Source organism: Chanodichthys erythropterus, chromosome 3 (genome assembly GCF_024489055.1).
Source record: "Chanodichthys erythropterus isolate Z2021 chromosome 3, ASM2448905v1, whole genome shotgun sequence".
Classification (NCBI taxonomy): Eukaryota; Metazoa; Chordata; class Actinopteri; order Cypriniformes; family Xenocyprididae; genus Chanodichthys; species Chanodichthys erythropterus.
Window position 1 is genome coordinate 9,762,347 of NC_090223.1, and position 137,978 is coordinate 9,900,324.

The window sequence follows — 137,978 nt, forward strand, 5'->3', positions numbered from 1 at the left end:
ATGCTTTTGGGAAACGCTACCCAGAGTGATATCTGTTTCTATTACATTGGTTTGATTTCCACCATCTTCAAAGTTGAGCTTCAAACTAGGGATGCTAATGATTAATCACTGATTGATCTATTGATCATTAGTAATAAAACTTGTCAGTTATTGATTAAGCAATGTCATCATTAGGGTGTGTGGTTTCCAGGTTAACCATTAATTTATTATTAATTTAATTGACGGTGGATCATGGGAATTTGTGTAAATTAACATCCTTCAAACCTCAATAATCAACCTAATAATGGCAGTGAATTAAATTCACCCCAAATAAAACAGAAATAAAACAACATTTATTAAATATAAAGGTCTTTTCTTGTTATTTCAAATCACTGTAACTCATTTTGTGTTATATGTTAAATGTCTTACAGTGGGAAAAATATAATACAATCTGGAAAGTAATGTTGTAAGTAAATACACATTTGCTTTGCTTTTCTTTAGGATGGTCATGGTGACCTTGAGGAACTGGAACAGCACACACACTGATCATGAAGGTGCATTCATGGATGATGGGAATTTTCTTTTTGTCAAATTGTCACTTTTTTTACCACAGCAGTCTATTTTTGGTTTCAAACTAAGTTGTTGTTGCTTCCAGAGTAGCAATCTCTGTCAAAAAACCTAAATTGCTTTATTTCTGTACTAACTGTGTGGAAACCTTTTGTTGAAATGCTAATTGCTTATTGTATATTTTGTGTTTATTCTGAAGACATTTAATGTTCTGGAGCAGTATAGTTTCAAATTAAATTTTAAATTAAGTTTTAAATTAAATTTTTAAGTTTTTTTCAACACAACTTGCTATTACTTGGTAGTTTAAACTGGAGTTTTTAAGTATAAAATGTTGAGTAAACAAATATATTTAAGTACCTATAACAGGTTTTCTTGTTAGTTCTACATAACATTGCTTCAAGTTGGATTTACTTAAAAGGTGTGATGCAAAAATAGTGCATACATATTTTAAGTAAATCCAACACATACTTTTTTGCAGTAATGACACAATATTAATAACCACTTATATGTACATTTTTGAACAATGTCATTTAAAAAAAGTGCTATTATTATTTTCTCTTACAGATTATGTCAACCCATACCATAACACACTCTCTCTCTCTCTCTCTCTCTCTCTCTCTTTCTCTTTTTTTTAACTCCACCTCACTTCTCTTCATCAATACTTTTGAATTTCATTAGTCACTCAATAACATAGTCTCTAAACCTTTCAGGCAACTTGATTTGTCTCTGAGGCCTGCATAGTTTAGGAATCTGTTCCTCTCTCTGAATTGATTCACAGTTCATTTTGCATTCATCCGTGATTCCCTTTTGCTCCTTATCACACCTTGGCTCTTGAGCACATTTCATTTTACCACTCACTGTTGGTGTTTCCACAGAATGAAACTTCTTGACAAATGTTATGTTCCATGCATACTGTGCTCCAGTGGGTGACTGAATGACAACACTGTTACCTTCTCTGTGTATGACCTTGTGAGGTGTGCTGTGAAATGTTGTCGAGAACTTGTCTGTTTTATTCTGATCTCCAACCTCTATATTTGATGTCTTAGCGCCTTGTTTGTTGTCCATGTATGTCTTGGCTTTTCCTTTCTGCTCTGCATCTTTGTCTCGAGCTTCAAGATCACTGTGTGATGTTGTAATGTCTGGTAACTTTCCTCTTATCTTCTGCTGAAAAAGAAGTTCTGCTGGGCTTTTGCCCATTGTGGCATGTTGTATGGACCTGTAGACAGTCACATACTTGTGAAGCTCTCTTTTTCAATCCTGGCCCCCAACTTGGGAAATCCGTACATGTTTCATCAGTGACGCGTTTTGCCTTTCCACTTCTCCATTTGTTTGCACCCACTTGGTAGTCATTTTGATATGGTGGATACTGTTCTCCTGACAAAACGTCTGAAACTGACTGGACTTGGAACCACACATAATTCTTCTGCTTTATGTGTGTCTCTCACTTTTGGCTGATGGGCCCAACTGGCGTGACAGAGGATCTGCAATGTTGTATGTTCCCAGTATATGAATCACTCAGAAATCATAGGGCTGTAATCTCAAGACCAACCTTTCAATTCATGCGCATGGAACTGTTCCTCCTCATTGGCCCTAAACTAGTACTGCTCCAGTTCCCTTTGGTCCAGCATCGCAATGACTTTTGTTGGTGCGTCCTTGTCAAAATAAGCCAGTGTTGTGGCCTCTGCCAACTTATCTTTGAGAATTTTGAAAGCTTTCTTTTGTTCAGTTCCCAAATGAAATTTGGTATCTTTTTTTGTCAGTCTGTGCAGAGGTTCTGAGACACTTGCAAACTGAGGTATAAAATGGCAACTATAGCTGGCTAAACCGAGAAAACTTCTCGCCTCTGAAGCATTTTCAGGCTCTCTTGCCTCCACAACTGCTCTCACCCTTTCTGCCGTTGGGCCTATGCCTTTCTCTGACAACAGCATGCCCATAAACACCAATTTGTCCATGTTAAACTGACACTTCTCTACATTCAGAGTCAAGCTGCAGCTTTCCAGTCTCTTTAGTACTGCATGCATTCTTTTCTCATGAGTCTCTTTGTTAGGTGCATGGATGATGATGTCATCTGATATATTCTCTACTCCTTCGATGCCAGCTAGAACAGTGGCTATTTCATGCTGGTACTTCTCATTCGGTGACGAAACTCCAAACACCCATCTTTTGAACCTATATATGCCATTATGAACAGCAAAATGTGTGATGTCTCTTTATTCTGGGGTCAATTTCAGCTGATGATACCCCCATTTCAGGTCTAGTTTGCTGAAAACAACTTTGTAACGAAGGTTCTTTGTGTAATGGGAAGGAAGAGGACAGGAATCGGCTTTAGGGCTGCTGACAGTCTTTATTCTCACCAGAGAAAAAATATCCAACACATAAACAAAAAGACGGTGCAACGCACACTCAATAATTCCACATCCAAGGACGGGCTTCACTCCACGACACGAGCACAGCTCACTTAGTCCGACTGTCAGCAGTCCCTCTCTCTCTCACACGCTCCTGCTTCTCCTGGCGTTTTATCCTGTCTCCACGCCAGTTACTGGAACGAGAAACAGGTGTTCGTGATTTACATTCAACCCGTTCAATCACCGCACATCCCCAGACACTCCCTCCTGCCGCAGACCCCGCTAAACCACGCCCCCTCGCCACATACCCCCACCGCCCGACTCAGGCCGGGGAGCCGTCCGGCCTGGAGCCCCCCCCCATTTCTGGAGAGGAAGTCGGCCACAGCCATCTGAACACCCGGCCTGTGGATCACTTTGAATTTAAAAGGCTGTAAAGCAAGATACCAACGAGTGATCCGCGCGTTGGTGTCCTTCATGCGGTGGAGCCACTGCAGAGGGGCATGGTCCGAACAGAGGGTGAATTCCCGCCCCAGGAGATAATAGCGGAGGGTGAGGACGGCCCACCTGATGGCTAAACACTCTTTCTCCACGGTGCTGTACTTAGCCTCTCTCTTAGAGAGCTTGCGGCTAATGTACAGCACCGGCCGCTCCTCACCCTCTATCTCCTGGGACAGGACCGCACCCAGCCCTCTGTCCGACGCGTCTGTCTGCAACAAAAAGGGGAGAGAGAAATCAGGGGAATGAAGTAACGGCCCGCCACATAAAGCAGCCTTCACCTGGGTGAAGGCCTGCTGGCACAGCTCCGTCCACTGGACCGTATCTGGTGCATCCTTTTTAGTCAGATCAGTCAACGGGCTGGTGAGGTCCGAATAATTAGGAACAAACCTTCTGTAATATCCCGCCAGCCCGAGGAACTGTCTTACCTCCTTTTTGGTCTTGGGACGCGGACAGGTTGCAACCGCTGCTGTCTTATCAATTTGGGGACGCACCTGTCCATATCCCAAGTGGAAGCCCAGATACCTTACTTCCACGCGCCCAATTGCGCACTTCTTCGGGTTGGCCGTGAGCCCAGCCCCTCTCAGCGATCTCAGGACAGCCCTCAAATGCTGCATATGCCGCTGCCAATCATTACTAAAAATAATAATGTCATCCAGATAGGCAGCCGCATACGCAGCATGGGGCCGTAAGATCTTGTCCATGAGTCGCTGAAAGGTAGCCGGTGCCCCGAACAGCCCGAACGGAAGGGTCACGAATTGGTGTAATCCAAACGGCGTCGTGAAAGCGGTCTTTTCTTTGGATAATGGAGACAAGGGGATCTGCCAATACCCTTTTGTTAAGTCCAGTGTCGAATAAAAGCGAGCTGTACCGAGCCGGTCAAGCAATTCGTCCACACGCGGCATTGGATACGCGTCGAATTTCGACACTGCATTCACCTTGCGATAATCCACACAGAACCGTACTGAGCCGTCTGTTTTGGGGACCAAAACTATCGGGCTCGCCCAGTTACTGCTGGATTCCTCTATTACCCCCATTTCAAGCATTGCCTCTAATTCTGCCTGAACCACTTTTTTTTTGTGTTCAGGTAACCTATACGGCCGGCTGCGAATCACCACGCCCGGCTCTGTCTCGATGTGGTGCTGAATGAGGTCAGTACGGCCCGGTAGGGGAGAGAACACGTCGGCAAATTCAGCCTGTAATTTGGAAACATCAGTGAGCTGTGAGGGCGAAAGGTGATCTCCCCCGGGGCCAGAGCGAGGGATTGTTTTTTTACATTCGCCTCTGGCCCGAGATCATCCTCCCCGCTAATCACCGTCGCCAGCATCACTGATTCCGCCTCACTCCACTTTTTCAGGAGGTTGAGGTGATAAATTTGACGTGCCCCTCTCCTATCGGACCGTATTACTTCATAATCGAGATCACCAACTCGCCGTGTGACCTCAAATGGTCCTTGCCACTTCGCCAGTAATTTTGAGCTTGATGTGGGGAGTAATACGAGCACTTTCTCTCCCGGTGCAAATTTACGCAGATTAGTTCCCCTGTTATACAACCGGCACTGTCTGTCCTGGGCTTGTAACAAATTCTCCATAGATAGCCGCCCCAAAGTGTGGAGTTTTGTTCTCAAGTCCAGCACATACTGAATTTCATTTTTTGATTGAGACGGTCCGTCCTCCCAAGATTCTCTTAGGACATCCAACACCCCGCGGGGGTGGCGCCCAAAGAGAAGCTCGAAGGGGGAAAACCCCGTGGAGGCTTGCGGGACCTCTCGCACAGCGAACAACAGGGGTTCCAACCATTTATCCCAATTTTTGGCGTCTTCTTGAACGAACTTACGAATCATGGATTTAAGCGTGCGATTAAAACGTTCGACCAGCCCGTCCGTTTGTGGGTGAAAGACGCTGGTTCGAATCGAGTTAATGCCCAACAACTCGTACAGTTCGCGTAGCGTACGTGACATAAACGCCGTGCCTTGATCAGTGAGGATTTCTTTCGGAATCCCCACTCGGGAGATTAAACTGAAGAGGGCGTCCGCAACACTCTTAGCGGAAATGTTGCGGAGAGCCACTGCTTCTGGATATCGTGTTGCATAATCCACAATGACCAATGCAAAACGATGCCCTCTCGCTGATCGCTCTAATGGCCCGATGAGGTCCATGCCAATTCGTTCGAAGGGGACCTGCATTAATGGAAGGGGGCGCAAAGGCGCTTTTGGAGTGGCCGGAGGATTTACCAGCTGACATTCACGACAAGACGCGCACCACCTGCGCACGTTCTCGTGAATGCCCGGCCAAAAGAATCGGGTCATGAGGCGATTTAGTGTCGCTGTTTGTCCTAAGTGTCCAGCCATTGGGTTGGAGTGAGCCGCATGGAAAAGCATTTCCCTGCGGCTCTTTGGTACTAACAACTGGGTTGTATCTTCCTTTGATTGAGTGTCTTGGGTCACTCGATACAACCTATCTTTAATAATCGCAAAATAGGGATAAGTTAGTGGTCGTCCAGGCTGGAGAGGCTGACCGTCAATCGTACTGACCCTCTCAAACGCATTTTTCAGCGTCTCATCGTGAGACTGCTCCAGGGGAAAATCATCACGGTCCGAGAGAATCAGTCTCCCGATCCCGCTCGGTTCCCCTGAGGCAGTCACCACTGGTCCCCGGTCAGTCTCCCCCGCCTGCACTCGCACTTCCCTTCCCCGCGTACACTTACTCCAAGAGGCACCCGAGCATAAATGCCCCAATAATTTATTAAATGCGGGCCAATTCGTCCCCAAAATTAACGGGTGCCGGAGGTGCGGATTAACTGCCACCTCCACACTATGCTTTTGACCCCTAAATAGAATCCCGACTGACACCAACGGATAACTCGCGATATCCCCGTGCACACACCGTACCTTAACCACGCGGCCTGTATCCAATGCCCCGGATGAAATCAGGCTTTGATGCACGGAGGTTTGGTTACAACCCGAGTCCACCAAAGCCTGATATGTACCCCCCTTGATACTCACTGGTATCTGGTACTGACCAGCCTGACCGGGGGCGACCTGCAGGTCGTCCGGGACCCGGATCAATGTCCCCACCTCCATCACTGGACACCGGTCTATGAAGTGATCCGGGTCCCCGCAACGCCAACAGGCCGGCCCAGACCTGCCCGCCGCTCCAGTGGCGGAGAACGGGCCGAATGATTGGCGTGGAGAGAGGGGAGAAGCAGGCGCGGGGTCCAGCCCGGCGGTGGCCAGTCCCGCCCCCCTGGGCGGGGCTCTTGGCGCCACGAACTGCCGAGAATCCGTTCCACCCCGCCCTCGGGGCGGAACACGAGGCGGGCCGGGCGGACGGGACCTAGGTAGAGGGACAGGTTTAGAGAGAGAGAGGGGAAGAAGAGAGGGAGAGAGAGAGACAGATGGCAGGGATTCGCCGACCCCTGGGCACGCCACCAAGTGGTCCTCCGCCAATTGGATGGCCGAATCCAGCGACGTGGGCCGGTGGCACTGGACCCACTCGGCGGTCTTCTTTGGGAGCCGAGTGGTGAACTGTTCCAGCACCACGCGATCGATCATTTGCTCCGCGTCGCCTCCGTCGGCCATCAGCCATTTGCGGCACGAGTCCCGGAGCTGTTGGGCCAACACGAAGGGTCGGCCCGCCTCCCCCAGCTCCAGAGACCGGAAGCGCTGACGGTGCTGCTCGGGGAGCGGCCGACCCGCTGCAGGATGGCCCTCTTGAGGTCGTTGAAGACCAGGAGGTTCTGGACGGGCAGCTGCTGTGCTGCCACCTGCGACTCGCCCGAGAGCAGCGGGACGAGCCGCATGGGCCACTGGTCCCGGGGCCAACCTGAGACCTCAGCAGCCTTTTCGAACAGGTCCAGGAAGGCCTCCGGGTCATCTTGCGGGCCCATCTTCTGCAGTGGCAGCTGGAAGGGGCCAGCAGCTGCCGCGCTGGTCGCCGTGGGAACCTCCCGGTCTATCCAGCTCCGGAACCTCTCACGGTCCTCGTGCTGGCCCTGGATGATCGCCTCGAAGCGGCGTTCCTGGTCACTCCGAAGATCCATCAGGGCCCGATGTTGTTCTTGATGCAGGACCGCGAGGGATGCAATGATGTCCGCAAACGGCTTTCCAGCGGCGGGGGATGCCTGCATGGCGGCGGCTTCCGTCTTCCTTCCCGGGTTTCGGCACCAGTGTAACGAAGGTTCTTTGTGTAATGGGAAGGAAGAGGACAGGAATCGGCTTTAGGGCTGCTGACAGTCTTTATTCTCACCAGAGAAAAAATATCCAACACATAAACAAAAAGACGGTGCAACGCACACTCAATAATTCCACATCCAAGGACGGGCTTCACTCCACGACACGAGCACAGCTCACTTAGTCCGACTGTCAGCAGTCCCTCTCTCTCTCACACGCTCCTGCTTCTCCTGGCGTTTTATCCTGTCTCCACGCCAGTTACTGGAACGAGAAACAGGTGTTCGTGATTTACATTCAACCCGTTCAATCACCGCACATCCCCAGACACTCCCTCCTGCCGCAGACCCCGCTAAACCACGCCCCCCTCGCCACAAACTTATTCATTCATTCCTTGTAACAGTTTATCCACCGTGGGAATCGGAAACCTCCCATGAGTGATTGCAGTGTTCGCTTGTTTCATGTCCAAACACATCCTTATTTCCCCGTTTGCTTTGGGAACAATGACAACTTGGTTTACCCAAGGAGTTGCTCCATTGACTTTCTCAATAATGTCCATGTGGAGCAGCTCATTTATTTCTTTTTTAACAGCCTCTTTTAGGTGGAACAAAACACATAAGGGGCTGTGCAACTGGAGTCACTGTGCTGTCTATGTGTAGGCTAATTTGTGTTGTGTTTAGTTTACCTACTCCACAGAACATTTTGGGTTATTACCATCATATCATGGACATCACATCTCTCACCGCTGCGACATTAGCTCCAGTCCTAATTTAACTGCTGTAACTTTTCCAAGCAGTGGCTCCCCTCTCCCGCAAATAACGGTAAACCCAGCTTTTGTGCTGCGTTTTCCGATTCCGACCTCACACCAGAAAATTCCTTTCACTGGCAGGGGTTCACTTGACAAGTATGCATACAGTTTTTTGTCTGATTTAGCAGAACTGCACTTGATCTTTTTTCCTTTCAGCATTTCCCGCGTTCCTTCATCTACTATATTGCTTGTTGCTCCTGAGTCAACTAACATGGGTAGTCTGACAACTCCGACTGAGAATGTTAGTTTGTCCATTTTGCTCTGTTCTCTTACAACAAATGAAACTCTTGATTCTTCTCATCTGATTCAACTCTTTCTACTCTCTGTTCCAAGCTTTCCTTTGTTTTACACATTTTGATTGTTGACGATTTGGCATGATCTTGGATCGTTTGATTCTTCGAAGCTCATCCTAGACTTGCTGTCATAGCAACAGGTCCGTAAGCTCAAACCTGCTCGGGAGCAGGCTTATTTCATGTAAACAGGATTAGATTGCATCTTTTTAAGCGGAGGTGATGTTTAAAGTCTGTCCCAGCCTCTGCTACTTTCCCACAAGAGTACCCTAATGTAAACCAGGGACAATAATAATGATTTAAAAATAAATTTGCAAATAACACTATAATGCCGTGTAGTGTCATAATATAGACACCGACAGTTTTACTCTGTGAGAGATTCATTCATGAGGGAATAATTACGTAATATTTTTTATTGGAGTTTTACACACATGATGTACAAATGTCTATGCCATACATGCATTTGTCCATTTGAACCGCGACATATATTATGGGAGTGGCTTGATGAAGCGCAGGAGATGCAGATAACTTGATCTTGACCCTTAAGAAACTTTAATTAATGCTGTCAAATATGCTTCAAAGGTAAATTAGTTGCTAATTACAACATTGAAATAAAAAATTGAATGTACAAATAATAGAAATTGTGAATATAGCCTAAATAATTGGGTAATCATGTAAAAAAAAAAAAAATAGTGCACATTTCATTTATCTAACATTTATGTTGTTCTTCTGTCATTTATTCGCTTGGCTGTTTCCTTATAAATGTCTAGAAATTCGTCAAGTTTTTCGTCAGGTGTCTTCTCATTCTATGATGTCATTACGTTGCCGTCTTCACTCCAGCCAATCGCTGCATTGCTGATCAATGTTTCTACTATCGATACATATCCCCTTTTAAGCCAACACATGAACGCGCAATTATCTCAGATAACTCAATCCAGCGATACTAATCATACACAACAGGTGTGTTCGAAGAACCCAATTAGCCGGATCATGATTAGCACGATGATATCATCTTGGATGTGTCATTTGATCTGGATGTAATAAGCGACGTACGAAGAACGGGCCCCCTGGTCCTTGTTTCAACATCCTCGTCGCTAATGTTATAACCTTTGTAGTTATCTCAGATCAAACCACGCAGACACCAGACTGAACTTGCCACCCATCTTTACACCCATCTTTACTCCTCCATTGTTACGTGATGACGTTAATGATGTCATATCAATACACAACAATTAGAAAAAACATACCTGTGGGAACGTTTTTGCGAGTAGCAAAATACATACCAATACCACTGCAGTGGCGCTAAAAGAGTGTTTTGTTTTTTTTTGTTTTTTGCCGGAACGGATAAACGTGAATATGGTACGTTTTTATGACGTTGGTTTTAATATGAATCACAGCAGTTCTGATTTTAGATTTGCTCTCCATTGCGTTATAAAATAAAGTACCTGTCAGGGCTCAGGTTTGATCTGTCTCTTTCTCCTGGATGAGCCTTTGTTTTTGTTTCTGTTTGCACGTGCCAGCTGCGATCTGGGGTGTATTCCAGAAAGCAGGGTTAACTTACTGTCACATATACCCTGAACTCTCGGTTGATTAACCCAAACCTTGCTTACTCAAGGTATGCTGGTTCCAAAAATGCGTCCGGGAGTAAGTTCAGCCAAACCAGAGTATGTTCCCGGTTAACACACAAGACATTCTCAACAGAGCGACGAATCGATGATTCACCATGGAAACAGACGCTAAGAAAAAGCGCGCCATTCTACTTCATTCTTCTTCTTTTGTTTAATGGCGATTTACATAACCTACTTGGTGCACATCACCACCTATTGGGTGGTTATGCAATCATTTTTTATTCTTAATATTGTTTGATGCTAATTATTAAATAAGATATCACATATATGATATGTATTTTATTATAGAAATTATAGCATAGAAAATGTCCTGTTATAAAGGATAAAAAGCAGATCCATGTGTGAGATGACAATAAAATACATTCATATATTAGAATTGAATAAACAGTCATATATTGTATAATATAACATTGTGTATATAACTGTAACTATATAACAAATTTAGATACATTAATATAACCATATTGATAGTATAACATGCATCTGAATTCCTCTTAAACTAACTAACCCTTTAACATAACCTGCTCCGGAGCAGGTTATGTTCAGAGAGCAAGTTGCTATGGTTACTTACATACCCTAAAAGTTACCTCCATTTTTGGAACCGAGAGTTGAGGTTATCTGCTTAATTACTCTTAAACATACCCAGGTATGTCACATAACCTGCTTTCTGGAATACCCCCCAGCTGTTAGCGTTTCGCAATCGCCGTGGTTGTGCACGTGTTGATTGTTTTGTTTTTCACTTGCGCGTGCCAGCCGCACTCAGCTGATCGCGCTTTGCAATCAGTGCGGTTATGTACGTGTTCACAGCTGTTTGTTATTTCCTCATCTATTTTCTTCTTATTTAAATCTCATGTTTTCTCTTTGTCTTTGCTAGAGTGTTTTGTCGTTAACGCTTTTCACGCGTTTCTTGTTTTGGTTCATCAGTTATTGTTTTGTGTTTTTTTTTTCTTTTCAGTTTTTCTTTTTTCTGCCCAGTTATTCCAACTGCTGTCTCGACTGTCTATACTCCTTGGCCAGTGGTCTGTTCATCTGGACTTTTGGATTTTTGCTTTGGATTATTATCTAGATTTGTGGATCTTTTTGAATCTGCCTGGGCTATCATCTTTAATGACCATCACCTGTTTCTGACTACCGCTCGCCTGGAACGGATCTGTTTGGACTATGATCTCTTCTATTGAGTTCTTAGATTGTGGATCTGGAATTCAGCAGTTCGATATAGCATTATCATTGAATAAAACTCTTGTTGCATTTCCAACTGCATTTGGGTCCTTCATTTCAGCGAAACCTGACAGTACCACCAACACCTAAACCTACCTGATGGTGTTAACAAAAGCAAATGTGACATAAAAAGCATCCGTAATCATGCCGTTTTAGCTTGTTTAGATCTCTCTTTGAGCTCTTTTACTGCGACTCGCCTTTCACAGGATTCGTACCCAAGGCTTTCTCGTATCCATATAAGCTGAGCTACCGAGCAAGCTTGTTATGTTATGAAAGCGAAAAATATGGAGCTGGTAATGCGATGCAAAGTTCAAAATATATTTGTTTACAAATCGTACACTTTGGTAAAAAAGCGTTTTGAAGTCATTACATAATATTGAGCAAGGAGACGTGAAAACGAGTCTTTATTAATCCATAATCTGACCCCGTAATCATAACTGTGTATGAAAACGATTAAAAGCACTTGCCGTTTTACTGCCTCTAGTGTTAATTTCTGTTGGAAACTGCAGTGATATTTACGCAGTGGTAAGTATTTTGGCGACGCGAGAAAACGTTCCCACAGTAGGCCTACGTCTTTCCATGAGACCAGGTTGCAACATGTCTATGTAAACATTTATGTAAACTATCTTATTCAAGACAGTACTAAAAAAAAAAAAAATAGCATATCATTTCTATGATCCCTTTTATTTTGGTTATTAAAAAAAAAACATTATTCTGAGTATGATAATAAACAAAATTTGAAGACTTAAGATGCAAAAGCCTCTAAGTGCCATCTGAAATGTTCTCATAAAATGATAATTTTTAGGTTGTGTTTAGGTGTTTAGGTTCAGTTATTTCACTTTAAAAGCAATCGAAAGGATGGCACTTAGAACCTTTTTTATCTGAAGTCTTCATTTTATAAATATGGTCTCTTTAAATCAAGAAATATCAACAGATATCAATGCCCTGTCAAATATCACAGCTATTTTATATACTGAATTAAATTTATTCTCCAATATTTTCCAGCTCGTCTGCCTGTTCCTTTCATCAGCAGAGACTCTTCACAATGTTCTTCATCATCATCATCATCAAATTGTTCATTGTTGTGTTCAGCTGTGAATGTGAGTCATGTGACTCTCTCCTGGTTCAAAGGAAACAGTTCATTCTCCAGCATCAATGTGTCTGATCTCAGCATCAGTCTCTCTCTTCCTCTGGAGGTGGAATATCAGGATAAAAACACCTACAGCTGTGTGATCAACAATCCCATCAGCCACCAGACTCAACACCTGGACATCACTCAACTCTGTCACACATGTGCAGGTATGACAGCAGCACTAAATATTTTTTCACAAACGAAATGATATTTCTATTTTAACTTTGCTCATTTCTGTTCTCATTAGAAAGTATCCACTGTTGTGGTTTCACTGAAGCTGTGATCCGATTGGCTCTCTCTGCTCTGGTGGGCGTGGCTACTGTGGCTGTTCTGGTTTATGACATCAGATCCAGAAGTCTTCAACAGAAGAAGAGCGTCCAGAAATATCCATCAAACTCTGATTAATCTCTCAGGAAGATGGAGATGATTCTGAATGACTGGAGAGATTATAGTATATTACAAGAAATCTTTTGAGTAAATAGCATTCATAGATAGATAGACAGACAGACAGACAAACAGACAGACAGACAAACAGACAGACAGACAGACAGACAAACAGACAGACAAACAGACAGACAGACAGACAGACAGATAGATAGATAGATAGATAGACAGACAGACAGACAGACAGACAGACAGACAGATAGATAGATAGATAGATAGATAGATAGATAGATAGATAGATAGATAGATAGATAGATAGATAGATAGATAGATAGATAGATAGATATCACACCTGATTTAATTCATTAGTTTATTAGTAGAAACAGCAAGACCTGAAGTGTCAAATAAGGGAAACATTTAAAATGTGTAGGGCTGGTGCTAGATACTCCAGGACAAGTTTAAGAACCACTGATTTAAGTCATATGTCAATTCATTTTATCAAATTGTAACGCTCCTTTAAAAAAATTAAAAATACAGTATACATTTTAGAACAGAATAATGCACAACATCCAAAGAAGTATAGTAGCCACTGGTAATACATGTAATATAGATTAAAATATTTCATCTGAATACACAATTGTGTTTGAATGATCTTAAGAAAAGGAGGATGTCTTGTGTTTCCAGACCTGTAGTTACAACATATACCAGCAATAGGATCTACAGAAAATAAATATTAGCCTACTGTGAAAATTATCAAAATTTTCAAAGGTTCAGTCAGTGGTAGGCGCTACAGCATGGTCTGTATGAGAGACTCAGTGTCTGAGAGAGTCATTGTTTCATCAGAATTCAATCATCTCAGTCTTCCTAAATGTTTTGGCAGAACAACACAAGCATAGATGATGGTTTAGACCCTGTAGCACTCATTATATTTCATAGTTCTATAATCTTCATAAATGTATAAAAGAAGCAAATTTAAATGTAATTGTTCAGTATTAAAAACTATACTTTCCATGCAGTGGCCAGTTTCTGCTCTGGTGTTCACACTTCATCTCTCTTTCACACATTCACATGCATAAAAGCAGAAGTAACTGCAGCTTTTGACACGTTTAGCTCCTGAGAGTCTCAGTGTCATGAAAGAATGCTTATCAATGTTTATTTTATCAGAAGAGCAATAAACCATAGTGTGTTAATCATTAAAGTGTCTCTAAACAAGGGGTCTCCAAACTTGTTGCTGGAGGTCACTGCTCAAATCCAGTTCAAATTAAAACTGGACCAGCTAATCAAGTATTTCAGACACACTATAAACTTCTAGGCAAGTGTTTGAGTTTCATTGTTTGAGGGATTCAGAGTAACACTGACTGAACCAAACAATGATTTTAACATCTGAAGGATATTGAGTGAAAAATAAGTTAAAGAACATTGTTCCCGATTCTATGCAGACTAACAATTTACATATTTTGAATTATAGAAGTAGATAATGGTTTATGTATATGCAAGTTTAACAAGATGCGTTTTTAGTCTAGATTGAAACTGACAGAGTGTGCCTGCTTCCCGAACAATGCTAGGAAGATTGTTCCAGAGTTTAGGTACCAAATCTACCAGAAGGATCTACCACCTGCGGTTGATTTTGATATTCTAGGTATTATCAGCTGGCCTGAATTATGAGATCGCAATAAACGTGAAGGACTATAATGCTTTAAGAGCTCGCTCAGGTACTGGGGAGCTAAACCATTTAGTGCTTTGTAAGTAATTAACAAGATTTTAAAATCTATACGATGTTTAACAGGAAGCCAATGCAGTGACGACAGAACTGGGCTAATATGGTCGTACTTCCTAGTTCTAGTAAAAACTCTAGCTGCTGCATTTTGTACGAGCTGTAGTTTATTTATCAAGCGGGAGGAACAACCACCCAGTAGAGCGTTACAGTAATCTAACCTCGAGGTCATGAACGCATGAACTAACTGTTCTGCATTCTTCATTGAGAGCATATGTCATAGTTTAGATATATTTTTAAGATGGAAGAATGCGGTTTTACAGATGCTACTAACATGGCCTTCAAATGAAAGATTGGTATCAAAGAGCACACCCAGGTTCCTAACTGAGGACGAAGACTTAACAGAGCAGCCATCAAGTGTTAGACAGTATTCTAGGTTATTACGTGAAGAAGTTTTTGGTCCAAAAATTCTCTGTTTTTTCTGAATTTAGTAGTAGGAAATTACTGGTCATCCAGTTTTTTATATCAGCTATACATTCTGTTAATTTAGCAAATTTGTAGGTTTCGTCAGGGCGCGAAGAAATATAGAGCTGAGTATAATCAGCGTAACAGTGAAAACTAACGCCATGCTTCCTAATGATATCTCCCAACGGTAGCATGTACAGAGTGAAAAGCAACGGTCCTAGTACTGAGCCTTGCGGTACTCCATATTTAACTTCCCTTTTTTGAATCAGGGTGAGTTTTTCAGGTTAACTTCTGAATTCTGTAATCTAGATCACATAACTTGTGTGTGATTCCTTTTTTGATCCACTTCATATGCTGACTACTGTATATTAATGGGTTTTTAGTTAGTGTGAAATGAATGTAAGCCTATTTTAAATACATTTTGGTAGTTTTTTTTTTCACTAGAGCAGACTCTGCATCCATTGCCTCTGGCATGAATTCTCACCATCACGTACTTAACTCAGAAACTCTTAAGGAAATCCAGAGTTTCATAAACTCATAATTATAGTTGTGCTGATGTTCATGTACATTTTAAATACATTCTTTCTGATATGACTTGAAAACACTGTAAATGCTGAAGCCAAACCTTGACCCCCATTGGCCTGCCCCAACATCCTACTATTGGTTGAACCACAATGATTGATATGTTTTGAACACGTCATAAAGCCAATGCCATCACACTCACCAACAATCAGTTTTTCTGTACTTTTGCTGAACAACTGAACTCTCTGGAGTGCACACTATTGGGAATCTGTGTTGCAGATTTTGGCACATTTGTCAGAAGGAAACTTTAGAGTCTAGAAAGTCATTGTAGCTAAAGACACAAGTCTCACCATGTATTTCAATTCTGAGAATGATCAAATTATTTTTAGATGATGCTATTTAATTTTTTAGATGAGACTTTCTTTTTGTGCAAACCACAGAAAACATGAGGTATGAACTAAAACATCTAGTTTGTTTCTGATAATTGGCTGTAAGGGCAGAATTTTCAAACCCAACTTTTGCCTACAGCTCAGACGTAACATGAGAAATTTGCAAATAAAATAATTTCATTTGTTACATTTTTAATTCAGTCATTTATTTTTGTTGAATCCTATGTTGCCCTGTTATGATTAAATGTCCAATTCAATGAACAGTATTTGAGTTCTTCAGTATTGTTCTTGATAAAAGTTTACAGGAAATGTGTTTTGAGTTGCAAAAAATAATCACAAGTAAGTTTTATAATTATGACCTTTACCTTTTTCAATAATTAGCTCACACTTTGAATATCAGGCTATTGTTTAATTTAATTCAATAGCACTTTTCACAATTTTGAATGATTGCAAACAGATAAACATATATAGAAAGTAGTTATAAGTAAGTATTTGTAATTATGACAAATAAAGAAAATAACATATAGTCAGTTTGAAATGGTGAAATAAATTAATGTACCTGATCAGAAGTTTTATTACATTAGTGTATTCCTAATGCACTTCAGTGCACCTACTGTAATACACTTTTCCCATTAATGCTACTTTAATGGCCCTTATTATGGACTGCAGCCCTTTGTGCTGTCAAAATATTATGAATTATTAAATTAATTAATTAAACTGATCCTGAGCAAAAACAAACAAACATACAAAAAAAAAAAAAAAACGCATAAAGTTAAAATGTCAAATAAATTCAGAAGCCACATAATTTTTTGGTTCATTTGGGAACATTTTATTGATTAAAAAAAAAATGTTCCCCCCACCGTCCCCCAATCTCCAAATATTTTTTCGTTGCATGTGCGACAATGGTACAGAGTCATAGAGAAAATTATCATCAAAATCAATTTTTAAAAAAAAAATAATAATAATTCAAGAAATCATTAAGTAAAAAGGGAAAAACACTTGAAAGACATTGATATATTGAATTTGATGCATGCACATGTCTGTATCATGTAGTGTGCTATGCCATATAATGTAGTTCATGTGATAAGATTTCACTCCGTACGAAACTTCAAAAAGCACTTCTTCTCTGCTGTGAAATAGTGGTGTATGTTACAATTTTTGCACATCACTTTGGGTGTTCCTGCACACCCAGGAACCTTGCATCTTCCCTTCTTATAATACATTGTGGCCAATGAGAGGTACTGTCTAAAACCTCCTCGAAAAGCCCTTATCGCACAACGTTGCCCTGAGGCAACGAAAAGAAAAACTGAATTTCTGAACATGCAAAATAAAAGAAAATTCATAAAACCTGACAAAAGTCTTCTCTACACCTTCATACACACACACACACACACACACACACACACACACACACACACACACACACACACACACATATTTTTTATGTACAGTTCATATAATTTTAAATAAGATTACTAAAGAAAATAATCTTGCCTTCTTCTCACACCATGTGCTCCTGTGACCATGTGTCAGAACAGGACGTCCCACCTTTAAATGGTGCTTGATAGTGACTCCAACACCTTACTGGACTATTCTTTGGTACTTTCTCGACCTTTCTAATTGGTTGTTATCATTTAAAGAAAAATTTACTAAACATAGGGCTTAAGAAAACTTTCCGTTGCCTGAGGGCAACGCTGTGCTGGAGAGGGTTAATGCAAGACCGTCAGATCATTTAATTGTGTTTTTGTCAGGAGCAGTTGTGGTGTATTGAGAGTTGAAGCACACAGAGACAATCGGTAGAGGAATGTAACGGATGATTATATTTCATCCGCACACATGGAAACACAAGCAGTTCAGCACATTCACATTTTCAATCACCAATGAATGGAACTGTCGGTGTTTTAGTAGGTGCACCAGAATAAAACTAAAGTGCCAGATTATGCAATTGCTTCATGTTGCGTTAATGACAGATAATGTCAGGTAAAAGTAAAACATTCTTGATATTTAATGTTGCGTCTAATGGTTTTATTTCTTTCCATTTAACGTTTATTTTCATTATATTAATATATTAATAATTTTGTAGGCGATTCACAGTCTTTTAATCCATATCATTTGTGTTGTCATTAAAAATAACTCTAGTTTATATATGTGTGGTGGTGCATAAATCTGTTCCCGTTGTCTCACTGATGTTCATTGGATAAGTAAGTTACTGGTATACTGGGACAGTCTGTAAAAGGCATATTCTAAAGCTGTATCTCTATTTATAAAGATTACTTTATTGTAGCCTATTTGAAGCACACTATAATGATGCCATTAGCACACTACAAGTTAACTTGGAATGCCACTGCAATGTGTTTTAAAATCACCAAACGTTTGTGCTCAATTTAGCACAAACAAGTATATTTAATACAACTTTAGTTGAACTTCAGCACTGCTTTTGGACAACTAAAATGCATTTAGTACAAAATTAGTTATTCTAGCAGACTTCAAGTATACCAATTTATAATGTGCCACAAGCACATTTAGTTATACTAAAGTACATACAAATAAATTGTGATTAAGTATACTATTTTTCACTGAGGCAGTAATTCACCTCCTTTCCCGTTGGTTGGATCTTTGGGTTTTAGAAAGCTGGCGGCCCTTAAACAGAAGCACATTTTCTATCAGTGTCGCATGGCGACTCCTGCGTACACCACATCTTCCTCCTCTTGAGCTCTCTGTAAGAAAACACACCACAGATGTAGTCATCAAGAACATTACTGAACATTTATCATTATTTTAACTTATACACACAAATACACATCTAGGTCAGATCAGATGTTTTGCTCAAGTAATACACACACATACAGAAATAAAGTTCATACCGATTTCTGTGCTTTTCGTTTGTAGAAGGTTGGATCAGCGTATGTGATTTCTTCACCACTCTGAACTGCTTCAACAAAAATGACAATTTGAGAATTATTGCTGATTTTTCTGCAGCACTGATTTTCATTATTTTAATATTATAATACAGGGCTGTGGGATGCTTGATTCTGATTGGTTGAGGTGTAATGTATGAACCATGGTTTTACTAATTAATGAAACAAACAAACTAAAAAAAAAAAAAAACATGAATAATGCTTAAATGATGAATCATAGTTAAACGATGTTTGAATTAGTAATAGAGGCTTAGAATGAGATGCAGAAATTAGGTCTACACACAAGAGCGCATTGAAGGCATAGTTTAGCCAATAAATAAATAAATAAATTCTGTCATCATTTGAAGACTTCAGATGCAAAAGCCTCTAAGTGCCATCTGAAATTTTCTTCTAAAATGAGCATTTTTATCAAGCTTGTATGTTCAGTAATTCAGTAATTTCATTTTAATGGCAATTAATAGGTACTTTTCATTGCCATTAAAGTGAAATAACTGAACATAAACATACAAGGGGGTCCGTGTAACGCTTCACAATTCAATTTTCAGACCATGCAATGCAAATGCAAAAATGAAAAATTGAAACCAGACGTTCATTTTTCTTGTTTTTCGGATATGGATATTTGCACCCCCCCCCCCCCCTTTTTTTTTTTTCAATTTCACTTTTGCAAAATGATGACTTAAGAAACAATCATTTGAATAAATGAAATTTATCGATTTTCTATTTTTCCATTTTCTGTCTTGCAATTTGCGCCGTGGGCTGTACCATTAGCACGGGGGTGTGGCCGCGGACTGCTGTCATCTTATTGATGTAACTGCTTTATTTACACTGCATGCATGTTGAGGAGTAGTTTAAAAGAATGGAGAATGACCCTTTCACTTTATCCTTTTAATTATTAATATAGTAACTGTTCTAAGGCAGTCTCGGACTGGCCATCGCGAGTAGCTGGGAAAAGTGAAATCCCGGTGGCTTGGCTGGCACATATTATCTAGCTTGTTTGTAGCCTATTTACTTATTCGTTATTACTTTATTTTATTAATATATACATTATGCCCTTGGTAAGGGGGTGCATTTTACTTGGTAGGCTACCACTGTAAAAATAAAAGGTGCCTGGAGGAACCTTTTGGGGTTCTTCACTTTGCCACACCGGCGGAACCGTCTGTAGATCCTCTAGGCACCCTTTAAAAAGGGGCGGTTCTCTGAGGAACCACACAGGTTTCCTGAGGAACTCTTATATAAGGCACTGTGTGGAACCACTTTGGGTGCCTCCAGGAACCAAATTTCAATTTTATTTTATTTGTATTAAATTAATTTCATGTTGTTACTATGGTTATCCTTAACTTCTATTATAATAAATAAATTGAAAGACTGCAAATGCAAAATAAAAACTGTTTATTGCATATAGATGAATTTTATTACATACACTTTAAGGCACTTAAAAAAAGCAATAGGCTTAATATCAATACACATTTAAAAAATAGGGTAATACATAAGCAACATGAATAACCAACCATTTATAAACAATAGGCAATACAAGAATAGACATCTCAACAAAATGCATGGAAACACAAATGTCCCATGTAATAAATCAATGTTTAAAAAATGACATTAAAGTATTAGTTAGCCCAAAAATGAAAATTGTGTCATTAATTACTCACCCTTATGTCGTTCCACACCCGTAAGACCTTCGTTCATCTTCGGAACACAAATTAAGATATTTTTGATGAAATCTGAGTGATTTCTGTCCCTCCATAGACAGCTACGCAACAACCAATTTGACGTTTAAAAAAGTTCATAAAGAGATAGTAAAAATAATCCATATGAATTGAGTGGTTTTGTCCAATTTTTCTGAATAAACTCAATCACTTTAAAGCTGCGCACACACAACGATTGTAAGGCTGATTATGAATGTAAATTGATACTTTGACTGGACGCGTTTGAGCGCGATCAGTCATGAGCCAGTTGCGTTCAGTCTGCGATTACAGTTGGTGTTCAAATTCCATGTGTTAGTATTTAAATCAGCTTCAGTCGCAGGAAACAATCGCTGTATGCTGAGCACAGTCTTAGAATGTTTTAGCTAGTCATTAAATGTGTGCCCGGCTTAAATGGTGAACAGATTTATTTTAAGCTTTTATTCACATGTAAACATTGATCTGCGAAAAAAAACAGAAGCTCAACCGAACCACCTCATTGGTTCTTGCTAAAGCTCAAACGTGCTGTGTAACACAAGAATGAACCTCGTTGGTTCTTGCACGTTAAACAAACATGTTTAAGCTTCCATTTACCACATTTACACGCCAGTAAGACCTTCGTTCATCTTCGAAACTCAAATTAAGATATTTTTGATAAAATCCGATGGCTCAGTGAGGACTCCATTGACAGCAAGACATTTAGCACTTTCAATGCCCAGAAAGCTACTAAAGTCATATATAAAACAGTTCATGTGACTACAGTGGTTCAACCTTAATGTTATGAAGTGATGAAAATACTATTTTTGCGCCAAAAAAACTAAATAACGAATTTATTCAACAATTTCTAGTGATGGGCGATTTCAAAACACTGCTTCATGAAGCTTCGAAGCTTTACAAATCTTTTGTTTCAAATCAGTGGATTGTAGCGCATATAAAATTGCCAAAGTCATGTGATTTCAGTAAACGAGGCTTTATTACGTGATAAGTGTTTCGAAATTTCAATGGTTCACCACTGACTTTGGCAGTTTGATACACGCTCTGAACCACTGATTCAAAACAAAAGATTCATAAAGATTCAAAGCTTCATGAAGCAGTGTTATGAAAATGGCCATCACCAGATATTGTTGAATAAAGTTGTTATTTTGTTTTTTTTGGCACACAAAAAGTATTCTCGTCACTTCATAACATTAATGTTGAACCACTGTAGTCACATGAACTGTTTTAAATATGTCTTTAGTAGCTTTCTGGGCATTGAAAGTGTTAAATGTCTTGCTGTCAATAGAGCCCTCACTGAGCCACCGGATTTTATCAAAAATATCTTCATTTGTTTTCTGAAGATGAACGAAGGTCTTACGGGTGTGGAACAGCATGAGGGAGAGTAATTAATAACAGAAATTTCATTTTTGGGTGAACTAACCCTTTAAGGTGCAGTAAAATTTGCTGCTGTTTGGAGAATGAATTCCAGTAATTTCAATAAAAATCCACACAATCATTAATTTCATGTGTGGTAAAAAAAAATTTCACTATGAGTCCAAGTTGGTTACTCAAATTCGCCAGATTTGACCAACAGAAAGTTGACTGAAAGTGACTCCTATATGAGCTCCATCATATAATACATCACTATATTGCTGAAAATGATAAATGGACCTTTTTGCCTGCGTGATTTCACAGAAATGTCACAAATGTGACTGCACCTTTACTCGCGGCAACATAAAATCCAATCAATAATAAAATCTTCACAAGGTACATTTGAGGTAATTAATCAGAAAAGTAAAAAGGTACAGCAGCTTTGTTTTCTGCTGGGCTTCTTTTTCCTCTTTTTTGGTGGATGATCCAGGCACTTCAATGATTTCCAGGTCTACAGGAGGATTTTTGTTTAAGTATACTAGGCCAAGATCCCTGCAAAGTACAAAATTTACTGTTAGTAAGGTTATTAAAGTGATAGTTGTGAAATTTAAATAATTTCCTCAGCCTTGTGACGTTCCAAACCTGTTTGACTTTCTGTCTGTGGAACCCAAAAGCAGATCTCAGGCATAATGCAGTCACCGTTCAATTTCATTGCATGAAACACAAACAGAAAAAAAAATTGTGTAAATCATTCATTAATCAATTCAAGTCTCATTCAATTCAATGCATCAATCTATGTAAAATGGATAAATATTCTAAGCTCCAAAAATGTCCAAGAAAAGATCCTAAAAAGTATCATACGAGTGCACAAATCATGTGTTATGAGTTGTGTTGTAAGTCTTCTGAAGCCACACAATATCTTTCTTTTTTCTTTCTTTGTTTTTATAAAAAAGACTAAACTTGAAGATGTAATTTCAAGTTCAAATGTCTTAAATTCAAATGCAAATGATTAAGGCATAAGAAAAAAGGCATCTAGCATCATTGATGCCACACCTGTCATATTATTTATATGAGTAATGTGAATGAGATTTGAGAGCACGAGGGAAGATTTTCAGAGAATAATGGATTAAATTTGTGTCTGTTCATCACAAATAGCTATTGTATGGCTTCTAAAAACTAGGAATATAGTGTATGAATGGTTTTAAGTTAATTTTGAAGTTTCCTATACCCAATCACTTTTGATAAATGGAAAAGAGCAGCTTAAAATTAAATTAATATCCCTTAACCTTACTTCTAAAACTCACCACATTACAGCACCTTGTATATCTTGATCTGTGAATATCTCCCAAACTGTCATTGAAATTAGATTTACAGTAGGTAGGTAAAGTTAAAAAACACAAGTACGCAGTCAAACATAGGCTACAATTTCACACAGAAAATTGTAATTCAATACTTACATGGTTCAGGTACTCTAACATTTCAAGATTATTTCAGAAATGGTTGTTCTGGGAAAACAAAATAACAAAGCTGATTATATCCATGCACAACATTAAAAGATAAAAATGTACTGGCCAGTAAAGAACTTTAAAAGGGTACTATTAGAGAAAATCTGTAGTAAATAAACAAAAACTATATTAACCATTTGTGTTATTCTGTATGCCTAATAACAAAAGCCAATGACGACAGGTATCAGCAAACATAGTAATGTTGGCAATTTGAAAACACAATTACGTTGAATGACTAAAAAAAAAAAAAAATCTTAGACAATAAGTTAATGAACTCCGTTTGTAGCGTAAAGTTCATTAGATTCGTTAGCATGGCAGCTAAAACGGCTAAATCATTCTTAACGACATACTAAGGGGTAAACACTGTAAAAACATAGTATTGTATAATTAATTAAGATAATGTGTATGTGTTTGCACATATAGTGAGTAGACTGCGTGTTTATATTTCGAGTTTACAAACCTTATAACGGATAGCCGAGCAAACCGCGGATGCGGCGGCAGGCTTTGATGAGGGGAGCCGTTACTTTCAAATCCGATGATGATGATGATGATGACGAGGTGAGCTTTTGTGCGCGCGAGCAGCGCGAGGATCACTGAAGCGATGACAGCAGAGGAATAGCAGCAGTTCCGAGACAGCATAATCATTTTTATCCTCCTCTTGTTTCTTTTTCATATAATAATAATAATAATAATAATAATAATTATTATTATTATTATTATTATTATTATTTAAGCTTTAAATCAATCTATAAAATATACAGAATAAATGTATGCCTATGTAGGCTATAGGCTACTTAATCAAACTTAAGTATAAAAAAAAATAATAATAATAAATAAATAAATAAATAAATAATAATAATAATAATAATAATAGGCCTAATACATGTTCAAAGCTGTACATCTTATTGTGGCCTCACAGAACTTTTGGGTTACTCTAGATGCTGGCTTTTAAAAAAAGAGATCTTCCAGGAACCATGTAAATGTTTACAGATCTTACAAGAACCCTTTTATAGAATTTGAGTTCCTCGAACTTCCCCCAAAGCACTTTGAGGTCTCATAGTAATGAAAAGGTGACTCCAGAACCTCAGAACTGAATACAAAGTGCTTAAAGGATCCTATAAGTACCTGCAAGAACTGTATAGACTGTCAATGGTTCCACCAGTAACCCCACTATAGGAGAAAGAGCTTTGAGGCACTTAAAATACATTTTGAAGTTCCTTGAGTATCCAAAAGGATATTTGAGGCACCTTTAGTTTTTACAGTGATAATCACGAGATCCCAGTTCATTTTCAGTGGGATAGGGCAGGCTTGCCAAGATCCTTCACGTCAATATATGAAAGATAAAAATACTACCAAGCGAAAATATATAAAAAATTGAGCATCATTTAAAAATTGTTAGGTTTTAGCTCCAGTTTTTTAGCCTAGCCTAAAATGTTTTTAGCTATAGCGCTGTCAAGATAGGCTTACGATTTATTTCGGTTCATTATCAAATGCTGGATTCTCGCAGTAATCATTTGGGTACACCACAGACAAATAATGCAGAATAAGTCAATAAATTAACTACAAACAAGATGGGCAATGTGCCAAATCAAAGTATTTGTATTTATTTATTGAAATTAATAATTGAACATCATAGTGCTCTTGACTTGCGTCATATAGATCGCCTCATCTTCGACTAACCGCCTCTACTGTAATGAACAGAGATAATAACTGTGCTGGATTTAAGGTTATTTTAAGCGAATGAGAAGCGTGTGAAGTGTGGAAGCTCAAGCGGTTGCCGTGCGATCAATGCCCGCTAGGAAACATCTGCATTTTTACTGTACATATTGTATTACAAACAAGAGCTAAAAACTTAACATTTTTTTGTTTTTGTATAGTATTTTTATCTTTCATTGACGTGAAGGATCTTGGCAAGCGCTGCTGCTCGAGCTGTCCTCCGTCTGCTGCCCATCCCGCTGAAAATGAACTGGGATCTCGTGGTTGTACTGTAGCCTACCAAGTAAAATGCAACCCCTGACCAAGGGTATTGTATATTAATAAAATTAAGTAATAACGAATAAGTAATTGTAAATACAAACAAGCTGGAATGTGCCAAATCAGCCAAGCCACCGGGATTTTACTTTTCCCAGCTGCTCGCGATGGCCAGTCCGGACTGTCTATATTAAGCACAGTTATTATATTAATAATTAAAAATGATAGCACTTTGGGTGAAAAAGGTCATCCTCCATTCTTTTAAACTACTCCTCAACATGCATGCAGTGTAAATAAAGCAGTTACATCAATAAGATGACAGCAGTCCGCGGCCACACCGCCGTGCTAATGGTACAGCCCACGGCGCAAATTACAAGACAGAAAATGGAAAAATAGAAAATCGGTTAACTTCATTTATTCAAATGATTGTTTCTTAAGTCATCATTTTGCAAAAGTGAAATTAAAAAAAAGGGGGGGGGGGGGGGGTGGCAAATATCCATTGATGATGTAACCGAAAAGCAGGAAAAAGTAACGTCTGGTTTCAATTTTTCATTTTTGCATTTGCATTGTATGGTCTGAAAACTGAGCTTGATAAAAATGCTCATTTTAGAAGAAAATTTCAGATGGCACTTAGAGGCTTTTGCATCTGAAGTCTTCATTTGTTCACCCTCAAGTTGTTACAAGCTTGTATGAATTTTCTTCTTGTGATGAACACAGTATAAGATATTTTAAAGACTGTGGGAAACCAAACATTTGACTGTAGTCATTGATTTCTACAGTATTTTGAAAGTCAGAAGCTACCATCAACTGTTTTGTTTCTCACATTTTTCAAAATATGTTCTACTGTGTTCATCAGATAACAGAAATTAATATTGACTTCTAGCAGTGAAACTTACATACTGTGCCTTTAAACACTTGTATTTGTACAGATATCTCAGCAGTAGGGAATACTTGCCCTCTTGGTGTGTTTTCCTGCAGATCCGGAAGATCCCGACTACAGCTACAATCAACAGAGATCCAGCAGCAGCAGCAGAGATCAGTCCAATGATCAACGAGGTTACGCCTTTATACAGAGTAGACACAATGAAGGGTTAAAGAGAATGAATCTGTCAATCTAACCTTCAGCAAACACTATATCTGAACTATATAACTTCAGAGATCAGTTCAGCAGATGAACAAATATATCAGCGCTGTCGTACATGTGTGACAGAGTTGAGTGATGTTGAGATGTTTGGTCTGGTGGCTGATGGGATTGTTGATCACACAGCTGTAGGTGTTTTTATCCTGATATTCCACCTCCAGAGGAAGAGAGAGACTGATGCTGAGACCAGATGCACTGATGCTGGACAATGAACTGTTTCCTTTGAACCAGGAGAGAGTCACATGACTCACATTCACAGCTGAACACACCACTGAACATGATGAAGATGATGATGATGAAGAACAGTCTCTGCTGATGACAGGAACAGACAGACCAGCTGAAAAATGTGAGAGAATATGGATAAATGTGTATTAATGAAGTAGATGAGAAATCAAGAGTGAAAAGTAGAGCATTTAAAACAATCTGATATTGAAAGAACAGCGTACTGCTTGAGATGAATTAACAGATGTAATTTGTGAATAAAGCCTCCCAATTTTAAGTTTAATATTTGAGAATATGTTTTATTATGCCCCATTTACAATCAAGCTGTAATTAAATAATTTTCATTTAGAATTTAAAGTCTATAACGAAAGTCTGAAAATTGAACACTAAAGAAACCCAAATCATCAAACAGGATAGTAATTCTCTCCTCACCATAGACAGTGAGATTGATCGTGTTGATCGTGTCTCTGCTGGTGAAGACTGTATAAAGTCCAGAGTCTGTGGTTCTGCTGTTGATGATGGTCAGAGATCCAGTCTGATGATCCAGTTTCAGTCTCCCTTCACTTTCATCATAAAATACACTCTCTTTGTTGTTCTTTAATTTAGCTATGAGAATTTTCCCAAACTTCCACTGGATCTCTTCATGTGTCTGTATTTGAGTGAAACTAGAGTTCAGAGAGACTGATTCTCCCTCAGTCACTGACTCTGACTTCACTGCATCAGCAACAAACACACCTAAACACAAACACACATACTCTGAGAGTCACCGGATTGTGAGTTTTTCTCAATTCGAAACAATCATTGGATAAGAATAATAACATCATGAATAAATTAAATTATAATTTAAATTAAATTTAAATTAATAAATCACAAACAAATGTTTGTATTAGTCTAATAACACATGAAAACGAAAGATGGATAATAACAGAATGGTTTGTTTGTGGGCAAATAATAATAAGCCATAAAATACTCACCAGTCAGACTCCATGAGCACAAACAGATGAATATAAACATGTCAGATATGTTGTTGTGTCTTGATCAGAAAAGGAAATCCCAGCAGAAATGGTCTAATAAAGGTAGAAAGTGTGAGAAGATCAGGAGAGGACAGTGCTGTGGGTCTGTAGTGAAACTCAGAGTGAATAATAAGTTCCTCTAGAGCACTTCCCTTCAGAGCCTCTGTGGCTTCTCACTTATATGGGTTTCATCTAGGCTAACTACTTTTACAAAGTAACCCCGTGTCTACAGTGCTGCAACAGCCTGAGACTGTCTACGCTGGACATGACAAAGTGACTGACCATCGCAAATTAATTTGTCCTTCATGTCTGTTAGTAGGGCGAGTGTTTAGAGCACGCTGAAGAACAGTGTCCGGTGTGTTCAGTAACACGGGTTATAATGGCTTTTGAAGTCTTAAACGGTGAAGTTTAAGAAGAATTACTACTGACTGATGCTCCCATTCCTCCCAGTTCAGTGAGAAAGACTGCTTTCTCGCATTTTGTATGTAAAGATAGAAAATCCTTCATGTATCTGCAGTTGGTTCTGCAACTGATTCTTCATGAGCATCTAATGTTAGCCTATTTTATTTATTTAAAAATAAAATATTAAAAACTTGATTTAATAATAATAATAATAATAATAATAAATAAGAAAAATAAATAATTTATGCTTTAACCATGCCCCACTTTTCAAAGGCAAGTTTTAAGTTGGCCTTAGCTAGTATATTAATATATTAAAGAAAAGTGCAATAGTTTGAACTTGTTTGTGTTAATAATATATAGTTCAGATTTATACAGTTCTGCTCATCTCTGTCCTGGTGTTAAATCATCCATCATCCTTCTTCCTTCTTGTCAAGTTATTGCTACATTTAAGACACATGCAGATCCTGAAAAACTTTTAAATGATTTATTGTTTTATTTCACAAGAACAAATCTTTCAAATGTGCTCTTGACCCAAAATAACAATTAAAAAATCTCTCCTGACTAAAACCTAAATAATTTAACAAATATAATCACTTGTTTATTCAAAGGAAATTATTTCCACTTATTAAAGTCTGTCTGGTCACACTAAAAACATCATCATGAGAGATTAAAGAAACAAGTTATAAAAACAATAGAAGAAAAAACAGGAAAAACAACAACAACAACAACAAAAAACATTACATTTACCTAAATGAAAATACAAATGAAATGAAGTGAACTGACCATTAATCAAGGCTTACAACAAATGTTTGATCAATATCATGGTATTTTCTGTTGTCATAAATATAACAGTGAAATGGGGATAAACATATATCACTATATTCATTCATACTCCAATAAACTAATAAAACATCAAGGAAATTAAAAACATATCATAACCCCAACAATCTGTCAGCAAACACAAGTAATAATCTTATTAATGCTTTTATTTAGATTATTTAGATATTTTTTAAGATCATTATTTCATTGAGCGAGATTCTTTGAGCTTGCATTTTCAAATTTACTTAAATTTAATTTAAATCACTTTACTTTTTTAAAACTATTATTCAGACCTCCAGTTACAGTCACTAACAACAGAGACTGTGTAATAGCACATGAAAACAAGCAAATAATGCAAGCTGTTATCAAGGCCAGAGGAGGACATACAAAATATTACATTTTCAGGTTATTATGAAGACTATTTATTGCCTAATAAATGACTATAACATTTTTAGTTTTTGACAGATTCCTAAAATATTTGTGTTTTCTCTTTATTATGATAGGCATATAATATATAATCATAATAAAGAGAAATCCCAAATATTTTAGGAATCATTGATACAGTTTATTCAATATAGTTTAAAAAACGGTAATGAAATATGACAAGATCTCCGAGTTACACTGTGTCAGAAAAAAATGAATCTTAATTATGTCAGATAACACTTAAGCATTCTGAATAATTTTTGGTCCCAGATTTTTTATTAATTTCCACTGTATGAAGAATTTACTTTATTTTGCTATCCTCACTTACATAAATAAACTATAGTATCCTGCACACAGTATAAATACATCAAACATATTAAAAATGTCTGCATAATTTTGGTTTGATTGTGTGTATATATATTGATCACAGTGTATATTTAAGGACATTTTTTTGAAAATCTGCTTTAGAATGATTTATATTGTGAAAAGTGACAAGCAAACACAACTGATGAAAATTAGAAAAGGAGTAAACTAAAAATGAGAGTTTAGATGCTGAAAAAAATGATAATGATTTTTAAAATTATATTTCTTGTAATATCACATCTACAGTTGTTCAAGAACATCTCTACCTTCCTGAGTATCTGATTAATCAGAGTTTGATGGATATTTCTGGACGCTCTTCTTCTGTTGAAGACTTCTGGATCTGATGTCATAAACCAGAACAGCCACAGTAGCCACGCCCACCAGAGCAGAGAGAGCCAATCGGATCACAGCTTCAGTAAAGCCACAACAGTGGACTTGTGAGAGAAGAAATGAACAATGTTAAAATAGAAATATTTAGTTTGTGAAAATATACATATATACAGATATCATCAGTGAAGTACCTGCAGCACATGTGTGACAGAGCTGAGTGTTGTTGAGGTGTTGAGTCTGGTTTCTGATGGGATTGTTCAGCACACAGCTGTAGGAATCATCCACACACTCCAGATGGAGAAGAAGATCAGACCGGCTGCTGAGATCAGACACTCTGATGCTGGAGAATACACTGTTTCCTTTGAACCAGGAGAGAGTCACATGACTCACATTCACAGCTGAACACACCAATGAACATGATGATGATGATGAAGAGTTTAGTGAAGAGTTACTGCTGATGACAGGAACAGGCAGACGAGCTGAAAACATGACAGAATGAATCAGATTCAGTAGAAATTACTGTGATCTTCTGGATAAAATGATCAGCATCATCACAGAATTCTCCATCATTTTATCATATTCTCAGTAACATTATCTGGTGAATTTAGTCCACAGATGTAACAGGATAGTAATTCTCTCCTCACCATAGACAGTGAGATTGATCGAGTTGATCGTGTCTCTGCTGGTGAAGACTGTATAAAGTCCAGAGTCTGTGGTTCTGCTGTTGATGATGGTCAGAGATCCAGTCTGATGATCCAGTTTCAATCTCCCTTCAGCACTTTCATCATAAAACTTGCTCTCTTTGTTGTTCTTTAATTTAGCTATGAGAATTTTCCCAAACTTCCACTGGATCTCTTCATCTCTGTGTATTTGAGTGAAACTAGAGTTCAGAGAGACTGATTCTCCCTCAGTCACTGACTCTGACTTCACTGCATCAGCAACAAACACACCTGAACACAAACACACACACCACATTTGAAGTTCTTTTTAATTTTGAATGAATGAATGAATGAATCTGCAGAACTGCTCTTCACTAATTTCAATGTATAATTCAATAATGTGTAACAGTTTAAACCTTTGATTTCAATGGATGAGAAAAATGACTAAATAACATCATGAACAAAGATAATTGAGTTCAATGACAAAACGTGAAAATTACTGAATTATAACATGATGGATTGTATGTGGACAAATGATAATAGCCTTTATACAGAAATTAAGCCATAAAATACTTACCATTCAGACTCCATAAGCACAAACAGATGAATACAAACATGTCCATGTCATTTATATGTTTTGGCATTTCGGTGAACAGTTTCAAATTACAACAGATCCTAATTTCCCAAGTTCATAAAAGCTACATTTAAACACAACAAAAAAACATAAATGTAATAATAAATTTGAATGTTTGGTAAACAGCGACAGAAGAGCTGAAGGATCAGCCAGTGCTGCAGGTCTGTTGTGAAGTAGAGGAGTGATTCATCTGCTACTTTGAGAAACCACTTGATGACGTCACAGCTTAATCCTCATTGGTCTAAACAGTTCGAATCTGTTCTCTTCTAAAACATCAGAATAAGCTGTGATATCATGTTTTTTGTTTATATGTGAATTTCCAAACAGTCTGACTGCAGGATCTTTCAAAATTATTATATACGTGTGTTCACTTTGATTTCATCGTAACCTGCTTTATATATATATATATATATATAAGATGACTCTTCTCTGATTATTAATACTTAAGGTTGTTGCATCAAGTTGGTAGAGTACTGTGATTGAAGCTGTTTGCATTTTTTATTTTATACGTATTATCTTTTTATTCTTTTAATTCCTTTACTGTTTTTATTTCATTTTTAATGTACTTTATATAGTTTAAGTATCATCTTGTTATTTCTGACTTTTAATGCATCTTAAATATTGCTGTCTGGTTGAAAGAGCTGGGAAAATTAGGAAGAAAGCATTTGTGATTAGGATAAAATTTGGACAAACCTTGGGGAAATTTGAGCTGTGGTGCATGGTTAAGATATCTCTGTCAGGACACTTTCCAAAGGGGGAAATTTGAACTGCGTTGCATAGATAAGATACTGTATCTCCGGAAGGGGGATTAGGGCTGTGTGGCGCAGTTTAAGGTGTCTTGGCAAAAGGGGAGATTGAAACTGTGTTTATCAGTTCAAAGTGCCTTAACAGGTCGCTAGAGAGCGGTCCTGTCGTATGAGGAAGATCCAGTTAGTTCCGCTCTGAGGGACAACAACAACAAAAAACTCCTTAAGACTTCCTAGCTCTTTCATCCAGATAACAAAATTCTCTGTTTTTACTGTTATTTCTTTTTGTTATGTTCTATTTTTCTTCTTCTTTTTTATGTAAAGCACTTTTAATTACCATTGTGTATGAAATGTGCTATACAAATAAAATTGCCTTGCCTTGCCTTTATTTTTTTACCATGTGTTTCTCATTTTCATTTTATTTATTTCTGTAAACTAGTCTACACCTTCCTATTGCATATTTTGTATTGTAGGCTGTTGTCCAAGAGCTCAAAACAGAGTTTGAGCAAGAGAAAAAAAGAGAATTGTCTGGTCCATTCAAACAGCAGATGGCAGTAATGCTCAATTTTAGCTTGCGATCCGCTGCACAGAAGGAGAACCGTTATAGTCTCCGCCATTACAGGTTTCTGAGCTTCTCTGCAGTCTTTCAGATCTGGAAACCTTAAAGTAATTCTTTAGTAGCATATAAACTATAATGAAAATGTATTAATCATCTCCAGTCGGTATTACGATCTCTCTGTAGGTGTTTATCAGGTTTTGTTCACACTCATCGCTGTCGGTCGGGAGGGTGTGGTTCAGAAACAACATCGAGCATTAATAATATTCATCGAAATCAGATTTTGCTGGAATCTTCGACAGAATGAAGAACAATTTCAAATTCTTTCAGATTGTTCTACTAATGTGCGGTAAGTTCATGATTTCTGTTTATTTTGAACACTTTCGGTTTCACTCTGACACCGGAAACAGTAGAGGGCGGGGTGGACAACATGATCCTGGAAAACCAGTCATGAAGAGTTTTGCTTCAAATTAAACTTTGAACTAGCTAATCTATGTTTTAATGGTTAGGGGAGATGACTTCGGTAAAGTTGGTTTTATATTCGCACATTCGGACTTCTGATAAATTCAGACTTTCCAATAAATGTGCAATAAATTAATGTTTGCGAATTTTAAGCAGAAACATGATATTGACAACCAACGATTGTCAACTTACAACATTTTTCACAGTCGATCAAAATAGGCAAGTATTGTTTTAATGGCATATTTACTTGTGAATGTCCTCTGAATGTCCAATGTAGTGTGATTAACAAGGCTATTGAATACGAATGTGCGAATATAAAACAAACTTTACCCAAGTGGGGAGCTGTACGGGGCAGGGGAGTTTTGTATATCATGGTTGGTGGTGATAGGCTCTGCACAACTTCGGCTCTCCAGGACCGACATTCGCCACCCCTTTTTAAACTTGTCTTTCACTTTTTGTAGTGTCTCCTGCACTTTTATACACGTTGTTCTATTGTTGAATGGAAGCTGTGTACAAATAAATTAAAGGTCCCGTTCCCAGCAAACGTGCTTCTTTGGGGCCCGTGTGGGGCCATTGCGGGCAGCCCACTGTGGGCCCAGATACCGGCGTGAAATGCGGGGCACATGTGGGCCCCACACTATGGGGCCAGTGTGGGGACCCAGTGGGACAGTCCAAAGTGTGGGCTGACTATGGGCTGGCCCACACTAAGCAGAGTGGGCCCCTGTTGAGGCCATTTGTGGGCCCACAGCAAGCCCATACTGTGGGCAAAGTGTGGGTATACTGTGGGTACACTGGGAAAAGAGTGGGCATACTGTGAACAATGCACAGATGTGTAAGAACATACCTTTGGCTTTAACAAACAACAAGATTAGTTTGGTTCTACTTTGCATTTGCCACAACACACACAAAACAAGTTCACTTGTTAAAAGAATAAATTAGAAGTCATATGTTTCAAATAATTTCATTTATTCACATTCATGTAAAAAAAAATAAAAATAAATTATATATATATATATATATATATATATATATATATATATATATATATATATATATATATTTATATATATTTATATATATATATACATACACACACAATACATTACCATTCAAAAGTTCAGTAATATTTTTAAAATGCTTTTGAAAGAAGTTCTTTCTGCTCATCAAGGTTGCATTTATTTGATAAAAAAAACCAAAAACATTAAAAAGAGTAATATTCTGAAATAATATTAACTTAAAATAACTGCGGGGCTCGACATTAATGCTTGTCCAGGACAAGTGGATTTTTTGAAGGGGCAAGTGAAAGAGAATTGTACTTGCCCGACTGGACAAGCAGCCTGATAAAAACGCCAATAACAAAAAATAACTAGGGAATCACCAAAAACATGAGAATTGTTCTGGATTCGTTTAGTGTAAATGGTGACCGATAGTAAAAAATAATATAATATAAAATGTACTGACGGTAACAAGGTTGCGCTGTTGAGACTCGCACAGCCTCTCGAGGAAAAATCGCAACAAATGTGCCCAGCTCACTCAAAGAAACTCAGTTTAAGGGTTAGTTCACCCCAAAATGAAAATTCTGTCATTAATTACTCACCCTCATGTCGTTCCACACCCGTAAGACCTTTGTTTATCTTCGGAACACAAGTTAAGATATTTTTGATAAAATCCACTGGCTTGTGAGGCCTGCACTGAGAGCAAGTTAACTTAGACTTTCAAATGCCCAGAAAGGTAACTGTTACTAAAAACATATTTAAAACAGTTCATGTGACTACAATTGTTCAACCTTAATGTTATGAAGTGACAAGAATACTTTTTGTGCACCAAAAAGAAACAAGCATGTATCATACAATCTCAAACTGCCATAGTCATGTGATTTCAGTAAACAAGGCTTCATTGCATCATAAGTGTTTCAAGATTTCAATGGTACAAGTGACTTTGGCAGTTTGACACACGCTCTGTCTGAAAGACTGATTTGAAACAAAAGATGCATAAAGCTTCGAAGCTTCATGAAGCAGTGTTTAGTTCAGTGACGAGTGCTAGATATTGTTGTATAAAGTTGTTATATTGTTTATTTGGCGCACAAGTATTCTCTTCGCTTCATAACATTAAGATTGAACCATTGTAATCACATGAACTGTTTTAAACATGTTTTTAGTAACAGTTACCTTTCTGGGCATTTGAAGGTCTAAATTAACTTGCTCTCAATGCAGGCCTCACGGGTCATTGGATTTTATCAAAAATATCTTAATTTGTGTTCTGAAGATGAACGAAGGTCTTACGTCTGTGGAACGACATGAGGGTGAGTAATAAATGACATTATTTTCATTTTTGGGTGGACCAAGAGTGCTGAATTACCATCACAATTGAAAATGTGACACTGATTTCATGTCATTGTTTGAATTAATGACTCAATGACTCACTCATTAAGAGTTACCTGCCGCCACCTACTGGCAGTTTAGTTTCATGTTTAAAAGTATCATTTTTTCCGACATTTGTTTATTATCTAATCTCACAACATTTTTAAATGCAGTTGTAATTTTTCAGTGTAAATTATTTAATTTGACTGGTAACAGTGTCTTATTACACTAATTTAATTTATTGATCAAATTTAAGAATTTAAAATGAAAGATGAAGCATTTATTTAATAATGGGGAAAATGCCCTTTATAAAGGTAAAAATATCACTGATATTAACACTGATGCTGCAGAATAAATTGTATTTACAACATTAAAGTTTGTGAATGACCGATTTACTCGTCACAGGAAAAGGCTTAATGTCGAGCCCTGAACTGTTTTAATATATTTTACAAAGTAAAATTTTCCTGTGACGTTAAAACTTAATATTCAGCAGCCTGCATCTAGTTGTCAGTGTCACATGATCATTCAGAAATCATTCATTTGTGGATGGAGATGAGTGATCAATCCCCTCGGGTACCAGTAGATCTTTGCCTGATCTCCAGTCTTCTGGTTCTTCTGCTCCTTCCACCATCCCAGTCTCTTGCATTATGGAGCCATGATTTGACAGGAGTTTCCACTTCGGAAGCTGTGGCCTGGCCGCTTTTTGTGCGCTTTTTTATCTAAAGTGAGAAAAAAATAACAATTGAAACATTAATTTAAAAAACAAAAAACAAAACACGAGTTTTGTAAACATTACATTTGTGTTTTCCCAAGGGTTAGGACATTTCCAACCCAGGGAACAATCTTTTGAGAACATCTAAATGAACTTTGACTGGAGAAACCTGAGAATAATTTGAGTTCCTGAAAAATAGTTCCAGGTGTTGTTTATTAATATTAAAAACAATTTTAGACTGTTGTTGAGAGAGAAAGATACAGAGAGTGAATAAATTGAGGGCATGATGAACTGAGAGCATGAGAACAATTTACTAAAATTGTCAACACGATGTAAAGAAAAAAAATTGTTTGCTACTCACCCTCGTGTCATTCCAAACCTGCATGATTTCTTCTGTGGAAGATGATATTTTGAAAACTGACCATGTTTTTGTCAATACAATAAAAAGTCAATGGGATCCAATGCAGTTTACATTGTATGGACAAAACAGATGAAACATTCTTCAAAATATCCTCTTTTGCATTCCACAGAAAAAAGTAAGTAATACAAGTTTGGAACAACATGAAGAACTATACCTTTTAATGTAAGAAATCATTGATGAATTTAACTTTCAGCATGAATATGTAATTTTTATTAAAATAAATGCAAATACTGAGAATGTGTCTGACAGTCAAAAATGTACTTACACAGCAAAAGATGCAATGACCTGTGCCTGAGCGGCTCTCCTTAGGTTTATTTAGCTGTGGTTAACAAAATCACGGAGAAAAAGGAGAAAAAGAGAGAAAGAAATATTGAATAAATCTATACAAATTAAAAAAAAATCATTTTTCATCAGTGATTATTGACTAATCAGCATGTCAGGAGTTCTCAGCTCTGGTCCTCGAAGTGCACTGTCTTGCACAGTTTATGTCCACACTAGAGCTGGACGATTAATCGAAAAGTAATCGAAACCGAAATTCAGAACCTCTAACCGACGTAATTTTCCCATGTCGGTTATTTCGTTTTTTTAATCCTGTTGATACTTCCCCCTTAAAAACTACTGCGTGACTCTGCCCCATCCAGTCAGTGGCATAAAAGCACGGAGCCTCCGTGACGGAGGTGAACGCCGGTTCAACACATGGTGATGGCGCGCGAGTGGTGAGCCTTGCGTCTTCACTAAACTTTGTCAGTTGTATTTGTTTTATGGTTTGGACATTAAAGCAATTAGACGATCGGAAGTGTATTATTATATCGAACTACCGCGCTCGCGCAGCTGTGGCACGAACACTCATACAAGCTCATACAAACGTGAAGATCGCGCGCACAGAGAGGAACACAGAAACTAGTTGTCAGTGCTGTCCTGTGATTTATCACTAAAGTAGCTTAGAAACTCAAAACTTATAGCATATATTTTTCTACATTTGAAGGAACTATTTACAACCCACAGCTTCACAATTAATAGAGAGACGGTATGACTAATTCACACACGCAATCACTCGTACTGGTACTGTACTAATTTATCTTTATCTGATTTACAACGAGCAGAAATATGTAAGAAATGTTACGAACCATAGATAAAATAACTGCTGATAGTGAGTTATGATGTCAGATCACTCTTTCAATAGGAAAAAATATCCCACCTTTAATAGTCAATCATATTTACAGTACAAACATTGTCAGTGAGCTATGAGGGCAAAAAAAGAAAAAGAAAAAGAAAAAGAAAGAAACAAACAAACAAAATAATCGTTCATTAATCGTAATCGAGGTAAAATGTTCAATTAATCGAGGTTTTGATTTTAGGCCATAATCTTCCAGCCCTAGTCCACACCTGATCAATCTCACCACATGTGACTTTCTAGTCAGTAAACCAAAAGAGCTCGATTGGCTTGTTCAGGTGTGTTGGACCAGGGTTGGTGCTAAAGTCAGTAGGACAGTGGTCCTCGAGGGCCAGAGCTGAGATCACCTGTGATATGTTCTGAACATGACAATTCAGAGATCCAGAATGACTGCTAGATAGATCACTTACGACAGTGGTGTCCAGTCCTGGTCATGGAGGACCAACGTCCTGCAGAGTGTAGCTCAAACCGTCCTGTAGTTCCTGGTCATCCTGAAGACCTGTAGTCAGGAATCAGGACTAGATGGCAAAGAATACTGAAAAGAGAGAGGACAAACAACATTTCAATGTACATATTCATGAATAAAAGATTTAAACTGGCTTCATACCAATGACATCTGAGAATGTGACACATGGCACCAATGTACTGTCAGATACAGTGATACCCAAAAGATTAACAGATAACAAGCAAAATGTTTATGAAAGTACAGTTATATGGTGCAATCAACAATACAAGAACTGAGAATGTATCAGACAGTGAGTCGAATACTTACAGAGCAGAACCAATGATCTCTTTACACACAATGAAAAGGAGAAAAAGAAACAAGAATTAATATCTCAGTTAAATATTGCTCTGTATGGATGAACGTGCTGATGAAATGTAGCCTATACATTCAAGAGAAATTATACATCAATATTTAATGTGAATATAACTAAAACATTTAGGCCATGAAATTATATCTTTTCATAATTCATTAATTACAGATGGTTGTTTTCATGTGAAATACAATGACTTCTCTCTCTCTCTCTCTCTCTCTCCCCGTGCACGCGCCAGCTTGCGCATTAGACAAAGCGTTCAATTTGATATTTTTAGGTCACGTTAATATGATAGCAATATAAAAATACAAAGCACATCTATATAAATAAATATGGTTTGCTGTCTGAACTGTCAGCGCACAGTGTTTATCGATGTATGAACGGTTATAAAATCACATGTAACGAGATTTAATGTAGGCCTCGTTTACGTCGCTATTTTAACTATAAAACGGACATGACTGACTCATTATAGCTCGGTCGTAGTTCGCTACAATAGCAACAGGAGAACAATAATAAATCAAATTAACACCAAAATGGATGTAAAACAATTCAAGGCATTGAATTTATGCAGTTTTAAAGTACATATATAAAGTATAGATTACCAGAAAATGGGCTAGTCGACCGTTATAGACCATTTCAACTGCTATTCGTCGAAGTAAGGAAGTGACGTCTTTGGTCCTCGGAAGTTTCCGGTTAGTTAGCGCGCACATTCTAAACATTGGCGGGAGGCGCTTCAGTTCGGTGATACTGCGACAATTTACAGATAATAAAATGTCAAAATTAAAATTAGGACCGTGTTGTTCGGTGGTTGAATGCTCTCTCAGGCCGGGAACTAACTTGCTTTCTGAAATTAAAGCGTTTAGACTTCCGAAAAACTATATTGAATATTGGGGTGCATTATAAATGTTTAAATGGACTATATCACACAGTGAACGCGTGCACTCTATAAAGACAATTTTCAATAAAGATATATACAACAATATACAATAAAAGCGCACTAGTCTAACCTACTAGACTAACGTTACATCACGTAGTGTGTGTGTGTGTTTTTTGTTTAATACTCGATAATTTCAGATCGCATATGATAAACAACAATTAACGCAGATGGTACTAGTGTCGTGTGTTTTGCGCATATTGTAATTTGTCGGGTTTCTGCAAATGTTTCCTTACCTTCAAGGACCTAAAAAGCATGCTTGGTGAGACTGGTGTGACTACGGTAGATGTGACGGGCTCCCTACTCTGAACTGGCCTTTACTTCGGTAAAGTTGGTTTTATATTCGCACATTCGGACATCCGTATTCAATAGCCTTGTTAATCACACTACATTGGACATTCAGTGGACATTCACAAGTAAATATGCCATTAAAACAATACTTGCCTATTTTGATCGACTGTGAAAAATGTTATAAGTTGACAATCGTTGGTTGTCAATATCATGTCGCTGCTTAAAATTCACAAACATTAATTTATTGCACATTTATTGGAAAGTCTGAATTTATCAGAAGTCCGAATGTGCGAATATAAAACCAACTTTACCGAAGTCTGGCCTTTGTCTGACAGGCTTGGAAAAGTCAATGTCTGCCACTGGTTTTGGATCAATCTAAAACAAAGTGGGATTATACTTTTTTTGCTGTTGTAGTAAAACCATGGTTAATTTTCGCAAAGGATGTGATGAATTAGAATTTAATAAAAATTAGAATAAAAACACGTTAGCCAGCATTGAATTGCATGCATCTTCTTGTTTATTCGTGACCACATGCAGGGCTCAGATGGAGCATTAAAACCCTCTCTCACACACTGTTCCACAGCAACGAGAATCGCAGCAACATAGCTACACACTTCACCTAACCTAACCACAAACATTTCGAAACGTATGAAATAATTACGTATGTAATAGGTAATAATGGAACACAACAATTAGTTTACTACTAGAATTCAGTACGTCTTGTTTGCATAGACGTACAAACTTACCCGGCCATGCAAGTGCAATGCCCACAAATAACCTCCCCGGTCACCTTAGCAACGAACCACGCAGAGTATGTTTTCGACAACGTTTGACTTGCCCCGACTTCACCAAACACAAGACAAAAATCGTCCACATTGTAGGAACAAATGTTTCCAACTTTTCCGCTAAGGAAGTAATTGTAAGCATCCAGACTACGATATGCCTTTACTGCTTCTTTCGTGTAGACGCACTCTGTCTCAACTAGATAATGATACACGTCTGGATAAGTTACTTCAGGTAAACGTTTAACGTTCTGAGTGAAAAGTTGTCGCCTCAGTGTTTGATTTAAAGGGTCCGGTAATTCCACGTTATCATCTATTTTTAGTTTTTGTAAATATCTTAACTGTTCTGTTTTAGCTAGACTTAAAAAATATGCGCTAGTCATTTTGTTTTGACAGCTTTGTGATTTAAAAATGGCGCCACCGGAAATGCTTAAGGACCAGACATGCGCAGTAGCATTGCAGCGCGTTTGTTTTTATTTACTTCCTTGAAATGGTCTATAACCGTTAGTCATTTAAACGGCAGCAATACGTTACAATCAGATTAAAACACTAAAAATTGGTGTAATTTAATTTTAGTCAATAAATTCATTAGCATTTTCATCTGTTACACTAATTGTAACAGAAAACTCAGAAATTACCATTTAAAAAAGCTTATAATTTAAAAAGCTTACCTGTTTGAAGCAGAACTGGGCAGTGCAGTCGAATCCGGAATGACAGCTCATTAGCGATGCAGCTCCAGCAGTCTCATTGGTTAGAATTAATCACGTGATGACGCCATCTTCCGTATTACTAATAAGGCTCTGCTAATAATATTTTTTTTTTTTTTCTTTTTTGCCATTTCAGAAATATATAATATCAAATTCATCAGTGATGTATTTATTATGTGTGTGTACTTTCTATGAAGTCTATGCTTATAATGAATTTTAGCTCTATTTATACTTATTTATGTTAAGTATTCTATAAATATATTTTAAAAACTCATTAAGACATATACTGCATTCAAAGAACAGTTATAGTTACATTTATATTATTTTTATCATTACTTATAAGTCATGCATTTGCTTTTTCAGTGCGCATGCTCATAATCCATTACACTGATTTATAAGTATTAATTAATCAGTTGATTCCATGAATTTATAAAGATGCAACCTGCATCGCTATAATGTTATTATATAACAATGACATTTTAGTAATTCAGATTTATTTCTGTCAAATAAGTGAATATATTGTTATTAATACCTGTGTTGTGTTTTTATAAATACTTATTGTGAATGATAATAGTTACTAACCTCTATAAATGCATTGTTGATGGCTTTAAGTAAAGTCAAAACATAGGATGCAATTTTCCTAAAGAAAATGTTAAGTAATTATGAGGATGAGCACATTATACATTTTAAGTTGTTTTGCAAATGTACTTAATGAACAATAAATCCAATATAAAAAATAAATAAATAAATAAAAAGAAAGAAAGAAATCATTACAAACAGTTCTTTTTAATATTACATACTAGCAGAACACTGCAATGAGATTTTTAAAGGAACATGGGAACAGCTGCTAAGCAAACAGGCAAAGACATCTTGACTGTGTGCAGTTTTAGTTAAGTATGGTGTGGGCTGTTGAATGTAATGACATATATGACATTTTACTGAATCGTTAAAAAATAGTTTGATTAACCCTGATTTTAACAATGATTTAACTGTGCTGTTAACATGGTGGGCTGCCCACAGTAAACTCTCATGTTGGCCCTACAGTGAAAAACTTCTGTGGGCCCTGCATGAGTTAACCCAACGGGGGGCCCTGTGGGTTTTCTGTGGGCAAACCCACAGTGGGTTGCTCAGAGTAAACCCTAATGGGGGCCCAAATGGGCAAAACTGCTATGGGCCCTGCATGGGCTAACCCACATGGGGCCCCAAAGGGTTTGCCCTTGCCCACACTGTCCCACAGAAAACCCACACTTACCCACAGTGGGCCCACACTGGCATGTTTGCTGGGTTGTTCGTGATCCCATGTTTCAAACTTTAGTTAGTGTGTAATGTTGTTGTTAGAGTATAAATAAAATCTGTAAAATTTTAAAGCTCAAAGTTCAATGCCAAGCGAGATATTTTATTTAACAGAAGTCGCCTACATCGAACGGCCAGTTTGGACTACATCCCTCTACTTCCTTCTTTAATGACGTCACTAAAACAGTTTTTTGACTAACCTCCGCCCACAGGAATACACAAGAGTTGTGTTTGTAGAGTGTGTTTGTCGCCATGTCGTCGAAACGCTGTTATTTTCATCCCGCAGTCCAATCACCGGGTCTGATTCCGGCTCAAATTGATAGGGTAAAATTAAAGACATGTTTACAATAACACTGAGCGCGTGCATCTCCACGTTATGGTAAGAGGCGTGACCTTTCCGGGCAAGATGCTGTCGAATCACAACACAGGAACCGCTGGCACAATCAAAACTCGTTACGTATTTCTGAAGGAGGGACTTCATAGAACAAGGAAGTCATCAGCCCGTTTTTATGACAGTGGAAACAGCGGTATACAGATAAGTAAATTATGTGAAAAATACTGTGTTTTTTTACACGCAAAACATGAACACATGTTATATTGCACACTATAAACACAATCAAAGCTTCAAAAAAAACACGAAAAACGGGACCTTTAAATAAACAAACCGCGACACGACCAAAATGGGCACATCTACGATTAAAGGGACAGGGGCACGAGTTTGATACTCGCCAAAGAGCTTAGAACCCAAGAGGCGTCACTTTTTACACCTATGGATCGCTTGCTTTGTTCTGAAAAAGGGACTAAATTTGTTACAGTGTTGCATTTTCTTCTTGGTTCGGTTCGCTAAGTAAAACTGTCCTCTTATTGGTCAGTTTTCAAAATAATGATTGACAAGTTAGCTCCATGAGCTTATTGTGGCTTTATTTGTAACTGTCGAGACACACGCAAAACGGGTCATTCTACAGAAACGTCCACTTTTCTGTCCCTAGACTTTACAGACATATTACACTTGAAAAACAGGATTGCAATTTTTTTTTTTAATATTTTAATATTAAACAATATGTTATTTGAACAATTAATCCTTCTTGAGCCATCAATGTGGCAATATTTGTTTTTAAATTAATTATAAAAATCCTGTTCGTCCAACAAAGATGTTTACTGTTAGCTGCTCTCACTGCAGCAAAAAAGTTGCTAGTCAACCGTTGGAATCCTCCTCACACAATGGACAGACGAACCTGGGCGGTATATTTGTTGGACATTATCTCGATGGAACTCTCAGCTTCTCGCATACATGGATCTAATGTGAAAACTGTCAATTTACAGCATTCATCTTTTAATATTGTGTCATCTTTTCTAAAATCTTTGTAAATATTATTTTATTGTATTTTATGTATTAATATTACTTAATTTATTTTTATTATTATTATTATGGATTTTACTTTATGTATTTTTTTTATTTTTATTTTCTACCCTTAAGTCTACCAGGGGGTGGGATGGGTTGGGATGGGTTTTAAATTTGCACAGTTGCTTTTTGTTTTATACTACTGTTCACAAAAGAAAATAAAAAAAAAAATAATAAAAATTCCAACCACCACAGAAGAGCTCGTCCCCACAGTCATGTACAGAGGTTTGAACTCAGAAACAGGGTTTTCTACCATTTCAGATACAATAATGTATCAAATATATAATGTAATAAAAAAACAAATGCCGAATAAATATTATAAAATATATAATGAATGTAGTGGTCCTCTGGTGTTGTCACTGGTGTTACCTTTAACAAAAATCTCTTATTTTGAAATAAACAATCACACTGATGACATCACTTGACTTCCTTCTTCCTATTTCCTGAAGATCAATGAAGAAAGGCCAATGGAAAGTCCACTATCTCTTTTCAGTTATCAGAAATTTTAATATGAAAATCATAATTTCATATGAAGCTTTTAGTTGAAGCCACTGGTGTGACCTACTTTATTGTTAGGGAATTAAAAAAAAAAAAAACTAGAATACAAATGGATTAAAATACTTGATTTAGTGAATATACCATGATTGACAACATTTGGATTGATACCTTTCAGCAGCCATTTTGTAAAATGCTTTTTTCATGAAAATTGTCACTGGTGTGACCCGTTTATAGATAAACTTTATTCAGAGCTATTCTTTAAGTTCTTTTGCATAAAATAGCACTTGATTACATGATTCTAAGTTTTCATTCTCATTGTTAATCCTCCTTTGGGCAGAAATGGCTAAATTGTCAATTATAAGTGTCAATGATAGTCTTTGATTGTATACCAAATGTACAAATTTAGTCCAATCTACTTAATTATAGTTGAAAAAATAAGGATATTTGGTCCTATGTATACGTCACTGGAGATTCATTGTGTCACTGGTGTTACTGTTTTTTGTCTGTCACATTAAATAAAATGTGTCTGACATGATAATAATTTTACATCCATTGAATTCTGCTACACTCAAGAATTAAGATGTAAAGGATTGCATCATTACTTGTTTATAACTGTTTTTCAAATATTTTCATTGTTATAGCAAATACATGGTTGCACATTTGAATTAACACCATTCAATCACACTTTTAACTAACTTGATTAAAAAAAACAAAACAAAAAAAAAAATCTCCTTATTTTTTGCATTATCATTATTATTCTGTAACTCTGACTGCATGTGCTGGAAAAAATGGAGAAATAATATTTCATAAACAAGTTTAAAAATGCCAGAGAAGCAAGGCTTTAAATAAATGCACACAAAGAAAAAAAAAAATCATTAAGCTGTCATTTGTGTATTCATAAAGTCAAAGTGTAATATAATAATGTGGTCTAAGTTTAAATGTTAAAAAAATAAATTTTAAGACATTTTGTCATACCAAAAGTGGACGTTTCTGCAGAATAACCCAAATACTTTATAAATGTAGCCATCTTTCCCACTGTTAAATTATACTACATTCATATTAATGGTGCGGCAAATTCAAACGTGCGCTCTTTCTCTCTCTCTCTGTCTCTGGTTTCCCAGCGCTGTCTAGTAGACGAACTTAGTGCTAGGTGGTATGACCAAAAATTTATATCACAGTATTTTTCAAAATTATATCGGTTTCACGGTATATGACAGTATTTTTTTATTCCCCTATGCATGCCTGGGCGTTAACCACATTTTCTACTGATTGAGAGAGGAAATACTGCAGTAGATTGACTAGAATGCTCTGTTTTACTGTCATGATGAGTGAATATTGCAGAAAAATTCCACACTAGAGTTAGGGTGCTTTCACACCTGCCTCATTTAGTTCGGTTGAATCATACCAGAGTTTGTTTCCCCCTTTAGTGTGGTTCATTTGGATGTGAAAGCAGCAATCACACTCGGGTGTGCACCAAAAGCGGACCAAACAAGCGTACCGAGACCTGCTTGAAGAGGTGGTGCACTTTCAAATGAACTCTGGAGCGGTTCGCTTGAGATGTGAAAGCAATCCGACCCAGTTAAGGGACCAACGAACCAAATGAACCAAAAAAAAAAAAAAAGAGTTGAGGGCACCTTAAGCATTTTAAAAATCGACCAAAACTGCCAAAACAAGGGAGAAACGCGAAAGAACATTTAAACTAAGGATATTTTCAGTACATTTAAGAGCACTACAGTCTCTGAACAAATTACACACGTAAGTTTAACACAGAAAGAATAAAGCAGTTACTTTTTTGCCCATTCTCCATTGAATTGTCAGTCTATTTATTAACTTAAATCATCTTGTGTGTAGCAGAATAACCCATTGTGTCATCGCGGTCGTGATCAGACGTACAGTTCAGTGTCCTTTGCATAACGTTAGCCTACATTTCATTTGAAGAAGACGTGATGAAATATGTACGCATACACGCTGCTGGTTCATGTTTAGAGAACTAGAGTATATGAAATAGGTCCATAAAAACTTAAACGCACTCGCTCCGGTCTATATAAAACGATCCATGTGGAGAATCTCGCACGCCGTGTGTAGTTTGAATTCTTCGCTGTAATCAAGGGCTGAATCTGAAATCGCCCCTATAACCTCAAATAGAGCATTATTTGAGAGGACAGCCATTTGTAGTGGTGTCCGAAACTAGGGGTGTAAGAAAATATTGATATACGTGAATATCACGATATTATGTTTGGCGATACTGTATCGATTCTCAAAAACGCTGTATCGATATTTATTTATTTATTTACATCCCAGGTTCGTGGCTTTGTTCGGTTTAAACCACAGACTGTATTAAACCTAGGGCTGGGTTATATATCGCATGCGATTGTCACGCGCATTTTGTCAGTAAAGCCGGTTCCCTGATTACCGCTAAATCACCATCACCTGCTTTCAAATGGAGCGGCATTTCATAGACAGAGCCGTAGATCACTGACAAGCCACGCAATATCGAGTTCATTATCGAAGGCGATTCATCTGCGATACTGAACACGATTTTGCGTAGCTTGTCAGTGAACTACGGTTCTGTCTATTAAATGCCACTCCATTTGAAAGCAGGTGATGGCGATTTAGCGGTAATCAGGGAACCGGCTTTACTGACGAAATGCACGTGACAATCACATGCGATATATCGCCCAGCCCTAATTAAACCCAACCGCTAGATGTCAGTGTTATCTCAGAACGTAAACTGACGCGGAGCCGGAGAAGCGTGAGGTGCATCAATAGCGTTGGCATTAGCAAACCCAGCTCACAAGATGATAGACTTATTCCGCTCCCGCGACATACAGAGCTGAAGTGTGAACTCATTTTAGCTTTAACCAAGAGATGCGTTTTTGTGAATCCGCACAAATTTTGTATCGGATAGGCGTTTCGTCCACACGGAATGATGATGTCTTCACCCACCTGTCGACCCTAGTCAGACGCCACTAACAGCACAAAACGGCACCAACAACAGCAATAGCAGACTCTAGATGCTTGTGTTCATGCTGCAGAAGCTACTGAGCCAAAATAAAGTGTTATTTCTAAGCTTTGCTAAAGTTTGTATTCAGCGCGCAAAGGTTTATGCGCATGCTCCAAGTCTTCTTCACTGCTTTAAGTGCATTTCTGCGGCAGAATTACAGCAACACATAATGGTCTGGCATGTATACTACATCATTTTGAGTCGTTTCAGTAGTTTTTGAGACAAGGGAAAAAAAAGATCGGTTTAAGGTAAGCTCCGGCTTCGTGTGAACGTAGCCTAAAGAACCCACTAAGGAGATTGACAAGAGTCAGTTGTTTGCAAAATATGAAATGTTAAAATTTAATCTGATACCCCTTTTCCACCAAGGCAGTTTGAGTGCTGGTTCGGAGCCAGAACCTAGTTTCAAATCAGTTCTTTGTCTTTCGACACACAAAGCACCAGCTCCGAACCAGGAAAAGTGGTTTGTAAGTAGCACCAAAACACTGCTGGGCTAGAAGTAAGAACCGCTTGCGTCAGGGGCTGGGGACGAGGTTACCATGCGTTCACACCGCCGCCGGCGAGAGCGCCAACAGTCGCCTTGGCCGCCCTGCCAACAACGCTGTACTGTTCGTTCAAACCGCCGCCGACGGGAGGGTCAAAGTAAATGACAAGTCGCGTCAACCTATCGGAAGCCTCTCAAGCGAGGACCTCTACATTCCAATTGGTTGCCGCCGAACCGCGTCATAGCTCATTACCATAAAGTTAACCTGATTTCAACTCTCCTCGACGCTCTCACCGTCCAAGACGCGCCACGCCGCTCTCATTGAAAATGAATGACTAGCGTCACTTTGACGCTCTCGCCGCTGGCGGTGTGAACACACAGTTACAGTGACCAACAAGAAACTTGAGACAGCCATTTTTGAAATAGCAGCTAACCAAGCTAATAGCAGCTCGATCGAAATCTCCGTCTATATACAAATGGATGTAGGTTCGCAAAGCCATCAGCATCAACAGTAGTGAAACATCCGCGATTGTTAATGGAAGGCTTCTTCGAGATGCATTGGAGCAGCGCGGACCGATTCGGCGGGTGACATCGGAGTACCGCGGGTCCACGGGTGTAGAGCATACGACTCCTTGTGCTTTTGGATTGTTCTTGTGGTGCTTTGATGTAATGCGCCGATCGCTCTGCGGTAAGCCGATGCATCTCAAACAAGCCTGGTGTGTTTGTGTTTGGAGCTGTAGTGCTAGCTACCGGGTGCTGGTTCAGAGCTAGTGCTAGTGCCAGTTCGGAGTTAGTTCAACTGAAGAGCCTTCTAAGAACCGGTTTGTCTTTCCACGGGCTAGAGAGCAGCACAGAAAGGGGGTATGCGATGCACGCTGCTGAGAGAGGCATTTAGATAGAATATGTAGTAATGTTGTGTACTGCACGTTTTCCTCTCAGTAACAAAATAAACACAAAACAAAAAAAAAATTGACAGCATAAAGAAAGCATCTGATCATAGTGATGTGGATATGTTTGCATCAGCTCTGTTCAGCACTTCAGTGAAGGCACATTTATTTAAATAGCACTTTATACATTAGACTGCTTTAAAGCAAGCAGCTTTACAGTATTAAATATAAAACAGACATTCAGTCATGAAATGGACTATGCACTAGTTGTTAAATAGTTTAGAAATTAAAAGCTGTTATACTGTGAAACTTTAAAGCACCTAAAGAATGCTGCAGTCACTTTACTATTTTCTTGTAGGGAAAACACCCTAGGAAGTAAAATTAGCTCAAATGAATAAAGAGTTGTTTAGATTACGACCGAGCAACTGATTCGTCCAGCGTTCATTTGCTCGAGCCGTAATAAGCTCTTGTAACGGATATAAATATCCAACAATCGTGAAAACACTGATTAGAGCATGGTAACTTGAAATTGACAGTTTAAGACATTAAATCATAAAGCACATAATACAAGACACTTTCCTTTTAAAATCTACAAGAGATTTTATTTATTCTAACACAAACTAATCTAACACAAAGGCACGCACATACACACACACACACACACACACACACACACACATTCATACGCGTTGCAGTAAGAAGGAAATGAGAGAGAAAGAGTTTTGGAGAGAGAAAGAGTGTGATATGATGAATTCCTAGCAAAGTTATGCTTTTCAGAAGATCTGACCTGAACGAACCATGAATCATTCATTTAAATGCACCAGTTCAGTTTTCATCTGGAGGTACTTGCTTGCGTTGACTTAAAGGTGAATTTCCCTCGTCGTGCAGAGAGGGGTTTCCCAAGTCGATGATTGGTCCAGATCAGGTCCGTGTGGAACAATGAAGGAAGTCTCTTTGTCGCTGGAGTTGAAGCGGCAAAATTCGTTGGTTGAACTTTGCGGCGAAACTTAGGACACGAGACTTTCAGCGGTAAAGGAAAATTAAGTAAAGAAAAGAAAAGTGAGTGAAGGTTGGATGGCTTGAATGAGCTGTTTGTCTGTTCTTCTTGTCACTCCATTGTTCTTGGTACTTGTCTTGGCTTCTTTTCCCAGAACAGAACCAACTCCCCGTTCGTTTACTAACCAACTTCTCTCGTTCACTATCTTGCAATATGATCATTTAAACTTAGTTGTTTGTCACCCCTCTGAGGAGTCCTGGCCAATCAGACATTGTCCTGTTTCAAGAGGGCCTTCCTCTGCCCCCAATAAAACATAAGTGTTACATCCTGTTTCTGCTTCAGCAGAGAGTGCCATTTTAACATAATTTCTATTAAATGGAATACAATACATTTTAAACAGATTTCATTCAAGTCAGGATATAGGAAAGGGGGAAAGAATCAAATTAAGTCCAAATAAGGCATACTTTCAGTCATTCAGTCAAGAGTTAACACATTTACATGGATTGTGAATGTTCTAAAGCCTAACTGTTTACAGGTAGTACTTGTGGACACATAATGCAAAATGTATGTAGTTAAAAGATGTTTGATAAGTCCGTTAAAATTGTTGGAACAATTTTGAAGCAGATTTATTTGTTCAACAGTCTCTTTGGCTTTCCTGTGAAGTAAGGAAACAAAAGGGTCTGGATTGTCTCTCTGTCTTCTTGGGTGACCCTTTGGTATGTCGCTTCTGCTATCAGGAAGCATGTGTCGTAAAAGTAATCAGCCTGGCTTTATCTGCAGACGGGCCGGAGCCGGAACCTCAATTCTGAATTAGAATTATGTTTTGAAAGAATCATCTGAATGATTCATTTGTCTGGTTCGTCCACAGTTCCTACATTCTCTTCGATTGCACAAAATAGTGATTAGTGATATAAATACAAATTATACTGTAATGGTTAAATAAAATAAAGTAGTTTGTAAGGTTTATGCATATGGTGGTGTGTTCTTTATGTTTTTTCTAAAATTGCATCTTTTTTCTAAAAAAAAACAAAAACAAACAAATATTGCAGTGTATATCCTTTCTTACAGTATCGCAATATATCACAATATATCGTATTGTAACCCCTGTATTGTGATACGTGTCGTATCGCCAGATTCTTGGCAATACACAGCCCTATCCGAAACCATAGTGGACGTTATTGTGTGCACTCATTCAATCTCACATTGCACCGCAATAATGAGTGTACTGTCCGAATTCACTCGCTTGTTTTCATTCACTTTTTTTAAGTGAACAATGTGGATTACGTAGGGACTAGTGAATGAGGATTTAGGGGGTGATTTTGGACCTACCATAGGCTGCATCCGAACACTGGAAAAAGCATAGATGTATCCTTAGCTGCCTTTGATATCCCACAATCCTGTGCTTTCCATTCTGTAACAGTAAAGCTAGAAAAATAAAGATGGCATCCGAAAGTTGCATTTGCTGCTCAGTTTGTGTACAAATCTACGATTTCTATCGAGAAATTACTACTGTAGTAATTAAATATTTGTTTAGTTTTCACCAAAGCTCGCGCTATATTGCTGTAGATCATTAAACTGTTACACTGCCTCAGAAGTCTGTCTGAAATCAGTTTCGTGAGGTGCCTTCATGAACAAACGCTGCTGTACAAGTCATTCTCTTATAAGACAGCGAGGCAGCAAGACAGCTACCTAGGTTTTCGGACGCAGCCATAGGCTGTGATGCAATCTCAGCTGTGCTCTCACTACTGTGCAACAGTGAAACGGGACGCTCTCAAAGAGTGACGGGCTGCACCGTGTTACGAACGCTGGTTAAGTGACACATACCGGTATTGCGGTATCATCAAAATTCATATCATAACAAAAATAAATACCGGTAATCGGTATGAACCGGTATACCGCCCATGGTCCACTTTTGGTGCACACAGAGTGCGATTGCTGCTTTCACACCTACCCAAACGAACCGCACCAAAGGGGAAAACGAACTCTGGTATGATTCAACTGAACTAAATGAGGCAGGTGTGAAAGAATCCTTTGATACTTTTTGGGTAACAGCCTCCAGTAGCGCGGCTGCCATTATGGGCTGAAAATACTAACTGGACCATAGAATCCTTCACATCTTACGCACATCTTACAATCTATTTCAGTGGAGTAATAATAATAATATCTAGGTCTGAATTGAAATAGGTTATATTGTACGTTTTAATGGATCACGCTACAAACATAATGATCTTATAACCCATGATGCATTGCTGTGTCCGTTATCCCATAATTCACTTTGGACACTTTTGCTTTAACAGACATTAGTCAACACTGCAAAATCAAGCTGTTATATTCATATATTTATTGTCCAACATTCCAATTTTTCTGATGCATGTCCTTAATTTAATTTCATATGTTGGTAATAAGTCAGTGTTTATAAACCTTTTAAAGAATTTTAACCCAAACTGACTGGGTTTCTAGAGAGCAAAGGTTTTGTGAAAAAATTGGAAGATTTAAACACAAAGTGTGTAAAATAAACTGTTAAAAGGATTTGATGATCACTAGTAATAGTATTTTATTCTGTGTTATCATTCAGGTTGGATTTCAGCTTTAATATACATATGTTTTATCAAAACAGCTGATGTTGCCATAGAAACTTATGGACTGGCGACTCGCTTTCACCCCAAAATGGCGGAAACACAGGACCGCTGCTGGGCGCCGGTGTTTCAATGGAACGTTCTATTGAGTGTCGCTTCTTGTTAGTGTGTATTCTTTGTATTCGCTGCATGTTCACCTAGGCTGCTTTAGGGACAGTCTGCAAATTCCCCTCACTGTGAAATTAAGTCAAATATTTCTTTCAAATTAATGTTTACAGGGCAATAGTAAATGCCTAGTGTGGGCAAACTGATTCATTATATTTTGCCAGTATCTTGCTTTAGACCTCCCCTAATGTACGTACAGTACACACATATTTTTAGAAAAAGAAAAAAAAGTACAGCAATTTACTGAAATGGTTTTGTTTTCATGTTCCAAAGGTTGTAATACATTCCTAGACACAAGACTGGGTTACTACAGGTGAGATTTTGCCAATATCTCCCTTACCGTAGGCCTATATACAGTACTCAAATATTTTTTTCATGTTCAAAGGCTGTACGTTCCTAGTGACCAGACTGATATAGTGCAGGTGAAATTTTGCCAATACCTCCATTACCGTATACAGTGCACAAATATTTAACAAAAATACTGTAATCCGCCAAAAGGGTTTTTTGACGTTCCAAAGGATGTAGTAAGGGAGAGCGGGGCACAACCTAACGCTTTTGACTTTCTCAGTATACAGTAAGCGAGACTGTACTTTCTGTGTAAATCTAGGTTTCAAGGAATTTCTTTTGTTCCACATTAATTTCGCACGTCTGGTACAAATATGTGGCTTTGTTTCATTAATACAATGAATACTTTTCTCTTTATTTACCCCGAAAGAATGTGACATAGGTGGGGCACATTGTTACATGACCATATGACAGCTAAAGAAAATAATCTGACTTAATTAAAAAAAAATATGCATGACAAACTAAAATATTTTGTCAATATTTTTTTTTTTTTTCCCATATAAAATAATAGCATTTTTTTAGACATTCAAATTCAAATTGAAATAATTGTGTAGTTTGACAATGAACACTCTGTAAAACACAGCTATACAGCACTGGTCAAATCAATACAGACAAACAGATGAAGAATATTAATATATATATATATAATATATAATATATATATATATATATTGCAGTTAGTCAGTCTGACAAATATTGATGTACTACAAGCTTTGGTGTTGAAAGTCAGCTTAACTCAGATCAGATGTTTTTACACAGTTGGGGAATTGGCAGATGTTCCTGTAGGCATCATGCACTGTGTTAGTGTGTCAAAGCATTCTCAGATAGCTAACTAAAACCAAACTGTGTAATTTGATTGTTTCATTTGGCTCATGTCGCATTTGTTTACATGGAAATGTTGGGGTTTATGACCTATACTTCAGCCACCCACCAGGGGACAATCGAAACGATTTGGCTTCACTTGTTTTCAGGACATGTGTGCCATACCTGTTGCTGACCCACAGCATTTAATATTTGTTCATAGCATATTATTCAGTGCACTTAAGAACTGTGGATATTCAAAGTGATATTCTGGTACTCTGAGTTATTTTTGTCCATTCATTTCATGTGTATGTATGACAGACTAGTTCTGTAATTTTGTCACCTGGGGTATTACCTTTTTGGTGTTGTATTATGTAACATTGAGAGTGCATTACCTCCCAATCTTAACATTTGTTAGGGAATTACACAGTTGTATTGTTCTGGAGGATTCTATTAAATAGAGCGTTCGGACAGAGAGTGAAAACTGGTGCTGCAACAATGTAAATTATAGTAAAAGTTTCTTGAACATTAAATCATGTAAACCAATTTTGCAGACCCAATAAACAAAATTATGAACCCATAAATGAGCATCATAGAGGCCTTGTAATAAGTCATGTTACATCCCCATTTTGTCTAGGGTGACGGGAGAGTAACATATAGAAATAAAGATTAATGAAAACATATCCCTTTGAAAAACAGGGCCAAAGATGAGAGAGAGTTGGTTTTGTTGGCACTCCCAGCACTCACACAAACAAAGATTAACTCTTTAAGGTTTTATTCAAAGTAAAGTCTCTTATAACAATTAAGAATAAGTAGGGCTGGGCGATATATCGCATGCGATTGTCACGCGCATTTCGTCAGTAAAGCCGGTTCCCTGATTACCGCTAAATCGCCATCACCTGCTTTCAAATGGAGCGGCATTTCATAGACAGAGCCGTAGTTCACTGAGAAGCCACGCAATATCGCGTTCATTATCGAAGGCGATTCATCTGCGATATGAACGCGATATTGCATAGCTTGTCAGTGGTTCTGTCTATGAAATGGCGCTCCATTTGAAAGCAGGTGATGGCGATTTAGCGGTAATCAGGGAACCGGCTTTACTGACGAAATGTGCGTGAGAATCGCATGCGATATATCGCCCAGCCCTAAGAATAAGGCAAAACAATAGAGAGAACTCAAATAAGTAAGGATAAATAATGAGACGACGTTTCCGGGGCAGAGCCAGACATTGTTAACACTCAGGGCTTAGCCCAAATCTATATTTTTCCAATGACATTTTAATTTTCTGTTAACAGCTTTACTGTCATGAAAGAAGCTTTTTTTTATAGTAAAGTTCATAAAATGTACATGATTTGGCACTTTAATTTGTAAAAGTTTGTTAGGTATACCTCCTCTAGGGGGTCCGGGGGAGCAAATTTAGTACATTTTAAGGTTAAATGCATCAATCTGGGGCACTTTGGAAGCTCAAAATTAAGAGCTTCAATCCATGTACAGTGTGCAAATTGACCAAAGAAACAGCATTGTACCTCAACATGAAAGAGGGTTTAGTTCTTTTTAGTCTGTAGTATCATCTTTTTAGTTGTGATATAGTGTCTACATCGTTTTAGGTGTTTTAGGATGCCAAACAATTATTACAATGAAATAATAATATAATAATGTTTTAGGCCTATATAATTATTCATATGACTAATATCCATATATTGTAAAAAAAAAAAAAAAAAAAAAAGAAAGAAAAAAGAAATGCTCTCTAAATAAATTACACTTTTTATTAGAAATTATAAGACTTTTGTACTAATTTCTAAGATAGGCCTAAACACTTGAGCGTTTATTTTGATCACCAGATCGCCAGCTGATCGCGTGAGCAAATGTGCGCACTTGCAGCGCAGACAGACTGTATATATACTTAATCACTGTATTTTGCTGTTTTATAAAGGCACAAAGCCATATCACGATTTTAGTTCGTTGGCAAAATACAATGTTAGAGACCATTTACATGTTTTAAATTTTCGGTTCATTACGAAACGGTGGCACCGGGTCATTAATGGGAAACACTGAATGAACGTTTAGCTGACAAATGTGCCAAAGTTGTATTATCAGCTGTTATATCATAACAAAATAACAGCATAGTGCTAGGCAGTATGACCAAAAATCTGTATGATGTTTTTTTTTTTTTTTTTTTTAAGATTCTGGCGGTGGTATGGTATGTCACGTTTTTTTTATTTTATTTTATGTTACTGTCAGGAGTATAGGGAACATATTATATAAAAATTGTAAGGACAAATAAAAATGTTTTTAAACATGTAATCAAATCAGTTTATAAAGCTAACAATTTAGTTTAAAACGTAATCAAATTAATTAAATTAATAATATTAAGTAGGCTACATTTTTACTGTGCAATATCTATCAATTCAATGAAAACCTTTTAGTTTGTGTTTTAATAAACGGTGTTATTATTAGGCTATTATCTCTATTAATCGAAGTACACTCGATTGCACAATAGTATATTTCTGTTATATCAAGTCATACCGAACTTTTATTTTGACAGGATTGTGAAGACGTTTGACTTCCTGTGTATATGATGAGACAAATTTCGATAGTTTTATCAAATTAAACAGTGAAATGTTCATAAAGTGACTCTAAGAGCAGCTCTGCAGATGAAGTTAATGTATAGTGAGTGATACAGCAGACACTGAAATCATCGCGACCGTCACACGTGCGTCAGTGTGTGTAGTAGACGAAAATGTGGAGCTCATTCATACAGACTTCAGATTTCAATAGCAGTCATTTTTAGCTTTAATATTCACAGACACTAGTCTGTATCAATATCTGATTCATTGTACAGCCCTACTTTCATCCAAAAATTGCTAAATTCTGTGACGTTCCACTTTATACAGGAAGTTCTATTAGTGACTGGATTCTGTGATTTCATCTTTCTGCATCGTAGAAATCATTGACTCTGCATGGTATTTGCAGTATTAAAGTTAGTTTTGTGAGTCATTTATTGTTGTGTAATAAAGCTGTTTCCATAAGTGTAAGAAGGGTATGCAGTCCACTCTCTATAGACCTTATGTAGCCCCGCCCCTTTTCAGCATTGCGCTCGTTGTCTTTTGACTTCCGGTTGGTATTTCCACAGCGATATTAAGTTTATGAATGAACTGCTCGTTTTAAAATCTTCCCGATTTACTGACATTTGTTAAGACATCTGCTTTAAACATAACAATGCTCATGATAACTTTCATTAACTCTACAACAAGTAAATCCACTTAACCAACTAATTATTCTTTGACAGCGATGCCATAGAAATGTACAGAGCTACCGCAAAACGGAAGTTCAAAGACAATTTCATAAAGATGGCGGCGTGATTGTTTCTCTGGTAAATAAGGTCTATATGCTCTACATTGCGCTTCATGGCCATTGATAGATACAGCAGCTGTTTCAGCTACGCACCGCTATGGCAGTTTTTGAAAAATTCATATCGTTCTCGATATTGAAACCGCTATACCGTATGAACCGGTATACCGCCCAGCACTACTACACAGATATAACATGCTTTCTTAAAGAAGCTTTCACTACAGCAGAAACAACATTAGTTCTGGGAGGGCAGACAAGCCATGCTCTCTCTGGTGAACAGACAGTTCCCTTTGTGTAAATGCAAGTTCCTCTCCACAACTCTAACGAGGAACAGGTGGCATTAATTAGGCTCCTGCAAGAGGAACAGGAGCTGTGTCCAAAATCGCCCCCCCATACCCTCATTCACTATTCCCTACATTAGTCCACTAACATAGTCCACTCGAAGAAGTGAATGAAAACGAGTGAGTGAATTCGGACACTCTGTGCACCGGGAGGGCTGGCTGTTTAATAATCATTTAAAGGGGTGGTTCGGTGGTTTTTTTCTAGGCTTTACTGTGTTCTTAGGGCACAGTTTAACATGTCTTAATGCTTCGTTTTTTTGAAAACGCTGTATTTTTCATATATTCTACACCTCTGTTTCCACTGTCATATGAACGACTCGTTTGACTTCCTGCTTCAATGAAGCCGCTCCCTCCGAGATACGCCGTTTGAAGCCAATAAACAGCAGCTTCTGTTTAAAGTGGGAACTGCTTCATCTTTCAGTAAAAGCCTTTGTGCATTTAGTAATAGCCATCCAGCATTGAACTCGTGTAGATTCTGGAAGCTTCTTCAGCGCCGCATCCAGTGTAGAAAATATCACAGAGTATAATGGGTGTTATTATCTTTTGACGAGTCGCGCCGCGTTGCTCGTGTCCGGTGTACACAACTCTTTCGCTTCCACATGCTGCACCACATGGCCTCGCCCACTGTTCCCAGGGGCGTGTTTGAGGGTTTATGATGTCACCAACCCGTTGTAGTCCAAAACCGGTTGTGTTTGTAGTCATTAAACTTTAAAAGACAATATCTCCGTTTGCATTGAACTTTCAGCCCTGTAACTTTGCAGATACTGTTTATGCTCAAGCAGCAACATTACACACTAACTAAAGTTAAAACAGTGAAATCGCATTGAACCACCCCTTTAAAAATTTGCAAACTAGCAGTAGTAATGAAAAAATTATCTTGAGCTCTGACATGAAACTAGCATGTGTAAACCTTAATTAAACAATTTAATAAGAAAGTTAAAATGAATTTATACCTGTATGATACACTGTAGCCACTGTGAAGTGGATGGATGATTCATCTGTGTGCGCCATCATTGCTCCCTATACCCTTAAATAGAGCACTATTTTAGCGAACCATCGTGAACGTTGTCGAGTGCTCATTCAATCCCACAATGCACCACAGTAACAAGTGTACAACCGGTGCATGCTCAACGGCTGGAGAATACCCACAATACACCATGGTTTCACTCCACATGAGTCAGCAGAGCATAAGCAGCGCATATTTTTTTCGGCGCCCATGTTAACAGAGCCCATAAATTTATAAACATTCACACCGCACACAGAAGCTGCACAACAGCACGTAGCAGGAGCAGAAGCAGCAGTGCCGTGATCGTTTCGGCGCTGGATCTATTTTTCCTGCACAGCTAACGCTCAATTAAAGTGAAAGTACACCTTTGATGGACAGAATAAATATGATTTCACATAAAAAGTGCTAAAAATGCATAGAGTAAGCATATCTAGTGTGTTTTAACGAGTAGGCTATGTCAGGAAGATTTACCCATTTAAACTTGTTTTTAATTATTCATTTTAGGTTAAAGTATTATAAAAAAGTAAACTAGCTAGAAAATATGATATTTAAACATTATTGTAGTTATTACACAGACAGCTGTATAGCATACCCAAATCAAACCCGAGTTTGCTGGCTTTTTTCGCAGACTTTGCCGTCTTAACGCGTGCATGTGTCAGATGATGTAAAACACATTGCTTACCTCATTCTTGTGCAGCAATGGATAACACAAGGCTTTTATTTTTATTTTTTTTTACGTTTTATATGTGAGTGTTGTAGTTTTTTTATTAGTATTTTATTTATAAGTATTTTATTTAAACCAACAAGCAAAACGCAAAGACAAAACAGCATCACATCCGGCGCACTCATTCACTCCAAGCGCACTCATTCACTCCAAGCGCACTCATTCACTCCAAGTAGCTAGACTATAAGTGGACTAATGTAGGGAATAGTGAATAGGGATGGGGGCTTGTTCAAGATGCATCGGCGCTGCGCAGACCGATCAGCATATGACATCAAAGTACCGCAAGAGCGATTAGAGAACATACGGCTTCTTATGCTTTTGAATTGCTTTTGCGGTACTTTGATGCCATACGCTGATCAGTCCTGCGCAGCACAAATGCATCTCGAACAAGCCTGTTCTCTAGCCGTTGAGTCGGTTGTACACTCTTTATTGCGATGCATTGTAAGATTGAATGAGTGGACTCAGTAATATGAACTATGGTTTCGGACATCACTAAAAATGGCTGTCCCTTCAAATAGTGCCCTATTTAAGTGTATAGAGGGCGGTTCTGGACACAGCCAAGGAGAAAGGAAAACTAAACTTCCCTGAATGCTGTTGGGTATCAGGGAGACAGTGTCACATACACACATTCACAAAATTGACAACAATAAACAATGTACATCCTGGGACGTAACAGTCAAAATGTGTTTATGAGGTCAAGATTGATTTCTGTTGAACTCTGTTCAGTAACATGAGCAGCAGTGTTATATGAGTTTAATCTCTGAGAAACTGTTTGTGTTTGTTCTGCAGGAGTGTTTGGTGTTGGAACAGATGAAGTGAAGACCGTGTCAGTGATGGAGGGAGAATCTGTTACTCTAAGCCCTGATCTTACTAAAATACCGGGAATTATTCAGATGATGTGGAGGTTTGGAGATTCACGATCAGTCATTGCTCAAATCGAGGAAAATGACATTTCATATCCCATTGTCCCTGAAATGTTCGAAGACAGACTGCAGGTGGATCTGACTGGATCTCTGACAATCACAAACATGAAAACTAAACACTCTGGACTTTATAAACTAGAGATCAACCACAAAACTGACACCACAAATTTGAATTTCAGTGTTACTGTCTACGGTGAGGACACTTTTATTTATGAATAATAACATGTTTTGCAGTTTATTGTTGTTTTATTAATTAAAATCAATTAAGCTGAGATTTAAAATCTTACAAAAACAATCTTACAGAATAGCTCTTGCCTATAGATTCAATCAACACAAATACATTTAAATAAAGAAATATGTTTAAGGACAATTATATACAGCAGCACTTGATGGATGGATGGATATCATAAACTAATTAATATATGGTTCTGTAGTAACCATGAGATAATTGTCTGTTAAAGGTAATATTCTAGTGCCAGTAACTGTTTAATGTTTAATATCTGTGAATCTGTCTCATGCAGAGTCTCCAGCTGTTATTGAAGCTTTTAAAGGTGAAACGAAGATTGTATCAGAGACGGAGGGAGAATCTGTCACTCTTCAGACTGATACTGAAACACACGGAAAAGAGCTGATAGTGTGGAGGTTTGGAGATGAAGGAAAACTCATAGCTAAACAAGATCTAGAGGCCAAGAGATCACCATTATATGATCCTGATGAGAGATTCAGAGACAGACTAAAGCTGGATAATCAGACCGGATCTCTGACCATCACAAACATCAGAATCACAGACTCTGGAGTTTATAAAGTGAAGATCAGCAGCAGCAAACAGACTCTACAAAAGAGATTCACTGTGACTGTCAGCCGTGAGTAACTCAAGACTATTAATTAATGTAATGATTGTTTATCAGCTGTCTGTAAATAATTCATAACTTCTCACCCAGAACCTTATTATCTAAAATGCTTGTCTGACACCTGTAAATACAGTAGATCTGATAAATAATGACTTTCTTTATCACTCAGGTTATATAGTGTTGATGTTTATAGTGTTTGTTATAGATCAGACTCATTCACACTAATGACTGTCTTTATCATTACAGTATCAGATCTTCACTCAGGTTATATAATGTTGATGTTTATAGTGTTTGTTATAGATCAGACTCATTTACAGTAATGACTCTTTATCATTACAGTATCAGATCTTCACTCAGGTTATATAGTGCTGATGTTTATAGTGTTTGTTATAGATCAGACTCATTTACAGTAATGACTCTTTATCATTACAGTATCAGATCTTCACTCAGGTTATATAGTGCTGATGTTTATAGTGTTTGTTATAGATCAGACTCATTCACACTAATGACTCTTTATCATTACAGTATCAGATCTTCACTCAGGTTATATAGTGCTGATGTTTATAGTGTTTGTTATAGATCAGACTTATTCACACTAATGACTATCATTACAGTATCAGATCTTCACTCAGGTTATATAATGTTGATGTTTATAGTGTTTGTTATAGATCAGACTCATTTACAGTAATGACTCTTTATCATTACAGTATCAGATCTTCACTCAGGTTATATAGTGCTGATGTTTATAGTGTTTGTTATAGATCAGACTCATTTACAGTAATGACTCTTTATCATTACAGTATCAGATCTTCACTCAGGTTATATAGTGCTGATGTTTATAGTGTTTGTTATAGATCAGACTCATTCACACTAATGACTCTTTATCATTACAGTATCAGATCTTCACTCAGGTTATATAATGTTGATGTTTATAGTGTTTGTTATAGATCAGACTCATTTACAGTAATGACTCTTTATCATTACAGTATCAGATCTTCACTCAGGTTATATAGTGCTGATGTTTATAGTGTTTGTTATAGATCAGACTCATTTACAGTAATGACTCTTTATCATTACAGTATCAGATCTTCACTCAGGTTATATAGTGCTGATGTTTATAGTGTTTGTTATAGATCAGACTCATTCACACTAATGACTCTTTATCATTACAGTATCAGATCTTCACTCAGGTTATATAGTGCTGATGTTTATAGTGTTTGTTATAGATCAGACTTATTCACACTAATGACTATCATTACAGTATCAGATCTTCACTCAGGTTATATAGTGCTGATGTTTATAGTGTTTGTTATAGATCAGACTCATTCACACTAATGACTCTATCATTACAGTATCAGATCTTCACTCAGGTTATATAGTGCTGATGTTTATAGTGTTTGTTATAGATCAGACTTATTCACACTAATGACTATCATTACAGTATCAGATCTTCACTCAGGTTATATAGTGCTGATGTTTATAGTGTTTGTTATAGATCAGACTCATTCACACTAATGACTCTCTATCATTACAGTATCAGATCTTCACTCAGGTTATATAGTGCTGATGTTTATAGTGTTTGTTATAGATCAGACTCATTCACACTAATGACTATCATTACAGTATCAGATCTTCACTCAGGTTATATAGTGCTGATGTTTATAGTGTTTGTTATAGATCAGACTTATTCACACTAATGACTGTCTTTATCATTACAGTATCAGATCTTCACTCAGGTTATATAGTGCTGATGTTTATAGTGTTTGTTATAGATCAGACTCATTCACACTAATGACTCTTTATCATTATAGTATCAGATCTTCACTCAGGTTATATAGTGTTAATGTTTATAGTGTTTGTTATACAAACCCGATTCCAAAAAAGTTGGGACACTGTACAAATTGTGAATAAAAAAGTAATGCAATAATTTACAAATCTCATAAAGTTATATTTTATTCACAATAGAATATTGATAACATATCAAATGTTGAAAGTGAGACATTTTGAAATGTCATGCCAAATATTGGCTCATTTTGGATTTCATGAGAGCTACACATTCCAAATAATTGGGACAGGTAGCAATAAGAGGCCAGAAAAGTTAAATGTACATATAAGGAACAACTGGAGGACCAATTTGCAACTTATTAGGTCAATTGGCAACATGATTGGGTATAAAAAGAGCCTCTCAGAGTGGCAGTGTCTCTCAGAAGTCAAGATGGGCAGAGAATCACCAATTCCCCCAATGCTGTGGCGAAAAATAGTGGAGCAATATCAGAAAGAAGTTTCTCAGAGAAAAATTGCAAAGAGTTTGAAGTTATCATCATCTACAGTGCATAATATCATCCAAAGATTCAGGGTCAAGGCCGGAAAACCATACAGGATGCCCGTGATCTTCGGGCCCTTAGACGGCACTGCATCACATACAGGAATGCTACTGTAATGGAAATCACAACATGGGCTCAGGAATACTTCCAGAAAACATTGTCGGTGAACACAATCCACCGTGCCATTCGCCGTTGCCGGCTAAAACTCTATAGGTCAAACAAGAAGCCATATCTAAACATGATCCAGAAGTGCAGGCGTTTTCTCTAGGCCAAGGCTCATTTAAAATGGACTGTGGCAAAGTGGAAAACTGTTCTGTGGTCAGACGGATCAAAATTTGAAGTTCTTTTTGGAAAACTGGGACGCCATGTCATCCGGACTAAAGAGGACAAGGACAACCCAAGTTGTTATCAGCGCTCAGTTCAGAAGCCTGCATCTCTGATGGTATGGGGTTGCATGAGTGTGTGTGGCATGGGCAGCTTACACATCTGGAAAGGCACCGTCAATGCTGAAAGGTATATCCAAGTTGTAGAACAACATATGCTCCCATCCAGACGTCGTTTTCTTTCAGGGAAGACCTTTTGCATTTTCCAACATGACAATGCCAGACCACATACTGCATCAATTACAACATCATGGCTGCGTAGAAGAAGGATCCGGGTACTGAAATGGCCAGCCTGCAGTCCAGGGGCTGTATTCACAAAACATCTTAAGGCTAAAAGTAGTTCCTAACTTGCCGATTTAGGAGAAACTCTTAAAAATAATGGGTGTGTCAGTCCTAATTATAGGAGTCCTAAATTTTAGCTCTCAGAGTATTTCACAAAGCATTTTAGCGCTAAAACTAGCTCCTAAATCTGTGAAACGTTAGGAGTAGTCAAGAGGACTCCTAAGTCACTAAGACCAAATCACAAACAGTCCTAATCCACCCAAAGACACTGAACACCATTAAGCATAGCGGTAGAGCCTTGGGTGCTGAACCTTTTCTTCATAAATACAATACATTTTGATTTATAGATTTGAATCTACGATGAGACGCCAAAAATAAATCTTTAACAAATAAATAAATATTGTCTGATTACCTGTGTCAGTGGTTTTCATGAGTTCACACGTACAAATGATTGAATAGAGTATATATATATATATATATATATATATATATATATATATATATATATATATATATATAAAATGAACCTTTTCTTCATATATACAGTACAGTCCAAAAGTTTGGAACCACTAAGATTTTTAATGTTTTTAAAAAGTTTCGTCTGCTCACCAAGGCTATATTTATTTAATTAAAAATACAGTAAAAAACAGTAATATTGTGAAATATTATTACAATTTAAAATAACTGTGTACTATTTAAATATATTTGACAAAGTAATTTATTCCTGTGATCAAAGCTGAATTTTCAGCATCGTTACTCCAGTCTTCAGTGTCACATGATCCTTCAGAAATCATTCTAATATGATGATTAGCTCCTCAAGAAATATTTGTTATTATTATCAGTGTTAAAAACAGTTGTGTACTTTTTTTTCAGGATTCCTTGATGAATAAAAAGTTCAAAAGAACAGCATTTATCTGAAATACAAAGCTTCTGTAGCATTATACACTACCGTTCAAAAGTTTGGGGTCAGTAAGAATTTTTATTTTTATTTTTTTGAAAAGAAATTAAAGAAATGAATACTTTTATTCAGCAAGGATGCATTAAATCAATCAAAAGTGGCAGTAAAGACATTTATAATGTTACAAAAGATTAGATTTCAGATAAACACTGTTCTTTTGAACTTTCTATTCATCAAATAATCCTGAAAAAAAATATCGTACACAAATATTTTGTACAATTGTACACATTAAATGTTTCTTGAGCAGCAGATCAGCATATTAGAATGATTTCTGAAGGATCATGTGACACTGAAGACTGGAGTAATGATGCTGAAAATTCAGCTTTGCATCACAGGAATAAATTACTTTGTGAAATATATTCAAATAGAAAACAGTTATTTTAAATTGTAATAATATTTCACAATATTACTGTTTTTTTACTGTATTTTTAATTAAATAAATGTAGCCTTGGTGAGCAGACGAAACTTCTTTTAAAAACATTAAAAATCTTAGTGGTTCCAAACTTTTGGACTATACTGTATATATGTATCCCCAGCCGAGAGTGAGGGACAGGGTGGCGGAGGGATGCAGAAAACTGTCGAAGTAACTATAGGCAAGCCGGCTCTCGTCTGTGTATATATTCCTTCTCTCAAGCTGATTAGAAAGACCGTTTGAATGTGTTTCTCCCAAACTTTGTTTATAAAACATAATTTGTCACTTGAATTCTGCATTCTTTTGAGATGCAGATATCCAAGAGGTGGACAATTAACCGTATATACTGGTTTAATTAGTGACACTTAGCCTACATTTTAAAACCTTTATGGCAACATTTTATTTTGACTATGGCAACATTTTTATTAAAAAATATTTATTTGAACAGGGCAACATTTGTACTTTAAAACCTTTATTTTAATATGGAAACATGACACCTCATTCTACAATATTTCTATGATTAAATCGCTGACTCCTCCCTCATCAGCCAATCACTGTGTGTTTACTCCATAGCAACGAGGTCAACCCCGCCCTTACTCTTAGCTTAAGACTTCTCTCTATTCCTTAGTAAAAGTTTGTCTCAGCAGCTTTGTGAATAGGTTTTAAGAGAAAACTCTTAGCTAAGAACTTTTACTGCTATTTAGGAGAACTCTTAGTGGTAAGATAAAATGTTTTGTGAATACGGCCCCAGATCTTTCACCCATAGAAAACATTTGGCGCATCATAAAGAGGAAGATGCGACAAAGAAGACCTAAGACAGTTGAGCAACTAGAAGCCTGTATTAGACAAGAATGGGACAACATTCCTATTCCTAAACTTGAGCAACTTGTCTCCTCAGTCCCCAGACGTTTGCAGACTGTTATAAAAAGAAGAGGGGATGCTACACAGTGGTAAACATGGCCTTGTCCCAACTTTTTTGAGATGTGTTGATGCCATGAAATTTAAAATAAACTTATTTTTCCCTTAAAATTATACATTTTCTCAGATTAAACATTTGATATGTCATCTATGTTGTATTCTGAATAAAATATTGAAATTTGAAACTTCCACATCATTGCATTCTGTTTTTATTCACAATTTGTACAGTGTCCCAACTTTTTTGGAATCGGCTTTGTAGATCAGACTCATTCACACTAATGTCTGTCTCTCTTTAGCTGTTCCAGTTCCAGATCCAGGTCTGTCTCCAGGTGCTGTAGCAGGGATTGTTGTCGGTGTTCTGCTGGTATTTTCAGCTGTCGCAGCTGCTGGTGTTTTTTACTATCGTCGCAAAGTCTCTGAACTACTAAAGCAAATCAGTAAGTATTACAGCTGATACAGCAAGAGGAAAAACATTGAGCTTTATTGTAGTTCAGTACAGTTTAAATGTATAATACAATTTTTCACAATCAATATTTCTACCCTTTTAGCAGTTCTACTTGTGGTTGATTTAGTGCAGTAATCAGTGATTTGTGTGATTGTTTGGAGTTAAAATGCTAAATTTAAGATATTTTGATTGTCTGTTTGTGTTTGTTCATGTAGTTTTTTCTGCTATTGAAGCTTGAGCAATTTAGCAGAAACAGCCCTAAAATCATCCTGCTCTCCTTTTTCTGTCATTTTAAGTTTTATCTGGGCTGCCCGGGCTCTTCATTCATTTAATCATCATAGACTACAGAAACTCTAAACTGAAAACAAGAACATGTCAAGAGAGTTTGCATGTCTACAGTAAATGACACTTATGTTTATATTAATGAATATAGACAAACTCCTATAAAGACTGAGATTTATTCTAAAATATAAATTCATCATTAGTCCAGCTTTGTCACTGAAAACAGGAGCACTTTACACAATAGTTTTTAGAGCTCATGTTTCTCAAACAAGTGGTAAGTGTCATCTGTCTAAAAGTGTCATGTGACTTGTTTACTTGATCATTGGAAGTCTTAAGGCGTGTGATGGTTTGTATGTAAACAGACAGAAATATGAGTAATTATTCATTGATTGTTTTCCCCTTCACTAAAGCTCTGAAAAAGCAACACAAATGGTATTTGGGCACAAACAGACCACCAGATTACCTGTCGTCAATGATAGGGGGAATTAGTTGTTGAATGTTTCATAGGTGAACTTGATGCGTTTTGACTATTCATCATTCAGAATGATTCAGATATCATTCTAACATGCTAATTTGATACTTAATTATCAAATTTAAAGAACAGCATTTATTTAAAAAAGAAATCTTTTGTAACAATATACACTACCGTTCAAAATCTTGGGGTCAGTATTTTTTTATTTTTTTTTTTTTTTTGAAAGAAATTAATACTTTTATTCAGCAAGGATGTGTGAAATTCATAAAAAGTGACATTAAAGTGATATTGTTAGAAAAGATTTCTATTCTGAATAAATTCTGTTCTTTTTAACTTTTTATTAATCAGTGAATCCTGAAAATAGTATTACAGGTTCCAAAAATATGTTCAGCAGCACAACTGTTTCCAACAATGATGATGATAACTGAGTATCAAATCAGCATATTAGAATGATTTCTGAAGGATCATGTGACACTGAAATAAATAACACATGATAATTGCTGCAATAAAATATATTTATTTTACATATTTACTAAATTAGAATTAATTGAATGCAAAAAATAAATAACTGTTATTTAATGTTATAACCAAACAAATACATGATATATATATATATATATGATACATTTTATAAAAATATTATAAATTTCCCAAAATTTCTAATTCTCATAAATTCCCGTAAATTCCCATAAATTCCCATAAATTCCTGTTAAGTTTCCAAATTGGAATATTCCAAAATTCCCCAGGTTAAGTTCATGTATAAAGTTTCCGGAAATTTATCGGAAAATTTCCACCCCTTTGTAACCCTAGAACTAACCCTCTGACCAATTAGTGCGTGACATTTTATTTGATGTGAAGATGCTTTAAACAATCTGTATTGGATAATGTGCTATAGAAATGAATGTGAATTGTCTTAGTGTACATTCAAACATAAAGTAAATCAATCAATCAGTGTGTTCACAATCTAACTATATATGATATTCTTATATACACAATCCTGATGCAGACTCATTTCTGCCCCAACGGCTCTCAGTTATGACACGTAGCATTTCCATATTTCCCCAGACTTACATTGGGAAAAACATGGAGTGCTGTTGAGGGCAGAAGCATCAATCAGTGCAGTCATTACATAACCTACCTGCCTGCTGAAGCCATACACTTTCCAGCTCACTTTACAACTTAAAATAGTTGAGAAACTCTGAAAATAAATATTTGTTGCAGAACACATTTTGGACTGATTTAGTTCATATAGGAGTCCATGCAGGCCTGGAGTGGCCATTTGGGAGCACTGGGATAATTCCAGTGACTGATATGGTCTGCTCAGGTTTCACTGTAAAAACACAATGCAGCTCAAAAGCCTGCAGTAGATAATGTCTGTTCAGATGTCTGCTGTGAAAGTGGACAGACCTGTGTCACCTCTGAGCAGCATTAGGGTAGGGACACTGACACCAAAGATCTAGCGCTGATGAAAACTGACTGTCGTTGCCTTGGGTCACCTGCATCGGGTTGTTTTAAAACAAGAAGGGGAGTTAATGGATATCACACAAGAAACAACAAGCAAACATTGTGCAAGAGTTATACTGGTGAAAAAGTCAGTATTTACTACAGAAAGTGAAAGTAAAAAGTGACAGATCTGTCTGATGCTGCATTTAATTAAAGAGATTAATTTCAACATATGCTGACAAGAGAAATGATGAAATAAATTAAGTTACTGTTATTACAGTATATAACTGTCTTAATTTATTCCATTATTTCTCCTGTGGCTGTATAGGCTAGTGAAACAAATGAGAAGAATAGTATTTTGTGTTAAACAGGTTATTTTTTTTTAAAGTCGGTGCTTGAAGTAAAGATGCTCTTAATTTTCATTGACTGCAGTGTTAGTAGTGATGGGGAGTCGACTCTGAATAGCCCTAGAGTCGGGGTAGACTCCAGCACAGGAATCGACTCTCGGTGTCGACTCTGTTGCTGTGTCCGGAATCGTTCACTTGTTTACTGATTCTCGAATCCATAGCCTTCATAATGCATGGCAGTTAAGTGCATAATGTCTATGGTTAAGTGCACTAAGCAGTGAACGAAATGAAGCGAGGAATTCGGACACTGACGAATCGCGTCAGAGAGCTGTCGCAGAAACTTTGTCTCGTGTATGTAGCTTACTTTAGAAACAGATAACAGTCATAGTGACTTTAGTTTGTAATTGTACATACCTCGTGTCAGCTTTAGTATTGTAGCTTATATTATTGCAATAAATATATATTTGATTTTCCATAGTTAACCGTGTTCATTAAACTAACCATAAATAAATATAATAAACTCACATAAACAATAAACACATTAATAAGTGTACATTGTATGTATTTTTATATATTGTATGTATTTTTATATATTGTATTAATTTTATATCTTTAACTCTCGTGTCCAAGCACTTTTAAAACAATGATCATGTGTGTTTAGCGCCATCCCCCGACCATTATAATGAGATGAATTAATTAAAGAATCACTGCTTTCTTGTTTATTTATTTCTGACATAATATTCGACCACAGATGTTTTTCGTGACTTTTCTCTCTGTAAAATTAGGTATTGGCAATTATCAATATTGATAGGCTACTCAAGTCATCTCTAAATTTGACTAATTTGGACAGTTTCACTAAACGCGTGTTGTTTTAATGAGGGGATTTTAAGGCTTCGCTTTGGGGAAAAATAAATTAAGTGTGTAAGGACTGCCATCTTGGCTTATTTACGACCCTGTTTTAATGTACAGTAAATGGAGTCGAGGAGTCGATTCCATCGACTCCCACAGTGGGAGTCGGGAATCGGAGTCGACTCCAAAAAACCTGGAATCGAACACCCCTAAGTGTTAGTAAATATTATAGCCTACACTCTTAATAATTTTAATTATAGGCCTATAATTCATTGTATAATAGACCTAATATAAAAAAAAAAAAAAATAAAAAATAAAAAAAAATTTTAAAGATGGGTAATATCCTAATCTTTTATTGTCCTCACAGCAGGTCAGTCATGCAGTGATGCACTATGATATTATTGCAGAGCAAATTTATTATAATATTAATTGAATAGTAAAATAAGCCTAACCTAATAGTAATAATAAGACTAGAAGGCCTACATTAATTGGAAATACCAAATCCTCTTAATATTGCCAAGATTTTATGCTTTTGACAATAACTCTGGCTATCTTTGATACACGATCATCGTCTGTTGACACAACCAGGTTATCATGCATAATTTTAGTTATTCCTGCAAGTTTTGCATTCACACCAAAAACGCACACACTGATGTACGGTTCGTGAACAAATCATTCTTTTAAACCGGTTCTTTTAAGTGAACCGGTCGAACCAGTTCACCAAATCGGACTGGATCGTTCGAAACAGTTCATGTCTCAAGTCAGCACTGATCCACAATTGTCTAAAGTTACTCACTTTCGGACATTCCTGTCAGTCCCTCCAATTTGAAATAAACCAGTATATCGAAGTATATGTTACTCTAGTAACTCAAACACACAGCATGAACGTAGACAGGCTTATGGGATCAGATTCCCGCCAATAGTATTGTGGTCACGGATCAAAAAATAATAAGCGTAAATCAAAAATTTAAAAACACATGTAAAAATATATAGCACAAACTTAAAAAAAAATAATGCAAAATTATCAGAATGGCAAAGAACGTGGTTACGGATCAAAATATAATAAGCGTATATCGAAAAAATTAAAGCACATTTTAAAAAAAAATAACAAGTATTAATCAACTTTAAACACATTAAAAATGATATTGCACAAGTCTTAAACTTGTGATTATGCGTTATTAAAAGTTGTTTTCCTTGCTTTTATTACTCTTTTCTTTCTGCTCTCTTACATTTTCTGCTCATATTTTACTCTTTTGTGCACTTGTGCTGTTTTTCTCTTTGCTCTTCTTTCTACGTTTTGCTCTTGCGTTTCCAAATGTTGCAGTTCGAGTTTCATGTAAATTAGGCCGGGCTTAAAGGGATCCCTTGGTGTTCAGACTTGTATGGCTTAATACAACATAAATGATGTCTCTTACTGAAATATGTAGTAGAAAACCCATGAAAGATTTACGTTATTTAAAAAAATCCATAACATATTCGGGCAGTGGGTGGCGCCATTTCGTTTGCATTCTATGTTGATGACGTCAAATGGTTGCTCTTGGTGAGCTACTTGCATTACTCTATGGCTATTTTTACCGCAACACACCTCAGAATATAATATATGATGCCACATTCTGCAGCTTTTGGTTGTAATTCTCAGCCGATGAGCCACAAGAGAAGCGATGTAAGTCTTTACTGCTTTACTAGCGGTAAAGTGTATAATATATAGGCTATATATATTTATAAGTGTATGCTTTAACCAAATGCCATGCTTGTCGTGGAGACTGACGAACCTATAACACATCTCGATTGAGACAGACTGACTCGAAGCTTGCGTGCGCTGATGCACGAGATATCTGTGATCACATAAACAGCAGCATGTTATCAGCATGTTTAACTGTTTGTATACATTCAGGTGTTAATCTGGCGATTTTTACACACCATACATTTCATCCTCACCAATTTTGCGCTCCGGTTTTTAACAACCAGATGCATTCATACCTGTTCAGGTTTTTACTGGAATGTGTCCCAGACTGCCTCCTGAAATGTGGTTTGAGTGATCGGATTTATATCCGTCTCATCTTCTTCATAACTTCCCATTCTTTTCTCCTCTTATTATCGCTAGTAAAGCAGTAAAGACTTACATCGCTTCTCTTGTGGCTCATCGGCTGAGAATTACAAGCAAAACCTGCAGAATGTGGCATCATATATTATATTCTGTGGTGTGTTGCGGTAAAAATAGCCATAGAGTAATGCAAGTAGCTCACCGAGAGCAACCATTTGACGTCATCGCCATAGAACGCAAACAAAATGGCGCCACCCACTGTCCGAATACGTTATGGATTTTTTTAAATAACGTAAATCTTTCATGGGTTTTCTACTACATATTTCAGTAAGAGACATCAATTATGTTGTATTAAGCCATACAAGTCTGAACACCAAGGGATCCCTTTAAGCTCCACTATTGGTCCACTAGTTCTAGATTGACAGCTCCTCCTCTAGCCAATCAATGGAAGAAAGGGAGATGACATCACTTCAATGCGACTCATGGCTACTGATGCTCACACTCATACAGGAGAAGATAACATCACAGCTGGCAATTTCTGAGCTGGGGTAAACTCTTTCTGTGGCAGGACACCGTTATAATCTATATGTGCCTGCAACTCCACCTGTCACCGGTATATACGTCTACCTGGACAATCTTTTATTGTTAAATTCACCATCCTAACAACAACCTGTCACAGTTTGTGCCTGTCTGACGATCCATCATTGTTATATTCATCTTTAATGCACCACTGGACCTGGCACCGCAAAACACAGCGGCCTCACAACATCACTCTTATGTGTGCCTGGCTCGTCTATACCTGTTATGTTACTGTTAGATATTTTTAGTATTCATACAATAATATTAGTAATAATAATATGCTTGCTTGTTGTCTCTTTTATTCCTGTCTTTTGCACAAGAGAATATAACATGAAAACTACCTTACTAGGCTAATATATTTGTTCATGAATTACATTTAAGTAAAGGATAATCCCCGGCTAGCCATGCATTAAAGGATTTTAATGCACGACGTAGAGGCGAAGAACCACTCGACGCGAAACGGCCGTGGATTATCCCGCTTATACCTTGGTTATTTGCCAAGTTAAAAACTAGTTAAAGCTGTAACTGTTGTTTACAGTGTCATTTTTTTACTGACGGGTAAAAATGAAGGTTATTTTCTTAAGTTACGGCTCGTTAGTTCTAGCACTCCGTCCGCTTTAAATAAAGTAGAGCCATCGGATTGCTTTTATTTTAACGAATTATCACATTTATTTAAATTCATTATTAAAAGAGAGAGACAGAGAACTGAAAGAGAAAGATCAGAGAGAGAGAGAGAGAGAGATGCGTGCGCAATCCCTGCACTGTGTGCGTCTCTTCTTTGAAGTTTTCTTTGAAGTATATGATTTAGATAACATAGGCTAACTTAATGATTCTTTAATGAATTTATTACAATTATTTATGAATGACAGGCAACACTGATAGAGACGAGGCAATCTTTATTTGAACTAATCATATCATTTATTTACATTAATTATGTAGAGTGTGAAATAAAACTGGCGTCTCTGACCACCGTTTACTATAAATATAAAGACACATTACATTGAAATGCATTAAATTAAATGGAAAAAAAGGAGAAAAAAAAATCAGTGTTTATACCTGCTCTGAGACACATCAAACTTGCTACACTGTATTCACGTCCAGCAGTAGACTGAACAGATCATAAAACTCCTGCAATGTCTCATTTAAAAGAGAACCAGAGTAGGTCTCCACATCACAATTGTTCTGTCTTTGGCGCAGAAAGTCACTAAAACTGTTAACTGCCCATTGAGTCTTTTTCGTACTGACCTCATCTTTGTCGTCTTCTATCCTATCTAGCTCTGCCAGTGTTAATTCTTTGCGTCGCTTTTTGTCCTTCAACGTCTTCTCCAAGTCTTCTATTTCGTCTCGGGGGGGGGGGGGGAGGTGGCTTACTGGGCACCCACCGGCAGAAACATAAATCGGCGCCTATGGTTGTCAGTATTTGCTCTATTTTGCAATGAAAACAGCAGGATTACAACACAGCAGTGTTTCAAGAACGAATTTGCAACTTTGAACGAATCGTTCGTGAAAGTCATGATTCAATAATTAATGCATTAACACAGCCACTAGCTTCTTTGAATGAATGACTCGATGATCACGCACTAAGACAGTGACTTACCGCCATCTACTGCCGGTTTAAGTTTTTAAAATAATCACGTTTCACGTTTTTAGCATTGCATGTTTCTCTGCTGAACATTTTTTAATTTAAAACATTATTAATGTTGTAAAGGTATTCATAAAGATTAAAAACTGCACTAGAAAGTAGGGCTGGGCGATTAATCGCATGAGATTGTCACGCGTGTCTCGTCAGTAAAGCCGGTTCCCTGATTACCGCTAAATCGCCATCACCTGCTTTCAAATGGAGCGCCTTTTAATAGACGGAGCCGTAGTTCACGGACAAGCCACGCAATATCACGTTCATTATCGCAGGCGATTCATCTGCGATATGAACGTGATATTGCGTGGCTTGTCCGTGAACTACGGCTCTGTCTATTAAATGCCGCTCCATTTGAAAGCAGGTGATGGCGATTTAGCGGTAATCAGGGAACCGGCTTTACTGACGAAATGCGCGTGAGAATAGCATGCGATTAATCGTGCAGCCCTACTAGAAAGTCAATTTAGGGGGCAAATATTGTCTCTTAATGGAAAATGTACAATCTAAGTGGAAGAGAGGGGGTACGCAGAAGATGGTAAATGTCTCAGAGGTAATCCACTCTGAGAAGTTTGGGAACCACTGGTTTAGATCATTTTATGTTGCTCATAATTGTAAACTGTGCATATTTTGTCATGTATTGTTTTCCTGTAAACAGATTTATAGATGTCTTCCATGTATAGTCATTGACAAGGGTGTTGGTTTATGAATTTGATCACATTTTAACACAGATTACAAAATAAGTTAAGCAATAGCCTTCACATCAGCAAGAGTGTTTTCCCCAATATTAGTGATTGCAAATGTTTATGTTTATATTTTGATGAAAGGAGAATCAATCAAAGTCACATCAGAACAGCTTCGCTCATCTCTGAGCAACACAGCAGTGTTTCATTAATAAATTCCTGATTTGAACGAGAAGTTTGAATGAACTCCCTGCCTCCTACTGGCCATTTATGTTAATATTTCTATAACATGGATGGGCAATGTCGGTCCTGGAGTGCAGTTTAGCTTGAACCCTAATCAAACACAAGTAACAAGCTAATAGTGTGTCTTCAGGATTACTAATACTATAGACAGGTGAGTTTTTTTATTTTATCAGGGTTGGAGCTAAACTCTGCAGGACAGCGGCACTCCAGAACTGATGTTGACTATCCCTGATCTATAATTTTGTTATTATTTATTTTTATTTAAAACATTAATCTTATGTAGTTGTGTTAATAAACACAATAAATGTGTGAATAAATCACTGCATATTGTGTGTTCCAGCGTTATGGACGTGACATTTGGAGTCAAAACTTGAAATATAAACGCTCTAAGAATGCATTTAATAGCAACATATTGAACCGTCTATTTGTATATTCATAATCCCTTACTAAAGGAGTCCAGACATTAGAAAAATGTCAGACTATACAACTGTTTTATATTTTAGATGAGGAAAATATACAGCGTTACGGACGTGACAAAAAAAGTCACTATAGTTTTGGGTGACAACATATTTTTTACGAATTCTGTGAATTACATTGAGCAAACCAAAAGTAATACTGCCCACCGAATGAAGAAGGGTTGGCTCTCCACAGAGCATAAAATAATAATTTTATTTCATTTTTCGTGTTCGCATTAATGAGGAAAAAACAACGTTACGGATGTGACAGTTTTCCGTTACGGACGTGACCGGTCTGAAAGCGGCACAGAAGACTGCTTTAAAAACCGCTTTAAAACTTTCACAGAGACCTCAAGCAGGCATTTAAACCACCAAATATTGAAATCTGGGATACCAGTATGGTAAGACCCCACAATTTATTAACTTTTTACTAAACTTTTTACAACTTTATACTCTGTATTGCAAAAGGTTATGGATTAGACCTATTTCTCATGTTGACAAGCGTGTGCGTTCAAGAATCAATTTAGAGACCATGATTTTCCTTCTTACAGAACTGCTTGCTAAAATACATTGACAAATATTAATGTTTATCATAAAGCAGTTTAAAATCGCAAGTTTTCCCCACAGGTGGACCGATTGACGTAGCCTACACTATTGCCAATCGCAATCATGTCAGTTTTGTGTATGAATGAACCCACGGTTTTCGGCTAGTTTCAAAGTTTAAAGCGGAGTCTTGAGTCAAAATGATCAAACTTTATTTCAAGTCAAAATTATTGCAATGTTATTAGCCTATTTTGTTAGCTTGATCGCACGGATTGTGATCAAGGCTAGGCCGTTCATTTTTTAACCAGCAGGTAAAAACGCGACATCCCAATTCCCGAGGGAAGTGTCCTATGAGACACAATGCTCTAAGTTGTACTGTATCATAGGCCTACCTTTTGATGTTCATATTTCGTTCTGTAAAGGAAGGTGTAGGCTACACGGTGCGAATTCTGACGGAAGATAGAAGATAGTATGTCCACGTCACGAGTGAGTTTATCTGAAAATCGCACGGACGAGGTGATAGGCTATACGACACGATTTTTCGACCCGCCGATTTCCGAAGCAATCCACAAAGTTCAGTGTGTGTGAGCATGCGAGCAGAGCGCGAGCTCAAATCAGAATAGCCTACCCTTTGACATGCTAGATAAAATAGGCCTATAAGTTTTTTTTTTCCCTTCATCGACTATAGTTGTTCAAGCCATTAGTTGACTATCACATTTAATTACTTAAATACTGGAGAGAATATTATAATTAGCATTTATATAGGACTCAAGCGCATGCATAAAGCTTGCCAAAGAACTGGCAAAAGAAATTATAAATGTGAAAAAAAAAAAAAAAAAAAAAAAAACCCAGCAAGGAGACATTTTGATTGTTTTTTTTTTTTTATGTTAGGTTCAATTACATTAGGTTCAATCTAATGTTTTCTAAATCAGTGTCGGCTGCAAAGATGAAGTTGACATTGCTGACTCTCATCATCTTCGCAGTGGATGTGCAGAATGCACTTTTCATTCGGATTACATAATCAGAGAGTAGCCCATTTCTTTTAGTTTTTATTATTTCGTTTAAAAGAAGACATTTCGAGCTTTCTATAGATATTTTTCTCGTGTCTGTGAGGCAAGCAGCCTATGCTGAGTTTCGGTTCATTTCGCCTATAAGACGCGCTCCAGATCAAGTGATCGCGCCCGCGCATCCATGAATATATTTGCTTCTTATTTATTAAATCCAGGCAATTTGTTGATGAAACATTGATTAAAATTAAGATTCAATTTTTACAAAACGAAATTCACTTTAAAGAAAGGCTTTCTACAAAACAAAACTTAATGAAGCGATCAAAATCATGTCTGACCCACTCCATGGGCCCCATAATACACCCGGCGCAATGCGACGCAAGGCGCAGCGCAAGTGTGTTTGCTAGTTTGCGTCCGGCGCCGTTCGCGTTTTCCCGTTCAGCGCCACGTCCTTAAATTAGTAAATGCATTTGCGCCATGGGCGTGCTGGTCTAAAAAAGAGGTGTGTTCAGGCGCATTGCCATTTTAAGGAGCTGAAAATAGACTGCGCCATAGACCAACTCAAACCTGGTCTAAAGTCTAAAGTCAATTTTTTTTTGTTAGAGCGCGTTGGTAGAAACTGCGCCTCTGGGCGCGTCCACAGTGCGTGTTGACTTTGCTTATTACACACAGGGATGCGCATCACACAAACATGCCAAATATTAAAAACAAAAGGATTACAGTGTAAAATAATATTATTGTGTAGGCTACATAAATATAAAAATGTAATGATGAATAGTCATTGCGTGTATTAGAATTAGGCTACCTATTTTCAATTCAGCCTATTAATAGTTATAATGATGAACGAAATAGGCTAATTAATTGAACAATCGTGCCAATACTCATCACGCGGAGCTATTTGAAAGCCTGCATCCAACGCAGACGACTGAAAGATTGACTGGCCACTTAACAGGTAATTTCAGCAAAACATCACTCGTTGAACTCCTCAGTTACGTATTTTCGAATTGTTCAGCCAAATTGCGTAGCCTACCTGCTCGGCCAAAAAATCGAAAGACGGAGGAGGCATAATAAAGGAGATGTCCTCCGCTGGCGTTAGGTCTGGGGTGGCTGTATGTGGCTTTTCCAGCTTTTCCGCCAACAAATTCCGCCATGTAAATAGCAATCTGCCATGGCGCGAGCGCATCTCGCTCTTAAAGGGAATGGGAGATGACACTGATTGGTTTATTGAACGTTACGCCCATTACTCATTAAGAGAATAGGGACAACCCATTTCAAAAATGCACCCCGGCGCACGGACCGTTTTTCCGTCTTTAAAATAGCAAAAGTGGATTTGGACACGCCGTGCGCTTTACACTTTGCGTTTAGATCGTAGGGCCCCATGTCTCCAGATGTATTGCGCAAATTAAAAAAATAAATAACATTATAATAGGCATATTTAAACATAAATATGAAATTAAATACGTTTTCTTTAATGGCTACCAAAGTACAGTAGTACAGAGAAATGTCATGTCGTGATCAAGAGTGGATCATGAGTCGAGTCGGATTGCTTAATTAATAGAAGCATAATAAATTTTTTAACCTGATAACTGTAGCTCTTGGGCGATCCGCTGTAAAATATCATCTTCAGACAACCCTGTCATGGTACACACTGCTTGATCCGCTCTTGATCAAGACATGAAATTTCTCTGTACTGTACTATACGTATTGGTAGCCATTAAAGAAAACATATTTAATTTCATATTTATGTTTAAATAACCATATTATAATATTTATTTTTAATTTCATCTATTTTATTAAGACAAGTGAACAGCATGACTAAGATAGAATAAGATGCGCATTACATCTGGAGACATGGAGTAGGTCAGACATGATTTTGATCGCTTCATTAAGTTTTGTTTTGTAGAAAGCCTTCTTTAAAGTGAATTTCGTTTTGTAAAAATTGTATCTTAATTTTAATCAATGTTTCATCAACCAACTGCCTTGATTTAATAAATAAGCAGCAAATATGGATGCGCGGGCGCGATCACTTGATCTGGAGCGCGTCTTATAAATGAACCGAAACTCAGCGTATAGGCTGCTTGCCTCACAGACACGAGAAAAATATCTATAGAAAGCTCGAAATGTCTTCTTTTAAACTAAATAATTAAAAACGAAAAGAAATGGGCTACTCTCTTATTATGTAATGAAAAGTGCATTCTGCACATCCACAGCGAAGATGATGAGAGTCACCAATGTCAACACTTTGCAGCCGACACTGATTTAGAAAACATTAGATTATTTAAAAAAAAAAAAAAAAAAAAAAAAAAAAATTAAAATGTCGCCTTTTTTTTTTTTTTTTTTTTTGGTCAAATTCATAATCATTTCTTTTGCCGGTTCTTTATGGCAAGCCCTATGTGTGTGAATGTGAATAATCAACTAATCAATGTGATTAGTACACTTATGGCTTGAACAACTACTCGAGAAAAAAAAAAAACCTTATTTCACATAGGCCTATTTTCTATCCAGCATGTCAAAGGCTATTCTGATTTGAGCTCGCGCTCCGCTTGCATGCTCACACACACATACACACACTGAACTTTGTGCGATTGCTTCGGAAATCGGCAGGTCGAAAAATCGTGTCATATATCACCTCTTCAGATAAACTCTTCCGACCATCAGAATTCGCACCGTGTACGCCCACCTGCCAAGAGGAAGAGAAGATCGGTTCATGTGCGCCTGATCCGCCGCTTACAGGCGCTGCAGTAGCTAATCTGTCACGCGCCATAGGCTATTAAAGAGCGACATCTATTGCTTGAATTTTGTTATAAAATCGACTGAATTTGAAAGTTAAACCTTTTTCATATTAAAACTAACAAAGCACAAAGAGTATTGCGATTATTGGATATTTTCTGATATGATAAGCCTGAAACAGATGACAGCAATATAAAGAAGCAAACTCATAGGATTTAATATGAAGCGTCCGTAACGGTCACGTCCGTAACGCTTATTATGGTTGTTCAGAGCAACGTAGTGAAATTAATTGTTGATCCTAATAAGCATAAACATAATTTAGCTTTGCATATAAAGTTTCAAGTTATTTGCATTTATAATTGTTATATGACATAAACTTAATCTTTAAAACGTTACGGACGTGACAGAGCACTGAAGCGTCATGACCTCTTTATTCCAGCCCTTATAAATTCAACAGGCAGTGCTGTTATGACTAAATGAGTGTATTTATTTCTCAGGCATGCCTCCATCTTTCTACACAATGCTTACTGTTAAAATAAAGTTTAAAAAGGGTGGGTCTTTGATCCCTTTTTTGAAAGCATGAAATATGGTTGGTTGAAAATTTAATTTAAGCATTGTTGCTTACCACATATATTGTGGATAAACAAGGCAATTTTCTTAAAATTTCTGTTAGAGCACATTATTACAGTATATTACAGACCTAAATGGACAATTTAAAAAGGGTTTTGTTCTTTTGGTTAAAACTTTTTTTTTTCATGGTAAAGTTGACATTTGCGTGGAATTGCCCATATCAAATCCACCTGGTTTCTGTATCTTCACTGTAACACTATTGTAGTCAATGATACATTCAGTCTTAGAATTCATTTACCAATGATCGTTAAACAACAATTAAGAAGTATATTAGCTACAGTAGCTTTAGCATATTAGCACCATGAGCCAAGTAATATTTTAACACCAAATACCATATATTATGAACATAAAGATTAACAATCATAAGTTAAACATATATAGGCTACATGCTTCAACTTTTTTAGTTTTGTCGACTATATTCAGATTGCAGCAGTTCTCAGATCAGCACACTTACACATACTCATACTGTTACCGCGGTTAGAACTGATCCTGAATCACCAGTACACACCTGAAAACCGTTTCTTTCAGACACTGTATTGCTTTTGCAAAACATAAATGTAAGAAACCTATTTAAGATTATGACAATTATTATTTAACTGAGGTTATGATTACAAATCACTTTATTTGAATGTGTATGAGTGTATTGACGTGACATGTAATGACGTCATTATGTGATGATGTAAGATAGCTGGTGGGTTTTTTTTTTCTTTTTTTGGACCGGTTCATTTATTTGTTTGTTTCAGTTAATCGTTTTTTGGAACCGGTTAATTGAAACAAACTGTCCGAAAGAACCGGTGTGGGGTTACAAATTTAAGAATCTGTTTAAGATCTGATGATCCTACGTCCTGACATAACATCACCTGAAATACTAAGGTGAAGTACATTGTATTTAGCATTTTAAGGTAAAGATGACAGCATTAGATGAATGATTCTGTTCAGCAAAGTTTCCAGCAAGAGGTTTCTGCCAGTTCCTGTTCTCTTTATTGTATGTCTAACGAGTCAGATTACTGAGATTCTCACCTTTTGTCATTAATGGCTCTTGGAGCCCCTGTCCCATTCTTTGAATAGGTATGCTGATTGGATTAGGACTTGTGGCACTCTAGCGTCTGGGGCAGGTTCCTATACCTGAATACTTCATTTGCATGCTTTGTTTACGGTTGTCTCCCTGGTGCTTTGTCTCTATCCCTAAACACTGCCCACTAAATGTATATAAACTTCAATGTACACTGCCTTAGTTAGATTTTGGATGACTACAGCGACGCACAGCATGTTTCTCAATAAAGAGTAACTTCTGCTTCAAGAGATCACAAAGTCTCCTGGTCTATGCTTCTGAGATTTCCAACACTGGTTAGCGGAAAAGAATTGGACTTCCTATGTCGTGCACAAGCCGCCTCTCAAACATCTCAAACAGCTTGTGAGTCTCAACAAACTCCCTTTCAAGGAAATTCTGTTCTCTTGGGGGCGATATTTGCAGAACCTCCGGACAGTTATTTCAGACAACCAACACTAATATATATATATATATATATATATATATATATATATATATATATATATATATATATATATAAAATATAATTTTTTTTATTTATTTTTTTTGTCTTGTGGACTTTACATAAACATCCATCATGTGAAATAGTTTATTAAGTACTAAATAAAAAACATGCAATTTCCATGATGTTAAAACGATTAACATTTTTGCATATTCTGAAAGCGGTATGTAAACGTTTGAGCTCAACTGTATGTCAGTTACTGTCGTCACAGTGTGCAGTCGACACACACATCTAACAGTTTCTATGAACTGCTTATCTTGCCTGAACATGCCATGAACAATATAGGTAACGTCCAAAGTAACAGATAGCCTAAAACAAATCATGTCCATTGACACACTGTGACGCTGCAAATTGGGTGATTTTTGGTCAATATTTGAATGAATATTCCTGAACTCAGATAATCCACATTATTGTAAAATTTATTTGGCTACTTACATGTTCTTATGGTTTGAGTGTCTGGAGTTTTGTGTGAGTGTTTTACTGATCAATGACAGCAGGTGACAGACGTGGAGCAAATGATCAGTGTTGATTTTACACATTTCTGATGATGTTAGTTTTCTGTTTCTGATTTCTGATCTCTATTTCTCTGTTTCTGTGCTGCTGCAGGACCATGGAGTAAATCAGTGCTGAAGGGACGTCCTGTCACTCTGAACTATGATACTGAAATACAGAAGGATGATAAAATACAGTGGAAGTTTGGAGAGAAACTCATAGCTGAAATGACTGGAGAGAACCGTGAGAATCCTCAATGGACTGATGAATTCAGAGCCCAAATGAAGCTGAACCCTCTGACTGGATCTCTCACCATTCAACAAACCAGATCTGAACACTCTGGATTATATAAACTAGAGATCAAGACCAGAGATTATTCAGCATCCATACTCTTCAGGCTTATCGTCTGTGGTGAGTAACACAAAGTCTTTCAGTGAAACAGCAGCAGTGTATATGACAGACCTTGTGTCAAAATATGATGATAAAAGTGTTCAGTTGTGTTATATTAATGATGGAGAAACTCTGAGCTGTTCATCATATCACTGCACTGCTTCCATAGCAGATCTATACTGATGTAGAAATCAACACACTGTAATGTCAGGATCAAGACCTTCTAGAGGAATTAATGTACAGAGTTCAATCATTCTGGACTGAAAATGTGTTCAAATGTGTCTCTGTTTTATCAAAGCTGTAAGACTCAGAAAGATCATGTGGTATTTCTTCATGAAGTCAACTGTAAATACAGGCAGTTTCAGATTAATTAATTTTAATTGAATAATAATGAATTAATTTATGAATGTATTTAGTCAGAGCTGGTTTGTGGTGTTTCAGACAGATGTGGTTCCTCAATGAAGCAGCTTCAGACAGTCTTCTTTCAGATGCTGTTGTCTGTTCTGAAACTGTTCTTCACACAGACTGTGTTGCTTCTGTCTGCAGGATTGTTTGATCAACTTTATCAGTCACAATCCTCCTCATTATTCCTGATCATTATTGAACTGCAGTACAGTCATTATCTGATCACAAATCAAACATTCAGAAGCGCTTCTTCACACAAACACAATTCAACACACTCATATTTCATGTCATTTGAGTGGATTTTTACTCTTAGAAACACAGACTGGAGTTCAACACAGTTTCATCAGTCAAACACACATGAGCTGTAGAGATTTATACTTACATTCAGATTTCTACAATGACAAGTTGAGCTCTTTTCATCTTAAAATAGAGTAAATGATATGTTTGTGATCCAGTATGTCAGGTGTGATATGACAATGTTTCTTCTGTTTATTTCTGCTGCTGTTGGTTTTCTGCTTCTGATTTCTCTTCTGTATTTTTCTGTTTCTTTGACAGATGAAGTGAATTCAGTGTCAGTGACGGAGGGGGAGGATGTGACTCTATGTGTCAATACTGAAATACAGACAGGAGATAAGATATTCTGGATGTTTGGAGATTACGACCGTCTCGTAGCTAAAAACACAGGAGAGAAGTGTGAAGAAGAGTCTGAGTGCAGTGATTCTAGATTTACAGACAATGTGGATCTGAATCGTCAGACTGGAGATCTCACCATCAGGACAATCACAACTTTCCACACTGGAGAATACAAACTAAAGATCATCAGAAATGGCAAATCCTCATTCAAGTTATTCAGTGTTTTTGTTTCTCGTAAGTGAAATATTTACTTTCATTGTAATTATGATTTTATTTTAGATCAGTATTGTGTTGTTCTTAAAGTATAATTCAGACAAAAATGTTCATTCATCATTCAGTCACTCTCCATCATGTCGTTCTAAATTCGCTCTCCTCAACTCACCTTCAGGAAATAAGACTGGCTTGTCCACCTTGCTCACTATTGGTGGGTACAGAGTTCCCTCTATGGCTTTGGGCGGGTATAACACAATGACGTCTCTTGCACGACCGTCAATCCAATTCCTTTAAACCTCTCAACGATGCTAAATGACTTCTTTAGTTCGCTCGACTGGGTGTAAATATCACTCACTTTCATTTTATTTATTTATTTTTTTTTTTTGCACAACCTGCAAAAATCGCTCGATGCCATTGCTGCTTCTGCAAACCGCGGATCAATGCTACAAACCAATACAAACTAACCCTGCGTCTCAATCAGCTCCCTAGTTCCCTAGGTCGTGAATCAGTACATCATGCAAGTGAATGTGGCTGATACCCTGATCAGTGCCCTGAGTACTGAACTAGGGAGCTGATTGAGACACACGGTAAACCTGTCTGGAGTTTTCGCATCGCTCTGCAAAAGTACGTCAACCGGATCGTTGATCTGATTGGTTGAAGGACTATCCAATTGCGTGACTAATGCTCGTTGATCACGCCTCTTGTGCAGTAGGAAATACATAGCAAACTCCCCAGACCAATGTTCAATTTTAAATTGAGCTTGGTCTGGTGATAGCCAGGCAAATGCAGCAGTGCAGCAGTGATGACTTGAGCCCATCAGGACACAGTAAACAGGCTCTTAAATAGTACCATTGTTAAACTTACCACACCAAACATATAGTGGTGGCCAAAATTGATGTGCAAAGTGTTTTTTTTTTCTTTTCTAAATGACCCAATAATTTTATAATTTTAATATATTTTTATTTGTATGTTTATATTATTTAAATCTTTTAAAATATGAGGGAAGAATAAAACACTAAGCAATGGTATTTATCTGACAAAATTTAAAAAAGGAAAACTACAGTTACAGGTTTCAGAAAAACAAAAAAGCTCAGAAAAAAGCACACATTGACTACAACATTATCAGTTTTTAATATTTAATTGGTCCTCTTGTTTTTGCATGTGTACATAATTTCTTTGTATGACATCCTGGCCAAAAATAATTTGAAATTTAATTTCATTATCACATTATCACGAGCAATTGACTCCGATATGCTTACATCTTTTAACACATTTTTTAAAATATTTGAATTAAGGTTGAAGATGTCAGTTTTCATATGGCTGGACATCACATTTGGCCACTATACTCTATGGCAGTTCATTGACTTTCCAACTGACCATCGAACCATGCGGCAAAATCAAGCCACTTTTATGTTGACTGAGGGCTTCCCTAGAGTTGTTGGAGCCGTTGAACTCATGACACATCATTGCTCTAACTGTAAATGAGGAGACATACATCAATAGAAAAAGATTCCACACCATTAGTGTTGTTTTTGGCGGCCGGTTTTAATTTTAGTTTTAGTCTAGTCTTTGTGTCAAGCGGTCACTTTAGTTTTTATTAGTTTTAGTCATGTTCATACTCTTTTTAGTCTAGTCAAGTTTCAGTTGACTAAAAGTCTGAGCATTTTAGTCTTATTTTAGTCAGAATTATCCATGACTATTTCAGTTTAGTTTTAGTCGACGAAAACTGATGACATTTAGTCTAATTTTAGTCAATGAAAATTGTTGTTTAGTCTCTTTCTAGTAATGCAATTCTATTTAACCCAGTCAATATAGTATAATTACCTAGTAGTATAGACGAAACCAAAATTTTCTTTTAGCCAAACCCATTTCAAAAAAGGTTATATTATTAGATTATTGTTACCTTTTAGATAATACCTTATAATGCCTTAATGTCTCTTAACCCTTTAAGACCTGAAGGCCTTTTTAGAGTTTTTTTTTTTTTCTGAGCGACACACAAAAAAGTAAAGACTCATAACTCCAAAACTGTAGCAAGGAGAGTCAAAAGGTCATTTGATAGAACACTTTTTAATGTTTTAGAAAATATAAATTACATTACATTTGGACATTTTCATGCTGAAAAACTGCTGATAAAAGACAAAAAAAAATATTTTTTTAAAATTTATTTATTTATTCTTTTGACATGGAAAACTCAGGAAACTCAGGAAAGCAATAAGATCAGAGAAAAAATATTTTTGGTGGTGCTCTCCTACATGTGAGCTGCATCTGGTTCAAATTTTGTGGCATAAAGTAACCGTAAATAACCGTACTGTGTGTGAACGTAACCGTATTAAGGACTCAAATACAGGACTGACAACCGTATTCTGCTGCAGTGTGAACGTGGTGGGTATAAAGATATACCATCGCAATTGTTTACGTGGGGTGATGGAGGGGCTACGCGAACAAAATGCAGAATTTTGCCGTTCATTTAATTCTTCCCTACATTAAAATAACATTAAAACCGATCATGCATTTTCTGACAGACACAATATGCCACATGACATCCAATCAAAATACCACATCTTTTGCGGTCCATTACCACATGCAGCGCTTATATGGGTTCATATACTGCCGTTCTGTACCTGCAGATTTAAATAATTTAGCACTTACTAGCATGAAGAACAGCCTGGCATAAATATCAATTTAAGATTCAAAGTCTTGATACAAAACATAGCCTACCTATTGTGAGTTCTTGTTTTTAATGTTGATAACATTATAATATGAGCAAGAATGCAAATCCAAATATCCACACAACAGTTCAACAAACAAAGGAGTAATATTAAGTGTTATTCTTTACAGTATTGTCAGTATTTGCTCTATTTTGCAATGAAAACAGCAGGATTACAACACAGCGGTGTTTCAAGAAAGAATTTGCAACTTTGAACGAATCATTCGTGAAAGTCATGATTCAATAATTAATGCATTAACACAGCCACTAGCTTCTTTGAATGAATGACTCGATGATCACGCACTAAGACAGTGACTTACCGCCATCTACTGCCGGTTTAAGTTTTTAAAATAATCACTTTTCACGTTTTTAGCATTGCATGTTTCTCTGCTGAACATTTTTTAATTTAAAACATTATTAATGTTGTAAAGGTATTCATAAATATTAAAAACTGCGCTAGAAAGTAGGGCTGGGCGATATATCGCATGCAATTGTCACGCGCATTTCGTCAGTAAAGCCGGTTCCCTGATTACCGCTAAATCGCCATCACCTGCTTTTAAATGGAGCGCCTTTTAATAGACAGAGCCGTAGATCACTGACAAGCTACGCAATATCGCGTTTGTTTTTGAAGATGAATCGACTTCGATAATGAACCTGATATTGCGTGGCTTGTCTGTGATCTACGGCTCTGTCTATTAAATGCCGCTCCATTTAAAAGCAGGTGATGGCGATTTAGCGGTAATCAGGGAACCGGCTTTACTGATGAAATGCGCGTGACAATCGCATGCGATATATCGCCCAGCCCTACTAGAAAGTCAATTTAGGGGGCAAATATTGTCCCTTAATGGAAAATGTACAATCTAAGTGGAAGATCTAAACCAGTGGTTCCCAAACTTTTCAGAGTGGAGTACTCCCTGTACGCAGAAGGATGGTAAATGTCTCAGAGGTAATCCACTCTGAAAAGTTTGGGAACCACTGGTTTAGATCATTTTATGTTGCTCATAATTGTAAACTGTGCATATTTTGTCATGTATTGTTTTCCTGTAAGCAGATTTATAGATCTTGTCTTCCATGTACAGTATGCCATTGATAAGGGTGTTGGTTTATGAATTTGATCACATTTTAACACTGAGATTATAAAATAAGTTAAGCAATAGCCTTCACATCAGCAAGAGTGTTTTCCCCAATATTAGTGATTGCAAATGTTTATTGAGCTGTTGTATAAATCTATATAGCTATAAGTTAATTTTGAGTGTTTTTGCACTATTTTGATGAAAGGAGAATCAAACAAACTCACAGCAGAACAGCTTCACTCGTCTCTGAGCAACACAGCAGTGTTTCATTAATAAATTCCTGATTTGAACGAGAAGTTTGAATTAACTTTCTGCCACCTACTGGCCATTTAAATTCATATTTCTATAACATGGATGGGCAATGTCGGTCCTGGAGTGCAGAGTTTAGCTTCAGCCCTAATCAAACACACCCTAACCAGCTAATCAGTGTGTCTTCAGTATTAATACTATAGAAAGGTGAGTTTTTTATTTTATTTTATCAGAGTTGGAGCTAAACTCTGCAGGACAGCCGCTCTCTAGAACTGATGTTGCCTATCCCTGATCTATAATTTTGTTTTTATTTAAAACATTAATCTTATAGTATTGTGCAATTATGTAGTTGTGTTAATAAACACAATAAATGTGTGCATAAATCACTGCATATCAAATCCACCTGGTTTCTGTATGTTCTCTGTAACACTATTGTAGTCAATGATACATTCAGTCTTAGAATTAATTTACCTATGATCGTTTAACAACAATTAAGAAGTATATTAGCTACAGTAGCTTTAGCATATTAGCACCATGAGACAAGTAATATTTTAACACCAAATACCGTATATTATGAACATAAAGATTAACAATCATAAGTTAAACATATATAGGCTACATGCTTCAACTTTTTTAGTTTTGTCGACTATATTCAGATTGCAGCAGTTCTCAGATCAGCACACTTACACATACTCATACTGTTACCGCGGTTAGAACTGATCCTGAATCACCAGTACACACCTGAAAACCGTTTCTTTCAGACACTGTATTGCTTTTGCAAAACATAAATGTAAGAAACCTATTTAAGATTATGACAATTATTATTTAACTGAGGTTATGATTACAAATCACTTTATTTGAATGTGTATGAGTGTATTGACGTGACATGTAATGACGTCATTATGTGATGATGTAAGATAGCTGGTGGGTTTTTTTTTCTTTTTTTGGACCGGTTCATTTATTTGTTTGTTTCAGTTAATCGTTTTTTGGAACCGGTTAATTGAAACAAACTGTCCGAAAGAACCGGTGTGGGGTTACAAATTTAAGAATCTGTTTAAGATCTGATGATCCTACGTCCTGACATAACATCACCTGAAATACTAAGGTGAAGTACATTGTATTTAGCATTTTAAGGTAAAGATGACAGCATTAGATGAATGATTCTGTTCAGCAAAGTTTCCAGCAAGAGGTTTCTGCCAGTTCCTGTTCTCTTTATTGTATGTCTAACGAGTCAGATTACTGAGATTCTCACCTTTTGTCATTAATGGCTCTTGGAGCCCCTGTCCCATTCTTTGAATAGGTATGCTGATTGGATTAGGACTTGTGGCACTCTAGCGTCTGGGGCAGGTTCCTATACCTGAATACTTCATTTGCATGCTTTGTTTACGGTTGTCTCCCTGGTGCTTTGTCTCTATCCCTAAACACTGCCCACTAAATGTATATAAACTTCAATGTACACTGCCTTAGTTAGATTTTGGATGACTACAGCGACGCACAGCATGTTTCTCAATAAAGAGTAACTTCTGCTTCAAGAGATCACAAAGTCTCCTGGTCTATGCTTCTGAGATTTCCAACACTGGTTAGCGGAAAAGAATTGGACTTCCTATGTAGTGCACAAGCCGCCTCTCAAACATCTCAAACAGCTTGTGAGTCTCAACAAACTCCCTTTCAAGGAAATTCTGTTCACTTGGTGGCCATATTTGCAGCACCTCCGGACAGTTATTTCAGCCATCCAAGACTAATATATATATATATATATATATATATATATATATACAGGTCCTTCTCAAAAAATTAGCATATTGTGATAAAGTTCATTATTTTCCATAATGTAATGATAAAAATTAAAGTTTCATATGTTTTAGATTCATTGCACACCAACTGAAATATTTCAGGTCTTTTATTGTTTTAATACTGATGATTTTGACATACAGCTCATAAAAACCAAAATTCCTATCTCAAAAAATTAGCATATCATGAAAAGGTTCTCTAAACGAGCTATTAACCTAATCATCTGAATCAACTAATTAACTCTAAACACCTGCAAAAGATTCCTGAGGCTTTTAAAAACTCCCAGCCTGGTTCATTACTCAAAACCGCAATCATGGGTAAGACTGCCGACCTGACTGCTGTCCAGAAGGCCATCATTGACACCCTCAAGCGAGAGGGTAAGACACAGAAAGAAATTTCTGAACGAATAGGCTGTTCCCAGAGTGCTGTATCAAGGCACCTCAGTGGGAAGTCTGTGGGAAGGAAAAAGTGTGGCAAAAACGCTGCACAACGAGAAGAGGTGACCGGACCCTGAGGAAGATTGTGGAGAAGGACCGATTCCAGACCTTGGGGGACCTGCGTAAGCAGTGGACTGAGTCTGGAGTAGAAACATCCAGAGCCACCGTGCACAGGCGTGTGCAGGAAATGGGCTACAGGTGCCGCATTCCCCAGGTCAAGCCACTTTTGAACCAGAAACAGCGGCAGAAGCGCCTGACCTGGGCTACAGAGAAGCAGCACTGGACTGTTGCTCAGTTTTGCATGTCATTCGGAAATCAAGGTGCCAGAGTCTGGAGGAAGACTGGGGAGAAGGAAATGCCAAAATGCCTGAAGTCCAGTGTCAAGTACCCACAGTCAGTGATGGTCTGGGTGCCATGTCAGCTGCTGGTGTTGGTCCACTGTGTTTTATCAAGGGCAGGGTCAATGCAGCTAGCTATCAGGAGATTTTGGAGCACTTCATGCTTCCATCTGCTGAAAAGCTTTATGGAGATGAAGATTTCGTTTTTCAGCACGACCTGGCACCTGCTCACAGTGCCAAAACCACTGGTAAATGGTTTACTGACCATGGTATTACTGTGCTCAATTGGCCTGCCAACTCTCCTGACCTGAACCCCATAGAGAATCTGTGGGATATTGTGAAGAGAAAGTTGAGAGACGCAAGACCCAACACTCTGGATGAGCTTAAGGCCGCTATCGAAGCATCCTGGGCCTCCATAACACCTCAGCAGTGCCACAGGCTGATTGCCTCCATGCTACGCCGCATTGAAGCAGTCATTTCTGCAAAAGGATTCCCGACCAAGTATTGAGTGCATAACTGAACATAATTATTTGAAGGTTGACTTTTTTTTGTATTAAAAACACTTTTCTTTTATTGGTCGGATGAAATATGCTAATTTTTTGAGATAGGAATTTTGGGTTTTCATGAGCTGTATGCCAAAATCATCAGTATTAAAACAATAAAAGACCTGAAATATTTCAGTTGGTGTGCAATGAATCTAAAATATATGAAAGTTTAATTTTTATCATTACATTATGGAAAATAATGAACTTTATCACAATATGCTAATTTTTTGAGAAGGACCTGTATATATATATATAATTTTTTTTTTTTTGTCTTGTGGACTTTATGTAAACATCTGTTATGTGAAATAGTTTATTAAGTACTAAATAAAAAACATGCAATTTCCATGATGTTAAAACGATTAACATTTTTGCATATTCTGAAAGCGGTATGTAAACGTTTGAGCTCAACTGTATGTCAGTTACTGTCGTCACAGTGTGCAGTCGACACACACATCTAACAGTTTCTATGAACTGCTTATCTTGCCTCAACATGCCATGAACAATATAGATAATGTCCAAAGTAACAGATAGCCTAAAACAAATCATGTCCATTGACACACTGTGACGCTGCAAATTGGGTGATTTTTGGTCAATATTTGAATGAATATTCCTGAACTCAGATAATCCACATTATTGTAAAATTTATTTGGCTACTTACATGTTCTTATGGTTTGAGTGTCTGGAGTTTTGTGTGAGTGTTTTACTGATCAATGACAGCAGGTGACAGACCTGGAGCAAATGATCAGTGTTGATTTTACACATTTCTGATGATGTTAGTTTTCTGTTTCTGATTTCTGATCTCTATTTCTCTGTTTCTGTGCTGCTGCAGGACCATGGAGTAAATCAGTGCTGAAGGGAGATTCTGTCACTCTGAACTATGATACTGAAATGCAGGAGGATGATAAAATACAGTGGAAGTTTGGAGAGAAACTCATAGCTGAAATGACTGGAGAGAACCGTGAGAATCCTCAATGGACTGATGAATTCAGAGCCCAAATGAAGCTGAACCCTCTGACTGGATCTCTCATCATTCAACAAACCAAACCTGAACACTCTGGATTATATAAACTAGAGATCAAGACCAGAGATTATTCAGCATCCATACTCTTCAGGCTTATCGTCTTTGGTGAGTAACACAAAGTCTTTCAGTGAAACAGCAGCAGTGTATATGACAGACCTTGTGTCAAAATATGATTATAAAAGTGTTCAGTTGTGTTATATTAATGATGGAGAAACTCTGAGCTGTTCATCATATCACTGCACTGCTTCCATAGCAGATCTATACTGATGTAGAAATCAACACACTGTAATGTCAGGATCAAGACCTTCTAGAGGAATTAATGGACAGAGTTCAATCATTCTGGACTGAAAATGTGTTCAAATGTGTCTCTATTTTATCAAAGCTGTAAGACTCAGAAAGATCATGTGGTATTTCTTCATGAAGTCAACTGTAAATACAGGCAGTTTCAGATTAATTAATTTGAATTGAATAGTAATGAATTTATTTATGAATGTATTTAGTCAGAGCTGGTTTGTGGTGTTTCAGACAGATCTGGTTCCTCAATGAAGCAGCTTCAGACAGTCTTCTTTCAGATGCTGTTGTCTGTTCTGAAACTGTTCTTCACACAGACTGTGTTGCTTCTGTCTGCAGGATTGTTTGATCAACTTTATCAGTCACAATCCTCCTCATTATTCCTGATCATTAATGAACTGCAGTACAGTCATTATCTGATCACAAATCAAACATTCATAACCGCTTCTTCACACAAACACAATTCAACACACTCATATTTCATGTCATTTGAGTGGATTTTTACTCTTAGAAACACAGACTGGAGTTCAACACAGTTTCATCAGTCAAACACACATGAGCTGTAGAGATTTATACTTACATTCAGATTTCTACAATGACAAGTTGAGCTCTTTTCATCTTAAAATAGAGTAAATGATATGTTTGTGATCCAGTATGTCAGGTGTGATATGACAATGTTTCTTCTGTTTATTTCTGCTGCTGTAGGTTTTCTGCTTCTGATTTCTCTTCTGTATTTTTCTGTTTCTTTGACAGATGAAGTGAAGTCAGTGTCAGTGACGGAGGGGAGGATGTGACTCTACGTGTCAATACTGAAATACAGACAGGAGATAAGATATTCTGGATGTTTGGAGATTACGACCGTCTCGTAGCTAAAAACACAGGAGAGAAGTGTGAAGAAGAGTCTGAGTGCAGTGATTCTAGATTTACAGACAATGTGGATCTGAATCGTCAGACTGGAGATCTCACCATCAGGACAATCACAACTTTCCACACTGGAGAATACAAACTAAAGATCATCAGAAATGGCAAATCCTCATTCAAGTTATTCAGTGTTTTTGTTTCTCGTAAGTGAAATATTTACTTTCATTGTAATTATGATTTTATTTTAGATCAGTATTGTGTTGTTCTTAAAGTATAATTCAGACAAAAATGTTCATTCATCATTCAGTCACTCTCCATCATGTCGTTCTAAATTCGCTCTCCTCAACTCACCTTCAGGAAATAAGACTGGCTTGTCCACCTTGCTCACTATTGGTGGGTACAGAGTTCCCTCTATGGCTTTGGGCGGGTATAACACAATGACGTCTCTTGCACGACCGTCAATCCAATTCCTTTAAACCTCTCAACGATGCTAAATGACTTCTTTAGTTCGCTCGACTGGGTGTAAATATCACTCACTTTCATTTTATTTATTTATTTTTTTTTTTTGCACAACCTGCAAAAATCGCTCGATGCCATTGCTGCTTCTGCAAACCGCGGATCAATGCTACAAACCAATACAAACTAACCCTGCGTCTCAATCAGCTCCCTAGTTCCCTAGGTCGTGAATCAGTACATCATGCAAGTGAATGTGGCTGATTCCCTGATCAGTGCCCTGAGTACTGAACTAGGGAGCTGATTGAGACACACGGTAAACCTGTCTGGAGTTTTCGCATCGCTCTGCAAAAGTACGTCAACCGGATCGTTGATCTGATTGGTTGAAGGACTATCCAATTGCGTGACTAATGCTCGTTGATCACGCCTCTTGTGCAGTAGGAAATACATAGCAAACTCCCCAGACCAATGTTCAATTTTAAATTGAGCTTGGTCTGGTGATAGCCAGGCAAATGCAGCAGTGCAGCAGTGATGACTTGAGCCCATCAGGACACAGTAAACAGGCTCTTAAATAGTACCATTGTTAAACTTACCACACCAAACATATAGTGGTGGCCAAAATTGATGTGCAAAGTGTTTTTTTTTTCTTTTTCTAAATGACCCAATAATTTTATAATTTTAATATATTTTTATTTGTATGTTTATATTATTTAAATCTTTTAAAATATGAGGGAAGAATAAAACACTAAGCAATGGTATTTATCTGACAAAATTTAAAAAAGGAAAACTACAGTTACAGGTTTCAGAAAAACAAAAAAGCTCAGAAAAAAGCACACATTGACTACAACATTATCAGTTTTTAATATTTAATTGGTCCTCTTGTTTTTGCATGTGTACATAATTTCTTTGTATGACATCCTGGCCAAAAATAATTTGAAATTTAATTTCATTATCACATTATCACGAGCAATTGACTCCGATATGCTTACATCTTTTAACACATTTTTTAAAATATTTGAATTAAGGTTGAAGATGTCAGTTTTCATATGGCTGGACATCACATTTGGCCACTATACTCTATGGCAGTTCATTGACTTTCCAACTGACCATCGAACCATGCGGCAAAATCAAGCCACTTTTATGTTGACTGAGGGCTTCCCTAGAGTTGTTGGAGCCGTTGAACTCATGACACATCATTGCTCTAACTGTAAATGAGGAGACATACATCAATAGAAAAAGATTCCACACCATTAGTGTTGTTTTTGGCGGCCGGTTTTAATTTTAGTTTTAGTCTAGTCTTTGTGTCAAGCGGTCACTTTAGTTTTTATTAGTTTTAGTCATGTTCATACTCTTTTTAGTCTAGTCAAGTTTCAGTTGACTAAAAGTCTGAGCATTTTAGTCTTATTTTAGTCAGAATTATCCATGACTATTTCAGTTTAGTTTTAGTCGACGAAAACTGATGACATTTAGTCTAATTTTAGTCAATGAAAATTGTTGTTTAGTCTCTTTCTAGTAATGCAATTCTATTTAACCCAGTCAATATAGTATAATTACCTAGTAGTATAGACGAAACCAAAATTTTCTTTTAGCCAAACCCATTTCAAAAAAGGTTATATTATTAGATTATTGTTACCTTTTAGATAATACCTTATAATGCCTTAATGTCTCTTAACCCTTTAAGACCTGAAGGCCTTTTTAGAGTTTTTTTTTTTTCTGAGCGACACACAAAAAAGTAAAGACTCATAACTCCAAAACTGTAGCAAGGAGAGTCAAAAGGTCATTTGATAGAACACTTTTTAATGTTTTAGAAAATATAAATTACATTACATTTGGACATTTTCATGCTGAAAAACTGCTGATAAAAGACAAAAAAAAATATTTTTTTAAAATTTATTTATTTATTCTTTTGACATGGAAAACTCAGGAAACTCAGGAAAGCAATAAGATCAGAGAAAAAATATTTTTGGTGGTGCTCTCCTACATGTGAGCTGCATCTGGTTCAAATTTTGTGGCATAAAGTATAGTTAAATAAAGTGTTATTCCTTTTTTTGCAGCTAGATGGCGCCCACGGGCGGTAAACTCTGGTTTAGAGGCACTCGTTAGCACTCGTTAAACGGTTAGATGCATTAAAAAGATGAGATTCTAAGCTTTAAGATGATACCTATTTTGTGTTATTCCACGTTGGAAAACGAACATGGATGGGTCCGGGAACATTGGATACACACTGCATCCCGGAAAGATGAGCCAAGTATGTTAAATCATTTCCTGTGTAATATCTTGTGAACAACGCAATAAATTATGTTGATTTTGGATTCATTTTGTAAGAATCGTAAGAATCTGCTTTAAATAATGATGTGCATTTTCTATGATCTGTGCATTTTTCATAAAGTTATGAGCACGTGAAATCTACATATTTCGTCTCGTCTCGTTTTGGTCAACGAAAATTAAGGGACATTTCAGCATAGTTTTTATTTTGTAAACCACATTTAGTCTCGTTTTTATTCGTCAGCAATATTGCATTATACGTTTAATTATAGTCATCGTCACATGACCAGCATTTACGTTGCGTCTAGTCTCGTTTTCGTCACGTGATAAAGGTTCATTGACGACGATATTTAGTCATAATTTGCGTTGACGAAGCAACACTACACACCATCAATACTAATTTGTGATAATTTTGCACAATGCACAATTTTTGTATACTATACTATACTATACTATACTATTTTTTTATATAAATAAAATAAATTAAAATATTAAAACGTTTCATTGTCTTTTAAATGATTTTTTTAAGAATAACATTAAATTATTGGTGTTGTGCTGCTGTGACTCCACTCTTCCAGACTCGCTATTGGCTGATTCAGAGGTTGAGGGCGGCCATTTTGAGTTGACATCATTGTAGTCCTTAGTTCACAACACTTGGCTGTAAGGCCCGCCCAATGGTCCAACAGCAGTTTCCTACAGGGCGGGGAAGGTTTCTTGTGCGTTCGGTCTTTTCAGCGTGGCAAAGTAGTTTAATTCCAAATAATCTTTTATCTGACTCCATGTTATTATGACCTCGAATTTAGTTTAGAATGTCAATTGATTATTGGTCATTTGTACAGGGAGTGCAGAATTATTAGGCAAGTTGATTTTCTGATCATATTTTTTTTTCCAAGCACATTTTACCAATTCCAATCCACATCAATCTTAATAACTACTATTAATATTGTTTTTAATCATTTATAAGTGATATATAATTGTTCATGAAGGCTGGAAATGAAAAATGCCCTATATTCAGGTGTGCAGAATTATTAGGCAGGTTTTCTTTTACAGATAAAATGAGCCAAAAAAGAGATTTAACTCTTATTAAAAATTATTAAATACTCATGAGAAGGACGCAATACTAATGTAATACTAGAAATTGCAAAGTTAAAGCATGACCATTGGACAGTGAAATGCTCATTGGGTCAGCGGGGTCATACAAAAACAGCTGGAGAAGAAAAGACACGTTAACTGCAAAATAATTAAGAATTAAGGTGAAGAATTAAGTGTGAAACCATCAGGAACCCTTTAGTCTCCAGCGCCACCATTTCCCAGTACTGAAACCTACCTGGAGTCTTCAGAAGTGTGAGGTGTCAGGATCTCAGAGACTTAGGTTAGCTAAAGAATCCTAAAAAATGACCCGCTCTAAAATAAGAATCACAAGCTGAAGTGTTATAAAGTACATGAAGACTGGGTTTTTATAGGCCTCATAGACAGACAGCTTGAGAGTGACTCCTGAAGGACCAGCACCACATCCTCTTGTACCACTGTTTGAAGAATTTATCTTCCAGAATCTGGCAGTAAGTTTTGGAAGATCTTTTAGTCCATCTCTTATCCTGAAATGTCCATCTTGCAGAGATGGACTAAATGATCTTCCAAAACTTACTGCCGTTAAAGTGACAGGCAGCCTCATACTTCCCTAGGTTTGACTACCTAGGGTCAATGTTCCCTCTATTTTTTTTTTTTTCTTGCTGATCAAAACTTTTCTCTGTTGAGTGGACATTTTTGACCACCTGAGCAAAAATTTTCTTTATACCCAACTTGTAATGTGTACGTAAACACACAAAAAAATGGTTTCATCATGTAATTGTAACTTCTAACTTTAACTTAGTGATATATTAAATCATTTTCGAAAACAAGCAGTTCAGTCACTAAATTAAGCATGTTAGGTGACTTTTATTTCTTTTCTTTTTCTTTTTACAGTGCTGTGTTAACTAGTCTTTACTAAGAAATTATATTTTAAAAAATCTCCCGCAGGACAGTTTAATTCTTTATAATAATAATAATATGAGCAGTTACACTGAGATGGTTTGGGACAACCTTAATGTGTTTTTGTATAGTCAATTATTAGCAATAGACAGCATTAAACCATCAAAATTAAATGTTTGTTGAATCCAAGATTTTTCTATATCAGGGGGTTTCAAACTTTTTAATGGCAAGGCTTTATTAGGCTTACAATATAATATAATAAAATATAAAGATAATTGAAGTAGGCCTATTAAAACTGATATATCGGTTATAACTCTATTTAAACCGATATATTATATCAGTTTGCTTCAACTTGTTTTACTATTATATTATTATAAAATGAAAACAAACTGAAGCATTTAACAGATAATAGCTATAAAAAAATCAAGACAAGTGAACATGTGAACTCTTTAATAGTTATCCTAACATCCATGAAACCAACACCATACACACGTTTGCACGCAGCACCTGTGATGACGTTTTATTTCACATGTCTTTGCATTTCGCGTTGCCTCTCGTATTGAGCTATTTAGTCCGCAAACATGAGGGTATTCTTACCGCGACTGATTTGGCTCAGGCTCGCTCACACCATTCTCTATGAAACCTGTAAACCGGTTACCGGTTCTAACTCTTTAGCGACAATATCTCTATAGCGGTTGACCAGAGCAATGCACTTATTTCTCATTTAAACTACAATTAAATGGATTTCCCCACACATTTCGCGTCTGCGTCTGTTCCCTGCGCGGCATTTATTCTTTCTGCGCGGCATCAGAAGTGCGCGCAGCTTAGAGGGAACATTGCCTAGGGTGTATATATATATATATATATATATATATATATATATATATATATATATATATATATATATATATATATATATATATATACAGGGGCGGACTGGCCATCGGGAGCACCGGGACATTTCCCGGTGGCCTGATGGTCATTCTGGCCTGCCGGCTGCCGCTGTGCTGTCGATCAGACTGACGTGTATGCAACTGCGAATTAATTGACACACTTATGAATCTACGAATCAGGCGATCGCGGAGTGAAAATGACACCACCACATGACCCAACATCAGCGAAGCACTGCCTAATTGGCTATATCCAGAGGCAGGCTTTATCTTGAAAAATAGTGCAAAAAATGGAGCGTAAACGCAAAGGAGGAGCAGAGAGAGAACGCATAAAAAGGAGAAAAGCCCTGGCCACAGACCAGGGGCGTCACTAGGCCCTTTTAGGGCCTAAACTTCTGCCCAGCCCCCCTAAAAAAAATATTTGATTAATAAATTTTTGATCGCTTCAGTCCCCTTTAAAAAAACTCATTTGAAACGGCGGCAAGCTGCGTCAAGTTTCGGCTCCTCCCCTTATCTGAGTCTGCTTGGATTTAGCGCATTTTTCAATCTGCAGTGGCGCCGAGCAGAGCGAACATAAGAGAGCACAAGGTGTGTGTCGTGTGTGCGTGCATTTATTGATAGATTGCTAATGCTATGATATTACATCTGCATCGGTGCAGTTCTTTGTCATAAATGCATTGCAGTTTACATAATGTAATGTTACTGGAGCATTGGGAGCACACGGGACGGCTCGGTTTCTCATCCAATACCAATACGTTTCGCTGCGTTCACCTTCAGCCCTTGTGTGATAGTTGTTTTTTATTCCTACAAAAATGAAGTGATTAACACCCATGAAAACATACTTTAGATTCAGAAAACGATCATGATTTATTTTAATTTACTTTTTACAATTACAGACATATTATAATGTATTTTGACATTACATTATGCAGCCATGCACAGAAATGACACACATCATTGTCTGAAAGCACTAGATGGCCCAGAGAGAGAATGTGGAGTTATTTTGTTTTGTATTATTAAATATAGTTTTGTATTAAGTAATAATGAATCAGGAGGAGTGTCATGATACATAAATTAGAGTAAGCGTAGAGTAAAGGGATTTTTGATTTTCTTGATTTATACTATTTATACTAGATTTGTACTTGATTTATAGAAGTGGCAAATTGATAATTCATGTTGTTATTTTTAATAAATAGAAATAAATATAGAACAGATTAATCATATTGCCAATAGACAACTACATTAATACATGGTTTGTCTATATTCTTAATGAATATTAGCTGGTTAGTTAAAATACTTAAAATGACATCAATTTTCATGGGGTGACTTTATGAATATCCAACCGTATTGTTGATTATAAAGGCTAAAAAGCTAAAAAACTAAAATAATTTATATTTCATTGTAGATGGATATACGACATTTTTTATTGTCGTGCGGGAGTAGGTCTGCAAATGAGCAACAGTCAGGTGAGAATAGAACGTAGACAGCCTCTCACACACACAATACCACTGTGTTCCCAAGATTCATTTCAGTCATTGAACCCTGACATTGTTTTAATTGTCTGCCAATTTCCCTGTACATTTTATAAGAAAAAGCAGTGGTATCGTCAAAGCATAAACACAAATGTCCTGACTCCTGACATTATTGACACTCTATCATTTCATTCTGACTGACAGGGGAGAGGTACAGGGGAGATAGTAGCATACCACCCTACCCTAATAGTCAAATAATATTTTTTTCATCATACCCTTATTGGGGGCTGAGCCCCCCTAAAATCAAAATCCTAGAATCGCCCCTGCCACAGACGCAGCAAGTTGCTGCAAAATCCCAGCCATGTTCGCCGGTAAGGGAACAGGTCGGTCAGAATTACATTTACATAATATTTACCAGGGGTGGGGGAAAAAAATCGATCCGTTCGGTTCTCCACACTCGGTTCGGCACGCGCTCGGACCGCTGTTCAACTTAAATCTGACGAAGCATCTGTAATATGGTTTAATATAAATAACACGTAAAACAATCAGGGTTCAGTTAATATATGTTTCTGTTGATGGATGAACATTCTGGGTTCCCAGACATTACAACAACAGCGATGAAAAAAATAAAATAAAACCGTGGACAAACCATTCACTCTTGTTAAATACGAACACTGTAGTGTATCAGTGCATTCTCTTAAAGTGACAGTCTTTATATTAATTGAACAGCAACAACGAAGAAATCACTCACTGCTCTTGATTAAAAAGCTTTTGTAACTTTAATAAAGAATAATCTTTAATGTATAGTCCAAAATGCAATGCTGTTTTACATTATTACTTTATTCAATTTCTGTACCTAAAAACTAATGCTAGACCTCGCTAAAAAAAAAATTGAAGTCAGTTTATTTTATTTGTATCTTTAATCTATTATATTTAATTGTGCTGTTTTTTGTAGTTAGAATATTCTAAATAATATGAGAAAATATATATATTTTTGAAAGTATAGTTTTTCGATAAATATAGCACATACAACGCCGTTGTAACAATGGTACCGAAACCGTGACTCTAAAACTATGAAACAAACCGAACCGTTTGTTTTGTGTTTGTGTTGTTTTTGTTTGTGTTTCTGATACTTTTGATATACTTGAGTTGAGCATTGGAAATATATAAAATATAAATATTTTAACATGTGAATATGTATCTTTTATTATCCCTTCTTAAAATGTGTAAGCCAATTTTATATTTGTCTTTGGTGTGGTAGTATAGATGGCCTATTCCTAGTGAGTTTTTGAGGGTTTATTTATTTATCCATTCATATTATGAATGGTAGTCTACCTGTTACATCAACAGGGTTACCCTATAAGTTTAGCAGGCTGGTGGACACATGAATTTGGTGGTGGTGACTGCAGCAGCAGAGGTGGCCTGGGGTGGAGTCAAATTCCCGGCCTGATTTACTGTCCCAGTCCGCCACTGTATATATATATATATATATATATATATATATATATATATATAATATATACACACACACACACACACACACACACACACACATAATGCTGAATTAATGATTAAAGTTTCAGAATGATTTAAGTTGCTGCATCACCTCAGTGAATTTGCTTCAGCATTTATTTATATCAGTGCTCTGTAGATGAAGCACAAATGTTTGTTTTCTTCTCTCCAGAAACAGCAAACTGTCTGTTTCACACTGATAAATCAGCATCTGAATGATGATTATATAGAAATGTCAAACACATATTCATGGGTTTTTTACATGCAAAAACACACTTGGTCTAATGGAAACATTTTTCTTGTATTTCTTTGTTTCTATGTGCAGCTGTCACAGATGAAGAGAGGAAACCATTGATGAATGGTGAGATTCTGTCGTTTGAATATATTTAAAGCGTGATCATGATTGATGTGTGAGATGTGACTTCATTCACTTTAGTTTTTATTCACTTTAGTTTTTTCATTCAGTTTTCAGATTTCAAACAGTTTAAATTAACTTTATATTTTAGTTGCTTATTTTAGTAGATGCTTGAGTTCACAAGAACAATATGATGTTCATTTGTGAGAAAAGAGCTTAAACCAGACTGAACTTGTCAAATAAGTGAGATGAACTTCTGACAGTCTGTGTTAAATGATTTTATACATGTAAATGCTTGACTTTAGTTTTGATGTCTCGTATAATATGACTGAATCCAGATCATCTCTTTTAATTTGTCATTGTCTGTGTATTTTCTGACAGACTCCACAGAAAAACGAGAGAATGAATCAGTGACTGTAGAGATGAAAGCAGAGAATCGGGATGGAGTGAATGAGCAGGATAGTCCACTTTAATGAGATTAGACACGCCCACCAGTGTCAATCACTCTGACATCATCAACACTTCATCTCCAACAACAAAAACACATTTCTGCTTTCATAATCCTCTAGAATCCGTCCAGTTACAGAGAGAAATGAACTCGTGTCTGTTGAGATGATGAACCTGCATGTAAAAAGCGTATGTGGTTTATATGAACCAAGAAACATAGTAATCAAACACTTTCTTCTATCATTTAATAATGTTACTCTTCATACCTGTACCTCTGTTACACAATACTAGTGTGAGTCTCACAGCTTTGACTGTGTGATTATCAACAGTGAGTTTGAGGAGTATGATTTTCATAAGATGTTTTACCACAGTATTTGAATTTGATGTTTTATGTAATTAACACCAGTGCCAGAATAACGTTCATGTTCAGAACTAATCACATGTCTTTGAGATCACATGACCTTCTCTTCATGTGTAGAAATTCATTAGTGTGTTTGAGACAAACAGCTTCAACCATTCAGTGTTATTCAGCGACAATATTATTGTAAACATAAAAAGAAATATAAAAAAAGAACGTCGACTTAAGTAGTTGGTTATTATTAAGTTTTAAATGTATGGCTTATTTTTCTCTATGGCGTTCTTATGCTTGAATATATCAAAGATGTGAAGTGAATCTTCATGTCTGATTGTAAATGTGAGTTGAATTTATAGTGCCTTTATATTCATGCTGAAGCACTTGAAGTAGCCTTATTGAACTTCTCGAAAAAAATGGAAAAGTACATTTTGCATAATACCATAGTGGTGTTGTTTCTTGAGTTTTATTATTTTTTCAGAAGCTTATTAATGCATATTTGAATTTATAGTGTCTTTATATTCATGCTGAAGCACTTAAAGTACTTACGCCTTACTGTACTTCTCACAAAAAATGAAAAAAAAAAAATGTTTTTGTTCAGAATACTGATACTAATACTCAGTGACATGATACCACATTGTTGTTTCTTGTGTTTTATTATTTTTTCATAAGCATGTGATTGATGAATATTGCTGTACTGCTGATCTTAATGTCTGATCTCTTCTGTCCTCTAGTGGACAAACACTGATACAGCTTTTGCTTCCTAATAAATCTTTTAACATGAATTATTGTCTAGTTGTGTTGATTGTAATGACAAATCAGAGCCGGCCCGTTATATAGGCAGTATAGGCAAATGCTAAGGGCGCAATCTCGCTAGGGGGCGCCAAAGAGGCCGGATGCGTGGACAGGGGGGGTTCTACCGGGATGGCATCTGCCACCATAAGAAAAAGCTTTGCCACCCCAAAATTATAACAGAATAAAATAAGCAGTGTTTCAAGTACTGCTTTTCAGGAGCGGCACTTCAATATGATGACTAAAAAAATTGCGTAACGCAAAGTAGCTAATGGCAAGAAAGCACGTCTTTCAGTAAACTGTGCATGATGGTTGCACGCAGCGCGCCCAGTGTGATTCATTAACAAATGACTCTTATGAACCGATTCTTTGAGAGTCAAAAACACAGCGCAACCAAGTTCACTTACGATTTTTTTCCATATTTGTACGTGAATCGGAAATTACTGCTTCCCGGCTAACTCAGAAGTCCTGTGAGAAATGTAGTCCCATCCGAATATGTCTGAGATTAATTTTCGTAATTTTTTGGCGAGCTGATTCAGCGACCGCCCGCTCCACTTTCATCATGGATAAAGGTAGCCTATTTTTGCCATCCGACGAACCAATAACATGAAATCAATACGGAGATCCCGATGATCCGATCACAGAAACTAATAGCAGAGTTGGGGTAAGAATCTAAACATATTTTAGTTTTTCTCGATTGCTAATACATTATAAGTGATTCAGTTGGTCCAGTTTCCCAAACCATTTGTTCAGTTCTCAAAACAAAGACACATTTCTCAAAACATTTAACAATGACAATATTAGGTAGCAAAACTGATGACACACCAGTCAAAATCTGAGAGAGCTGAAAGAATAATTTACAGGGGTTTTAAACTTAAAACAGTACCATGTAGGCTACTTTAGATGAGGGAAATTTCACGTTGTGATTGTCAACTTTCTTTGTAACCATTTGTTATATACTGTATTTTTTGCAGCGCTGAGAAATGATTGCCTAGGGATATAATCTTGTGTCAGAAGACCAATACACTGCTATAGTACTGTATACTGTAATGAAATTTAGCCAAATGTGCAGAAGATGCTGAATTTACTTTTACTGCAATTGACAGTATACTGTATTTTGGTGCATACTAATTTTTCTCATGCTTTTCATCTACTGCAAGATCAATTTATAATAGTAAAATGAAAAGGTATTTTAGTGTTCACTGGGCCGTGCAGTAGTCTGTGTATTTATTATGTTTTGTGTGTCATCTGATGCCAAAGTTTGATTTTGTCAGACAAGAATAAGTTTTTGACTAGAACATTTTATTTTGACCTGGACGTTTGAGGTTTGTGCAAGTTGGTGTATAGTTTTGATATTGTATTTTGCTGTGAGAAAATGTTGAATTGTTTCATGAATTGTGCATTAGCAATCAAGAAAAACAATAGAGACTGAAAAGTTTTAAGGACAAATTTATGTTGGCTTGTCATAAACCCAACTTCAAGTCTTGTTTAAAAAATGTAAGAACTTTGGTCAGTTAGTCCAGAATATATGTTGTGGATGATTGCTAAAGTGTTGCTAGGTGGTTGCTAGGAGATTCTGGGTGGTTGCTAGGCTCTTGCTATGCAGTTGTTGGTGTGTTACTAGAGGTTGATAGGGTGTTCTGGGTGAACACACACAGACATTCCCACCTCTGTTAATAACAGAAACTCAAAAATTGTTCTGTTGCTCTTGCACTAAAATGTGATTTATACCATTGAAGTAGCCTGTGTAATACTGATAAAACTGCTCATCTCCTTTAGTGATACAAGCTCAGACTCATTTAGAAGTTTTTCATATAGTTTATTTACTTGGTGCCAAGATGGATATTGAAATTTTGTTATTTATTAATTTTAAACAGTATATAGATACTTTCTGGTAATGCAATGTTTGTGAACACAATTGTGTATGTAAGGCTATAAATCTCCAAAAACTATGCATGAGCGCTTGCTTTGGTGTTGCCACCCCTCATAGACCTCATGCCACCCCTTTGCCACCCTATAAATAATATTCTAGATTCACCCCTTTGGATAAATCGCAATATAAGGGGCGCCAAAAAAATCTTGCCTAGGGCGCCAAAGAGGCTAGGGCCGGCACTGTGACAAATGCCCAGAAATAAAATGAGACTTTAATCAGCTGTTGTTCAACTTTCAAGAGCACTAAATAATAACTTTGTGCTGATTTATAGTTGAAGAAAAGTACAATCTAGAATGTTTTATTCTTTTTATTGCTAATTCAAGTACTGCATTTTCACCCAGTGCCATGAAAAGGCTTTCCACATGCACTTCATCTTTTTTCTATTGTCTGAGGAATTTATAATTCTGTCCTGTAATTTTGTTAAAGGATATTGAGGTAAAAACAATCTTAAATATAGAGCACCACTGATCTTCATCAAAGTTACACTCAAGGTCTGTTTGCCACATCTTTAAGTGAGTCAAGGGAGAATCATGATGGTCTAACAGTGCTCACTTTTCCTTCTTAGTGTCGCTGAATTCATCAGAATCATCTCTATTCTAGATCACTCCATTGATAGTCACAAAAGTGCTTATCCTAGGATGAATCTGCAAAAAAACTCTAGAGATTTAATCTGAAAATGAATTTTTTGGGTTAGTTCACACAAAAATGAAAATTACATCATTAATTACTCATCTTCATGTCGTTCCACACCCGTAAGACCTTCATTCATCTTCAGAACACAAATTAAGATATTTTTGATGAAATCCGAGAGGAATGTTGTTTATGTCCAGCGCTTCCAGGTTCTACGTCAGATCATCGACTCATCATTGGTCGGCTCTTGCGTCAGCATCACACACATCGTGCTGATCATGTGACCATAGACCATAGAAGCGACGGCAGCCACAGTACAACGGTGCCAGTGCGCTCACCACACACCAGCTGTAGGTGGAGAGGAGAGAGAGTGATAGAGCCAATTCAACTGATGGGGATTATTAGGAGGCTGTGATTGGAGGAAATTTGGCCAGGACACCGGGGTTACACCCCTACTCTTTACGAGAAGTGCCATGGGATTTTTAATGACCACAGAGAGTCAGGACCTCGGATTAATGTCACATCCGAAGGACGGTGCTTGTTACAGTACAGTGTCCCCGTCACTATACTGGGGCGTTAGGACCCACACAGACCACAGGGTGAGCGCCCCCTGCTGGCCTTACTAACACCTCTTTCACATGACTGTTTAAATGATGTCTTTAGTACCTTTCTGGACCTTGAAAGTGTTGATTATATTGCTGTCTATAATGGCTTCTGAAGTCTTAAACGGTGAAGTTTAAGAAGAATCACTACTGACTGATGTTCCCATTCCTCCCAGTTCAGTGTTATAAAAGATTGCTTTAAAAATACTGACGTTTGATACAATTTCATGATATGATATGATATGATATGATATGATATATGATATGAAATCCAGTTCTGAGCTGATGAGTTCATCAACATTATCTCAGTGGTAAATCATCTCACACCAAGAATGTACCTTGCATTTATTCTGGTAAAATGGGTAGAGGATGTTTTACCAACAGAAAAAAAAAAAATAATAATAAAATAAAAAGTAGTTTTTTTTCTCACATTTTATATATATGCCTCACTTTTCAAAAGCAAGTTTTGTGTTGGCTTTATGCATAACTTGTATATTAAACCCATAATGTATTAAAGAAATATTGCAATAGTTTGAACTTGTTTGTGGAAATAATATATAGTTCAGATTTATACAGTTCTGCTCATCTCTGTCCTGGTGTCAAATCATCCATCTTCCTTCTTCCTTCTTGTCAAGTTATTGCTACATTTAAGACACATGCAGATCCTGACAAACTTTTAAATGATTTATTGTTTTATTTCACAAGAACAAATCTTTAAAATGTGCTCTTGACCCAAAATAACAATTAAAAATCTCTCCTGACTAAAAACTAAATAATCTAACAAATATAATCACTTGTTTATTCAAAGGAAAGGATTTCCACTTATTAAAGTCTGTTCACACTAAAAACATCATCATGAGAGATTAAAGAAACAAAGCATTAAAACAAGAAAAACATCTCTTTGTTAATACTTTACATGTGATTTTTTTTTTTTTTTTTTTTTTTATAAATTTGCAAAGATGAACTTCTTTCACATTGTAATTATGGGGAATTGTTTGTAGAATTTTGAGGAAAATAATGAATTTAATCCATTTTGGAATAATGCTTTAAAATAAAAAAATGTGTAAAAGTGAAGCGCTGTGAATAATTTCCAGATTAACTGTAGCAAAACCCCGACAATCTGTCAGCAAACAACTAATAATCTTATTAATGCTTTTATTTAGATAATGGACTTCAAGATCATTTTCTCATCGATTCTTTGAGCTTGAAACTTTTCAAATTTACTGTTTTACAAGAAAGGCAGAAAAAAAATAGTAAATTATTCAGATGTCCAATTACAGTCACTAACAACAGAGACTGTGTAAAAGTACATGCACTGTAAAAAAGAAAAAGTTAGTTCAACTCAAATTTTCAAGTCAACCGACTGCACAGAATTTTTGAGTTGAAGATATCAACTTATTTTTTTAAGTTTTGAAGAACTACAATTATTAAGTTGCGTCAGCTAAGTTTTTCAAGTTCTGACAACTACGTTTTTTAAATTCAAGTTACTGGAACTTTCAAGTCCGTAAAATCTTACTATATTGAGTTCAGATTACCATCCCTGTAATAACTTACTATTTTGAGTTTAAATTTTGATTGGTGGCTCCCATCATGCACTGCAACATGAAGCACTTTTTTTGATTGTCACCATTGTTGAGGGTCATATGCTGATTCTTGATGTCTGTGTGTTTAAAAAAAAAAACCTTCCAGCTCTGCTGGATCTCAAGTGGTAACCGATCTATAAGAAATAATATTTCATCTATATCACCAGTTAGCTAATACTGGATGTCACCAATGAATCTGGCCATTTTACAATGAGAAAACACAACAATTATGACTGTGCTTCCCAAAGCATTGTAAACCTAAATTGATCAACTTTGGCTCACAGCACTTTTGGGAAACACAACCCAGATCATAATTTCTCTGACCATAACAAATGTGCTCTACAAACACAACATTGGAGCAGCTAGAGATAAATTAATATTAATAAATAGAGTCAAGAGCCCAACTAAAGGAAATGCTTTTCACCATCATGGTGACTTCAAACTAAACTTTCATTCAAACATTAACATCTAAACATCTGTTAATTTTCAATAAGAACGTTTGTTGATGTATGACAGAAATCAAATCAATCTGGTTAATAATAAGTGTAATAATGTTTAATGGCTGGAAGTCAGTTGTAGTTGTTGTGTCTCTCTCTGGGTGCTTCTCAATTCTTATTTGTGCATCCTCGTTTCCTTTCCTTGCTTCCTTTCCTCGCGTCTTAGCTCCACCCCTCCAGGATGCGAGGGAAGGACGCAAGGAAAAGACGAGAGGACGGAGGAATTGAATCAAGTGAAATGATAAATCCTTTAGCGTCACTTCAAAGCGTCATCAGCTGCGCTCGAGGGATCCACCCACATGTTGTTAAAGTTTGGTTATTTAAAAAAATATAATAAATATTAATAAAGCAAGATGCCTAGTCGAAATATATGATATAAAGTTTATTTAATCTGTAAAAGTAAAGCATACATTTAAATTATTGTGACAGATAAGAAGGGGAGGAGAATTTATGCATGCGTCAGGTTACTCGATGAGAAAGACTTCCGCAAAGGATGTACCTGTGTATCCTCGCTCATAACTCCTCAGGAAGCCTCCTCACTCCTCGTTCCTCACCTCCTCACGATGCAATTAGAGAATTGAGATGTCCTTCAAGATGGCTGAGCTCGATCGTTTTCCGGGTCATAGGATGGAGGACGGAGGAGCGAGGAGACGAGGAGGGATATTGAGAAGCACCCTCTTTTTCTCTTGTTGTTTCTTCAGTGATTCTGCTTATCATCAGGTGTCTCCACTAATTGTCAATCATCACTCAATCATCAATCAATTATCTCATTAACTTTGACACTGCTTCAGTGTTACTTTTTAACACCCGGCAATTTATAAAATAAGATGAACTTTTCCTCAGAACCGTCTGAAAGTGAGTTCAAGTGGCTTACAACAGATAGTTCAAGTTCCAACTAGCAATTTTATTGTCAGTGAATGCAAAAATCTTAGTAAGGTGAACAATTTTGAGTTGTCGTTTTTAAAGTGTGAAAACAAGCCAATAATAATGTAGTACACCCCTCACATTTTTGTAAATATTTTATCATATCTTTTCATGTGACAACACCAAAGTAATGAATAAAGTAGTGTCATAACGATCTGAATCTTCATGAAGCAGTGTTTTGAAATCAGCCGTCACTAAATAAGTGTTTTTTTTTTTTTTTGCCGCGCCAAAAATATTCTCGTGGCTTTATAATATTAATATTGAACCACTGTACTCATGTGAACTGATTTAAATATGTTTTTAGTACATTAATGGATCTTGAGAGAGGAAGTGTCATTGCTCCCTATGGAGGCCTCACGGAGCCATCAGATTTCAACAAAAATATCTTAATTTGTGTTCTGAAGATGAAAGAAGGTCTTATGGGTGTGAAATGGCATGAGGGTGAGTAATACATGACAGAATTTTCATTTTTGGGTGAACTAACCCTTTAATGTGTGTTATTTTGAGTTATTTCTTGTAATATCACATCTACAGTTGTTCAAGATCATTTCCACCTTCCTGGTATCTGATTAATCAGAGTTTGATGGATATTTCTGGATGCTCTTCTTCTGTTGAAGACTTCATGATCTGATATCATAAACCAGAACAACCACAGTAGCCACGCCCACCAGAGCAGAGAGAGCCAATCGGATCACAGCTTCAGTAAAGCCACAAAAGTGGACTTGTGAGACAAGAAATGAGCAACATAAATATATCATTATTGTTCATTTAGTTTGTGAAAATATAAATAAACACCAGATATCATCAGTGAAGTACCTGCAGCACATGTGTGACAGAGCTGAGTGTTGTTGAGGTGTTGAGTCTGGTTTCTGATGGGATTGTTCAGCACACAGCTGTAGGAATCATCCACACACTCCAGATGGAGAAGAAGATCAGACCGGCTGCTGAGATCAGACACTCTGATGCTGGAGAATACACTGTTTCCTTTGAACCAGGAGAGAGTCACATGACTCACATTCACAGCTGAACACACCAATGAACATGATGATGATGAAGAGTTTAGTGAAGAGTTACTGCTGATGACAGGAACAGGCAGACGAGCTGAAAACATGACAGAATGAATCAGATTCAGTAGAAATCACTGTGATCTTCTGGATAAAATGATCAGCATCATCACAGAATTCTCCATCATTTTATCATATTCTCAGTAACATTATCTGCTGAATTTAGTCCACAGATGTAACAGGATAGTAATTCTCTCCTCACCATAGACAGTGAGATTGATGGTGTTGATCGTTGTGTCTCTGGAGACTGTATAAAGTCCAGAGTCTGTGGTTCTGCTGTTGATGATGGTCAGAGATCCAGTCTGATGATCCAGTTTCAGTCTGTCTCTGAATCTCCCTCCAGCACTTTCAACATAAAACTTGCTCTTATTGTTAATTACTCTAGCTATGAGAATGTTTCTAAACTCCCACTCGATCTCTTCATCTCTGTGTATTTGAGTGAAACTAGAGTTCAGAGAGACTGATTCTCCCTCAGTCACTGACTCTGACTTCACTGCATCAGCAACAAACACACCTGAACACAAACACACATAATCACTCAAATTAATTCTTCACTCATTTCAATATACAGTCAATGAAATGAGCAGCAGCATCAACAACAATATCTGAGTATATTCATCTTATACAACTGGAAAATATTAATGAATGATGGAATAATGTGTTTAAATGATCAAATTGTCACGGTATTTGAATGCATTGTTTCCTGCTTGTCTCGTGTCACTGTTGTGGGGTGTGTGTGTGTGTGTGTTTGTGGGCGTGCCCGAGCCACTTGGATGATCAGCGCTTCCAGCTGACACCTATCACAGCACCAGCTGCAGCTCATTTGCTCACCCTATATATACTCACTCATATCTCATCTCATTTGTCAGATCGTTGTTTGATGTCTCCGTGCTGTGTCTACCATCCTGTTCCTGTTCGGCGTGCCAGTCTCGTGATTCCTGTTCCTGTTCGGTGTCTATGTGGATTACGTTCTTTGTCTGGATTCTTCTGTCATCTTCACCAGCACACTTCATCTCATCAACGCACCTTGTCTTCACGCTGACCATCTCAGTCCCTGTGCCACCAGTGAACTCTACGTTCAGTGACTGTCCATTTTTATACGTCTCAATAAACGTGTTAACTCGCTATTGTTTCCAGTATTCTATCATGACAGAACGATCTGACCAAAGCATGGAAGCAGCGAGTAATCCATCTTCAGCGCTGGAAGATTTTATCAACAGCAGTCTTCATAGAATGGATTCACAGGAGAAGAATCTGAACGACACGGGTCGTGCGGTTCAAGCATTGGTGGCGCAGGTGTCCGAGCTCACCCAACAACTCCAACTTCTACGTGCTCCCACTGCGCCACCCACACCGGCCGTTCTCCCCACACCACCAGAAAGCGTCGCCCAGCTGGAGCCCCGACTACCAGTTCCTGAATCATATGCAGGTGAACCCAGTTACTGCAGATCTTTTCTCACACAATGTTCTATGCATTTTTCTCTTCAACCCAGAACTTTCAACACAGAACGTGCCAAGGTCGCTTTTGTGCTGACTCTACTGACTGGGAGGGCGTCGCTACGAGGAACGGCGGTGTGGGAGAACCAAGATCCGTGCTGCGCCTCGTTCCAGACACTCGCCGCTGAGATGAAACGCGTTTTCGACCGTGCGGTTGCCGGGAGAGAAGCGGCCAGAATGCTGGCGGAGCTACGTCAGGGAGAGAGGTCGGTTTCTGACTTTTCCATTGAGTTTCGGACTTTAGCGGCAGAGTGTCAATGGAACGAGGAGGCGCAGTGGGACATGTTCCTGCATGGGTTGGCTGACCGCATCCACAAGGAGATTTATGCTTTGGATCTTCCCACATCACTTAACGGACTGATTGAACTGGCTTTGAGAGTGGATGCTCGACTGACCAGGGTCGAGCGACGAGTCCTACCCAGCCGTGTTTCTGGAGGAATTGAGAGTTCACGATCCAGCGGTGGGGATGCGGTCAGCCCCGTTCAAGATCACGAACCCATGCAGGTAGGGCGAGCTCGGCTTTCCTGGGAGGAGAGGGAGAGGCGGAGATCCCAGGGCCTTTGCCTCTACTGCGGGGGAGCTGGCCACTACGCTTACAACTGTCCGGTAAAAGGTCAAGCCCGGTAGTAAATATGAGGCTACTATCGGGTGGGATCTCCGCCGAGAAGACTTCATCCACATCTACGCTCCTCCCGGTAAGATTGAGATGGTCTAATCACATTCACGACTGTCGAGCACTTCTGGACTCCGGGGCCGAAGGTAATTTTATGGATTATGCATTCGCACTCAAACTTCAGATTCCCCTCAAATCCCTCACTAACAAGATTGCAGTACACGCTCTTAACGGTCAAGAACTCCCTACCATCTCACGCACCACTGAAGACCTCACCCTCATCACATCAGGCAACCACTCCGAGATCATATCTTTTCTTATTTTGGACTCTCCTCTTGCACCCATCGTCCTTGGTCATCCCTGGCTAGTTCAACACAACCCCAAGGTGGACTGGTTCCAGAAGTCCATCGGGGCTTGGAGCAATAAGTGTCATGAGTCGTGTCTTGTGTCTGCATGTCCGTCTGTCTCTGTTTCTGTTTTTCAGGAGGAAACAGTGGATTTATCTAACGTGCCCGCGGAGTACCACGACCTGAAGGAGGTGTTCAGTAAGTCTCGGGCTGCTTCTCTCCCTCCGCATCGTCCCTATGACTGTGCCATAGATTTAGTGCCAGGTAAATCTCCGCCTAAAGGCAAGTTATATTCACTTTCTGTTCCGGAAAGGGAGGCTATGGAGAAATATATTTCTGATTCACTGGCATCTAGGTTCATCCGCCCTTCCTCTTCTCCAGCGGGGGCGGGGTTCTTTTTTGTGGGGAAGAAGGACGGATCTCTGCGACCTTGTATTGATTACCGGGGACTGAACAACATCACGGTAAAGAATACTTACCCTTTGCCGTTGATGTCTTCAGCATTTGAGAGGTTGCAGGGAGCGTCAATTTTCACAAAATTGGATTTACGTAATGCTTATCATTTGGTCCGCATCAGGGAGGGGGATGAATGGAAGACCGCTTTTAACACCCCTAGGGGGCACTTTGAATACTTGGTTATGCCGTTCGGGCTTTCCAACTCCCCCGCGGTTTTCCAGGCACTCGTCAACGACGTGCTGCGAGATATGGTCGACCAGTTCATATATGTCTACCTGGATGACATATTGATTTTTCTTCTTCTCTCCAGGAACACATGCAGCACGTCCAACGAGTGCTTCAGAGGTTGCTAGTGAATGGGCTTTTTGTCAAGGCGGAGAAATGCGTGTTTCATGCACAGTCTGTTCCTTTTCTAGGGTACATTGTGTCGACTGAGGGAGTACGCATGGATCCCGAGAAGGTTAAGGCTGTGGTGGATTGGCCAAGTCCGGATTCCCGTAAGGCCCTACAGAGGTTTCTGGGATTCGCCAATTTCTACCGGCGTTTTATTCGCAATTTCAGCCAACTAGCCGCGCCTCTGATTGCCTTGACCTCCCCCAGAACTACGTTCAGGTGGTCAGACACAGCCGAGGCTGTGTTTGCCAAACTGAAAGGTTGCTTTGTTTCAGCCCCTATTCTCGTTGCCCCTGATCCATCACGGCAGTTCGTGGTGGAGGTCGATGCGTCAGAGGTGGGGGTAGGGGCGGTGTTATCCCAGCGTTCTCCCACAGACGACAAGATGCACCCTTGCGCGTTTTTTTCTCATCGGTTATTTCCTGCTGAACGTAATTACGACATTGGTAACCGAGAGTTGCTGGCGGTCAAGCTTGCATTGGATGAGTGGCGTCACTGGTTAGAAGGTTCAGGGGTACCTTTTATCGTATGGACCGACCACAAGAATTTGGAATATATCAGAACCGCTAAAAGATTGAACTCCAGGCAGGCTCGGTGGGCACTTTTTTTCGGTCGTTTTGATTTTACTCTCTCGTACCGCCCGGGTTCCAAAAACATCAAACCCGATTCATTGTCGCGCATTTTTGATCGTTCCGAGCGCCCGTCTACTCCCGAGTACATTTTTCCGGAGACTCTAGTTGTTTCCACACTCACATGGGAGGTCGAATCGAAGGTCAAGACGGCCTTAGAAGGGGTAACGCCTCCGCCCGGGTGCCCACCGAACCGGTTATTCGTGCCGGAGGGATTACGGTCCATGGTCATCCAGTGGGGACATTGTTCTAATGTGGCTTGTCATCCAGGAGTTAAAAGCACTAAATTTCTAGTCAAGCAACGTTTCTGGTGGCCACTTATGGCTCGTGATGTTCACAGTTTTGTGTTGGCTTGCTCAGTTTGTGCCACTGGTAAGACTTCCAATCGTCCTCCTGATGGGCTACTCCAACCGCTGCCTGTCCCTTCGAGACCCTGGTCCCATATCGCACTAGATTTTATCACCGCCCTTCGGCTCTCTCAGGGTTACACGGTAGTTTTAACCGTGGTGGACCGATTCTCGAAGGCGGCCCATTTCATTCCCTTGCCCAAATTGCCATCAGCCAAGGAGACAGCGTTGATAGTCGTGAATCACGTCTTTAGCTTACATGGCCTCCCGACAGACGTGGTTTCCGACAGAGGACCCCAGTTTGTATCTAAATTTTGGCAAGAATTTTGTAAGTTGTTAGGAGCGACTGTCAGTCTGTCCTCAGGGTTTCATCCCCAGAGCAATGGCCAAACTGAGAGAGCCAACCAAGATTTGGAAAGAACGTTGCGATGTTTGGTCTCTAAGAATCCTTCCTCGTGGAGCCAGCAACTCTCTATGGTGGAGTACGCCCACAATACGTTGCCAGTGTCGTCCACGGGCCTATCTCCGTTTGAGTGTAGTGTAGGTTACCAGCCATCCATTTTTCCTAGTCTGGAATCCGAGGTCGCGGTCCCCTCCGCTCACGCCTTCGTCCAGAGGTGTCACCGCACCTGGACTAGAGCCCGAGAGACTCTTCTCCAGGTGAGGGAGCGCACCAAGGCCAAAGCCGATCGCCACCGATCTAAGCCTCCCGTATACGTCGTTGGTCAAAAGGTGTGGCTTTCTACCAAGAACATTCCTCTCCGCTCCGTGTCTAATAAACTTGCTCCCAAATTTATTGGTCCGTTTACTGTCACCAAGATCATTAGTCCGGTGGCAGTCCGCCTCAAACTCCCTCCAGCGTACAGGAGGATTCATCCCGTCTTTCATGTATCCAAAGTAAAACCCGTGTTTCATTCTAGAATTAATCCGCCAGCCCCGGTTCCCCCACCGCCGCGACTCGTAGATGGGGAACCCACCTATTCGGTTAATCGCATTCTGGATGCTAGACGGAGGGGACGCGGATTTCAGTACTTGGTGGACTGGGAAGGTTACGGTCCGGAGGAGAGAAGTTGGGTACCTGCCAGAGACATTCTGGATCACTCCCTTATCGATGATTACAATCGACAGGTAAGGGAGTCGGGGAACGCCAGGAGGCGTTCCTAGGAGGAGGGGTACTGTCACGGTATTTGAATGCATTGTTTCCTGCTTGTCTCGTGTCACTGTTGTGTGTGTGTGTGTGTGTGTTTGTGGGCGTGCCCGAGCCACTTGGATGATCAGCGCTTCCAGCTGACACCTATCACAGCACCAGCTGCAGCTCATTTGCTCACCCTATATATACTCACTCATATCTCATCTCATTTGTCAGATCGTTGTTTGATGTCTCCGTGCTGTGTCTACCATCCTGTTCCTGTTCGGCGTGCCAGTCTCGTGATTCCTGTTCCTGTTCGGTGTCTATGTGGATTACGTTCTTTGTCTGGATTCTTCTGTCATCTTCACCAGCACACTTCATCTCATCAACGCACCTTGTCTTCACGCTGACCATCTCAGTCCCTGTGCCACCAGTGAACTCTACGTTCAGTGACTGTCCATTTTTATACGTCTCAATAAACGTGTTAACTCGCTATTGTTTCCAGTATTCTATCATGACACAAATAAAGTGAAGTGAGACTATAAAAATACTCACCAGTCTGACACAAGCACAAACAGATGAAAACAAACATTTTATGAAACAGTTTGAAACAGAGCTGTGATAATAGTCGTATCCTGACACTCGTGAAAACGTTGAATGTTTCTTAAAGCGAATGAATCTGCGGGTCTGTTGTAAAGAGGTTCAGTGAAACTAAACTCCTCCTTCAGATACTGCCATGCCTTCTCAAAATGAGTTACAGAAAGGAGAGAATTGGGACTATTTCTAATAATATGACTGAAATATTATGCTTTATTAAAACGAGTGGTCAGAGATTCTTAAAAAGATTGATGAACTGAACTGAGTGTGTCAGACTCGAGACGTTCAGACATGCAGAGGCTCTCCAGGAACAACATCACATCACATTTACAGACATTTTTATTTCAGATGCTGGGATGTGTCCGTCAAGATCCAAAAGAAATGAAATGAAAGACTAATTCTGTTTTGAGAAAGAAAAAGTTGTGAAACTTAAAATATTATGAAGAATTGGGTAAGGACTGTATTTGTGCTGGAGGAGGTGCAAGAACACATAAGACACAGTTGAACCAGAGTTTGAGGTTTACTGATGATTCATTTCAAGCAGTAACAGGAAGTGGTAACAGTGAGTGGTCTGAAAATATCAAAGAATATACAGCTAAATCAATAACATTCACAATCCAGGTTACATTATTAAAGTTGTTGCAGTACTTAATCTGTCCACAAGATGGCATCGCGAGCTCACACATGGAAATATGAAAGACGCCATTTTAACGTGTCATTACAGGCAGTAACGGCAGATAAAGAAACTAAAAATAACGTAATATATACAAATATGAGCAAATAACAATATAAATCACAATCCAGAGATATTACTCACACTATAATGGCACTCAGACATTAGTTATATGAGTCATTCTACGAAACGGGTGCCATTTGGGTCCGCAACATTTGATCAGATGCATAAGGCACAAAAAATGTCCCAAAGTCTGTTTCCAAAGCTTAAAGTTATTAATTCAAGTGTTCTTTTTAACATGATATATGATGACTTTTTTTTTTTTTTTGAAGATTAGCATACTATTTTTAATCATTTTTCATTATTACATAGCTAGCCAATTTCACATGTCCGTGTTAACCAACATGACACTTGCATCTAAAATATCACCAAATAGTTATATATTTTTTCAAACATATACTATTTTCAGGATTATGCGTGTGTCCCTGTTTACACAAAATATATTTATTCACAATAAACCTTATTTTTTTGGTAAATATTTTATGATTTGTGCACGTCCCTCAGTTTGACTTACCACCCCGTCACACTAACTTGTTTTATCTATAAATAATGCACTGTTTCTTTAAATGACATCACAAAGCCTAAGTGACATCATTTGAGTCTTATAGCCACCAAGAGCAAAAGCAAAATAGATAGGGAAAACTGTTTTTTATTTTTATTTTTTTTTACATTATTAATACAAAGATAATTATATTTCAGAATGAATGCATGTATGCTAGTTGAGAAACTTGACCACATGGGAGATTTGCGGACATTATGGGATGAAATTTACCACAAAAACGTGACGGGGTGGTAAATTTCATCCCAAAATGTCTCCTGATAAAAATCACATTCTGGGGAGTAAAACTTTTTTTTTTGGCAGGGTTCCCTTGGTAATATGTACATTCCAAGGGCTAAATATCATGTTATTTCGGTTCGCTTCAACCCGTGGACATGAAAAACAACCTGCTGCAACAGTGTAAAAGTAGCCTAGCCCAATTTCACAGGAAAACCGCAAACTTGGCAACACTGTTTGGTTCATTAATTCACTCATTCATATCACTCACACACTTTTTACTCAATTTGAATGTCTCCCCTCCCCCAGTTTTTAAAGTTTAACACCAGCAGATCATATAGAGAAACACTTCATTCATACCACCCCGTCACAGGGTCATTTTGTTAAAGGTTTATGGAAAGAAAATGAAATATTACATAAATGAATGTTGAATGATGTTCTTGTTGTGTGGACTGATCAGATAAATGTAACTTTATTTGTATTTTTTAAGTAAATTAATTTTTTCAGTACAAACAATGAGGCCATGAAAGGTCAAATTCATGTTTCATGATTAAAAATCTAAAAATAAAAAAAAACAGACTTTCTATTGATTGTTTCCAAATAAGGGACATTTTTCTATTAGGAAAACATTGGATTTTAAAAATCTATTTCTTGTTTTACTACTCCAGTGGCATACATACATATTGTCCGTGACGGGGTGGTACAAGAATGGCTTCCTTGCCTGAATAAAAGGATAATATTTATAAATATGTTGTGCCTGAGGTGGGAAAATATGTTTTTTGGAGGATTAACATATCTTTCAATTTGTAGGTTTGTTTAAAAAAGTTTGTTCATAATGAAAATTTTGAAAAATGCAAAGTGGAAATGGCACCCGTTTCGTAGAATGACTCAGATATAACATAACAAGCTTAGGCCCTAACGTGGACTGCCATGATGGCGGACAAATGAGCCCGTGGTTAATCAATAAAGTACACAAATCTTAGGGTGACCAGACGTCCCCGGTTTTTGGTGCTCCGTCCCCGACTGGAGCTGTCCCCGGAAATGTCCCTGTTTTATATCTCGTTCAAAATAATCCGCAAATACATTGCAATAAAAGTCTGGCCAGCATACAGCATAGAGGTTTCTTAATAGTGCTGTCAAAATATATATTTTTTCTAAACATATCTCTCTATTAAAATATGTTCAATCCCGCTTTTCTACAGTATCCATATACACTGGCAGCGAGTTTACAGTTGAACAGAGCCACGCCTCCTGTCACTCACTCAGTAGAGACACGCCTCCTGTCACTCACTCAGTAGAGCCACACCTCCTGTCACTCACTCAGTAGAGACACGCCTCCTGTCACTCACTCAGTAGAGCCACACCTCCTGTCACTCACTCAGTAGAGACACGCCTCCTGTCACTCACTCAGTAGAGACACGCATCCTGTCACTCACTCAGTAGAGCCACAACTCCTGTCACTCACTCAGTAGAGACACGCCTCCTGTCACTCACTCAGTAGAGACACGCCTCCTGTCACTCACTCAGTAGAGACACGCCTCCTGTCACTCACTCAGTAGAGCCACGCCTCCTGTCACTCACTCAGTAGAGCCACGCCTCCTGTCACTCACTCAGTAGAGACACGCCTCCTGTCACTCTCTCAGTAGAGCCACGCCTCCTGTCACTCACTCAGTAGAGACACGCCTCCTGTCACTCTCTCAGTAGAGACACGCCTCCTGTCACTCACTCAGTAGAGACACGCCTCCTGTCACTCACTCAGTAGAGACACAACTCCTGTCACTCACTCAGTAGAGACACGCCTCCTGTCACTCACTCAGTAGAGACACAACTCCTGTCACTCACTCAGTAGAGACACGCCTCCTGTCACTCACCCAGTAGAGACACAACTCCTGTCACTCACTCAGTAGAGACACGCCTCCTGTCACTCACTCAGTAGAGCCACGCCTCCTGTCACTCACTCAGAGCAGCGGCAGGCCTCGAGACTCTCTCTCGGTCGGGTTGAAGGGTTTTCAATATCAACTGATATGACAACTTTAGCACATGTGTCAGCTAAACATTCATTCAATGTTTCCCCTTAATGACCCTGTGCCACCATTTCATAATGAACCGAAAATATAAAACATAAATGGTCTCTATGTTGTATTTTGCCAACGAACTAAAATTGAAACTGTGATATGGCTTTGTGCCTTTATAAAACAGCAAAATACAGTGATTAAGTATACAGTCTGTCTGTGCTGCGTGTTTTAAAGAGAAGTGTGCACTTTGCTCACGCGATCAGCTGGTGACATGGTGATCAAAATTAAAGCTCAAGGATTTATCTTAGAAATTGGCTAAAAATAGTATTTTAATTTCCCTATACGTTATGTAAAGTAGCCTTGCACTGAAGTGCATTTGTTACAATAGCCGATATGGATATTATTGTCATATGAGTAATTATAAAGCTAGGCCTAAAACATTATTATAGTATTATTTTATTGTAATAATTGTTTGGCATCCTAAAACACCTAAAACGATGTAGACTTATATCACAGCTAAAAAGATGTTTGAACCCTCTTTAATGTCCAGGTACAAGTCAATGCTGTTTCTTTGTTCAATTTGCACACTGTACATGAAGCTCTTAATTTTGAGCTTCCAAAGTGCACCAGATTGGTGCATTTAACCTTAAAATGTACAAAATTTTCTTACGGGGGTGCATGCCCCCCGGACCCCCCTAGAGGAGGTATACCGAACATTTTACAAATTCCAGTGGGAAATAATGTAGTCTACATTTTAGGAACTTTTCTCAAGAATACTACAAACAACAAAGCTCCTTTCATGTCAGTAAAGCTGTTAACAGAAAATTAAAATGTCATTGGACAAAAGTTGTAATTTCGTACAGTATAAACAGCTTGTGAAAATTAAAATATTCAATTCAATAATAAATGTTGCAAATATTATTTGTGTTATTTATCTCACATTATATTTTGTAATGTGATTTTTCAAAATAGTGTAATAGTTTAATAGTTTTTTTGTAGTTAGGCCTACTGGCTAGTTATTTTGGTGAATTGTATTAAAACCAGACCAAAAATACTAACAAATCATAATATTTATTAATGTAAAATGTGAAACCCACAACAATAAAAAAAAAATAAAAATCAGAAATGTCCCCGTTTTTTAATTAATAGATAATAACAAATGAGATTTTGGTGGTATTTTGACCACTTACATAGGAAATGTCCCCGGTTTCCATTTCAGAAATCTGGTCACCTTAAGAAATCTGCCTACATACACATCAATAAGTTTACAGGATAATAGGAAACAAACAACTTACTTTCTGGTCATTAACTCGCTCACATAAGTTAACTGCTCAAGGAAAGGATGCAGCAGAGCATTCACAGCTCATCTCTTACTGACTGCGAGGCACTGACTGACGTCATTCAGTAAACTGCGCTCTGATTGGATGAATACTTCTTAACAAAAGAATTAGGCTACTGAAAAGGTCTGTCTGTGTGGGAGGAGCTACTGGACGAGTTTAACTGCTGGATTTCTCTAAAAATCTTCATTACACACTGACAGAACAATCAACATTTATATGTTTTGAGCAGCTTTCTTGGCATTGAAAAAGGGAGTGCTATTACTGGCGATGGAGGCCTCATTGAACTATTGTATTTCATCAAAAATATCTTAATTTGTGTTCTGAAGATGAACGAAGGTCTTACGGGTGTAGAACGACATGAGGGTGAGTAATTAATGACAATTTACATTTTTTGGGTGAACTAACCCTTTCACATACAGTGTGTGCAACACAAAAATGTAAACTAAAAGGTGAACATAAGGGTATGTGTAAAGTACGTGAACAAATAACATCAACTAGCTTTACAATTCAGTTAAAATGAAGTAAACCTAACTTAAAATAACTTATTTGTAAACTGCATGATATGCAAATATTATATCCAGCCAATGAGAGAAGCTGGAGCCATTTTGAAGTGATGTGGTGAAGACAGCGAGAACTGTGTCAGTAAACTGTCTTTGAAAAACTAAATAAAATATTAGATCTTGACTTTCAAACACTCATAAACACTCGTTTATTTGTTATTGGGTATTTATTGTTTATTCTTGGTATTTAAAGAGACAAAGAACTAATAGAAAATGGTCTTTCAAAAAAACTATGTGGTATACAGGGAAATAAAAACTGTGCTGTCTGACTAGAGAAACCTCAGAAAAGAGACTATTGTCTTCCCTTTTGCCAAACAGACAGAGAGACGCCCATAATGCACTGGGCACTCTGCTGTCCAATGACACTCCCAGTGTGTGTTTCTACTGGATAGACTTGACCTGAATCAGATTAAAACTTTCAGACTACATTTACACTAGAGCGTTTTAATCTTAACCCGGGATTTTAAAATGAAAATGATCCTCGTCCATACTGGAGTTTCAGAAAAGCTCTTCCTCCAGACAGCTCGACCAAAAGAGGATGTCACATGACCACTCTGGGCAGTATTATAAAACACAGAGTTTAACTGGAAGAACAACAGAGTGATCAAGCCTTGCATGGTTACAACCATGACATCACCGTTTCCACAAAATCATGTTTTTGTTGTTTACGTGGAGGCGTCATCCTTATCCAAAACCTGTTTTCAGAAGCTTGGGATTTCAGGCTCTCAAACGCTGTTGTGAACAGACAAAACACATAAAACGTTTTCAGTTTTTAGTTGAAAATGGTTTTGTGTTTAAATACACCCTACAACAAAACTATTAAACCATTTTTGCTCATTGAAAATAAAGCTGAAATAAAATCAGATAAATATTGTAATTTGTCCTCAATTTACCCAATATTTATCCAATATTATTACTGCACAGAATCATGAATAATGTACAAGCATAGATATTATAATACTGTATTTATGTTCAAACATATTGTTTTGTTTCATTATGTGACACTAACAGTTTCTAGTAGGACAATCTTTGCAATGTGGTTTTGCTGATAAACACATGAATCATGTGACACTGGAGGATCCGCCCATTTCCTCCTTCCCTCAGTCTCTCTTTCCTGGAATTATTCATCCTGAGCTTGACCTGCTTTCTAACGCTCGTCTCTGTCTCATTCCCCTCTCCACACACACTAAACATGCATTTTCTAGTGTCATGTGACCATCATGTCTGATGAATTTAAAGAGCTTTATATAAGAAGTCTGGGATTGTTGTTAAAACAGGATCAGATGGAAATGTCTCTAGAATCATCCATTGAAAGTGAGAAATAATCTGTTATTTTTCTACTGATAGATCTATTGATTATTTTCTGATTATGCAATAATACTTATGTTACCTTACCTATAATAACCATAACTCATGCCATTAATCATTAAATGTTTTAATCAGACATTTACTTGACAAATAAAACATTCCCAACATAAAAATAAAGTACCATATTAAAATGTATTTATCAGTAATACAAAAGTCTGAGTCCAGCTTAAATTCAGACGATCAAACACTAGAGCTGATTATAAGCAGAAATGCACTTTATATTTTACACTTCTCAGGTTTTCTAAAGGAAAAATGATTTGTTTCTTTCCACTCGCTGCCGTATACCGTATGTCCTACTGTACAGATTGACTTCTGTTTGCATTATTCTCATCTGTAAGTTATTCGTATTAAAGCTTTTACTGAATTAATAAATGTTGATGTCAGATATATTGATAAACTGCTGGTCCGTATGATCTTTGTCGTCCGTCATGAATCATGTCTGTCCTTTAGTGTGAAATACTGACTCAGTTACTGATACAGCTGTTTCCTTTCACACAATATAAATAAATATACATTTGTAGATCAACAGTTTTTATCTATTTATTTTTAATGTCATGTCCTAGAAATCTGTTGGTTCATACTGTATATTCAGTAATTAATGTACAAAATCAAATCTTAAGATACCAGACTGAATCTGGCCAGAGAGAGAGAGAGAGAGAGAGAGAGAGAGAGACTTTAAAAAGCTCTTTAATACCAACAATTAAAAAGTTGTTTTTTTTCCATAGAAACAACATAAAGATAACCAAGTATCACATTTCAGACCTTCACATTATCACATATGAGGGGAAAAAAAATAGATTAAAATAAATATTTCAAATTTCCATTACAATCAACATCACAAATACATTGATTTACACCCCATTTATATTTAAAAGTTTCAGCATCATTAACTAGTTTGTAATAAGTGTGTTCAATTTTTAAACGTGATCTTACTAAACCCCTGAGGATTGAATCAACTTCACAAGACTCATTACCAGACAGTTTTTCTTTAACCAAATGGCCATTTTTACTTGTCCAAATAAGAAATTCAATAAGACTTGAGACTCTTTTTTACTTATTTTATATTCAGGCCCATATATAAACCGCATAGGTGAAAAACTGGCACCACTCATCCATTGTCGGAAACAACAGTTGTAATCTAGCACAATGTAAAAATAAATGAAAAACAGTTTCCTGTACACCACAGAAAGGGCATCCCTCCCTCACCTGCGGATCAAGACGTGCTCCGTGTCTGTTAGCTGTTATACCACTGAAGATCTCCAGCTCTTTTTTCAATAGGAGGTTTGTACAAGGTCCTCCAGCTGCCGTTAGGAGACGCACCTAATCCAAACACCTCTTGCCATTTAGATTCTTGTACATTTGTGAGAGCATGAGGATGCAGTATCTTGACACACAACATGTACAGTGATTTTTCCCTGTATTGCTGAAGACTTCTAACTGAGGTGTCTTAAAAGATAATAGTCACCTTCAGTTTCTTCCCAGTTTTCAGTCTCGGCTGTAAATTCCAATTCTGGAAAATCAAAAGTGTCCATCTCTCCATTATAGGATTCTAAGGAAAGTCTATAACTCTGTGGCAAAAACTGAGTCAAAATCTTCTTTTCCACACAGATTGATCTTATGCCCAGTTTTTCAGCAAAATTTCGGCTGATAACCATTCACCTTCAGGTACCAAGTGTCCTATTTTTGTGATTTTTGCCACTCACAGACTTTAAAAATGTCCAGATTCAGTGCAGAGTTAAAAAGCAATGGCTCTTCCCTCTGCCACAAATTTTGTACGTTATTTGGCTCTCTGGAAAAGTAGAAAAGTGTCCATGTTTTTAAAAGTGATCTATAAAATGATGTTAGTCCTGCAAGATCCACCTTGTTTATCTCCATCAGGAACAGGTGGCGATCTAGTCCCATGTTGCCTGCTTTCCTCAATAAGGTACACGCTATCCCAGCCCAGCTCACATCCTTCCCATAGAGGAGTCTCTGAGCCACTTTAAGTCTGAAGGTCTTTACTCTAGAGATGATATCCACTAGGCCTTGTCCTCCTTCCTGTCTGTGCAGATCCAGCACTGGTGCCTTTAACCAATGCTGGCCCGACCAGAAAAAATCCACCAGACATCTCTGAATGTGTCTCACAAGGTGTTCTGGAGGTTCAAGGATCATCATTCTGTGCCAAAGGGAAGAAGCCTCAAGGTTATTACATATCAGCACCCTTCCCCTGTAGGACAGCTGGGGCAGCAACCATTTCCAATGAGACAACCGCGCACGTACTTTCTCCAACAGGCCCTCCCAATTTTGCCTTCTGTATTCATTTGTCCCCAAAAAAACTCCCAGGTATTTAAAACCTGCCCTTCCCCATTGTAATCCACTAGGAAGTGTCGGTCTTTTAACAACTTGACCACACGGCATCACTTTTGGACCAGTTAACTTTGGCTGACGAAGCCTTTCCAGAACACTCTAGAGCAAACTTTACTACATCAACATCATCGTCTCCTCTGACTAGAACTGTAACGTCATCTGCATATGCAGATCATTTGATGAGAGTTTAAAAAATTAAACCTGTAAGTTCTTTTCTTAATTTACATAGCAAAGGTTCAATAATTATACTATAAAGTCGAAAGAGGACAACCCTGTCTAATTCCCCTCTGAACATTCACAGGAATACTTAAGCCCCCCTTCTTCGGAGGCAGCGTTAAAACTGCACGCTGAAAACTCTTAGGAAGGATTTTTCCAGTAATACTTTTTTGAAGAACTTCAAAGTAATCATGTCCGAGAAGAGGCCAGAAAGCTTTATAGAAATCAGTCCATCTATTCCAGCTGCACGACCTACAGAGAGTCCCATAACAGCAGCCGTGACTTCTTCATAGGTAAGTTCAGTCTCTAAAAATGTTTTGTCCTTTGAGGTTAAAACCGGAAGGTCATTAAGAAGTTCATTCCTACATTGCTCATCTGATTTTTCAGGAGCATATAGACTGGCGTAAAAGTCCACAGCAATTCTACGCATCTCAGTTTGATAAAAAATACAAATAAAAAATTAGCAGTCATCAAGATTGTTGCACTTTTCCTTTGCCTTTCCCCTCGTCATCCGTTCTTTCCCTGTTTGTTTTCCTTTTCTAACAGCAGTCATGTGCTTTTTTAACCGAAACCTCTTCTGCTGTGAAAGTTCTTCAAAACCGCTTGTTTTCCTTGCCCAAACTTTTCAAGATCTGGGAAAAAATCTGTGACTTCTACAGCTGCTTTTCCTTTTGTTTCTTCTAAAAAGGAGTTGATCTGTTCAATAGTACACATTATCCTTCTCAGCCACTCTTGCCATATCAGATGTATCTGACCACTGCTCTTCATTTCCCAAAACAACATCAGTACATTGGGACATTTCATCTAATTCATCAGTTATATTTCCTTCAGAAACTCCTGCTTTAGTTTCTTTATATTCACACATTCCTTCGTCACCTCCCTGAGCTTCACTTATATCAGTCACATCAGTTACAGTCTCAGAAACACAAACCGGCTGCTCAACACTCCCAGCATTCACATTAATATCACTCACCTCCTCTGAAGCACTTCGGTAAAGTTGGTTTTATATTCGCACATTCGGACTTCTGATAAATTCAGACTTTCCAATAAATGTGCAATAAATTAATGTTTGCGAATTTTAAGCAGAAAAGCAAAAAAATTAAACATATGAGAAGAAATAAACAGCTTTTTCACAATCACTCTCAGAAACACAGTCCTCACCCAAACTCCCAACATGCAACATGCCGAAAGAGGGAGAGAGAGAGAGATCCATTTTTAAGAAAATATATGAGTAAAATAGAGCTTGCTCTTGTAAAATAGACTAAAATATTTTGACTCAATCTGCATACATTAAAAGCACCAGTCAGTGTAATATGATGTTACAGTGAGGGGTCAAGGGTCACATGTTTAGCAGTGAGGGGTCAAGGGTCACATGTTTAGCAGTGAGGGGTCAAGGGTCACAGGTTTAGCAGTGAGGGGTCAAAGGTCACAGGTTTAGCAGTGAGGGGTCAAGGGTCACATGATTTTCATCATGAGATTAGGGTTTAGCTGGTCAGAATAGGAAATAATGTCCTTTCGTGTTCAGACACAAGGGGGAGATAAAGCGCTGAATCTGGGTCTCCTGGAGAGAAAAACTGGCTGATGACACACAATCATTTCATCATTTGTGTTTTGATCCACAAATACTTCTCTAAGATGTTTACTAAAGATCTATAAATCTGGAAAAACAACTGATAAACGTGTTAGAAAATCAGTTAGTCTCAGAGCAGTCTTCAGCTTAGAGAGACGCAGATGAACAAACACAGATGGACGTCTCTGAGATGAACGTGTGTATCAGGGGCGTCACTTTACTCAGATCTTAATTTTTGAGGCCATGAATGTTAATGCATGATGTGTTAAATATGAAGGTAAGATATATCAAAAATAAAGAACATCATAATAATAATATTGGTCTATCAGAACAGTTAATCATCTGCAGACCCCTTTATATACGTACTTTCCATATTCATTTCTTGAGATTCACTGACTGGAACACAGACCATCTCCAAACACACACACTAACTTCTGTTCACTGTAGTTCTCAGTGCTTTAGAAATGATACACATAATTTCAGAGGTCTGACACTGCCAGGGCGCCATCTAGTGGCTGCTAAACCTCTCTGAACACACGCACTGACCCCAATGTAACTCTGCTGGAGCTGAACAGGATTGTGGAGGACCAGATGAAGCTGCTGTCTTCAGGCTGCTCATAGCTGAAAAAGTAAGTTGAATACGGAAGGCGATCAGGCAGAAGCTACATATTTTACTTCATAACTTGTTCAATATGGATATATTTTCTACACAAATGCATCGCTTCACTTCAGAAGGCCTTTATTAACCCCTGGAGCCGTGTGGAGTATGTTTATGATGGATGGATGTGGATGGAGACACTTTCTTCAGCTCAAACTTGATCCCATTCACTCCCGTTATAAAGCTCGGATGCATCAGGATATTTATTAATATTTCTCCGACTGTGTTCATCAGAAAGAAGAAAGTCATAAACACCTAGGATGGCTTGAGGGTGAGTAAAGCTTGGGCTAATTTTCATTTGAAAGTGAACTAATCCTTTAAGTGTAAAGAAATATGTTCAGTGTTTATAGTTCAAGCACACGGTTTTGACGTAAGTGAAAGACACCTGAACTGGATCAGATCGGTAAAGTTAGCAACATATTCACAGATTATTGATTTCCTGGATCAATAACTCATGAGATAAACATTGTTATTAATGTTCCTATCAGAGTCTATTTGACCCCATTCAATGTTAAAGGACTGACATCAGTTTTTATTATTCATATTTAATGGCTTTTCCTAGGGGGGGTTGGATGAGATTGTGGATGTTTTAAATAATATATAGTAGTAGTAATAATAATAATATAACTTGCTAATCATGCAAGCAAAACCCTAGTAACTGCGCTGAGTACCTTAGTGACTGCATAGCAACACCTTAACAACCACTCTGAGTACCTTAGATACCCTAGCAACCACATAGCATCACCCAAACAAACAACTTGAGTACTCTAGCAACAGCATAGCAACACCTTAAAAACCACCCTGAATACCATAGCATCTACATAACACCCTAGCAACCAACCCAGGTACCCTAGCAAGTGCATAGCAACACCCTAGCAATCACCCCAAGTACCTTAGAATCTGTATAACACCCTAGCAATCATATAGCAACACCCTAGCAACCACCGTGAGTACCTTAACAACCACACAGCAACACCTTAGCAACCACCCCAAATATCTCAGCAACTGTAAAGCAACACCCTAGCATCCACTCAGAACACCCTGGCAACTGCATAGGAACACCCTAGCAACCAATCTGAGTACCCTGGCAACTGCATATAAACAGCCTAGCAACCACCCTTAGTACCTTAGCAACTGCATAGCGACACCCTAGAAACCACCCAGAATACCCTAGCACCCGCATACCATATACATAGCATACACTAGAAATTGCAGGGCAACACCATAGCAACCACCCCAGTACCCTAGAAACCATGATTAGATTAAACCACTCTGAGTACCTTAGCAACCACATAACAACAGTCTAACATGCTACCAACATGTTAATCATCCTAACCTGTTAATCATGCTAACGCCATTTTAAATTAACGTGTTATTCATGTTACCTACATGTTCAATTATGTTAGCAGCTGCTAATCAAGATAGCAATGTGTTAAATTATGTTAGCAACATGGGGGGCTATTCACATCCCTGCAAACATGTCCCTGCAGGGCCCATACTGACTCGTTGCAGGCACAGTGCTCTAGCTCCAGCCCACATCAAACCTAAACAGGCCCAGTGCGGCTTTCTCAGGCGAGGCCTACAGCTTTGGGCTCACTGCGCCTCTCTGTGATCAGCCCACACCAGTGAACTGCCCACATTAACCCATGATGGCCCAGTGTGGATCAGCCCAATCGGGCCCAGAACAACTTTAAAAATTACAAAAATAATCTGTAATTAATACAATAACAAAACAGTTAGATGATAAAACGGTCAAATGACTGGAATAAAGTAAAATCTCCTTATTTAAATAAGCTGAAAACACTGTCACATGATCAGCAGCAGAACATTAAACACTAACAGATCTGTCTAGATCTCAACATCTTCACTTACTACAATCCAGTTTGACTATTTCTTTCATACTAAACTTTTAGATGTTGATGTTTTATTGAAAATCACAGTTGAAGTCACCGTTATGGAGGTCAGTGTTTGCTTTAGTTGGGCTCTTGACCCTTGACCTCCTAACTTTAATGTTTCTCTGGCTGCTGTAACTGTGTGTTTCTGAAACACTTTTGATTAAACAAAAACTGCAAGAGAAACTCTGGTTAGATGAAGTTGATCACTTTATTGATGATTCAATGATCAGAATCAGAGAGATTTATATTTTACAGAGTGTGATTTAGGGAATGTTTGAGTGACAGACGTTCCTGCAGTCATTGACCATTTCTTTTTTAATGATCATTAATCATTATTTTCATTAATGGTAAATGTTTGGCACCCTGTGCTGCAGATTTATTGTTGTAGATTAATATTGAGGGTCCAGTGAGGGATTCCTGGGGTTCAGTGAGGGCTGCCCGTGCAGGGCCAACGCTAAGAGGCCAACGTTTTACCAATGAGCAAATTCTCAGGTTCCCTGCGCTGGCAGCCTGCTGGAGACCCTTACGCTTAATATTATGAGCATTTTCCTAATATTTTGCTGCCAAAACAGCCCTGACACGTCGAGGCATGGACTCCTCTAGACCCCTGAAGTTGGCTGTGGGATCTGCACCAAGATGTTAGCAGCAGATCCTTTAAGTCCTGTAAGTTGCGAGGTGGAGCCTCCATGGACAAACCAGTTTGGTTCTTTTCCATGAACTGGTTCTTTCGGACAGTTCGATTCAATAAACCAGTTGAAAAAAATGGTTCACCGGTTCTTTTACGCTCTGACGTAATGACATCATCATCGTAGGCCAGGATGAAAAAACACTTAACACATTCGAATATATAAAGTCAGTAATCATAACATCAGTCAGCTAAAACATCATTTTAATCTGAAACATTTCTTACAACTTAGTTGTGCATCTAAAGCATCCAAACACATATACAGGCAGTGATGTGCAAACTAAGTTTTACAGTTATAAAGTGAATAAATTAGTCTTCATCAGAGCAGAAACCCTGATCCGCTTACATTACGATTTATTTGTAATTAAATAAACTTACATTCGAGTCCTCTCATAGCATCAGTTGTCCTAGTTAACTGGTGTTGTGACAGTCATTACTGTTCGGTAGCTTCAGATCACACGCTGAATCATGTATGCCCAGTATCATCAGTTCATCGGTTCTCAAATCGGACCCGTCGGAAAGAAGTGGTTTTGTACTGGTGATCCAAAAACCGTTTTTGAGATTGAGATTTAAGAACTGCGAGAGCGATTCAAAAGGAGTCGTTTGTTTGCTCTCGCTGTAGTTTGATTACATCATTTTTTTTAATATTTATATCACCTTGTTTTGAAATTAAATAAGCTGTCCATGGATTATTTATGAAACAAATAAATTAGTTTAGTTTGATAGTTTTACAAACAATTAATTGTTTCCAACCTTTTTAAAAAATTAACTTGAAAGCACAACTGCACAACTTTTACTATATTGCCTTTTAATATAAAAAAAATTGTAGAACTATTTCATGCTGGCATGTAGTTTATTATGTACAGTATTTTGTATGCTATTAATCTGCTCTGGTGTATTTGGAAAAGCACAATAAACTTTTTGTATTTTGAATTAAGTCATAAACATATTTCCAGTATGTTTTATATTATCACACTGTCCGATGTTCAACAAAACTTGACTAACGTGCTTTTCGTTCTCTTGAAAAAGTACACGCATGCTCAGTATCATCAGCTCATCGGTTCTCATCAGCTCATCGGACATGTCCAAGAGAAGCAGTTCTCGGTTGTGTACTGGTGATCCAAAAACCGTTGCACCGATTCTTGACTCGAGATTGAGAACGGTGACAGGCCGTGTAAGTTCGTTCTTGTGCGCCGCACATGCTCACTCATATCAGCTGCTCTGCTGCTCATCATCATCATTTCTCTCTTCACAGCAGGTTCAGTCAGTGTACTGTTGGAGTAACTGAATAACTCCGGGACGTTGGTTTATTTCGGCATGTCAAAAGTGAGTAACTTCAGTAATTTGTGGATTAGTGTTTGTTTACTGGTGATGCGAACTGTTTGGAAAGATTCAGTCCGATTTGGTGAACTGGTTCAACTGGTTCACTGAAAAAAAACGGTTAAAAAGAACGATTTGTTCGTGAACCGGACATCATTATGGACTAGTTTGTTCAGCACATCCTACAGATGCTCGACTGGATTGAGATCTGGGGAATTTGAAGGCCAAGTCAACACCTCAAACTCGTTTTTGTGCTCCTCAAACCATTCCTGAATCATTTCTGCTTTGTGGCAGGAGCATTATCCTGCTGAAAGAGGCCACAGACACCAGGGAATACCTCACATGTCCACTGTTGGCTCTTTCGGCGGTGGACAGGGGTCAGCATGGTCACCCTGACTGATCTGCAGCTATGCAGCTCCATACGCAACAAACTGTGATGCTCTGTGTATTCTGACACCTTTCTATCAGAACCAGCATTAACTTCTTGAGCAGTTTGAGCTACAGGAGCTCGTCTGTTGGATCGGACCACACAGACCAGCCTTCAATGAGCCTCGGCCGCCCATGACCCTGTCGCCGATTCACCACTGTTCCTTATTGGAGCACTTTTGATAGATCCTGACCACTGCAGACCGGTATAGATATATTTATTGATTGATTCTGGAGGTTTAAGCTGCAGGGGTCTAATTGAGTTTCATTGCTCAATATTAAAAATTATTTTCCAGTGCACTGCATTTCTGCTGGTTTTCACACTTCATCTCTCTCACACACATTCACATGCAAATACACACAAACATCACCTCCTTTTTGACACTTGTGGCTCCTGAAGGCATCAGTGACGTCTGAAACTGTTTATGAACGTTTGTTTTAGCAGAAGCGTATTAAACCACAGTGTGTTTAAAGGTTAAAGTGTCTCTACACTCACAGTTCTTCTCTCTCATCGACTCTCAATTGATCACTTGCTACTATATTTGCTCAAAAATGCAGGTTTATTTGATGTAAATCACTCAGATCGCTGCACTGAACTCATCTGTGGTTTGGTTGAGTGTGGTTTGTGTGGACAGATTTCAACCAAACGATCAACTGAATCTGAGTTTAACAGCAGAAAGATGAATGTAGAAACACTTGATCAGACCAAACATCTGTGGATTCAAACGACATGTGTGAACAAATGTGCTCAAATATATGTGATGAGAGATAAAGATCACAGTAAGAGCAGAGAGGAATATAAACTGAAGAAATGACTCAAGTTCACACATTTATTTTTGAGACCGTGTGGTCAGTTTATTTTTCTTCTCATTTCACACTCATGTTTTTCACACTTAATTGTTTCCACTCCAGTGGTCAGCGTCTTCTTCGAACTCTTTAAGAGTGTTTTCACCCACAGCTGTGATGAGATCAATGTTTGTCAGCTTTTAAAAGATATTTTAAAGTTTAAATGTGAATTCTCTGAATATTACACCAAATTTATTCTTTTATCTAATAGTTTTTCTTTTGAATGGCCTGGTAGTTTCTCTAGTATTTATTATATTGATAAAAGTTTCTGCTAAATGATTAAATGTAATGTGATGTATCAGTTTCAAGACTAACAGAATAATTGTGTAAAATCAGATAAACAGTGAGTAGAGCTGCATATGAAAAAGACAAGAAGGAGGATGAAGAATTTAAAATTATATTAAAGCATTTTTATTTAAAATTGTACAAATGGAGGCAGAGAGAGAAAGAGAGAGAGGTTTAGAAACACTTTATTTTTCACATTTTTTTTACATTCCTACTTCAAGCTTCATATCCCAAAAAGCATTAAAAAACAACCAAATATAAAATAAATAAATAAAATACACATTTAAAAACCTAAGAACAATTGATCATCATGTACAACACATAGAACCTCATTAATACACCAAATTTCACAAAAGCAGCTACATTATTTGTAAAACCATAAATTCTGTTCTCAATCTTGCTGACACCAGACACATAAACATCACTTTAGGGTCAATTGCTGCCAACTCTAAGCCTTTATTCTTTCTTTTTTTCCATATGGCCAATTCTGCTGTCCCTATAAGATAATTTAATAAACATCTTCCTCTTCTTAATAAAAATCTATATTTCAGTCCTCCTATAAATATTTTGTCTGAAAAATCTTCAGTAAACCCCTGAAACAAAGTTATAAGTAAGTCAAACAGATTATCTAATCTAATACATTTTAAGAACAGATGCTCTAAATCTTCTCCCTCACCACAAAACCTACACTGCCCACCAACCGCTGGATTCAGGTGTGCCACGTGTCTGTCCGTAGCTACAAAGAATATACACCAACAAGAAGAGACAGTCAATAGGACATTCCATTGAAACACCGGCACCCAGCAGCAGCCCTGCGTTTCCACCATTTTGGGGTGAAAGTGAGTCGCAGTCCACTAGTTTCTATGGCAACATCAGCTGCTTTGTTAAAAAAAAGTACATTAAAGCTGAAATCCAACCTGAATGATGAAAACACAGAATAAAATACTATCACTAGTGATCATCAAATCCTTTTTACGGTTTATTTTACACACTTTGTGTTTCAATCTTCCACTTTTGTTCACAAAACCTTTGCTCTCCAGAAACCCAGTCTGTCACAGACACGCCAGGCTCCAGCACCATCCAATCACAGCGCACACCATCCCCTGAATACTGATCATCGTCACCTGCACCCAGGGGCGGACTGGCCATCTGTATGATCTGGAGAATCACAGAACGGCCGGGTACTCCAGGACGGCCGGCGGGCCGGCCCACCACCCGCCACGCACGCAGTCATCATCTGTTTTTTTCCCCCACTAATCTGTTTCACACTCCAGTACTGTAGGTGGCAGCAATGGACCTTTAAGTTGGATGCCAGCTGCACTGGCCGTGGCCGCCAAGTAAGCAGCAAAGACGTTATATGAGTAGCCTATTCAAGTTAATCTAATATGTTTTTAACACAACATCTAGTCAACATCAGTCCATTATTGCTATAATTTGATTAATGGTATAGTATCATGAGCCACAATCAGGGGCGGACTGGCCATCTGTGTGATCTGGACAATCACAGAACGGCCGCGTACTCCAGGATCGGCCAGCTGGGCCGGCCCACCACACCGCCACGCACGCAGTCATCACCTGTTTTTTCCCCCCACTAATCTGTTTCCACACTCCAAGTACTGTAGGTGGCAGCAATGTGCACACCTTCTAAGTTGGATCTACAGCTGCACACTGGCCGTGGCCCCCGCCAAGTAAGCAGCAAAGACGTTAGATCAGTGGTCCTCAAACTGCCGGCCACGCCCACCCCCTCTACCGGGCCCACAACTGGCGATCCTTCAAAAATAAAACATAATCCGGCCCGCTAAAATTATTATTATTATTATTATTATTATTATTCTGGTTAGTTGCCCTTACTTGTCTGATATGCAAACGAAAAAGTCACCGTTCTGCAAGGGGCATTCACATGTCGCGTCTACATAAGCGGCCGCGCTAATTTATCCTTCTTTCCAATGCGCTTTCGCTCCAGTGGCGTCTGTGCGTTGCTATGCAACCATAAGCCGCTCTCTCAATCGCTTCTATTATGAGCGCGCTTGCCTAAATTACAGTAAAAGCACTCGACTTTAAGTCACAAGCGCCGATTTAGAAAACCTACCGAAATACGTCCGATGCAGCCATTAAACGTTACCGATGCCTGTCAAACGGCATCTTGGACAAACGTGGCCCAGCTGTGTGAGCAGAAGCGCTGCAGAGGTGTCTATCAAGAAACAGAAGAGAGTGTACAAATGCCATTCAGGGATTGTATTTGTTTCAGTACAGTGTTGTTCAGTGCAAGATTTTAATGTAAAAATATTGTTAAGCTAACATAAAGTAAGGGAAAATACTTCACACTAGATGTTTAAAAACTAATAATGTATGTAATGAAAATGAAAGATTTTTATTTTTTGGCAAAATAAAGTTGATATATAGCTCCAGTTTTTTTTTGTTTATTTCTGACCCTCCACGCCACAAGTGTTGCATGGTTTTGTTTCTAAATTACTGATTTTTTATTCCATGCATCTTGTTGGATGTGAGAAGTTGCACCAGACTATTTCAATTAATAGTATTATATTAGTAATATTATATTAGTTTATTAGTAGTATATTATATTAGTAATAGTATTATATAATTATATTATACTCTGTAACAATGAGAGAGACACTGCTGTTTACATTTAGTATGGTAAATAAGATATCTTATAGCACATAAGGTATAAAAATATTTTAGTAGGCCTAATAAGAATTTGAAGTAAATGAGAAATAATGCCATTACAAAGGAAAGTAAATTTTCTTGAAATGTTGCGTTTTCTTGCGCTTGAAGGATAATATGTAGCCCTCCTATGAGGTGTCAGAATCACAGAAACGGCCCCCCACAATTTGATTGATTGAGGACCCCCAAGCTATATGAGTATTCAAGTTAATCTAGAATAATATGCTTTTAACCTGCAACATCTAGTCAGCATAAGTGCTATTGCTATAATTTGGATGGTATAGTATCACTGAGCCACAATTAAAGTCTTGTGACACTCATGCCAGGCGTTATTGTTGTTTTTTGTTGTCAGGAGTTTCCGCACGGCGATTGCTTTGGGCCGGGCCTAGTCAAGGAGATCCAGGGCCGTTTTTTAGTCCCAGTCCGTCCCTGGACTTTGGTGACTAGGCCCATTGCTTGCCGTATAAAAACTCGACAACAACAACAATAACGCCTGGCATAATTGTCTAAGACAGTGCATGATACTACTATACCATCAAATTATAGCAATAGCACTTATGCTGACTAATGGTGTTAAAAGCGTATTGATTAACTTGAATACTCATATAACGGGGTCTCAAAATCAAATTGGCAGAAGGAGCTGTGATTGACACGTTGCATATTATCCTTCCCGAAAGCGCAAAAGCGCGGCGATTTCAGAAAATTTACT

At 37.8% G+C, this 137,978-nt stretch overlaps 5 protein-coding genes and 1 long non-coding RNA gene across 7 annotated transcripts in view; 2 read left to right on the forward strand and 4 right to left on the reverse strand.

The window, feature by feature from the left end:
* LOC137003026 (CD48 antigen-like) overlaps window positions 1–13,035 on the forward strand; it is a 16,617-nt gene extending 3,582 nt beyond the window's left edge. Inside the window, exons 3-4 of the mRNA XM_067363036.1 lie at window positions 12,504–12,797; window positions 12,878–13,035. Of these exons, the coding sequence (XP_067219137.1) occupies window positions 12,504–12,797; window positions 12,878–13,035 (452 nt within the window). The remainder of the gene's footprint in view (window positions 1–12,503; window positions 12,798–12,877) is intronic.
* On the reverse strand, window positions 2,831–7,514 carry LOC137013849 (putative SCAN domain-containing protein SCAND2P). The gene is made up of 3 exons (XM_067377862.1): window positions 7,211–7,514; window positions 6,391–7,151; window positions 2,831–3,085 (listed from the first exon to the last, which is right to left on the reverse strand). Exons 1-3 carry the CDS (start codon window positions 7,512–7,514, stop codon window positions 3,083–3,085), a joined length of 1,068 nt encoding a protein of 355 aa, XP_067233963.1. The 3' UTR covers window positions 2,831–3,082.
* Window positions 13,036–16,973: 3,938 nt separating the features above from the next.
* LOC137008481 (CD48 antigen-like) lies at window positions 16,974–27,986 on the reverse strand. The gene is made up of 6 exons (XM_067370357.1): window positions 27,871–27,986; window positions 27,329–27,631; window positions 26,733–27,011; window positions 26,489–26,596; window positions 18,969–19,033; window positions 16,974–18,821 (listed from the first exon to the last, which is right to left on the reverse strand). Exons 1-6 carry the CDS (start codon window positions 27,908–27,910, stop codon window positions 18,768–18,770), a joined length of 849 nt encoding a protein of 282 aa, XP_067226458.1. The 5' UTR covers window positions 27,911–27,986; the 3' UTR covers window positions 16,974–18,767.
* On the reverse strand, window positions 22,750–24,805 carry LOC137008470 (uncharacterized). Its single transcript, XR_010892796.1, has 3 exons — window positions 24,688–24,805; window positions 24,023–24,226; window positions 22,750–23,562 (listed from the first exon to the last, which is right to left on the reverse strand). It is a non-coding gene; the product is annotated as an uncharacterized lncRNA (long non-coding RNA).
* On the reverse strand, window positions 27,860–31,699 carry LOC137008497 (CD48 antigen-like). The gene is made up of 5 exons (XM_067370358.1): window positions 31,483–31,699; window positions 30,891–31,196; window positions 30,438–30,725; window positions 30,183–30,350; window positions 27,860–27,963 (listed from the first exon to the last, which is right to left on the reverse strand). Exons 1-4 carry the CDS (start codon window positions 31,547–31,549, stop codon window positions 30,199–30,201), a joined length of 813 nt encoding a protein of 270 aa, XP_067226459.1. The 5' UTR covers window positions 31,550–31,699; the 3' UTR covers window positions 27,860–27,963; window positions 30,183–30,198.
* A 1,174-nt stretch (window positions 31,700–32,873) lies between these two features.
* Window positions 32,874–104,294, forward strand: LOC137017033 (uncharacterized). 2 transcript variants are annotated; one of them, XM_067380930.1, is made up of 11 exons: window positions 32,874–33,190; window positions 60,160–60,486; window positions 60,815–61,156; window positions 66,718–66,858; window positions 82,963–83,259; window positions 84,199–84,510; window positions 92,459–92,755; window positions 93,695–94,005; window positions 100,784–100,844; window positions 102,688–102,723; window positions 103,099–104,294. In XM_067380930.1, the coding sequence occupies exons 1-8, from the start codon at window positions 33,145–33,147 to the stop codon at window positions 93,733–93,735; spliced, it is 1,803 nt and encodes a 600-aa protein (XP_067237031.1). In that variant the 5' UTR covers window positions 32,874–33,144; the 3' UTR covers window positions 93,736–94,005; window positions 100,784–100,844; window positions 102,688–102,723; window positions 103,099–104,294. The 2 variants fall into 2 exon arrangements, with proteins under 2 accessions (XP_067237031.1, XP_067237030.1); XM_067380929.1 differs by lacking the exon at window positions 100,784–100,844.
* The last annotated feature ends 33,684 nt before the right edge of the window (window positions 104,295–137,978 follow it).

Bases quoted from the DNA above. Each gene is read 5' to 3' on its own strand.
- LOC137013849 (XM_067377862.1), bottom strand. From the start codon at position 7,514: ATGCAGGCATCCCCCGCCGCTGGAAAGCCGTTTGCGGACATCATTGCA. The intron at 7,152-7,210 runs GTTGGCCCCGGG...GGCGAGTCGCAG, and splicing joins AAAGGCTGCTGAGGTCTCAG to GTGGCAGCACAGCAGCTGCC.
- LOC137008481 (XM_067370357.1), bottom strand. From the start codon at position 27,910: ATGTTTATATTCATCTGTTTGTGCTCATGGAGTCTGACTG. The intron at 19,034-26,488 runs GCAAGTATTCCC...TTGTTGAAGCAG, and splicing joins CAGGAAAACACACCAAGAGG to TTCAGAGTGGTGAAGAAATC. The intron at 18,822-18,968 runs GTATGAACTTTA...GTTTTCTTACAG, and splicing joins AACGAAAAGCACAGAAATCG to AGAGCTCAAGAGGAGGAAGA.
- LOC137008497 (XM_067370358.1), bottom strand. From the start codon at position 31,549: ATGCCAAAACATATAAATGACATGGACATGTTTGTATTCATCTGTTTG. The intron at 31,197-31,482 runs GTAAGTATTTTA...GTTTGTGTTCAG, and splicing joins GTGCTTATGGAGTCTGAATG to GTGTGTTTGTTGCTGATGCA. The intron at 30,351-30,437 runs GTACTTCACTGA...TTCTCTCACAAG, and splicing joins CTGTCACACATGTGCTGCAG to TCCACTGTTGTGGCTTTACT.
- LOC137017033 (XM_067380930.1), top strand. From the start codon at position 33,145: ATGAAGAACAATTTCAAATTCTTTCAGATTGTTCTACTAATGTGCG. The intron at 61,157-66,717 runs GTGAGTAACTCA...GTCTCTCTTTAG, and splicing joins ATTCACTGTGACTGTCAGCC to CTGTTCCAGTTCCAGATCCA. The intron at 92,756-93,694 runs GTGAGTAACACA...TTTCTTTGACAG, and splicing joins CTTCAGGCTTATCGTCTTTG to ATGAAGTGAAGTCAGTGTCA.